Source organism: Hyperolius riggenbachi, chromosome 4 (genome assembly GCF_040937935.1).
Source record: "Hyperolius riggenbachi isolate aHypRig1 chromosome 4, aHypRig1.pri, whole genome shotgun sequence".
Taxonomy (NCBI): Eukaryota; Metazoa; Chordata; class Amphibia; order Anura; family Hyperoliidae; genus Hyperolius; species Hyperolius riggenbachi.
This window is the reverse complement of record NC_090649.1, coordinates 131,740,668-131,884,846: the sequence shown is the minus strand read 5'-3', so window position 1 is coordinate 131,884,846 and position 144,179 is coordinate 131,740,668. Positions and strand designations below refer to the sequence as shown.

General features: G+C 43.3%; 2 protein-coding genes across 2 annotated transcripts; one reads left to right on the top strand and one right to left on the bottom strand.

Moving 5' to 3' along the window:
* Positions 1–11,246: 11,246 nt before the first annotated feature.
* LOC137504710 (probable G-protein coupled receptor 148) lies at positions 11,247–12,149 on the top strand. Its single transcript, XM_068233296.1, has one exon. It carries the CDS (start codon positions 11,247–11,249, stop codon positions 12,147–12,149), a length of 903 nt encoding a protein of 300 aa, XP_068089397.1.
* A 39,442-nt stretch (positions 12,150–51,591) lies between these two features.
* On the bottom strand, positions 51,592–129,481 carry KLHL6 (kelch like family member 6). The gene is made up of 7 exons (XM_068280707.1): positions 129,138–129,481; positions 114,463–114,628; positions 99,932–100,381; positions 85,795–86,032; positions 74,383–74,585; positions 56,721–56,934; positions 51,592–54,285 (listed from the first exon to the last, which is right to left on the bottom strand). Exons 1-7 carry the CDS (start codon positions 129,395–129,397, stop codon positions 53,984–53,986), a joined length of 1,833 nt encoding a protein of 610 aa, XP_068136808.1. The 5' UTR covers positions 129,398–129,481; the 3' UTR covers positions 51,592–53,983.
* Positions 129,482–144,179: the final 14,698 nt, after the last annotated feature.

Here is a 144,179-nt window from a genome sequence, read left to right as displayed (position 1 = left end):
GTGGGATGCATGAAGACATACATAGTGCACTGCAGACATACACATGAATAAATAATACATGCATACAGTTGTCAGCAATGACAAGGAACAGAATGCAAAGGACTGAGTCCGTGAAGCTGCAACAGATATCTCCTGATGATCGCAGCCAAGAGCAGGATGGAGAAATTAAGAAGAGATATGATCATTGACAGAAATGTACTATTATTTTATTCTTAGTAGAATTCATGTATTCTTTGATAAGGCCAGCTAATACTGCTGAGTGCTAAGGAAGATTTTATGGCTGCGGGTGGAGAGGTACAAAGGACGTCCAGACTAACTAAATTCAAGAGTATTAGTAAATGGGTGTCAGGACATAAACATGCAGATTGGTTGTCTCTTGCTTCAGACACAGACACAGCTGTATTACACTTCCTCTCCACACTGTGAATTATTCAAAATGTGCATAATTCGATGATGAAAACACAAGTGTGATGAAAGGGCTCTGAGAAGATTGGACAGCTTTACACACTTTATTAGCAAACAGAAAATGCTATTTATAATTGATGTGTTCTTTACAGAAATAGCTGTACTGAAAACAACACTGTATTTGCACATAAAGTCTAAGTCAGGGCAGTTTTTAAACTAAATTGGTGTAAAAATTGTGCCCCCAGTATAGGTATCCAGGTATAGGTGCCCCTAGTATATGTAGCCAGGTGTAGCTGCCGCCAGTATAGGTAGCCAGGTATAGGTGCTCCCAGTATAGGTAACCAGGTGTAAGTGCCCCCAGTATAGTTAGCCGGGTGTAGATGTGCCCAGGATAGGTAGCCTGGGATAAGTTCCCCCAGTATAAGAAGCCTGGTATAGGTGCCCCCAGTATATGTAGCCTGGTATAGATGCCCCCAGCATAGGTAGCCAGGTATAAGTGCCATCAGTATAGGTAGTCAGGTATACTGTAGGTGCCCCAAGTATAGGTAGCCAGGTGTAGGATATGACGTCACCCTTTCATTCCTGCTCCATTTGCCGCAGTTCACCATTTAGCTTCAGACCCTGAGGGAATTCTGAAGACATAAAGCACTGCAGGCAAAGTAACCTTTTGGGTTGGTTGGTGAGTGCACACACAATACAGTGGACGTTCAGCAGATGATATAATAACCTAGGCTGACCAGGCGTCCTCTTTTGTCCGGACAGGTCCACTTTTTCAGATCTGTCCGGGCCGTCCTGCCGGGATTTTGAATTCTCCGGTGACAGAGCCGAACAGGAGCTGAACACCAGCGGCAGAAGAGCCGCTTGCAGAGAAAGAGAGCCGAACTGGAGTCAGAAGAGCCGCTTGCAGAGACAGAGAGCCGAACACGAGTCAGAAGAGCCGCTTGCAGAGACACTGTCTCTGCAAGCGGCTCTTCTAAATCATGTTCAGCTCCCCAAACGGCTCTTTGGCAATCAATCCCTGCTGCACTGCTCTGCTCCGCCCAGGGGTGGACTGGAGAATTCGCTGGCCCGGAGGAGGAGAAGGATGGAGGACAGAGGAGGTCGGGTCGGGGCCAGACACAGCCAGCCAGTGAGGAGATGCGGAGATAGCGTGGTGCACCTATCCTCATTTGAAATGGCAGAGACTCCCTGAAGAGTCCAGTCCTGCCTCGTGTCTGCAGCGTGCTCCTAGAGTGCCAAGTGTCCCCCTCAGCTCAGTCCCAGCATCCTGGCTCTTGAAGCTCCAATGGGACAGGGACACTGGCCGTGCAGACACCACAGACACTCTAATTGGTAAGCCGACACCTCTTCTCTCCATTTGTCTTCTGTGCATTGAACAGGCAAGCCCTGCTAGCACAGCCCACATCTGTCTCCTGTAACCCTTTCATTGCTGGTATTAGCTGAATGAATCAGCTTGTTGCAGCACTGGTACATTGCATTTTAAGGAAACATCAAGGCTTTTTATAAAAAACAAACAGATCTTATCTGGGGCTTCCTCCTGCCCCTTGCAGCCTATGTGTCCCTCTACTCCCAGACATTATTCTGGGGTCCCCTCCGTAGCATTTGGCGACCTGGTGTGGCCGGGAGCATTATGCACAGGCGGCATGGCTGTGTGCAGTTGCAGAACTGGCCAACCTCACCAGGTCCCCGGCTGCTATGGAGGGGACCCCAGGATAACTCCTGGGAGCAGGGCTGAGGTGAGGGACACATAGGCTGCCAAGAGCAGGAAGAAACCCCAGATAAGATCTGTCACGCTGGTGCTGTGTGGCCTGTGGGAGCAATTCTCATTGCATTAGTGGGGAAATCTGCTGCCAATCTTATAGCATTTGTGGGGAAATCTGCTGCCAATCTTATTGCATTTGTGGGGAAATTTGCTGCCAATCTTATTGCATTTGTGGGGAAATCTGCTGCCAATCTTATTGCATTTGTAGGGAAATCTGCTGCCAATCTTATAGCATTTGTGGGGAAATCTGCTGCCAATCTTATAGCATTTGTGGGGAAATCTGCTGCCAATCTTATAGCATTTGTGGGGAAATCTGCTGCCAATCTTATAGCATTTGTGGGGAAATCTGCTGCCAATCTTATTGAATTTGTGGGGAAATCTGTTGCCAATCTTATTGCATTTGTGGGGAAATCTGTTGCCAATCTCATTGCATTTGTAGAGAAATATGCTGCCAATCGGATTCCATTTGTGGGGAAATCTGTTGCCAATCTCATTGCATTTTGTGGGGAAATCTTCTGCGAATCTGATTGCATTTTGTGGTCGGTCGGCCCTCCACCATGTGGTCTGGAAAAAAAACTGCCCTCCATGCCCGCGAAGTTGGACAGCAAACTGCTAAGGTCTTGTATATTTGGCCCCACCCATGACCACGCCCACATGCTGTTGTGATCGTCCTCTTTTTTGGAAATCAAAATATGGTCACCCTATAATAACCAACATGTTATGCTCTGTCACAATGTGCTGAAACCGTGGATACCAATCATGCCGGTATACCAGATTCCCTCTCTAGGAGACTCATATTCAGGCTGTGGACCAGCTAGAAGAATCATTAACCTCTTCAAAGGTGTATCCACCTTGGTATATTATTCACTTTGAACGGCGACCGGCTGCAGACATACTGCTCCAAAATATCCCTAAGATTATGTCACAATGTGGAATTATATATCTATATCAGAGTTCAATCAGAGGACAATATAGCTCTGTATTCCCGTGGACATAGCATGGCGAATGTCTCTTTGACAGCCATTGGTCTATGACCAGGATCTGATTTTCTGAGGAGCACACCGGGGAGAACACAAAGCATTTGGGAGGACAACGGCCATAGGTTTCCATCGTGTTTGTCAAGGGGCATCGAGGTGGCTTCACAAGGCCAATTCCCAAAAGTTTTCCTGCTGAAATCGATCGGGAATCAGCCTGCAATGTGTGGACAGCCAACAGATTTCTCTCTGATCAGATTTGATTAGAGAGAGATCTGTCTCTTGGTCCAATCTGCCTATCATTGCTAGATGTATGGGCACTTTAAGTTGTTTTATTGTAGGGGCTGGAGACCAGGAGCAGATGGCAACAGATTGGAGGCTCATGTCCCAGGTGCCAGGCACTAGCAATGACCCAATAATTACACCAGAAACCTAAACATATAACAAAATGGGTGATAGGTTCAAGTTTCACATGAAGACTAGTTTATGGCTGTGAAGAAACGCGGCTGTTTCCGCGGCTGGCATAGTGGAACGCGGAGAAACCGCCGCGTCTGACGTGGCGGTTTGCGCGCACAGGCCTGCTACTGACGGTCTGACCAGGCGCGGGGAGGCCACCGCATGGGCAGATAGCGGTGCGTCTCACCCCGCGTGCAGGTCGGCAGAGACATTGCAAAGCGTGACTGGTGTGGCTGGGACTGATAGTCCACACAGGTTCAGAATGACGCGCGCGCGCGCTGAGAGGCAGGGTTTATATGACAGCCAGAAGAAGGTCAGCTAACCAAGCTGGTCAGCTGACATCTCCACCACTTTTCATTGGTCCAGCACTTAGGGTGGCGCTGGAGAGCGCTATAGTATATATACTGGGTGCTGGTCATTCTCTGGTTGTCTGTCGTTGCGATCACTACGTGGTAGCACTCAGGCCTTGTCTGTTTCTGTGTTCTAGCATAGTTTCCAAAGGTGTTGACATCAAGGAGCTCACACCTTAGCATTAGGAATATTGAATTGTATTATTTGTTATGACCTTCTGCCTGCCTGACTATTCCTCTGAACTCTGATCCTGTACCTTGCTATTTCTGATATCCTGTTGCCAATCTCTGCTCGTTCCTGGACTCTGTACCTGCCTCCTGATTCTTTACCTCGTTACTCTGATTCTCCGTTGCCTGACCCTGCCTGTTATTGGATTCCGTATCTGCCTTCTGATTCTGTACTTTATCTGTCTGTGTGTTGAAGACCTGGCTTGACCGACCTCGAGAACTAGCCTTACTGATAGAGGCAGTTCCCAGATCTGTTAGTGACACCCACTCATTGGTGTCACTCACGCTCTGTCCTTCCCACATTCTGCTTAGCTCCTCCCCCGGGAGAGTCTAGGCTTACGGAAGGAGCATACTTCTGTGCAGTATTCCTTACTGCCTCTGTACCTACTCCTTAGGTACAGTCTACTGTGTTACTGTTACACCCAATCACTCACTTGTTACCTCAGGTGACCAGAGGTTAGTAGATATATCTGATTATCGGTGATACTGCAGATCATCAATAATCGGGTATATTCTGCATTCTCGGTGATACTGCAGATCACCGGTAATCAGACCCTCTCTGTGTTACACCGATCGTTACAATGGCATATTCATCATTATTAGCTTACAGAGAAATTTTAACCCAGGATTAAACTTCATCCCAAGCAATCAGTAGCTGATACCCCCTTTCCCACAAGAAATCGTTACCTTTTCTGGATCATCGGGGAGGTCTGTATGGCTGATATTGGGGTGAAACCCCTCCCACAGTGTGATGTCATCATGACCATGGTTCGGACAGTTTGCTGTCTGTGAACCTCGTTGCATTGTGGGAAATAACAACTTTTTCCAACTGCCAAGGAACCAATCTCCCTCTGCATAGAACTCTCAGTAAACGGACATTCCATATGGATCACCTGGCAGGACAAAATATGTTGCCTCCTGTGGTAAATTTCAGAATGTGAATCAGGGAAAGGAAAGATTTTACAATGGGAAAGCACTGACTGAATTGTTTTTACTTGAATATGGTAAAAAAATAAGCAATTTTATTAATTACGTTATTTTCACTACGGTTCCTTTTAAAGGGAACCTGAGACGTGAAGCGTCTCAGGTTCCATACTTACCTGGGGCCTCCTTAGGCTCCCTTGAGGCTGCTCGTCCCTCACCAGCTCCCTGGGTGGCTCTTGTCCCCAGCAATTCAGCCCGGAAGCCTGGCCAAGTTGCACTTCATCATGCATGTGCGGCTTGGCTGCACGCGCTCCCCCGTCGCACCCCTGCAGCTGGGAGCGGTCAAGTCCAACTACTGGAGAGCGTTCACGGAGCCACGTATGTGCAATGAAATGCGACTCAGCTAAGCTTTTGGGACAAATTGTGGGGTGACAGGAGCCACCCGGTGAGACGGTGAAAACGAAGCGGCCTTAAGGGTGCTTAAAGAAATCCCAGGTAAGTATGGAACCTGAGATGCTTCAAATGTTAGGTACACTTTCAATTAATCTAATTATACGCTAAATGTTTCTAAAAAACAATAGCTTTTGTAAAATAAAAAATGACAATACCTGTTGTACTAATACATAGCTCTTTATTTCCTTCTCAGCAACTGCCTGCTCATCCACTGCTTACACCAACCAACACCAGCTTTATTTTGGTGAAACGCAAGACCCAGTGGCCCATAGGCAATACATTTTTTCACCTAAGTTAGATCTTAGGAGATCATTTTCATCTTCTTTTTAAACTAAATTTTCAGCATTTTAAAATTGGAAAAAGAACCAAAAAGTTGGTAAAAAAAATACTATCAAATTTATTTTGAGTATTTTCTTGCTTGCTGGTGGCTTAAAAGTCATTTTATGACAAGCTGTGTAAATATCACTTAGGAGAAAACTCAGGAGAAAAAGTAAATTGCCCAGTGGCCCATATGCAATTCATGTTTTCTCTTGAGTTTTCTCCTAGTAGATACTTCATCTTCTCTTTAGAATAACTTCTCAGTAATTTGCAATTGAAAAAGTACCACCAAGTAGGTGGAAATGTACTAACAAAACTATTTTAAGCATTTTCTTGCTTGCTGGTGATTTATTGACAAGTTTGAAAATATCACTTAGGAGAAAACGCAGGAGAAAAAGTTAATTGCATATGAGTGTTTGTCAATAAAATGACTTTATTAAAAAAAAACGCTTACAAACAAGAAAATACCCAGAATAGTTTTGATAGTATTTTTTCACCTACTTTTTAGTTCTTTTTTATTCGCAAAGTGCTGAAAAGTTATTTTAAACAGAAGATGAGAAATTATCTCCTAGGAGAAAACTGAGGAGAAAAAGTTATTTGCTTATAGGCCAGCCAGTCTAGTAAAGGTTGTACTGTAATAGAGATAACATTAAATACAATTCATATTTATTTACTAAACTGAGATGCAATATTCAAACCTAAAGGCAAGCTGGAGATTTCTCACTTTATGTAGTAAGTTATCTCTTCATATAGGCTACATTGGCCTCAATTCACTAACCTTAAAGAGAAACTCCAACCTAGAATTGAACTTTATCCCAATCAGTAGCTGATACCCCCTTTTACATGAAAAATATAATGCTTTTCACAAACAGACCATCAGGGGGCGCTGTATGACTGATTTTGTGCTGAAACTCCTCCCACAAGAAGCTCTGAGTACCGCGGTACTCTGGGCAAACTGCCACAATGTAACAAGGTTCACAGACAGGAATTAGCTGTTTACAGCTGTCTCTAACAGCCAAAACAGCTAGGAGCAGCTACATAACCTGCCCACAGTAAACATTTCACCATATAATAAATGTCAGAATGTAAATTAGGGAGAGGAAAGATTTTACAATGAGCAAACACTGACTAAATCATTTATACATAATTATGGTAAAAAATGAAGCACTTTTTTACTACATTATTTTCACTGGAGTTAACTCCTGTCTTTAATAACTCTTCTGAGCTGTTTTACAGTTATCACCATGGTGATAAAATTGTGATAACTGTAAAACCGCTCAGAAGAGTTATTAAAGACAGGAGTTAAGGTTAGTGAATTGAGGCCATTGTTTTGTGACACTGTAGTTACAAGATTATAAGTGTATTACAGTGCATTACAACTGACCCCAGCTAGGGGAGGTCAATGAGATGCAAATAATTCTTACTTGATGCAGGATTATGCAAACTCAACATGCAAATTTATGTAGCTTAAAAACCTTTGAGTTTGACCAATCCAGTTGCACCTCAGCAGGATTTGATTTGTTCATGTTTAAGCCACATGAATTTTCAAACAGGATTTGCATAAACCTGCATCAACTCGGAACTATGTGCATCTCATTGGCCATACCCAACCCCAACATACAACACGATAGATAACTTTCTGCTCAGTTTTGGACAGGTAGGACAGTTGGACAGTTTCCACTGAGCCTGAAGGGAAAACAAGGGGAGACAAGGGAAGGGGTGTGAACATCAAAGTTTTGCTGGGGAGCCCACATGAAATGTAGTTACGCCGCTGCAGTGAAACGCTGCCTACCTCGTCAATGGCTTGTCATCCAGATTGCACTGTGGTGTGAATTTGGATGGCATATTGCAAATTTCTGCAGCATGCAGCCGAATCCCTATGGTCATGCATGGCATGGCTTAGTGATTCAGGCTGCGACTACCAATGGAATTAAGCCTTTATTAGCTTCTACGCCTGCTCTTCATTAGATGGTCATTCAAAATATGTAGACCTCTCTCTATAATTGCAGAATATTAGGAGAACATTCCCTGTGTTACACCTGACTGACACTCTGTTCGACCTTTTTCCCTGTGTACATTTAGCATTCCTGATTATATGGGGAGCGCAATTTAAATAAACAATGTGATGAGTCCATACGGAGCCTTATTTACAGCTTTACAGTATACTGTGTGAGGACCTCCTTCACAGCAACAGGTAGCTCTGATCACAGGAAGCAATATACTGTACACAGGAAGCAATATACTGTATACAGGAAGCAATATACTGTATACCATCTGCGGAGTCACTGAGGAGACAGCACAACTGCAACATGAAATCAGTTACTAATCAGTCAGTCAGTGTTGTGAACAAAAGAAAGTAAGTAGAAAATCAAACTTCTGAATATTTGTTATCTAATTCTGCACAAGACTGAAGAACCATGTGACAATAGTGAGTTGAAGAGACTTTCCTAAACCATGGTTAGACATGAGAAACTTCACAAATATACCGGTATGTGGGACTTGGCACACAAAACAGACAATTTGGGAGCATTGCATTGGCCGATCACTTAATTAGGAGCAATCCTAGACTACAATGTAAGTTTGCGTCTATGGCATGCTATGTGATTGAATTGGGCACCAGAGTCCAACTATCAGCGCAGCATGGGGCAGGGGTGCCAAGTCTTCCGCTAATCTTACTAATATTATACAGTAAATGCAAAAGTTTGGATGTTTGTTACTCAATCACACAACAATGGCTGAACAGATTTGAATGAAATTTGGCACACACATAGTACATTACATATGGAATAACATATAGGATACTTTTTATCCCCATAACAAAAAAGGGGGTGTAGATATATACAAATTTCACTGGGAAATGTAAAAAGCAGCCATTCTTACACTGTTAATGGTAGGGCTCTCAAACTTTGCACAGTTGGTCGTTGGGTGACTGGGATTAATATTCAGAAAAGTGGGTGGGCCTACAAAAGCCAATCAAAATTCACCTATTGATTTTCAAGGGGAATATTTAATTGCTGCCATTCTTGCTCTGTTAATGGCATAAGCCTCAAACCTGGTACAGTTGGTCATTGGGTGACTGGGGTTCAAATTCAGAAAAGGGGGTGGAGCCACAAACAGCCAATCAGATTTGTTTCATTTCATGGCAAAGTATTGATGCCGGAGACCGCAAAGTTCACAAACTAGGTCATTGAGTAATTGTGTGTTAAGGTTAGAAAATGTGGGTGCAGCCAACACCAGCCAAATACATATCCAGGCAATGCCGGGTCATCAGTGGACGGAGATAAATACAAATTTCACTGAGAAAATGTAAACTGCAGTCATTCTCACACTGGTAATGGCAGGGTTCTCAAACTTTGCACAGTTGGTCACTGGGTGTCTGGGATTAATATTCAGAAAAGTGGGTGGAGCCTATAAAAGCAAATTAAAATTCACCTATTGATTTTCAAGGGGAATATTTAATTGCTGCCATTCTTGCACTGCTAATGGCACAAGCCTCAAACCTGGTACAGTTGGTCATTGGGTGACTGGGGTTCAAATTCAGAAAAGGGGGTGAAGCCACAGCAAATGTTTCATTTCAATGCAAATTATTGATGCCAAAGACATCAAAGCTCACAAAGTAGGTCATTGAGTAATTGAGTAATTGTGTGCTAAGGTTAGAAAAAGTAGGCGGTGCCAACACCAGCCAAATACATACCTGGGCAACGACGGGCCATCAGTTAGTAAAAAATAAACATATCAGGCTACGATCACAGTGGGACATTATGTAGCGACGTTAGCGAGGCATTGCAATGTGGAACAATGTAGTGCAGTGATAAGTCTATGCAGCGTTCACAGTGTGACGCTAGTGTTGTGGTGTAACATTTTGCTTTATGATAACACACTGCTGCAGCGAGTTACTGCTAAATGCACACATTAACAGGTGCAGGGAAGCATGCTTTCCATTGTCTACATGCTTCACTGTACCCCACTGTGTGCGACGTAACGCGGCCGTAATGTGTGGTACGACTTTTTTGTTTTGTTGCATTGTGTTCCATTTAAAACAGTAACACAACCCAACGTCCCACTGTGACCTAGCCTCAAAGTTTCCACTCATGCAGATTCACACAGATACTAGATAGACAGAGAGAGAGACAGAGAGATGCAGGCATGTTTGTAGTGGATAAGAGAGATGGAGACACAGGTTCATATAGACAGAGAGTGAAAGAGTGATAGCAAAGAGAGACAGAATGTAAGTTTTACCTCATTTGCTATTTGTTTAAATATGATATAAACTTGTCCTCTTGGCAGTGTTGATCAATTAATTCTTAAACTCCAGTCCTCGAGGGCCATATCCATGCCGGTGTTTAGGATGAACTGAGAAATAGAGAAATGTTTTCCACTTGATGAACCACACCTTTCCTGGCTCAATGAATTTAAGCTGTGCCAAAAATGTGTGAGGACCTCGGCCTTCGAGGACTGGAGTTCGACATCCCTGCAATGGATCGAGTCACTCAAATAATAATATCTCTCATGTAAGCTGAAGTTATATTCCAGCACTTTCAGGTTGCACTTTGCACAGTTTATATGGCCGCAGACTGCACACCGCACTGCTGAGTTGATGAACAGAGCTGTCGCTGTGTATTTCCTCTTTTGAACAATAAAAGTTCTCCACAGGACCTGTCCTGCAGTGATTACATAGAGAGGTATCCCTTAGAAGCTGAAACAATACACCAAGAAATATTCCATTTTCTGGAAAACGAAGTCACCTGTTGTTGATCATTGTGGCTTATCAGCATGTTTATGGAAGAACCTAGACACATCATCATCATCACCATTATCACTGCTCCTTCTATAGGGTTTTCCCTTATCTCCATGGACATGATGATAATATTATGATGATGACAGCTGCAGAAGATCAATGGAGAGTTCACGACCAGGAACAGCGCAAAACTTCCAATATAGACAAGCTTATGACAGCTCATACACATCTATTTCTGTATATACTTGCTAATGTGTTTGGTCAAGCAGACATCCCATCTGTTTTACCGTAGGGCAGAATGGAGCAGACTGTCATCTGAAACCACACAGAACACAAGAGAGAACACTGTTGTGATCTTTTTAGCTTCAAGGAATGTAATAAAACCATTCCACATGGTTGGTGAAATGAATTTATGGCTGGTAACCTGGATTTTTGGACATGAGCTTTACTCAAATGAGATATAAAACTATTCACCTCTGAAAGACATTTGGGTCATCATAAGTGACATGAACAATTCAGATTGTGCCATTTCGCTGATGTCACAAAGAGAGGTCGACAATTTCTCTGGTGTCTTACCTAATCAACCCCATCACTTGAATCCTGATTGGATATTACTACCTTATCACCAAGAATTACGGATGTTCCTGTTCCCCACTATAGTGTGTTTTCTTGCTGCCATTTCGGTGACACCGCCAATATTGTTCTCCATCTTCTCCAACTTCAGCATGCGTCAGGAAACCCGCTTTCTGCTCCTAGGAAATGCTCTGATTTTTGATCTGATCTATCTATCTCTGTACGCAGCAGTCAGTATTTGCAACACGACAGACATTCACATCCCCAGATGTCTTTGTGCCCTGCTCCTCTTCTCCCTGGCGGCAGCCTACAGCGGAGGAGTCTTCACGGCAGCTGGAATGGTGGTGGACACCTATCTGGCCATTTTGTGGCCTCTGCACTATATGATCCTCTTGCCTCCATCGAGAACAAAGAAGCTAATTGCCTTGCTTTGGTTATCTTCGAGCTTACTTTCAGGACTTTTATTCATAGTCTTGACCTTCACCCAGAAGCCAGTTCCATGCCAACCTGAAATATGCTCCCTGCCAATCATACTTGTGATGACTTTACATGGGGGTTCAGCCATTCGACTCTTTCACATTCTTTTCATAGTTGGATTTATTGTGTGTTTTTCTCTGATCTTATTCTGCTACATATTCCTTTGCTATAAAACAAGGGAAGGCGGCTTATGGAAAGGAGTTTCCTCTAGGGCCAGTGTCACGTTCTTGATGCATCATATCATACTAGGGTTCTACTTTTGTCCACTCCTGCTTCTCTTAGCTCAGTCCTTCTTATATATTAACAATGTTATAGATCGAAAGACAGGACTGTTGATTAGCTTAACTATTTGCAATGTTCTAATAGTGTTGCCAAAGGGCATCTCACCTTATCTCTATGGGTTCAGGTACAGAGAAATATGTAAATCCCTACGGCTATTCTGCAAGTTCAAGTGTCACAAAATTGTGGTACCAGCTAATGGGCTGACTTAGGTAGAGTAAGTGCCTTTGGTCATTGGGGTTAGTATATGCTGCTGGGGTGAATCGCTCACTGTTTTTATTTCTTGGACACTGCAGTAGGTACATCTCCCCCCAGTTGTTCTTGGCTATACTTCATTAAAGTGGACCTGAACTCTTGCACAGGACAGAAGGAAAATATAGAGAAATGCACCCTGTATGTATTTAGAGAGTTTAGTACATTTAATTCCCCCTCATCTGTGGCTAATCACCACTGTAATTTGATCTATTCAGCTGTGTCAGATTAGGAATCTCAGCTGCCATGGCAGAGCTGCTAATTTGCAAACACAGGATGTTACCACTATGGGCTTGATTCACGAAGGGGCGCTAACACTTAGAGCCGCTTTGTGAATCAAGCCCATAGTGTTAACATAGTTAAAAGCCTCTTAGTGCCCCATAAGTAGCTCTGCGCGCACTAGCGGCCGCGCAGAGCTACACGCCCAGTCCCGCTCAGTGCGTGCGCATCCCGGGTAATGGTGCCCGGTGCTACGTTATCGTCGCACCCGCTGCCCCTTACACGTCGCACCTGGTGCACCAAAAACAGCGCCTCGGGTGCCCGTTAAGCAGCGCTTTGATGCGCCGTTTCTGGGGCACCCGATGCACTGTTTTCAGCGTACCAGGTGCAACGTTTAAGGAGCAGTGGGTGCGACGATAACGTTGCACCACGCACTATTACCCACGCTGCGCGCTGCGTGCGCACTGAGCGAGACTGTCAGTGATGTGTGGGCGCAAACTACTTTGTGCCGTGGTAATAGGGCTCACTAACTGGCTTACCGCCGGTTAGTGAATCAAGCCCCATGTCTGCTTCCATGAAAGCAGGAAGTAGACACGTTGTAGATTTATTGTGGGATTTGCATCAGCTGCAACAAAGAAATGTTTTCCTTTAAAGGTTATTATGCTGTTGTGTATCTTTTACAGCAGAGAGGAAGTCCTGAGCTCAGGTCCGCTTTAAGGTCTCACTCAACCTTCTGCATTCTCTATACAGTACTATAATATGACTATAAGTCTCACTTGCAACAACCACAGAAGGTGAGTAGGTATGGAAGCCCAGATTTCTTGTCATAGAGGATGATTCACCTCAGTTTTGGTGGAATGGCCATTAAGATCTTCACAACTAGTAAACCTCAAGAAAACCAAGTTTCTTCTCTATTGAAATTGAGGTAAACTTGTACTAAAATGTGAATCTTCCTAGTCATACTATCTGGGGTTGTAACACTTCTGGTAGGTGTAATATGTACACACGGCAGTTATACTTTGTAAATATATAATACATTATTTATAATCATGAGGTGATTGAAAGTCTAATTAAATGAACTGCAACATCTTTGTAAGAGTTGTTATTTTTATATTTAGCAAAAAATAATCCACATAATAACCTGGTTGGTTGGACGTTCCTGAAAGCAAACAAGTTACCGGTATATGAATTCAAAAATATCTAACCACCTTTCTAAGCAGGTGAAATTAGGATGGTAACTCGAATGTTGATAATAGTAAATATAAAATTTGCCATAGAAGCCTAGATAATAATAAAACGTTGAACCCCAAGTACATAAATGCATCCTGGAGAAAATATAAATCACGTCATTTATTTAAATGCTTTTATTAAAAAAAATGTTGGTATTTGCCACACTAAAAATAAAAGTATTTTCCAAAAAATACGCTTCCATTTTAAACTATGTAATTTTCTTAGCCAACATAGTATATGCCATACCTTAATTTAATTTTAGCTGTGTCTGATTGTATTTTTCATCATCCTAACTTTTGCCTTAATCTCTTATCTATCCCTAGAGCTGTCCCTCCCCAGTCAACTATGCTTTACCACCCTTAAAGAGGAACTCCAGCCTAAACAAACATACTGTCATTAAGTTACATTAGTTATGTTAATTAAACTAGATAGGTAATATAATCTCTTACCCACACTGATTTAAAAGAACAGGCAAATGTTTGATTTCATGATGGCAGCCATCTTTTTGGTTGAAAGGAGGTGACAGGGAGCATGAGACACAATTCCAACTGTCCTGTGTCCTGAGCACCTCTCCCAGTTGCTAGGCAACGTGAATAACAACATAGGAAATCCCATCATGCTCTGCACAGCATCAGGGAAAAAAAGCCAGTGCTTTTTTTCTTTGATGGGTGGAGCTTAGATAAAAATGCAGCTAAAAATGATGCTTTGGTAAGAAAAACAAAGTTTTGATGCTGTGAAACTGTTAAAGAAACACCAAGCCTTTTCAGTTCTGCTGAGTAGATTTTTAGTCCGCAGGTTCACTTTAACCTATCTAATATTAATGATGCTGAAACCCTAGCTAATGCTGACTTTTCACCTAAGCACCATCCTAATTTTGATCCTAACACTAAACTATTTTCCAAACCATTAGTAAAAATAACTTTGATCAGTAGTTCTATTCAACTTTAAAGAACTATCACAAGAAATTGTAAAAGTTAAAATACATGTGTATGTATACATTTGTGCCAGAGTAAAATGCACCATAAATTAATTTTTCCTATGCTGCTGTCACTTACAGATCTGCCAGGGTTCAGAGTAGTCTATTCCCTCATGGCTTTATTTCTTTTCAATAGCACTAACTAACTGACTGACAGCTGCTGCTCAGTCCAACTGCGCAAAAAGTGTGCAAATTAGTAGATAGGTCAGCCAGCATCTTGCATACAACCTTTCCAGGGAGAGCTTTTGTAAAGAATAAACAGAATACAGAGAATCCCCCTCAAGTAGATGGATTAATCCAAACCCTTTCAGATCTGTCGATTTTTACTATTTACTGAAAGTGACAGGAATGTAGAAAAAAGTAATCATAGCGCATTTTACTGTGGGAGAAGTGTACATCTTATAAGTATGTGTATTTATCATCCTAGTGATCCACTCCTTTAACTAAAACCTCTGCCATTACCCTATAATGACCCTGCAGTTTGGATCATACTGCAACAGACCAGTCAGAGCAGGATCGTCTTGAAGATATCCATCTTGTATGGACATGCAGTGTCGCTGTGTGGTTCACTGTAGGATTCAAAGCCACTGCACCTGGGTTTGTGCCATTCATCAGATAAATGGAAATCCACCTGCAGTCCAAAACGCTGGAAACCAAATGGATACCAATTTGATTGATGTGAGCTGGACAACAGAAATTGTCAGCTTTGTCTCAACCACTTTGTCCACCTCCTGATCCATCAAAAATGCAGGTCAGAAGATCTAGTCTAAACTTCTACCACTAATGAAATCCGTAGGCAAGCCACCTGATCCTTACATCAACTCAAACCTATCACTAATTCTCTCCTTTCTCTAACATTACAAACTCCTTCCAACTTCCCAAACTAGTGATAATTACTGGGATGGGGAGCCCAAGGGCTTGCAGGTGTGCAAAAATTACTGTTTCTAATTGTCATTAATAATAAGGAAGCCTCCATGTGAGTTTCTGCCATGTACCTTATTTTTCAGAATATAAGATGCACTTTTTCTTCCCCAAAACTGGGGGTAAAATGTGGGTGCTTCTTATATTCTGTAGATATGGTAAAATGTGATGCAGAGTGCGCAGGGAACCACTGCATCCTGCTGCTGCGCTCCTCTCCCCCTCGTTCTGGTCCTGATGATGCAGACGCGCTCCTCTTCTCCTCCTGCAGTGGGCGATATCCCAGTACACTGCAGCTGCCTACAGCTCCGGGTCCTCCATACTTCCTGTAGCCGTACCTTTTCATTAGTGGTTGTTACTGCAACCTCAGTGGTGCAAGCATGTCCACAGTAACAACCAGTAATGAGGAAATATGGAGGCCATATGGATCGAAGGATCGGGAGCTGTATAGCAGTGGGCAGTTGCAGTGTACCAGGATGCTGTAGATGGAGAAGAGGTGCATGTCTGCATCAACAGCACCAGAGCAGGTGGCGGGGGGAGGGGGGAGCAGCATGGCGGCAGGTTCAGGTTAAGGCTGAACTTTTTGTGTAGTGTAGTGTTATTGCAGTATAGTGGTTGTGTAGTGCAGTGCTGTGTAGCTTAACTGGTGGGGTAGCAGGGGTTAGTATAGTGTAGGGTAGTTTGTGCACCTAGTGGGCAGCAGGGGTTAGTGTAGAATAGTGTAACTGGTGGGTGCAACAGGGGTTAGTGTAGTGTAGCTGGGCAGTGTGGCTTAGATGGATTTTTTCCCCTGATTTTTACCCTCTAAACATAGGTGTGTATTATGGTCCAGAGCGTCTTATAGTTCAAAAAATACGGTACATCAATTGCAATGCAAGTCCTGCTTCCAGAATGCTAGAGCAAGCACACATTTTGCCAAATGTAGAACTAATCCTGTTTATTAATGACAATTAGAGACAGGAATTTTTGCAGGCCTGTTGGGGGAAACCCAGAGCTTTTGTCCTTGTGTTTTCATCCAGTATATTGTCTCAGTTGGGTGAAGCTCCAATGCTTAGGGCTCTTTCACACTTGCGGCGATTTTGTGCGTTAACACAAACGGCTAACGTTTGCGTTAACCAAGGTACAATAAAAGTCCATAGACTTTCATTTTACCTTTCACACCTGATGCTGCGTTTCGATGCGTTGCGGTTCCGACGCACCCGGGCGCAGTTTTTTGTCCAACGCACCCGCGAGCCGGCGTTTTCCGTCGGGTTTATTCACCAGCTACTGCCACTGATTGCGTCGCACCGCAGATACCCGACGACACGCCGCAGGCAGACAACGCGTGCAGGAGAACGACTCCTGCACATGTTGTCTGATGTGAAAGAGCCCTTAGCAAGCTCATGAGCGTGCATGAAATAGAGACACTATGAAAAAAGGACGCACGATACAGCTGAATTCTTTATTTTACAATATTAAATATAAAAATATTGGTTTACAAATACATTTTGTTTAAAATTATCACTTTGTTTAAGATTCATTTTTAACGATTGTTATTATTCCAGAGAAACATAGTTTATGTTTAATCGTGTTTCCATCCCACATTTAGCAGAAACTATCAATAACATGTTAACTTAAAAATACATGTAAAGTATAAGTTAAAGCGGACCCAAACCAAACATTTTTTTCATTAAAAATATTTAGTTGCACCACTCTGACACATACAAAGATAAATAAACACTCCTCCAAGCCTATGATCATTTCAGTGCATGCTTTTCACCCTTCTCTTTTCATTACTAGGATTATACTGTGAGCCATTAGCAATTCCTCCATTGCCAGACACCATCTACTCCACCAGTTTGAGGGATTCTGTCCCGGCAATATGAAAGGAAGGGGAGAGGTTCCTCCAATAAATGTAAAATATTTTATATTTGTCATCATGCAGCTGAAACCAGGCTGCTATTTATTATTATAATTTAGAAAATAGATTTTATTTCTGAATTGGTCCACTTCTCTTATGTGCCCGATTTTCCTGCTTCCAGCATATATGGCATCAGTTACAGCTTATATCTAAAGCACCTGGGAGAACACAAGGATCCCGTTTGAGAGCATATCGCTCCTAGAAAACAAAATGTATATGCTGGATTTACTGTAGTTTGTAGTTCAGGTTAGTTCATTATATATTATTCTATAGTGCTTCTATTAGACACACTGAGACATTGTTTCTGCTGATCATTGGATTACAGCAGGTGGTTGCTTTTGGAAAATAGTGTAGGAGTATAAGCGTTTAGTAGATAGATGATAATCCAAAGTACCGATTCTAATTAAAGTCTATTAATAATGACTGCATCCTCAAATTATTTTCTTGTAGGGGCAAGGATCAAGGGTGAGAGCAGGGAACAAAAGGCGGGAGTATTACCTGATCATCGACTGCATCCCTTTGCATTACTCCAAGAAGTACTAACCTATATACTGGTTCAAGGAGAATGATATCTGATAGATATACTATAGTTTCATGGTAGATCAGATAAACAATACCTACGTATATGGCCACCTGTAGTTATAAATAAATCACTTTGTTAGTAGGAACAGGGCTGGATTTACAATAAGGCACTGTAGGCACATGCCTACAGGCACCTGATGTTGGAAAGGTGTCTCACTCCCCTACCCGAGCACCTCCCTTGTTCCGTATGCAGAGTCCTGATGAGAGTGTAAATGAGAGGTTACTTGCCTTGCTCTCACCATTCCACTGACATGATCTCCCTTCAGTCAGGGGCTCCTCTAGCTTAACCATTTAAGCCTTCTGGACGTAGAAGCTACATCCAGAAGGCCATGGGCGCTCCCGCAGCCGATCGTGCGCGTGCACGCGCGCTCCCAGCTGCGGATCGTTAGCCCAGGAATCAATTAATCGGGATATGGTGCCCGATGATTGATGATTCTTCTCCCGGTAGAAAAAGCGACTGCTTCTCTCGGAAGCCTCACTTTTTTCTGCCTCTTATGTCCCCCTACGTCCATCTAAGCGTACATGTTACGCTTAGAGTGACGTCATGTAAACAAACTCAAGGTTGCCATCTTGTGGCCAAAAAGTAAAACTACATCTACATGTAAAAAAAATTAAAAATAATCACATATTTTCATAAAAAAAATACTATTTACACCCCACCCTCCCAAAAATACCCAAATAAAATGTGTAGTAAAAAAAAACTAAAAAAAAATTACAATAAAAAAAAAACACGTAAATATTTACCTAAGTGTCTATACTTTTTAAATATCAATGTAAAGATGAAATATTTCTATTCTTTTTTTAATTGTAAGCTTGTAAATAGATGGATGCAAAACGGAAAAAAAGCACTTTTATTTCCAAATAAAATATTGTCGCCATACATTGTGATAGGGACATAATTTAAACAGTGTAATACTCGGGACTATTAGGCAAATACAATAAATGGGTTTTAATTATGAAGGCATGTATTATTTTAAAAGTATAATGGCCGAAAACTGAGAAATAATGATTTTTTTTCCATTTTTTTCTTATTCTTCCTGTTAAAATGCATTTATAGTAAAGTGGCTCTTAGCAAAATGTACCACCCAAAGAAAGCCTAATTGGTGGCGGAAAAAAACAAGATATAGATCAGTTAATTGTGATAAGTAGTGATAAAGTTATAGTCTAATGAATGTGAGGTGATAATTGCTCAGATGCATAAAGTGAAAACGACTGAAGGCTGAAGTGGTTAATACTGATGTTTGTCTAGCTCCCTAATACTTGGGGGCACCTCTAGCTACTTAATATTGAGGCAAATCTGGCTACCCAATACTAAGAGGCACCTGTAGCTACCTATGACAGGCAACAAAAGTAAGGGAGAAGAGACAGCTGGGACAGCCAGCACACTTGCGGTGCAGTTTGGTGGGGGTTTGCAGGTTCATGGAGGGCAAAGTCTAAGGTGCCAGGACATCTGTGCCTACGGGCTCCTGGGAGGTAAATCTGGGCCTGAGTATAAATCAAGAAACGAAGAAGCATTATGAAGGAGGATTACGGCTTGGAAAACCAAACTAATATTCCCTCCTGATTGATGAACAACCTTATCAGAATAACGAGACTGTCTGCTAATCAGAAGTTTATTCTTTGGAAGACCATCTGATGATCGATCCTGATGGGAAATCTCGATTGGTCCTGCAGATGCTAATGACTGATCAATCATTACAGGGTCTCATGGGAGTTGTGTGGAACAAAAGATCTGTTGGTTACACTTTTGTACGCCTATGTACATGTATTTTGTTATTTACAAGTGATCGATCGATCACTCACAATGATCGGTTGTCCATGGATCTGTCTATCTGTACAAAACATTTGGAGAAAAATCCTTTATTTTACTGCCTAAAATATTTCTGCTTACCTTCTCTATAATACAAGCTGCAGTTGCTTGTTTCTATATATAAGAGAATATAAGATCCAGACATTACTAGAGATCCAGGTGATCACCAGTTCTAACTGCCTAGGAAGGAAAGAGGACAAACGCTGTCCGCTAAATGGTCCAGAACAGCAAACATCCTACACAGCAGTAGTTACTGCTTAATATAAACTAGCATATTTGAATTAATTGGGCTACAGCACAAGTCAAGGTAAACCTCTGTGTTGTACAAGGTAAATTTAAGAAAGCATTAATGGCTGTTTCACACCAGCAGCGACCCTGCTGCGATTCTGCGTCGATTGTGCTGTGCTTCCAATTCATAAAGCGCTTCATGCAGCATTTTCAGGAGCCATAGGGCTTGATTCACTAAGACAAATAGCATGTGTGCTGAAACCGATTGGAATCCATTGTGCGGTCCGGCCACTAGGGGGCGTGTGACAGCCGTCACTTGTGAAAAGTCGGGGGGCTGCTGTCCACATGCTGGATTCACAGCAGAGGTGACCATTATCAGCTGCCTTGGCCTAGTTTCATCTAGCATGTGTATGGAGCTTAAACTGCACAAAGTTAATTGGCTCTAATTAATTTTCAGTGTGAGTAAAGCTAGGTACACACGTTCAATTACGGTGGCCCACAGGGGTTGGGACTCGATCTCTCGGGTAACAGTTCAGGGCCTAATGCTGTACATATGAGGCTAATGATGCATTCTGCTGTGGAGATGGAGTAGGGATGACGTGTGGCGCACAATGGAGTGACACAGAGCAAAAGGTGTAAGGAGGGAGAACACAGTCTGGTTCTAAGAAGGATTGGGGTTGAACATACATGTTTATCTCAGTGTTACATGTCACGTCAGGTACCCTTTAAAGATAATGGGAAGCTTTAAAAAAAATGAACTAGATACTTACCTAAAGAGAGGGAAGGCTCCGGGTCTTATAGAGCCTACCTGCTCTTCTCCCAGTCCCCTCCGTTAAGTGCTGGCTCCCCCGATTGATTCCTCCTTCGGGCTTCGGAAGACTTCAAGAGCCTGAGTCCTCTCGAAGACATACTGTGTATGTGCAGTATAGAGCTACCCATTATGAGGAGCACTGAGGCTCCCAAAGACTTCTGAAGCCTCCTTTGGCGGCAGAGGAGCAGTATTTGATCAATTGTTCAGATACTGCTACAGGGGTAGCTAGCGCTGGAAAGCAGGGAGTCGAGGACCAAGAAAAGAGCGGGAAGGCTCTATAGGATCCAGAGCCTTCCCTCTCCTTAGGCAAGTATCTTGTTCACTTTTTTTTACTGGTTCCCATTCACTTAAAATAAACTCAATAAATTTTATTTCTTAAAAGAAACAAACAAGTCTGCAGGATGGTTGGAGTATATTTTATTGCACTATGTAAATTAAAATACATTATAGAGACTAATAAAACTGTCATTGTGATGTGAGTGACTGCACTTTATCTACATGCCTCCATGCCAATGAAACTCACTCTGTTACGGGAAAACCATTGTTTTAGCGTTTCTGAGATCTCGCGATAACGGAGTCCATACAACAGAGGCGATAACGCCCGCGGCATCATCATCATTACGCCGTTGTTACTGGCAGACATCCATAATCTGATATCTATTCCAATGATGCTATTCTTAAATAACATGACTTCAGCATCCAAAATTAAAGCAGGGACAATGTACAAACACAGTAATATGGAATGCGTAAGAAGGGTCATTCGAGCTCTGGAGAATCGGCTGACCCAGATTCCTGATTGGCGTGTCATTGTGTATAACTTTACGTAGAAATATGTGATCATCACAGAACAAAGCAGCAAGAAGAATATGGAGAAGGAACAAACCACTGTGACTAAATAACTGTGTTCTTGGTTTGGCCCATAATAAAACATGAGGCAGAAATCTTGGTTTTCTCGAGGATCTACATAAAATGATTCAGAGAGTAAAAAAAAGCAAAGAGAAAAAATAGCTGAAGAAATCCAGATGCCTAATAATATTTTTCTGATGCGCCTAGCAGACAGGAGAGTGTAGTAACGAAGAGGGAAACAGACCGCAATGTACGTGTCGATCACCATGACGGTAAATGTCAGAACACAGCTTGAGTAGGCCGCAAACGTGAAGACAATTAGGATGAAGCACACAAATCTGGGACTGTACCAATGGATGGCATTATAGGTAGAAATGAGGGTGTTAAACAGAAGAAAGATGAGGTCTGAGATCATCACATTGGCCAGAAGAATGTACCTTGTCTCCTTCCGTAGTTTCTCCTTTAAAAGTATCGTAAACAGGATCAAGGGGTTGACTAGTATAGTAACAACACTGCAAATGACTGTAGGAATTAAGAACATCCGCATGAGCAGGACAGAGGTGGAAAGGCATTCTGAATCAGTTGAGTTGTTGATGACAGTTCCATTGAGTGTTGTGTGTGACGATGGGTTGTTAGAATAGGAAGAGCAGTTCAGATAATGTACAAGCATCATTATCTCATCCTCAGTAAAAAGGATTAAGTATGCGTGGCATCCTCATAGAATGTCTGTCCCAGGAAACGGCTGTGCATTATATCTGTGAAATAAAATATATACAGGTAAGTAGAAAACTGCCCAAAATTTATAAAATATACACTATATATATCAGTGATATTTCAAAGACACAGGCAATGAGATGATACCAGAATGATTAGCCTTTCATAAGCCATTTCTAGTCTTTAGTAGGTGAGTGACACAAAACATTGTTATGAGGACAATAATACTAAAATAAGGTACATAAAGTACTAATCTTACTAAAATTGTCTGATGTCCCTTTCCGTTTTCTTGTCCAGCAAGTGCAAACTTCCTTGTCAGACAAAGGAAATAGAAGCCAAAATAGTTTTATCTGGCTGAAAAAAACCTTGCTGATATAGTTTTAGTGCAGGAAAGTTCAATGGGTCATTACTTCTGTCTGTTTTGCAGTTCAACAGATTTTACATCAAATTGTAATGGGTGTTGTTTAGAATTCAATCTAAAAATAAAACTCTTAAACGGAAAATAAAAGCATGATCATCAGCTATATGTTACTAATATTTAGTTTACCATTAATATAACACACTAGGCCTAAGGCCCATTTAAAAACGTGCGCTAGGCTGTGGCTGCGACCCTCCCGCACTGCACTCTCTCCCTCTTTAATTAGGCGTGCGCACTTCCCGTGAGCCCTGCACGCGCGGACGTTACGCGAGCACGCGTCTGCATGCACACCCCACATGCGCACCCTTCCACGTGCATGCCACGCGCACAGGCCCGCCCCCCTTTTGCACCCGTCCTCCTCTGCCACGTGTCATTCCCCACAGCTCTCGGCAGTGTCACTGTGTCCCTGCATACACGCAGACCTGAAAAAGCACTGACACAGGGACATGGGACGCAGAGACACTTGCCTACTATTGGGTAGGATACAATGAATTATGACTTTATTATCAGTTTATTATTTGTTTATTTTCACTTCAGGTTTGCTTTAAGTTTTAGATAGTGTAATAAAGTTTCTAAACTAAATATATCTGTATATAGGAAAAAAATCTTTGAGGATTTTTAGGGGACTACAAGGGTACTTAAAAAGACGTTTATCACCTACATTAATAAAACATGTTTAAATAAAAAATACTGTCAATGGACTACTGTAGACAACATACCAAAATTAATGGATACAGACTCCATAAACAACCCTTTTTCCAATCATTTGATATAGATCATTACATTGCACACACCTTAGGGCAGGGGGATCAAACTCTATATCAGTGGAAAATCAACGTAGTCTATGGGCATCTTAAGTCACAGGCCAAATTGTTAATTAAGAAGCAAAGGGCATTTGACTGCCAGGAAGAACAGAAGAATTAACATACAGTGGGATGCGAAAGTTTGGGCAACCTTGTTAATCATCATGATTTTCCTGTAAAAATCGTTGGTTGTTACGATAAAAAATGTCAGTTAAATATATCATATAGGAGACACACACAGTGATATTTGAGAAGTGAAATAAAGTTTATTGGATTTACAGAAAGTGTGCAATAATTGTTTAATTAAAACTAGGAAGTTAAGGCTCGAAGTGGCAGAACAAGAAAAATCTCTTATATACAGAGGCGACGAATGGTGAGAACAGTCAGAGTCAACCGACAGACCAGCACCAAAGACCTACAACATCACCTTGCATCAGATGCAGTCACTGCGCATTGTTCAACCATTCGGCACACGTTACACAAGGAGATGCTGTATGCGAGAGTGATGCAGAGGAAGCCTTTTCTCTGCCCACAGCACAAACAGAGCCGTTTGAGGTATGCTAAAGCACATTTGGACAAGCCAACTTCATTTTGAAATAAGGTGCTGTGGACTGATGCAACTAAAATTGAGTTATTTGGGCATAACAAGGGGTGTTATGGATGGAGGAGAAAGAAAACAGCATTCCAAGAAAAACACCTGCTACCTTCAGTAAAATATGGTGGTGGTTCCATCATGCTATGGGGCAGGGACTGAGAATCTTGTCAAACTTGAAGGGCTCATGGATTCCACTCAGTATCAGCAGATTCTGGAGACCAATGTCCAGAAATTAGTGACAGAGCTGAAGCTGCGCCGGGGCTGGATCTTTCAACAAGACAACGACCCTAAACACTGCTCAAAATCCACTAAGGCATTCATGCAGAGGAACAAGTACAAATTTCTGGAATTGCCATCTTAGTCCCCAGACCTGAATATAGTTGAAAATCTGTGGTATGAGTTTATTGTAGAGAGCTATCCATGCTCGGAAGCCATCAAACCTGAATGAACCAGAGATGTTTTGCAAAGAGTAATGGTCCAAATACCTTTAACCAGAATCCAGACTCTCATCGGAACCTACAGGAAGCGTTTAGAGCAGGCATGGGCAAACTTGGCCCTCCAGCTGTTAAGGAACTACAAGTCCCACAATGCATTTCAGGAGTCTGACAGCCACAGTCATGACTCATAAAGGCAAATGCATTGTGGGACTTGTAGTTCCGTAACAGCTGGAGGGCCGAGTTTGCCCATGCCTGGTTTAGAGGCTGTAATTTCTGCAAAAGGAGACTCTACTAAATATTGATTTCATTTATTTTTTGTGATGCCCAAATTTATGCACCCTCCTAATTTTGTTTAAACAATTATTGTACGCTTTCTGTAAATCCAATAAACTTCATTTCGCTTCTCAAATATCACTGTGTGTGTCTCCTATATGATATATTTAACTGACATTTATTATTGTAACAACCAACGATTTATACGGAAAATCATGACGATTAACAAGGTTGACCAAACTTTGGCATCCCACTGTACTTCTATTCTAAATTACTTTTCACTGGCAAACCTAAGTCAGAAAGGCCTCCCCAGACTGCCATACTTCCAGACTAATTATCTGGTCATGACAAGATATTAAAATGCTTAGAGATATTGCACCAGAATGTCTGCTCCTCACATTCTATGAGCTAAAACAAAATGATATTCTGACAAACCCCATGTTCTTCCCTTTTCTCCAACTTCAGCACCCTATACAGACACAATTTGGACAGGACCGCTTGACTTTAGAATCAGATCCGTTGGAAGCTATTCTGTTGATTGCAGAATTAGAGAAACCCTTATCCTCTACTTAAAGAGAAACTCCAACCTAGAATTGAACTTTATCCCAATCAGTAGCGGATACCCCCTTTTACATGAGAAATATAATGATTTTCACAAACAGACCATCAGGGGGCGCTGTATGACTGATTTTGTGCTGAAACCCCTCCCACAAGATGCTCTGAGTACCGCGGTACTCTGGGCAAACTGCCACAATGTAACAATGTTCACAGACAGGAAATAGCTGCTTACTGCTGTTTCTAACAGCCAAAACAGCTAGGAGCAGCTACATAACCTGCCCACAGTAAAAATGTCACCATGTAATAAATGTCAGAATGTAAATCGGGGAGAGTAAAGATTTTACAATGTGCAAACACTGACTAAATCATTTATACATAATTATTGTAAAAATGAAGCACTTTTTTTTACTACATTATTTTCACTGGAGTTCCTCTTTAAGCAGAGCTGCTGTCCCACTTTGGGAATAATACAACAAAAAATAAGGATTGGAGCTAGAAAGGGGTTATAGATGCTGAAGAATGGGATGATGTACTGGGGAATGGAGCTGTGTTCCTGATAACAGCAAGAGATAGGCTGATCCAACTGAAATTCCTCCACAGGATATGCTTTACATGCCATCGACTCCATAGGATGAATAATGCACTATCTGACTTATACACCAGATGTGGGTCAGAAGTGGGCACATACCTGCATGTGCTTTGGACATGTTCGGCCCTGGCGGGCTATTGGCCATGTGGAGGACATGATCACTCAGCAGCTGCTTCATCCTTTGGCCTTGAACCTAAATTAGTACTGCTAGGTCTTTTTGGAGAAGAGACCTTTAACCATTTCAGCCCGCGGGTATTTTTTACCTTATGGACGCGACAAGAGGAATTTTCCCATTTCAGCACTCCTTCCTTCCATTCCCCAATAACTTTATCACTACTTATCACAAGGAAATGATCTATACCTTGTCTTTTCCGCCATCAATTAGGCTTTCTCTGGGTGTTACATTATGCTACAAATTATTATATTCTAAATGCATTTTAACTGGAATAATTAAGAAAAAAATCATTATTTCTCAGTTTTCGGCCATTATAGTTTTAAAATACCACATGCTACCGTAATTAAAATCCACACATTTTATTTGCCCATTTGTCCCAGATATTGCAATGTTAAAATTATATCCCTAGTATAATGTATGGTGACAATATTTTATTTGGAAATAAAGGTACATTTTTTCAGTTTTACATCCATTGTTAATTTTTGGTGCATAAATTTATAATTATATGCTCTCTTGACATAAATATTTTTTTTTCTTTTTTATTTCTTAAAGTCATTAGATTGGCCTCAATTCACTAAGATCTTGCTGGAGATAATAAGGCAAGAGAAAACTTACCACCACACGTTGATGGTATGTTCAGTGTTAATTCACTAAAGAAGCTTTCCTTATTAAGGTGTAGAGAAAAGTTTTCACAGTGAGAGTTATCTTATCACTTCTGTCCTTAAATCCAAATGATGGTCATTTTATGTACTTTCCATTGCTGAATAGTTGCACCACCAACTGTCACCTTCTAACAAAGCTTCTTGCTAATGGTCTTGAAGCCCATTCTAGCATTGTGCAGGTCTACAATCTTGTCCTGTATGTCCTTCAATAGCTCTTTTTTCTTGCCTGTGGTGGTGGAGAGGTTGTAATGGAAGGAACAGATTCTGTGGACAGGTGCATTTCATGCAGATAATGAGCTGTGATCAAGTGTAATTGTCAGCTCGAGCTGTAATGATGTATTTGATTATGAAATATGGTGAATGCCTCACCAAGATTATCTGTAATTTATTGACTGTAATCTGTGTGCCACGTGGGCACTTAAAGGGGACCTGAACTCATGCAAGGGGACACAAGGAAAACAGATTAATCCACCCTGTTAGTGTTTAGAATGAAGAGCCTGTCTAATTCCCCCTCAGCTACAAGTAATCGCAATTGTAATTTGAGCTCTCAGCCGTGCTAGCACATCAATCTCAGTAGCCTCAGCAGCCTCAGCTAATTTGTAAACACAGGATGTTAAACCTTTGTCTGCTTTCATGAAAGCAGGAAGTAGACACACTGCAGATTTATTGCAGGAGTTAGGTGGGCTGTAACAAAGAAATATGTTTTCTTTGATGTTGCTTAACTTTTAGAGAGGAGGTTCTGAGTTCAGCTCTGTAAAAACCAAAACAAAATGGAACAGAAAGGAAAAGTTGCACCGCACGTTGTATGTGTGTTGCGTTACGTACAGTCACATACAGTGAAGCATACTGTCATACACCCCAGCAGAGGATGCACTGTGAAGGCTGCACAGGTTTTACATTGCAGTGCCATGTTACAATGTGCCCGTTATGTCTCACCACAATGCCCCTCTGTGAACAGGCCATAGGGAATACAAAGGTAGCAACCTAACACTGTATTAGCTCTTTATTGGTTCTGGTAATGACCATGTCCATCTGTACCTTGAATGGTGTCAATAAGTAAAGTACTGTTCTCTCCTCCCCCCCCTCCCCACACATACATGTATGTCTCTGCAATGGTTCTTGGCAAGTTTCACATCAAGGCACCACCTATTACGCCATTCACATTGCATACTATTTATGCTATATGCTTCAACGCGTGGATGCCGTGCGGCGCTGCTTTCCCATTGCATTGAGTTCCTGCTGTTACAGGGAACATAACACAACACCAACTGTGAACCTAGCTTAAAGTGGATCCAAATTAAAAATACAAGATTTCAGAAATAAAATCTATTTTCGAAATTATAATAATAAATAGCAGCCTTTTTTCAGCTGCATGATGACAAATATAAAATATTTTACATTTATTGGAGGAACCCCTCCCTTCCTTTCAAATTGCCGGGATTTTTCCGGCAAACTGGTGGAGTAGATGGTGTCCGGCAATGGAGGAATTGCTAATGGCTGCAACCTGTATAACCCTAGTTATGAAAAGAGAAGGGTGAAAAGTATGCACTGAAATGCTCATAGGCTTGAAGGAGTGTTTATTTATCTTTGTATGTGTCAGAGTGGTGCAACTAAATATTTTGAATTAAAAACATTTTTGGTTTGGGTCCGCTTTAAGAAAAGGTTCACTCCAGCTATTAATGCACGAGTAGGAGATGGAACATGAAAATGTAAAGGTTCACACTCTATGTACTACAGTAATATGAGCAAAGTCCCTCTAAATCAGATCCGTGGGATCCATTGCAGTTAGCAGACCGCACTTGTGTACAGTCCGCAATAATCCTGGACAGGCATTTTCCATATAGCCTATGGTTGTAATGCATCTGCCCCGGGCTCCAGTATGACCAAAGCGGACCATCGGAGCAAACGCTACACTGTCCGCTCCCGCTGTCCGCATGTGATCCGGCTACAGATGGGAACCGAGCCTAAAGCTGCAAATAGGAAAAGGTCTGAGTGAGAATATATATACAGTGCTGCTCATAATCATTTATACCCCTGGCAAATTTTGACTTAAAGTTACTTTTATTATTCAACCAGCAAGTAATTTTTGACGGGAATAGACATAGGTGTCTCCCAAAGGATAATAAGATGATGTACAAGAGGCATTATTGTGAAAAAAAAAACATTTCTCAGCTTTTATTTACATTTGAGCAAAAAGTGTCCAGTCCAAAATTATTCATTCCCTTCACAAACTGTCACAGTCTGTGGGAAAATCCAAAGTTCTATACCGTTCCAAATAGTCCAAGCTGTTCTAAAGCATCCTAATTACCCTGATTATTTGGGGACAGTTGTTTTTATCAACTCAACAGGTATAAAACAGCAGCTCTCTGCAGTTGGTTTGTGGACAGTCATGGCTAAGACAAATTAGCTTAGTGAGGACCTGCGGCTGCGCATTGTGGCTGCTCACAAGTCAGGAAAGGGCCACAAGGCCATTTCTAAGTGTTTTCAAGCTCCAGTGTCTACAGTGTAAAGTATTATTTAAAAATACAAGATGTTCCACACTGTGGAAAATCTCAGAGGATGTGGTCGGAAGCCAAAAGTGACACCTGTGCTGGCCAGGAGAATAGTGAGAGAGAGGTGAAAAGAATCCAAGGATCACCACCAAGCAGATTCTGGTGAATCTGGGCTCTGCTGGTGGCAATGTCTCAAGGCACACAATCCAACAGACACTGTAGACTGCTGGGTTCCATGGATGCAGACCAAGGAGGGTGCCACTTTTCCAGATAAGGTGCACACAAGCTCGCTTGGCCTTTGCAAATGCTCATCTGGACAAAGAAGAAGACTTCTTCTGTGTTATGTTATGATCAGATGAAACAATAATTGAACTGGTTGGTCACAATGATGTTTCCCTTCATTTGCCGTTAAAAAGGAGAAGCCTTCAACCCAAAGAACACCATCCCCACTGTCAAACATAGTGGTGAGATCCTAATGCTTTGGGGGTGTTTTTCAGCTAATGGACCAGGAAACCTAATCACAATAAACAGCACCATGAAAAAAAGCAATGCATGAGGATTCTCAACGAGAAGGCAGAGAAACTTGGCCTTGGGCACCAGTGGACATTTCGGCATGACAATGACCCAAAACACTGCAAAAGTGATGAAGAAATGATTAGCAGACAACAACATTAATGTTTTGGAGTGGCCTAGACAGAGTCCTGACTTGAATCCAATTGAGAATCTTTGGAGAGAGCTAAAGATCAGGGTGATGGCAAGAAAACCATCCAACCTGAAATTTTTGGAGCTCATTGCTAAAGATGAATGAGCAAAAATACCTGTGGAGACATGCAAAAAGCTGGTCTGCAATTATAGGAAGGGTTTGATTGCTGTAATAGCCAATAAAGGCTATTCTATTGATTATTGAGAAGGGTATGAATAATTTTGGACTAGACACTTTTTGCTCAAATGTAAATAAAAGCTGATAAACGTTTTTTTCCACAATAATGACTCGTCTTATTATCTTTTGGGAGACACTAATGTCATTTCCCGACAAAAAATCACTTGCTGGTTGAATAAAAGTAACATTAAGTCAAAAATTGCCAGGGGTATGAATAATTATGGCCAGCACTGTATATACAGTATATATATATATATATATATATATATATATATATATATATATATATATATATTCATATATTCATATATATATATATATATATATATATATATATATATATATATATATATATATATATATATATATATGATTATGTGCAATTTTTACAGCTAGTCCTATATATATTGTCCGTAGTTTTGTTAGGTTGGTAAAAAAAAGCCCACGGGAATGTTTCTATGACATCAAGTCCAAAGACCATCTCTGCTTGTTCAAGTAGACCAAAAGAGTGGATTAACTTTAAGCTCTGATAAGATAAATGGAGGCTGGAGGCAGCATTAGTGACTACCAATGAAACATTAACTCCTATTGACACAAGCTGCCAATAAAAAGTGATTCCATACTGTTTATCTGAGTTTCCTGGACTTTCCTCCCTGACAGAGCATGATTTTTTTTTAAACTAAAGATATGTCTCCAAAAAGTACAAAATTACCTCAAGAATCCCTAACAGAAGGGTCCCATTTTGGTTTCTGAAGTACAACCTCACATAGCTATTCAGTTACGTCATAAATACTTTCATACCTGTGATGCAAAACACACAATGCAAAGACTTACCTCAGCGTTATAGTGTGAAATCCATATAGTTTAAAATGCTGAAAACATGAAGCTTTTCTGGAGTCCTTTAATGCTCTTATTCTTCTGTGGAGCGCTGGTCTCATCTGGAAAACTCTATGGGAAATCGGTTTCCACAGCCTTTCAATATGTAATGAATTGGTTATCTGCAGATAACATGTTGTTGACTCATTTAGCTGACTAATATATTGCTGAGATCCACGCAGCACTGCGGAGACATTGTCCCTGGTTACTTGCTGTTCATTAGTCTGGCACTGAGCTAGTGGTCCGCATGCACAGATGCACAGCTGAACACTGTGGACGGGAATAAGAAAATCTGATTTGGCATATTGTTGTATAAAATTAGACAGGATGCATGCACCAAGTGGACACATGTAAATATATGTTTTTATGTCAAACTTTTTATTATGTATTTATATCAAGAGTCAAATATAAAAAAAAAAACACACACAACAATGATGTATGTGTTATATAGAAATGATACTTGTTAATTTGACAGTGTTACTTGAAATTAAATACCTAAGGATCCATTCACACCAAGTTCGCTACTTCGCAACAGACAACATCATCACATTGCAAAGTGATGCAATGATATTCCTATCAGGCCTTCACATTGAGTGTGGTGCGGTGGGTTCCAATGCAGTAATGTACAACATGCAGTGCGTTACCCGGGCAATGCGTGCATTTACAGTGAGAGTGAAGCATACTTTCATAGCACTGTATGTCTCACAGTGTGCGACCTATCAGCCACGTTGCATTGCAATACATGGTTGGCTCTAGCGTGTGGCGAAGTCAAATAAATGTCCTGCCCCCTGAATCAGGCAGAGCGGCAGGGAGGGGCGGCCAGGGACAGCAGAACAGTGGACAGGGGACGTGCCCACCTTCCTCGCGCCAGTTCATCCCCGCAGCCTGCAGCTCACCGCTCCAGCCTGCAGCTCACCGCTCCAGCCTGCATAGTCTTCCGGCAGGAAGAGCAGGGCTACGGGAAGATGGCGCCTGAAGCCCTGTTCTGGAGACTATTTGTGTCTCCAGTACAGGGCATCAGGCGCCATCTTCCTGTAGCCCTGCTCTCTGCCTGTCAGCGCGGCACTTTTGCAGGCTGGCTGCGCAATACAGATCGTCGGGGGAAGCTGCGCCCAAAGGAGCTGAGTGTTCTGCAGGTGATTACATACTTTTTTTTACAGGTGGTCATAAGTTTGTGGTGAAACGCTAGCCACATTACGATTATTTTATGGTGAAATGTGTTGGCCACATTACAATTATTTTATGGTGAATCATTGCTGCATCACGATTATTTTATGGTGAAAAATTGCCGCATTACGATTATTTTATGGTGAAGCATTGCTTGCATTTCATGTGTTAGAGGTAATGGTTCTTGCATTTCATGTGTCAGAAGTTATGTGTTAGAGGTAATGGTTCCTGCATTTCATGTGTTGGAAGTAATGGGTCTTGCATTGCTGCCTCACTGTTACGCGTTACTTCGCTCGCCTCACTACTATCACCGAAAAAAAATGTGCTCGAACATGATGCCCCCTTCACATTTCTGACTGCCCCCTCATATGTGCCTTTCTAGAACCGGCCCTGCTGCAATATGATACAGTCTCAGTGTGAAAAGGCCCTAAATGTGTGACATGAGAATTAAGGTGGCCATACATCAGGTGACTTGGTGGCCGACCAACCATCTGATTTGATTATTATAATCGGATCAGATAAAAATCGGTGCTGCCAAGAGCATGCCTGATCGACGATGTGACCAATTTCAGACAGAAAGTGGTTGCATGTATTGATCTGACCTACTGCAAGATGTAGGGCCAACATGCTCAATCAGGTGCGCTGTGGTAATGTCGCACATATGCGCCCTTGTTACGCTGGCAACCATGTGGGGTGCATGTATGTGGATGGAGGGCGGAGCACAGAGCCAGCGGCAGACACTGACAGCTAAAGTATACTGCACGTGGCACAGGGGGCACATTTTACTTTGGGGGGGGGGGCTGTGAGGCGGCGGATGCGCGTCACAGAGGCAATTCCCAAGAGATTTCATGCTGAGATCGATTAGGAATCTTCCTCCATTGTATGGGCAGTTAATAGATCTCTCTCCATTCAGATTCCATCAGAGAGAGACCTGTCTCTTGGTCAGCACATGTATTATTCTGTTTAAAGGACAACTGAAATGAGAAATATATGGAGGCTGCCATATTTATTTCCTTTTATACAATACCAGTTGCCTGGCAGTCCTGCTGGTCTATATGCAGTAGTGTCTAAATAATGTCAGAAACAAGCATGAAGCTAAACTTTCAGATCTGACAATAATGTCAGAAACATCTGATCTGCTGCATGCTTGTTCAGGGGCTATGGCTAAAAGTATTAGGCAGAGGATTGGCAGGATAGTCAGGCAACTGGTATTGTTTAACAGGAAATAAATATGGCAGCATACATATCTCTCTCACTTCAGTTGCCTTTTAATCCAGAGTGTCACTTAAAGGACACCCGAGGTAAAAATAAACACATTAAATAAACAATTGTATCTATCCTCCTTCTCCTAAAAATGACTTTTTAAGATATTCCACAGTTTTATTTTATAATTAAATCTACTTTAAGGCTGCTTACACACTAAGACGTTACAGGTGCATGTTAGTGCAGCCTGTAACGCTCCCCAACGCACAGCAATGTAACACAAGTGGGCTGTTCACACAGCCCACGTTGCGTTACATGTAACGCTGCACGTTCTTAAGAAAGTGCAGCATGCTACGGCGTTAGAGCGGTTAAGCCGCGTTAGACTGTTTGCACATGCTCAGTCATGTTGGGGAGGAGCGGAGAGCGGCCAGGCACATGGCTAATTAATATTCACTGCACGTTGTGACGTGCAGTGTTTACTTCCAGGAGCGGCCGCTCTGTGCGGTGATTGGCCGGCGGGACCGCATGCGCACAAGAGTACGCATCACGGATCACGGACGCCTGAGTGAGCTCACTCTGACGTCCACAACGAAGAGCACCAGGCGTCGCGTTAGGTGCACGTTATGCGACCTTAACGTGGCACCTAACGCAACGTCTTAGTGTGCAAGTAGCCTTAGTGTTTACTGTTTTATTGTTATATTATTTGCTCAATGACACATTCATTGAAGTGTGCAAGGGCTACAATCTCTGAACTATTGACCTTTTTATCTCTTTCTTGCTCTCAGAAGCCATTTTCTGCTAGGAAAGTGTTTTATAGTTCTTATCAATGAGGGTCACACTGTGGTCTGACTCATTTTTTTTATTTTGCTTGGACCTTCCCTTTAAGGGCCCATTCACACTTGCAAAACACAAAACGCTGGCGCTTTTGCTAGCGTTTTGCTCAGGCGATTTTTGGCGATTAATGCAAAAAAAAAATCACCATTCACACTTGGCAATTTTTTCACGATCGCGTTTAGTGCTTCTATAGCACTAAACGCGAACGCCGGGAAATCGTCTGAAAATGCCGGCGATTAACGCAAATCGCCCAAGTGAGAATGGGCCGATAGGGTATTATTGCACTAGCGCTTTAAAAAGCGCTAGCGCTTGAGCGTTTTGACGAAATCGCTGGCAAAACGCTCAAGTGAGAATGGGGCCTAACTCTAAAAGTAATTTTAATGTCTGTATTAATAATACATTTTATAAATGATCATTTAGCTTTAGTTAATAATTGTTTTAATTAGTAAATGATATGTAATTATTAGAAAACAATTTCATTTAATTTTGTTAAAAAAAAGTTATCTACTGTACAGTGGGTTGCAAAAGTATTCGGCCCCCTTGAAGTTTTCCACATTTTGTCCTATTACTGCCACAAACATGAATCAATTATATTGGAATTCCACGTGAAAGACCGATACAAAGTGGTGTACACGTGAGAAGTGGAACAAAAATCATACATGATTCCAAATATTTTTTTTACAAATAAATAACTGCAAAGTGGTGTGTGCATAATTATTCGGCCCCCTTTAGTATGAGTGCAGTCAGTTGCCTATAAACATTGCCTGATGAGTGCTAATGACTAAATAGAGTGCACCTGTGTGTAATCTAATGTCAGTACAAATACAGCTGCTCTGTGAGGGCCTCAGAGGTTGTCTAAGAGAATATTGGGAGCAACAACACCGTGAAGTCCAAAGAGCACACAAGACAGGTCCAAGACAGGTCAGGGATCAAGTTATTGAGAAATTTAAAGCAGTCTTAGGCTACAAAAAGATTTCCAAAGCCTTGAACATTCCACTGAGCACTGTTCAAGCGATCATTCAGAAATGGAAGGAGTATGGCACAACTGTAAACCTACCAAGACAAGGCCATCCACCTAAACTTGCAGGCCGAACAAGGAGAGCGCTGATCAGAAATGCAGTCAAGAGGCCCATGGTGACTCTGCACAAGCTGCAGAGATCTCCAGCTCAGGTGAAAGACTCTGTCAATAGGACAAAAATTAGTCATGCACTGTACAAAGTTGGCCTTTATGGAAGAGCGGCAAGAAGAAAGGAATTGTTAACAGAAAGCATAAGAAGTCCCGTTTGCAGTTTGCCACAAGCCATGTGGGGGACACAGCAACCACGTGGAAGAAGGTGCTCTGATCAGATGAGACCAAAATGGAACTTTTTGGCCAAAATGCAAAACGCTATGTGTGGCAGAAAACTAACACTGCACATTACTCTGAACCCACCATCCCCACTGTCAAATATGGTGGTGACAGCATCATGCTCTGGGGGTGCTTCTCTTCAGCAGGGACAGGGAAGCTGGTCAGCGTTGATGGGAAAATGGATGGAGCCAAACACAGGGCAAACTTGGAAGAAAACCTCTTGGAGACTGCAAAAGGCTTGAGACTGGGGCGGAGGTTCACCTTCCAGCAGGACAATGACCCTAAACATAAAGCCAGGGCAACAATGGAATGGTTTAAAACAAAACATATCTATGTGTTAGAATGGCCCAGTCAAAGTCCAGATCTAAATCCAATCAAGAATCTGTGGCAAGATCTGAAAACTGCTGTTCACAAACGCTGTCCATCTAATCTGACTGAGCTGGAGCTGTTTTGCAAAGAAGAATGGGCAAGGATTTCAGTCTATAGATGTGCAAAGCTGGTAGAGACATACCCTAAAAGACTGGCAGCTGTAATTGCAGCAAAAGGTGGTTCTACAAAGTATTGACTCAGGGGGCCGAATAATTACGCACACCCCACATTGCAGTTATTTATTTGTAAAAAAATGTTTGGAATGATGTATGATTTTCGAACCACTTCTCACATGTACACCACTTTGTATTGGTCTTTCACGCGGAATTCCAATAAATTTGATGCATGTTTGTGGCAGTAATGTGACAAAATGTAGAAAACTTCAAGGGGGCCGAATACTTTTGCAACCCACTGTATATATATAATTTACCTAAGGATTCTTCCACCCCTTGAAGCCTCACAGGTTTCTAGTTGTCCTCCTGTTGTACTCTGTTGATCAGCTAAGCCCCTCCGAAAATTTGCTGACTCACAAGTAAAGGACTACTGCACATGCGCAAGCGCTCTGCGCATCCACAGAACCCTCTCGGCCACAGGTGCACAAGCAAGGAGGTGTGCAGCCCGGTTTGCGCATGTGCAGTAGCCCGTGATGGGCCATCTTTCAGAGGGTCACAACTAAACAACGGAACGGCCAAGGACCTATTAAGTTTCGGGGGCTGGAGGAAGCCCCAAGTAAGTAAAATAGAATTTGTTCCCCTCATGACAGGTTTACTTCAAGGCCCCATTTACACATCCATGCAGTTTTACCCCCATTTATCTCAATGCAGAGCACTGACAGCCCATGTTTATCAATAAGCACATTCAGATCTAACAACATGCTGTTTTTCCAGGTCTTTGTATCTAATTTATTTCATGCAACCATTGAAGAGAGCAATATCGCAAATAAAAATAAGTAGTATCAAAAATTGAAGTAAATTTGCCTTATGGTGCACATACACAGTACAATAAAAACATTCAATTCTCCCGTTTATTCAACTAAAAACCATTGAATCGAATAAAAGTTTAAAAGAATCTTTCTTTCTTTTTTCGATCAAGAAAAAAGAATCGATTATCCCGTTTTTCAATAAAAATCCGATCGGACATGTTGGAAAAATCTTTATATTCGATCTAACGGAATAATCAAACAAAATTATCTAATCGAAAAAAGAAGAAAAAATTGTACCGTGTATGGACACCATTAGCAATAGTATGCAGGGTAGTACTGTTGCTAGGAGACACCAAACTTGTTGCTGGAGTGATTAACCTCCCTGGCGGTAAGCCCGAGCTGAGCTCGGGCTATGCCGCGCAGGGGGAGATCTCAGCCCCTGGTGGGGCGATTTTCATTTTGTAAATTGCTGTGCGCGCAGCCAGCACTTTGCTAGCCGCGCGCACAGCTTGATCGCCGCCGCTCTGCGGCGATCGGCCGCACGCAGCGGCTGAAGAGGCCCCCCCCCCCCCGCCAGAGCCCTGCGCTGCCCGGATCAATGAGTTCCGGGCAGCGCTATGGGCTGGATCGTGTGTCCCTGACGTCAGGACGTCGGCTGACGTCCATGACGTCATCCCGATCGTCGCCATGGCGACAGGAGAAGCCAAACAGGGGAACGCGTTATATACGCGTTCCCCTGTTTGCTATAGATGCCGGCGACGATCGGACTAGAGGGCCACATGCGCCCTCTAGTGGTGTTTCATGTAGCTACCACTCTGGTAGCTTTACATGAAACATTAAAAAAAAAATAAAAAAAAATTGGAATTCTGCAATTTTTGCAGAAAAAATTAACCGCCAAGGAGGTTAAATACACAAGGATTCATTTATTACTCATAACACCTGGACTAATCCTTTGACTGGCAGCAGTAATGTTAGGATCACACTTAACAGAGATGCTAGCATTGCAGAAAACGCAGCGTTTTTGGCTGCAATGGTAGTCAATGGGCATATGCGTTTTGCATGCGTTTTCAAACATACTTTTGCATACTTTTCAAAAACGCATCAAAAACCGCACATAATGAAAGTCAGTGGTAACGCAATGTAATGCGTTTTATATGCGTTTTTCATGCGTTACTCTTCCTATTATTTACGCTTCCTGTTGTCTTCGTAGTTATTTGCATAAAACGCAATAGAAAAACGCATACAAAATGCATTTGCGGGGGGAAAAAACACGCACAAAAAAACGCACTAAAAACGCACACAAAAACAAAAATGCACATGACAGAAAATGCGACCTTTCACGCACAGCCATGTGTGCACCCAGCCTGAGACTCCTGGTATAGAAAGAGGCACACCTGCTGGCAACAACTTGCAAGTGTTGAGCCTCTCCCTTATATACCAGCTGTCTAGGGTCTATAGTAGGAGTGGTGTAACTGTGTAGAAGATTGGCATCAGCACTAGAAATGGCCCGAACGGTTCGACCGCAAACTTATTTGCGCAAACTTCAGTGGTGTGCGTTCACGAACGAACGCGAGCTTTATGGTGGTTTGACCCGCCTCCTATACTAAATCATTAGCGTCAACTTTGACCCTATACATCACAGTCAGCAGGCACAGGGTAGTCAATCAGGCTACACTCCCTCCTGGAGCCCCCCCCCCCCCTCCCCCCTATAAATAGCAGGCAGCATCACCCATTTCACTCACTCGTGTGGCTGCAGTAATTAGAGAAGGGAGAGGTGCTGCAGAGACATTAGGAAAAGCTTAGTTAGGCTTGTTAGGTTGCTCTTTCTTGCTGATCCTTATTGCTAAAAAGCACTCCTCATCCTAAACAGCTCTTTTGAGAGCTAATGTTGTTCTTGTGATCTATTCTTTTGTGTGTGTGTGTCCCATAGACAATTGTGTTGCATATACAGCCCTGTCAGTCAGGCTTAGCTGCTGGACCTTGGCCCCTTGGTAATTCCTACTGTTTCCTACTGTGCCACTGCCAAGCCCAGCACATTCAGTGACTACCTGTGTGTGTGACAGGCAGCTGCACATTTGTAATACCCATCACTGCATATACCTACCTACCTAGCAGCGGGCGTTATAATAATTTTTCTGGTGTGTGTACATGCCTGCCTAATTTTTCTGGCTGCACTGCAGCTGCAACAACAAAACAAAAGGCATGTACATGTGTCAATTCCCTTTTGTGATTGTTACTTTGCCGCGGTGAAGGGGCTTGTGTATCACAATGAAGCAATGACCGGCAGCTATATCAGTGTCACCCAAGATAATAAGGTCGTTGTTTCATTGTGGACAGACCAAATTCAATCAGCTGGACAGTCACTGTTGTTCTGTCATTGAGCTACCTCAGCCCGGTGACCATATGGGCTTGAAAACCGCCATGGCCTGCACGCTGGCCATGGTGCGCACCAGTCCAGCACGGCCGTCACTACACAAACAGCTGTTTGTGGTGCGTTACACAGTGAGTTTGGTGTGTCAGTGTGAAGCAATACACTAATTACACTACCTGATTGATGTATACACATGCGAGATGTTTTAAAGCACTTTAAGCCTCCAATTTAGCATTGCAATGTGATTTCTGCCCTTAAAACGCTGCTGTGCGTCAAATCCAGATTTTTCCCCGGGACTTTTGGCGTCTTACCTGACTCATCCATGCAAAAACTCAGATGTTAGACTCCTTGAAACATCTTTTCCATCACTTTTCTGGGCAGAATTTTCAAAGTTCGCATCCCCTTTGAAGTCTATTGCGGTTTGCGAAAGTAAGCGCCAACCGAACTTTTGCGGAAGTTCGCGTTTGAGGTTCGCGAACCAAAAATCGGAGGTTCGAGCCATTTCTAATCAGCACCAACTCTATTGTAAGGGGATTGAGGAGGAAGATAACAGGTGGAGAATTGCTTACAATATGAGACTGCAGCTCACCAGAAGCACGGAGAACTTGTTGTGTTTTATGTGTACATACAAACAAAGTCATCAAGCTAAAATACCATTTGCCATTAGTTCTTGAAGTATATAAGGTGGAACTGAAAGTACTGAGTTTTTCTCAACTAAAGTGTAATCTTCCTTTATATGTTCCTAAAAGCAGACATAAAGGAGTGCTTGAATTCAGCTCCAGACACAAGCCTTCTCCTTGGTGTTCGGGGGAGGACAGTTTTGGTCCCTTTAACATTCTCCTAGCCTGGTTGCCTTGGAATTATCTGTTGTTGTTTTTTACTGTTTGCTCTGCATCATAATGTAAACAGACATCTCATAAAGTAGAATGACTAATAATCGTGGAGAATCCTTTGTTTACATCCTATATGTCAGTAGGTCTACAGTGGTGGCACAGTGCATCATGCTACATAGCAGCAATGTAACAATTTAAGTGAAAATTTGGATTCTTTATAAGTGGACTACATGTTATTTTCTGTGGAGTGATATTATGTACAGTGAAGTATCTGGAGCAGTGGAGCCCCTATGTTGGGGGCACATACCCTAGATGATAGATATTGTGCTCAGGGAGAACTGGGACCATTGGGCTTGGGGTGCAAACATCACCAAGTGGCCCTTGGAAGAGGGTGATGGGTAAGGGGGAGTGCCAAAAAAATGGGTGGTGCTCTAAGGGTCAAATAAAGCATGCCAAAGTTCCTGTGCCCCAGCTTTTCAAAGCGCTTCAATGTGTATCCTGCTGTCCAGCATCCTGTGTTTGGACTACCCCCAAAATATGTTACAGCTTTCTAGTTTAGAATACACAAAAATATCCCTGTATGGGACTAAAAATTAACCTTTAATTAATTTACCATTAAAAACGATTGGAAGCTACAATAAGGTAAAAAGATGATGTCTGATTTAAGAAAAAGAAAAAAAAAGAAAGAAAAAAAAAAAAGAGGCATTCCAAAAGGTCAGTTCTTAAGAGCAAGAAGAAATTGCTCTAACTCCATGGAATTTGAAAAGGAATGCCGTACACTGGAAAAAAAAGGTTCAAAAGAAGAGTTTACCCTCAAAAAATCATTGATCAGGCTAAATATAAGGCCGAACTAACTCAAAGAATGGATCTCCTTAAACCCAAAATCAGGGAAAGAAATGTAAATATGGCTAAGTCCAGAGTGATAAACACCTTTTCCAACCAATCGAGTAGAATAAGACAGATTCTGGAACGACACTGGGGGATTTTACAGCTTGATTCGCAGTTAAGAGAATACCTCCCCACGAAACCAGGAATCACCTATCGTAGAGGAAAAAATTTGGGGGATACATTGACACACTCTTATCTCCCGGTTAAAAGGGATGGATCAGGAGGCTTTAAGAAAACTTGGCTAGATTCTAACCTTAAAGGTATGCACAGATGTGCTAGATGCAGGGCCTGTGCACATGTTGAAAAATGTAAAAACTTTGTATCACCAAAAAATGGGAGAATTTATGACCTGTATGATTTCTTTAACTGTGAAACTGAGGGGGTGATTTATGCTATTAAATGCTCCTGCCCACTGTTATACATTGGGGAGACCACATGTGCTGTTAAAACACGAATTATGGAACATCTAGGTGATATAAAGCACAAAAGAAACACGTCTAGGGCTAGGCATTTTGTAGACAAACATGATGGGGATCCCTCCACTTTGAGATTTTGGGTTGTCCAACAGTGGGTGATGGGCCCACGAGGAGGAAACCTTGATCTCAAATTACGACAACTGGAGGCGCAATGGATCTATAGGCTGGGTACGCTGAACCCAGATGGCCTAAATGAGGGGTTCACCTATGCCCCTTGTTTGATTGGTACTAACCCACTCCCTTCGAGCGCATATACCCTCCCAATACCCCTCATATATATATATATATACCTTTGGATCTGTCAAGGTATCCTTGCTCCTGGATATAAATTCCAATTAGTTCTGGAATTATAGTCCGCAGTGTGTAACACGCTATGTAAAAATGAATCTGTTCCATGTTGTTTAATAATATGGATCTCCGTTGTGGAGATTCCTTAAGGCATTTGCCCTTTAGATAATTACCTATTGGAATCTTGGGGGATGACTATGGATCATATCCTGTAGGGGTTTCCAGCCTGTTTACTATGCCCACCTTCCATTCTTATGTTTATATGAATGTAAAGCATATCAGGGTTGCCTAGCAACATGTATACAAATATGTGTGTCGGGTATACCGTGGCGGGGACTTCCGTACACCCAGTGTCAGCTGACGTGTGTTGGACGCTTGGTGTACGCCCCCTCTATCTGGCCGGACGAATGGGGACGCGGCTATGTATTGTAGCGCGCCCCTAGCCGTGTTACTAATGCCGGCCTTTCAAATGACGTCACCATACTCGCTTCCTATAGGCTACGAATAGAAGCCAGCCCACGTGACCTTTACAGGACCAATCGGATACGCCAAAATACGATCTCCTATGCAAGTGTGTCTTATGATGGGGTGTTGCTGGCGCAGATAGGACGGGTAAATAGGATATATTACGCGCATTCTAAGAGGCTTTTTGTGGAGCGGAAAAAGATTTTTTTATGGCTGGAAAACTGTTACATTGCAGGTATAGCACTTACCCCTTATTGGTGGATAATGTGATTAATGGTCACCTGGACCAATAGGTATATTCAAACAAGGTGGGCATGCATGTCAGGTGACATAACTCCTCCCCTAGGTCCTAGTGATGATGGTATAAAAGGATTAGTTTGAGGAGTGTTGCGTTTGGCTGCTATCATATAGCCATTATGCTATCTTGATGTACTGAAATGATATGATTGTATATATTTGCACCTTAGCACGTTTTGCACTCAGCACTTACAATAATACAATACAATAACATTTCTATAGCGCTTTTCTCCCATAGGACTCAAAGCGCTTAGGCTCTCTCAGATTCAGTAATTAGTAGGATGAAGTAGTCACACAACAAAAGTTATATTTCTGCAAATGCCAAACTGAACAGGTGGGTTTTCAGTCTGGATTTAAAGAGAACCTGTACTGAGTAAAATTATTTAAATTAAACACATGAGGTAACTTCAAATGAACATTACATAGTTACCCTGCCATCAGTTCCTCTCAGAAGCTCACCATTTTCTTCTTACAGTGATCACTTCCAGGTCTGACAACATTTTGTCAGAACTGAAATATATCAGTTGCTGTCAGTTATATATCAGTTGCTGTCAGTTACAGCTGAGAGGAGAACTGATGTGTCCATGTTTCCCTATGGCTCAAGTGGGCGATGTTACAGTTTAACAGTTTGCTGACCAGAAAGCTGTTATGGGGTAATAGCCATTTTCAAAATGGAGGACGGAGAATTCAATTGATCACAGTGGAAAAACAGGACACAGGAGAGGAAAAATAGATTGAGGAGTAGACTACACAGGAGGTAAGTATGACTTGTGTATGTTTATTTTGACTTTTAATGTTCAGTTCAGGTTTTCTTTAAACACGTCCAGGGATGGAGCTGTCCTGATCTGTTGAGGTAAGGAGTTCCAAAACGTAGGGGCAGCATGACAGAAGGCTCTGGGACCAAACGTTTCCAAGTGGACTCTGGGTATGACTAGATTATTAGAACCTGTTGATCTGAGAATGTGGGGATTGCTACGTAGCTGCAACATATCTTTCATGTATCCAGGGCCTAGATTATTCAGGGATTTAAATGTCAGTAGGCCGATCTTGAATAGGACCCTCCATTCTATAGGTAGCCAGTGAAGGGAGTGCAGGACTGGCGTTATGTGGCAGTGACGGGGTTGGTTGGTTAGCAGTCTGGCAGCAGTATTCTGTATCAGCTGTAGACGGTACAAGGCCTTTTTTGGAAGGCCAGTGTAGAGAGCATTGCAGTAGTCCAGTCGGGATGTGATGAAGGCGTGGACTAAGGTTGGCAGATCTTCTGGGGGGATGAGGTGCTTGATTTTTGCAATGTTCTTCAGGTGAAAATAGGATGATTTCACCACAGCAGAGATTTGAGTTCTGAAGTTTAAATCCCAATCAATTAGAACTCCCAGGCTACGCACATGATCAGAGCTGCGTAGATCCGTGCCTCCTATTCCCAGTGGTGAAGACTGCAAGTTAAGTTGTTTTGTTATCATGCTCTGCCCTCCGATCAGAAGGACTTCAGTTTTGTCTGCATTTAGTTTCAGCCAGTTGTCATTCATCCATTTCTGTATATCTCCCTTGAAAAAGCTTCCCTCAGGAAGTGAAACATGTCGGGTTATTGGTGGGGGTAGTGTTTTTTATGTACTCTTTTGATTTGCTAGGAGAATACTGAGGGTCTTCTCAGTTACTTTCACTTATTATAGTTTTCTCCAGCATCTCTTAAAGAGACTCCGTAACAAAAATTGCATCCTGTTTTTTATCATCCTACAAGTTCCAAAAGCTATTCTAATGTGTTCTGGCTTACTGCAGCACTTTCTACTATCACAGTCTCTGTAATAAATTAATGTATTTTTCCCCTGTCAGACTTGTCGGCCTGTGTCGGAAGGCTGCCAAGTTCTTCAGTGTTGTGGTTCTGCTATGAACTCCCCCTTCCAGGCCCCTCTATGCACACTGCCTGTGTATTTTTTAGATTAGGGCAGCTTCTCTCTTACAAGCTGGATAAATCGTCCTCTGAGCTGGCTGGGCTTTCACATACTGAGGAATTACAGACAAAGGCAAAGCTGTTTGTAGGAAGAAAGGAGCAGCCTGAAACTTCATGTGCATGAGAGTTGAAGGGGGAAAGAAACACACAAATGATCTCTTGAGATTCAAAAGGAAGGGTGTATACAGCCTGCTTGTGTATGGATGTATTTTCTATGTGTGGACATACTGTACATCAACCTACTTCCTGTTTTGGTGGCCATTTTGTTTGTTTATAAACAAACTTTTTAAAACAGTTTTTAACCACTTTTAATGGGGCGAGGAGCGGCGAAATTGTGACAGAGGGTAATAGGAGATGTCCCCTAACGCACTGGTATGTTTACTTTTGTGCGATTTTAACAATACAGATTCTCTTTAAATCAGACATCATCTTTTTACCTTATTGTAGCTTCCAATCGTTTTTGATGGTAAATTAATTAAAGGTTAATTTTTAGTCCCATACAGGGATATTTTTGTGTATTCTTACCCATTCAGGTTCTGTGTTTGTAAAGCTTTCTAGTTTACCCTACAGCATGTCCTCAGCTTTGTAGTACTTGCTAACTGCTGGCAGAGACACAGGTCACCTCACCTCTGATAGATATTGAGATTGGGATTCATCCAAGACTGCTGGCAGATCGGGAACCACTAACGGATCTAGGGTACCACCTATGACTGTTGGCTGATTTAGGAAGCCACCTATTATTGTTGGCTAATATAGAAAGCCACTGATGACTGCTGGCTGATATAGGAAGCCACCTATGACTGCTGGCTGATATAGGAAGCCACCTATGACTGCTGGCTAATATTGGGAGTCACCTAGGACTGCTGGCTGATATTGGGAGCCACCTATGACTTCTGGCTGATATTGGGAGCCACCTATGACTGTTGGCTGATATAGAAAGCCGCTGATGACTGCTGGCTGATATAGGAAGCCACCTGTGACTGCTGGCTGATATTGGGGGCCACCTATTACTGCTGGCTGATATAGAAAGCCACTGAAGACTGCTGACTGATATAGGAAGCCACCTATGACTGCTGGCTGATATTGGGGGCCACCTATTACTGCTGGTGCTGGCCAATATTAGGGTGCACCTATGACTGCTGGCTGATATAAGAGGCCACCTATGACTGCTGGCGGATATAAGAGGCCATGTATGACTGCTGGCTGATTTTGGGGGCCACCTATGATGCTGGCTAATATTAGGGGCCTCCTATGATGCTGGCTGATAAAGGGAGTTGCCTTATGTTTCCCTTTAAAACTATGCTAATTGCCTGGCTGTCCTGCTGATCCTGTGGGTCTAATACTTTCAGCCACTACCACAGCTAAAAGAATAAGCAGGACTGCTGGGCAATTATCATTGTTAAAAAGGAAATCAACATGGCAGCCTCAATACTCCTCTAATTACAGCATTTCTTATATTCACAGCAGCTGAGTATAGTTTGAGAATGGTGGGACACACAGTGTAAGACAACCTCACAAAGAAATATGCTGTTGCTCAATAACCAAACAATTCAACGTAGGAGTGAAGGAAGATGAGTTAATCATCTGCAGTGACAAAGCAATAGGGGTTGCAGAGGTTGCAACTGCATCAGGGCCCCTGGGTCAGAGGGGCCCCGAGGGACCCTCCCTCAAACATAGTATTATCTCTTTTATTGGTCCTGTGCTGGTAATAATCACTTCTATAGATGCATTGAATAATAGGGATCATTAACTGTTTCCCATCCCCTTCTGACACTGTGGTTGTCCAACTTGTCCTTGGCAGGTTTTGGTGCATCGTATGAATTGTTATGTAAAGAGTGCTTCGGGGGGGCCCAATGTAAAACTCGCACTGGGGCCCATAACTCCTTAGCTACACCACTGATCATCTGGGTTAACAAACCAGGGCTTGCATGTCACTTCCTCAGCCTATCACTGCAGTCTGCTCATATTTGAAGTCTCCCTGTCAATTAATGTGCCTGTCACTAGAATCTGCCTGTTGCTAGATTCTACCTGTCACTGGAATATGTGTGTTTCTTCAGTGCACCTATCCTTTGCATCTGTCTGTCACTAGAATATTGCTGCCATTTAATCTACTTATTGTTAAAGAGGAGCTGTCAGCCATACTAACTCAGAAAAAAACACACATATATAAGTAGATAAATACTTGCTCTACTTACATAATAGATCTATTGCACTGACTACATTTTGATTTTAGTGATTTTTCTTCAGTAAAAAAAGAAAATTCTTCTTAGCATTTCCCATTTTAACTGTGGCTATTTTGAAGCCAAACCTGATGTCATCTCCTCTGCCTGATTTGCCCGCCCTTCACTATAGAAAGTGCATTGTCTCAGCATGAGAAATATTGGCCAATCAGAGAGGAACAGAGGTGTGGGAGGGGAAAACAGGAGGAAAAGAGGCTTCAGCCAATCAGGCTGCATTAGTTAAGTCTGAGGGGAAGTAGAGAAGCAAATAGGACAACCCAGCATGCCCTGCAACTTCCTTTTTGTGTACCAAATTTTGTGCGTACCAAATAAGAGTCAGGTAAACTGGGGAATCATAATTTATCAACAAGAAAAGTAATAGTGATTTTAACGTTTGGATTTCCTGGTTAGCATCCTTATTACTTGTTTACCAGATAAAAATAAAGAATTGATTTTTTATTTTATGTCTGACAATAACCAACAGTTTACCACTACATATTCAAGTGAATAGGGGTCCTGATGGCAAAATTAGGAGATATATAGTATGTGGGACTGAAGTTCTCCTCCATTGTTAAAGCCAATATTTCCAAGGAACAAGACCTGCCCCCAAAAAAATGAATGTGGCAATATAAAATTGGAGATCTGAATTTCAAAAATAGAGAAGACATGAGTGGAGATCTTCCTTAAGCCTTTTCTTCATATACGTGCCCCTGTTTTTTCTGTGAGAGTGTCACCCTGCTGCCCCTTGCCCAGAAAAGGATTAAGATGAGATGGGGCCCAAGGCAAGACAGCAGCTCACTTGTTTTTTTCAGTAAGATTTGATGGGGGCTGACATCCACCGGGGGCCCTAGACTCTCTCCAAGCCCTAGGGAACTGCCTAGGTTTGCCTTGTGGATGATCTGGCCCTTTGCCTTGCCCAATGGGGATGATCAATGAGAAGTTAATTTTTCCAACTTGATAGCAAATAAGCCCAGCAACAGCATTTGTTTTAAGCTTGCATACAATTTGCAGACAAGTCAGAATATGTAACATCTCATTGATCATCTCTGTTGTTACTGATACTGACAGTGGGAGTACCAAGAAAAGCCTCTATTTCTATCTTATGTTTCCTTCTTCTCAGTTATATTGGTGCATTTCCTAGAAAGTCACAGTTTGGGACTAGCCTAATTCCTAGAATGTGGCCTTAGGGTCAGAGCTTAGAAACCTTTACTTCCAAAACCTTCTAATGGCACTTAGTTAAATGTGCTCAGCAGATAATCATAAGCATGTGTTTATGACACACGTATTTTGGTTGTGCTAGGCTAAGCATATTCAGTTTAGTAAACCCAAAGGAGTGTGTACTTGCAGAGGGACCAATTATTATTCACTTAGCTGACATCTATGTAACAGCAGAAATACAGCAACTATAAGCTCTGTGCGCTGGAGATGTTCCTGGAAAGCAGCTGTGGACAGGGTCACTGCTATGATTTTTGGCAGATATGTCCTGTGATGTTCCCAGGCCAACACACTACCCACTCTTGCTCTACCACCATATAGGATATAGCTAATGCGGGAGCAGCCAACAATGCATTCAGCCTCCGGGTTTTTGTTTTTTTTAGCAGACAAAGCCAGAATATTTTCCACTAAACTGCAATGCTCAAATTCAGCCCAAATGTTTCTTCGTATAATAGAATAGGGAAGGGCTGGAATCTCTGGCTGTTGCTGCTGCCTGTGTTCCTGTTTTTCTCATTTGCTGTCATGATACACTTCCTGGCATAGAGCTTCACCCGTACGATGGGCACGTCATGAGGAAAATTCTTCAAAGTAGGGACTTGTGCCTAAAAGAGGTTCAGACCCCTTTCTCCTCCTGACTCACAACTAAAATAAAAGCTATGCCAGGCAGTCACAAAGCTAAACCAAAATAGAATAATAATAATAATAATAATAATAAAAACAGCATGGATAGTTAGTTGCAGGGCAGTGCTAAAGTAGTCAATGCCACCCCTGCTGTTTGGGATCTCTCCTGCAAGTTTAGTAGGGCTTTGCCAATTAAAAGATAATCCCATTTTTTACTTACTTCCTTTCAGTTCTCTTTTGCCCCCTCCCCCCCCCCCCCCCCCAATTCTACTGCTGCTGCCAGTCCCGCAATCTCTATACTAGGGGAACCTGTGCCTGCAGACTTCTTCTAAAGATCCTTTCAACTTCAGCTAAGCTCCTCCTTCACTGCTTTCATAATTGCACTGCCGTATTCTCTCTCTTTTTCTCTCTCAGCTCTCACATTCTGGAAATTGTCTGCTTCTGTGGAGGGTCCAAATTTTCCCTGTTCATGTTTTCAAAAGAAAAGTAAAAGGTTGATAAAACAACATACAAGTGAGCCATACAAGTGAGCTGCCTCGTAAAGTCATGCTCACCACTGTTCGTACACTTAAAAGGATGCCAGAGCTGAAACTGTAAACTGTTTAATCACCTGGGGCTTCTTCCAGCCCCCTAGGCTTGTATATCCCTTGCTGTCCTCCTGGTCCTCCTCCTTGTTAAGCTGTTCGGCCCGCTACAACAGCCAAGTTGCAGCTGCAGAGGACTCAGCTGCCAAGGTATACATTGGTACAAATGACAAAGTTAGTGGAAGTTGGAAGGTCCTAAAGTCTGGTCTGGACCTAAATGGGAAAGGTTCAGCTGTGCTGGGACAGAAGATGGTTAGAAGGTTGAAGGAGATTTTAAACTAGGATCTCAGTGGGTTTACAAACTATGTGGGAACTAGCCAGAGTAGATAGATAATGGAAACCTAGGATTATAGAAGGAGCTGATGTCAAGCTCCTACACTGCCACCATTGAGTCTATCCTGTGCTCCTCCATCATCATCTGGTATGCGCCACCACAAGCGACAAGTACAGACTACAGAGAGTAATCAATGCCGCAGAAAGAATTATCGGTACACCAATGCCACCACTGGACCTCTTCCATGCTTCCAGGCTGAGAACAAGGGCAAATAAGATCACACAAGACCCCCTCCACCCCAGCGGTCGCTTCTTCAACCGCATGCGCTCAGACCACCGCTACGGAGCTATTTCCACCAAAACTTCCAGACACAGGAACTCCTTTTCCCCCCAAGCAGTGCGCTTTCTGAACTCGAGCCATGCACACAGCAAAGCTGAATAGCAGGGCTGTCACCCAGACCTAAATAGCCTGTATGTACTTAACCTGGGGCGATTCTTCATTTCATGTGTATTTTCACCTAGTACTAATTAACTAAATAGCAGGACTAGCTGCTAAGTACCTGTTTTGTAGACAAAGATTTGTAACCAATGGCTGAGCAGATGCAGTCATTAGAAAAATTGTGCAGAGAGCAGAAAGATGTTTTCTCTCCATGCCTTTAGTTGTCAGTCTCTCAAGAGAGGGATAAGAAACCTCTCCCCCCATGGGGCCCACTGCGGCTTCTGGGCCCCCCTGCGGCTGCATCGCTTGCAGGTTCTTTTCTTATGCCCCTGATATACAGTCATGTCCCCTAGTCCTTTGCACAAGCCTAGGGGCAAAAAGCTCATCTGCCAAGATTTTATATTGCCCTCCAATGTAGTTATACATGTTAATTAGATCTCCTCTAAGGTGTCTTTTCTCCAGTCTAAATAAGCTCAGTTTATCTATTGTTTAAAAGGTAATAAATATGGTATAGCCTCCACATCCCTCTTGGTTCAGTTGTGCTGTAACTCCCATTCCAGGCTGGCAGACAAAAGCAAAGAATTGTCATATAAAGATATACCTCGGCAACAGCAAATTTTCTAGTTTGTTATCATTGGAAAACAAACAAGATTCTATGTTAAATAAATGTCTAGGTCTACATTTAACACAATACTGATGACCCCACATATTCTTGCAAAGCTTAGTAGATGCCCCCATCTGCTGTGAGCAGACTTTCTATATGCATGAGTGGGATAATTGTTTAAACATAGCTGCCAAGCAACATGGAATATCAGGAAGATAGGAACTATAGGCTGTAGGAAATAAGGCATGACGTTTAGATAACATGGCAACTCATTAAAGTGTTTGTTTACTAAGTAGATATACTGTGTGATACACAGACAGGTAAATGAACGCTCAAACCTCTGTATTGTGCAGTCTTTATGGATTTGCTGCAGTTTAATAAAACAATATCACTGTTGTGGTATAAGGCCAAGGCATATATATTATTAAAATAAACCCTGACGCTAATGATAGCAACACTAATAAATATTGTACTGATAAATTACTTAATTTAAGCACAGCTGCCACAATAGTTACACAGCAGCTGTCACCTTCATATATACAGTACACAGGGCCTCCTGCATGGAAAATGGATAAAGGCAGTACCACAGTTTGTAGGTTATCTTTTGTCAAGAGTAATACCTGTCTGGTGGAAGCAGCAATCATCTGATCTTGAAAAGATGCTTTGCTGCCCTGGAGCATGCAGCTTGTAATCTTGACAATGGCAAACAGGAATGACAACAGACTGTGCAAGAGAAACTTGCTAGCTGCTGGAGGTCTGAGGAGAGCCACATGATCACCACAGCAGTCCATGGAAACACTGAGGGTGAAGGGGCAGGACATTTACCCCACCAAGTACAAGCTGATTGGTTAGTCATGTACAAAAGTGGCATCCCAATATTTATGGACCGGACGGTATATAGTTAGCAATTTTCTGTTTATGTTAAAACAAGAAGCATGTCTATAGTAAAGTAAAGTAGAAGAAACGATGAGGAGGCACATGGCATAAGAAATGTAGGGTTATTTTTTATAATTATAAATTTATTTATATAACATAAACATCTTCCATAGCACTGTACATGGTAGAAGAACATAAAATAATGGGGAGCATAGATACACGAGCATTTCAACACACTGTACAATCAGGACATCAAGTGACACAAGTACAGATAAATACAATTGATGTGTAGAATTAAAACATCATTAATACTGGTACATGTTAATTTGATAAAATGCACTTTAAAACCCAGACTTCATTATTAGTCCACTCTAAATGTGTATGATTTCCCCAGTCTTTACCTCTCTCAGGGCACTAACAGGACAGCAAGGCCATTTACCCCTAGCTTATGTACCGCTTGCTTATAACTTGTTGCTTGCATTGTATTTACTATTTAGTATCCACAGAAATCTCTTTGCCTGTAGTGGTAGGTTTGGTTTCAGGATACTATTTAGTATCCCTAAGTAATAGTTACAGTTGTGCTCATAAATTTACATAGCCTGACAGAATTTCTAATTTCTTAACCATTTTTCATAGAAAAGGCTTTGTAAAAAGGCTTTGAGTTCGCTAAGAAGGATTGTTTAAAGGGACTCCGAGCAGTGCAGTAACTATGGAAAGATGCATACCATTTTGAAGCTCTCTTTCTCCTCTTCCCAGTGATATATAAACCGCCACCCTACGTCTTTTAGTTCTTGCTATTTTCGCAATCGAAATCGTGGCCGCCATCTTGGATTCCTTATTCAGCATTGTAATTTGCAGGACGTCACTTTCCCCAGCTCCATTCAGTGCAATGCAATGAAATACAAGGAACCCAGGGGGATATCCCAGGGGGATATAATTACAAACATCATGCCGGTAGGTGTGAGGATATAATTAATTAGTTGTGGGTATGCTTAAAGGCATATCCACAGGCACTGCTCGGAGTCCCTTTAAGCCTAATAAATATTGGAAAACCACTGGAGATAAGCTGAAAATTAACCTTTGTTTTCATCCATTTATCCACTGAAACACAGTGTGCCATGCATCGTATATTTTGACCGCTGGTATAAGACAAGACAAAATAACAAAGCACTTGAGCTGCAACCACTAGGGCACGTTCAGTAGGCCATAGCAGTGTTAGGGAGTCTAGCCCAAGGAATCCTTAATTAATAGGTACAGGCTTACTGAACAGGAAGACCCAAGATTCAAACCCAGGTCACCTGTGTCAGAGGCCTAGCCCTTATACTATCCAGCCACCATGGCATACATTGTGTGTACAATCTAACCAAGGAGTTCTTATTGTTGCAGACATTTTGCATCTTCAGACAGGAAGAGCCAAGTCTGGTTGAAATGTTCCCTTCTGTCATCCTTTATTCCCTCCTCTTTCCCACCCCATTCACTCCCCTTAAGAGGAGGGAATAGGAGAGTTGGTAATATGCCTTGTATGTGTGTACAAGGCCTTAGGGCTCGTACATGTCGCCTCACTGCTCCTGGCCACTGTCCCCCTACTGTACATGTACCCCCTCAGTGCCCCTGTATTAATACTTTACTTGTCACGCCGCCCGCCTATGTGTCCGGACTGCTCTTCTGAGTTTGCCCTCCTTGTGGTTGCCTGCTCCCCACAGAATACAAAAAAGGACACAGCACTCAGTAGGCTGTGACAGCAACAAGCTGTATTGAAGCTCAATGAATACACAACATGTTTCGGGCGGAGCCCTTCCTCAGGCGGTTGCCTGCGCCCCATGTGGTTCTGGCAATCATGTGGGATGTGAACACAGAAGAGGTGTCCAGACACAGTGGCAGGGGGCGTAACAGGTAAAGTGTCAATGCAGGGGTCCTGGGGGGCTACATATACACCAGGGGGATAGCAGCAGGGGTGTTCATTGCATTCATCGTTCGATTATCACCCGCTGTTACCGCCGCGCACCCAATCGAGCATGTTGGCCCAACATCTTGTAGTATGTCCGATCAATACATACAACTGAACTGTCTATCGGGCATACTATTGGCAGCACCAATTTTCATTCAATTCGATAATAGTTATCAAATCGGATGGTCGATCAGCCACCGAATCTATAGAGCCATCTTTAGTTCATTTGAATACAGCTATGGTGAACTAAACATCTTCATCTGTTAGAATACTTACAGTATCAGGTAGTTTTTGTATTTAGCCATTGGCTGACCTTTTTTTTTACATGAGACTTGCAGCTCTGCATATAAAGAACCAATTTACTCTATGTGGAGAAGTGGAAGTCTCAATTCAAACACTGGAATAGGAAGCTTCTGTTCCTCAAACAGACAATAACACAGCCACAAAACACACAATAACACAGCCTCATATAACAAGTGTATTAAATAGAACAACATATGTTAAAAAAGTATTTTTAAAAATCAGTTTACTCCCGTATAGATAATTTTCTGTTGAGTGCAATAAATTACATAAGATCTAAATATTAGATAATTATGAGGACACGCCCATGTTAGCTAGACAGAGACAGCTCCCGCCACAATCCTGCGGATGTGAGTGTAGGACTTCCTTATTGTGACACTGCTGTGATGTGATACGCCTCGAGGGAGGACACACTCTTCAGTCAGTTTCCCTGTCTCAGTGTCCCAGCAGAGAACCGTGGCGATCACATCATTCCGCTCATCTCTGCCACCCGTGATGAAGATTTTATTACAGCATGCCGCTATTCCACAGCTGGCTCTTTCATGGGCAAACTTTGTCACCAGACACCAAGTGTCCAGCAGAGGGCTGTACGAATAAAGAGCTTTCATTGCTCCACCTGCAGAGGAACAAAAGTGTGCTTATTACTATTAATTCATGTGGATGGACTCAAGCAGGTATACACCAACACTTTTACTATATTACTTGTTAGATCCAGGCCAGTTTCATACATGGCCAGAGCGTTGTAGTGCGCTGCCCCCTTGCATTGCACCAATAACGAGATTTATATGACCCTGGGGCAGAGTGCGCCAACAGGGTCATATGCATAGCACCACCTCCCCACCTCCCACACGCCCTTCACCACCTCTTGCCCAGTGACATACTCCCCGCTGGACAGGAAGTACGTCGCTCGAATTACCGAGTTCCCAGTCGTATTTGCATTGTTTTGCACATGCGCGCTGCACCGCCAACAAATGTAAAATGTTAGTGTCGCGCATTGACTTCCATGCATTCCACTGCATCGATGTGGAAGTTGCATGGTAACGCGCTATTGACTTTTGTGGAGGGTTGGCAGTGAGTCGGATGCTTTTGGTGCAACTTGACAAGGTTAGTCTACTAGTCCCCATGCCTTTTCTTCGCTGTTGTGTTGCCCTGCGTGCAGAAAGGTTAACGCAATGCAAAAAAGTGCCCTGGTGTAAAAGGGGCTTCATTCCTATAAAATAAAACTCCTGTGTCCCTGCGTCCTCTCATGTCCCTGTGTCCGTGCATTTGTGCCAGTGCGCATGTGCGGACTTGGGACAGCAGGAGAACGAGTGCAAGTAGGCCGACGTGTGTGCACGGGAGTGCGGCCGTGTGTGCACGCGTTGGGGAGCGTGGCCATGCACACGCGTGTTGGGGAGCACGGTTGTGTGGGAGTGCAGCCATTGTGAGGAGAAGGGGGTCGGGGCAGAGCCCAAGCGCCCGTTTTTAAACTGGTGGGCTTATTACTAGTAAAAACATAAAAACATTGAGGCTAGGTTCACAGCGGGACAATGCGGAGCTACATTATATCATTTTATAATGCAGCTTACCGCGCTGCAATAAAGAGTCTATGCAACGCTCACACTGCAACGTTAGCATCGCATTGTAACATGTAGTGTTATGGAAATGCTCTGCTGCAGAGCATTACCTCTTAATGCACACGTAACCAGGTACAGGAAAGCATACTTTTCACTGACTATGCTTTACTGTACCTACTGTATGCACCGGTAACGCATAGTTAATCTGCATTAACACTTTTTTATTGCGTTGTAACTTTACAATGCAACGTCCCACTGTGAACCTAGTCTGAACCAGAGCAAAACCAGAGCACTTTCTACAATTTTTGATACTGTAGATGCAGTATATGGATCAAATACTGAGTGTGAATGTCCCATTCTTTTTCCCATTCTTTTAGGTTGTGGTGGGAGCACATGGTTTGCAGGTTTTCCAGAACAGTACATCCTGCCGGCGCTCTTTACTATGTGGCACACTGAACGGCCACTCAGTTCAAAGGCCGTCCCTGATAGGAGGCAATTTATGGTGTTGGCTTTTAAATACAGGCCAAGTTTTTATCGTTTTTGTTTAACTGATTTAGCAAATGAAAGAAACATTTTAAAGAAAATCTGTAATGAAAAATCTCCCCTGGGGGTACTCACCTCTGGTGGGGGAAGCCTCCGGATCCTATTGAGGCTTCCCCCGTCCTCCTCGGTCCCGCGGCGTCGGTGAAAATCCTCCCGGAGCGGCGGCGATGTAAATATTTACCTCTTGGCTCCAGCGCAGACGCAATATCACACGGAGATAGGCGAAAATAGCTGATTTCCATCGGGCCGCTCTACTGCGCAGGCGCAAGTCTCCTGCGCCTTTCGCAGTAGAACGGACCCGACGGAGATCAGCTATTTCCGTCTATCTCCATCAGAAGAGCCAGAAAAGGTAAATGTTGCACAGCGCGACAAATTGTCGCCTGTGCGTTCCGGGGGCGGCAACGAGACCACCGTGGGACACAGGAGGACGGGGGAAGCCTCGATAGGGTCCAGAGGCTTCCCCTACTGAGGTGAGTACCCCCCGGGGAACTTTTTTTCAGTACAGGTTTTCTTTAAAATGACAAGATGTCTATTTCTGTACATGATAAGATTACTGGGAGAAGTTTAAAGCAATTTTCCTTAATTCGATGGATTGTCTAGTGTGATTTCTTTGCCTTCACTTTCCTTCCTGTATTTGAATATACTGGGCCATATGCAATTCACTTTTTCTCCTGAGTTTTCTCCTAGGAGATAATTTTTTTATCTCCAATTTACATAAATTTTTAGCACTTTGCAATGGAAAAAAATATTACAAAGTAGGTGAAAAAGTACTGACAAAATTATTTTGAGCCTTTGTTTGTTTACTGGTGGATTAAAAGGCATTTTATTAACAAGTTATGAAAATATCACTTAGCAGAAAACTAAGTGAATTGTATATGGCCCACTGTGCTCAATAACTTGAACGTATATATCATTATTAACAGGGGTGATATATATATGTATAAATACTCACCAACCACATAGATGTGATCATGGAAGCTCACAGCATTGATACATTTGGCTTCAACTGGCATGGCTGACTTTAAAGTCCACTTGTTGGTCGCTGGGTCATAGCACTGAGTTTTATCTGTTGCCAGCTTTCCATTGGGTCCACCTCCAATAACATAAAACTTGCTCTGGTGGCTGGCTGCAGCAAATGAGCTCACACTGACTACTAAAGGAGCAACCTGTACAAATATAATAAAACACATATCCCATCACATACAGAAGTGAAGCAAAATAGCAGTAATAATCAGCCTGTTGGTGTCATTGTCATATTATCCACAATTTACTGTATATCAGAAGATTTGCATGAAGTACGTTGTGTTTGTAATTGCATCATGAGTCTCCCACAACTGAAAACATATCGGCAAGGAAGCTGCCTCGACTCCACACCAGCCCTAAACTGTGGCAGGGGCATTAGATTGTGAGGCCCTATAAAGGTCCATGAGGGATGTCGTTGGCTGAATGATCATCTAGGTCAGTGATAGGCAAACTTGGCTCTCCAGCTGTTAAGGAACTACAAGTCCCACAATGCATTTCAGAATTCTGACAGCCACGGCCATGATTTATGAAGGCCAATGCATTGTGGGACTTGTAGATCCTTAACAGCTGGAGAGCCAAGTTTGCCTATCACTGATCTAGGTTGCTGTGAACGTCAGTGTAATTTCTGCTTCAATTTTTACAAAGTAATGCATACAGAGATTTTTAGTAGGGATGGTCGAAAATTTCCCGAATACTGATTTTGCAGCGGAAATACCGCAACGTGGAGATTTTTGCCAAATTACAGAGCTTGAAAGCATTGGACCAATAATGGGCTGCAGAATTTATCTGTGGAAATCGGAATACTGCGGACATTTTAGACCAATCAGAAGCCCCGGTAAAACTCAGTGATGTCCGAGTCTCGTGATTGGTCTAAAGTTTAGTGGTATTCCGCGGTAAACCTCTGCATTCTTTGATTGGTCCAATACTACCAATGATTTCAGAATTTCAAATGTTGTGATTGACCTGAAATCAGAAATTTTAGCTTAATCACTTCAGCCTTCAGTCGTTTTTCACCTTTTCAATTTTCACCTCCAATTCATTCGCCAATAACTTTATCACTACTTATCACAATAAATTGAACTCATCGGAGCACAAGCTTCCAACCCCCGGCGTCTTTTTGCCACTTTCAACTCCCTGCTTAACCCCCCCCCCCCCCACCCTCCATTTCCTCCCTCTCTGCCACAGATTTAGCCACCCACTTCACCAACAAAATTGTCTCCATCCGCCAGGAAATATCCGATCTCAAAACTTCACCTCCCACCCCCTCCCAACCAGCTCCTCCTCCACCCTATCCTCCCCTCACATTCTTCACTCCTACTACCACCGAGGAAGTCATCAACCTACTGCAGACTTCCCATACCACTACTTCCCCCCCTTGACCCCATCCCTTCTGATTTACTCCACCCTCACTTCACGGAATTGGCCCCAGTCCTCACTACCCTGTTCAACCTCTCCCTATCCACAGGCATCTTCCCCTCAGACTTCAAGCAGGCCACTGTACTACCCCTGCTTAAGAAACCCTCCCTCGACCCCTCGCTACCCTCCAACTACCGTCCTATCTCCCTCCTCCCCTTCGCCTCAAAACTTCTTGAGCGTCTGGTTCACAAACGCCTGACCCAGTTCCTCAATGCCAACTCACTGCTAGACCCACTGCAATCTGAATTTAGGCCTGCCCACTCAACCGAAACTGCTCTCACCAAAGTGGTCAATGACCTTGCCTTAGCTAAAGCTGAAGGCAAATACTCCATTCTCCTCCTCCTTGACCTTTCAGCAGCATTTGACACAGTAGATCATCCCCTACTCCTCCAGTCCCTCCAGTCCATGGGCATTCACGATCTCGCCCTGTCCTGGCTTTCATCCTACCTCTCCAACCGTTCCTTCACGACCGCCTTCAATGAGTCCTCGTCCACCCCCAACCACCTCTCGGTGGGAGTCCCCCAAGGTTCAGTCCTTGACCCCTTACTGTTCACCCTATACACATCCTCCATTGGCAAGGTTATCTCCTCCATGGGTTTTAATTATCATCTGTATGCAGATGACACCTAGATCTACCTCCACACCCCTGACATATCCACCACTACCATGGACAAGGTCTCCTGTCTATCAGCCATTTCCTCCTGGATGTTCGCTAGGTTCCTGAAACTAAACCTAGACAAAACGGAATTTATGATCTTCCCACCCCGGACATCCATAAACCTCCCAGATGTGCATGTCACTGTTAACCACACTACCATTCGCCCTACCTCTCAAGCCCGCTGTCTGGGTGTCACCTTGGACTCCACACTCTCCTTCACTCCCCACATCCAAAACCTCACAAAGTCCTGCAACTTCCACCTTCGTAACATCTGTAAGATTCGCCCTTTCCTGACCTCTGCCACCACCAAACTCCTCATCCATGCCCTCATAATTTCCCGCCTTGACTACTGCAATGCCCTGCTGTCTGGTCTCCCTATGACCTGAACAGCCCCACTGCAGTCCATCATGAATGCGCCAGCCAGAATTATCCACTGCTCCCATCGCTCCACCACGGCGGATCCCCTCCTTGAATCCCTCCACTGGCTTCCTAGCCAGTCCAGAATCAGATTCAAGATACTGTGTCTGACCTACAAATCTGTCCACAAAACCTGTCCAACCTACATTTCCGATCTTACTCAGAGGTACACACCTAGCCGCTCACTCCGCTCTTCCAATGAACTTCGCCTAACCGCCCCCCACATCACCCAGTCCCATGCACGCCTCCATCTGAGGGAACCTAACTTGCCTAATCTCCATGCTCCCCTCCAGTGACTAACCATTACATTGTACTCATACTGTGCTGCGTGATCTGGTCTTTCTTGTATTCAGGTATTGTCATTTTGCTGTATGTCACCCCTAAATATTGTATGTATCCCTATTTATTGTCCAGCGCTGCGTAATATGTTGGCGCTTTATAAATATAATAAATAATAATAATAATATCTTGTTTTTTCCGCCACTAATTAGGCTTTCTTTGGGTGGTACAGTTTGCTAAGAATATTTTTTTTCTAGATGCAATTTAACGGCAATATTAAGAAAACAAATGGACAAAAATCATTATTTCTCAGTTTTCGGCCATTACACCTTTAAAATAATACATGCTACCATAATTAAAACCCACATATTTTGTTTGCCCATTTGTCCCGGTTATTACACCATTTAACCACTTAAGGACCAGCCTATTTTGCGCTGATCCGTGCAGTTTGGGCTCTGCAGCCCACAGCACAGATCAGCAGACAGCCAGGGCGAGGATCGCCGATCTGCTTTACGGTGCTGCTGCGCAGCAGCGCCGTATGATGTAAACAGCGGGGATTTCTTCCCCGCGTGTTTACATTTCGCCTGCGAGCCACGATCGGAGGCTCGCAGGAAGTTCAAGGAGACACCCTCCGTGAACTGACATGGAAAGGCCGTTTCCATGCAAAACCACTAACGACCTGCCGTCGCCCATCAGCGTTAGGCGGTCGTTAAGTGGTTAAATTATGTCCCTATCACAATGAATGGCGCCAATATTTTATTTGGAATTAAAGGTGCATTTTTACAGTTTTGCATCCATCACTATTTACAAGCTTATAATTTAAAAAATAGTAACATTCTCTCTTCACATGCATATTTAAAAAGTTCAGACCCTTAGGTAACGATTTATGTTTTGTTTTTTTGTTTTTTATTGTAATTTTTTTTTTAATCAAAACATTTATTTGGGTATTTTTTGGAGTGTGGGGGGTAAACAGTTAATTCTAAATGTAATACATTTTATTTTAAAAACAAAAAGTGTGTAGATGTAGTTTTTCTATTTGGCCACAGTCAAAAAAATTTTTTTTAGTCCTGTAAGTGAGTTTCCTGTCCTCCCTTCACTTCTTGTGAACGAGAGACGCTTACAGGAAGTGAAGGGAGGACAGGAAACTTTTTTTTTCTTTAGAAAGATCAGGGCTTCTGAAAGAAGCCCATCAGTCTTTCTAACAGGGACTTCAATCAATGAATGGTACCTGTGTTCCCATTTATTGATCACCGGGCTAACGAGCGGCAGCACGGGAGCGCGCAGCAATGCAGAAGCAGCCTTTTGGACGTAATAGCAACATCCAAAAGGCGAAAGTAGTTAATCACAGGACTCAGAAATACTCAGTAGTATTGGACCAATCAGACAATGTGGAGGTTTACTTCAAAATCTGGAAAAATTCTGCAGCCTGTAATTGGTCTAATGCTTTCGACTCGGGAGTATTTGGCCAATCAGAGAATTCGGTAGTTGTATCAAGGATGTCCGCATAGTAGCGGACATCCGCAAATAAAAGATTTCTCAAAACAACTTTTTTTTTTTAACCAGTTCACCCCCAAGGGTCTTTACTCTAACGGACCAGAGCAATTTTCACTTGCCAGTGCTCCTCCCTTTTATTCCCTAATAACTTTATTACTACTTCTCACAAGAAAATTATCTCCTCGTTTATACCTCGGTTTTTTTCGCCACCAATTAGGCTTTCTGTGGGTAGTACATTTTGCTAAGAATTTTTTTTTAAAAACCAAAAAAATGAAAAAAATTATTTCTCCGTTTTCAGCCATTATAGTTTTAAAATTAAACATTCTCCTGTGGATAAAACAAACAAATTGTATTTGCCCAGTTGTCCCGATTATTAAACCGTTTAAATTATGTCCCTATCACAATGTATGGCGGCAATATATTATTTTGAAATATAGGTGTTATTTTTCTGTTTTGTTTTTTTTTTTGTTCTGGCCATAATTACAAGCCCCTATATAATAAATTAAAATGAATTTTCCCCCATAAAATATAGATTAAAAAAATCTGAGACCCTAAGGCAACTATTGTTTTATTTATTTTAAGCTGATTTTTTTTTGGGGGGGGGGGAGTGGAGGGAGGGTTGGAAGTGTAATTTTACTAATTTTATTAATAGTGTGTATGAACTTGTATATGTATGTGCTTTGTATGTGTAATATACTTTTTGGCCACAAGATGGCGCTAGTGAACACTCTCCCGTATAGGAAGTGATCACTTTTTTTTTTTACACTTTATTAAACTGTGACAGCTTCCTGTTTTTATGAATGGACACGGCCGCTATTTGCAGTTGCGTCCATTCACTCCAGGCAGTGCAATTGGGTAGAGGTTGTGTATGAACTTGTATATGTATGTGCTTTGTATGTGTAATATACTTTTTGGCCACAAGATGGCGCTAGTGAACACTCTCCCGTATAGGAAGTGATCACTTTTTTTTTTTACACTTTATTAAACTGTGACAGCTTCCTGTTTTTATGAATGGACACGGCCGCTATTTGCAGTTGCGTCCATTCACTCCAGGCAGTGCAATTGGGTAGAGGACCGCTCGGTCCTCTTCCCCAATCACTCAGCACGGGATCCCGATGGAAACGGCGGCGGTAGCGGCGCGCACACGTGCGGAGCGGCGGCGGGAACGCGCAACGTATTAAAACGTCATTTTGCCATTAACAGGCAAAAAAAAGACGTTTTAACACAATAGATTGCCGTTAAATGGTTAAAGTGCATAACCGTATTAACAAAAATGACAGAGAAGTGAGAACTTAATAAATGCCAGAGACAGTTATTCAAATACGGAATAAACGAATCTCTTTGTCTAACAAGTTACAGCAGGATTATTATTACGGCCAAGTGTCAGATTGCTTCCAGTGCTTCTAACATAGTATGATACAAGGTAAACAACAAATTCACCATTCTGAGTCTTCTGTTCTTAAAGCCAATGGGAACAGCTACATAAAAAAAGAAACCAGATACTTACCTAAGGAGAGGGAAGGCTCTAGGTCCTAATGAGCCTTCCCTCTCCTCTCCTGGTGCCCGCGGTGCTGCGCTGTCCCCGGGAGCATGACTAAATTGGTCAAATACTGCTCCTCCCGCCAGCGAAGGTGACTTCGAAAACTCTTCGGGAGCCCGAGTACTCGCGAAGACAGACCCCTCCATTCTGCGCACGTGCAAGTGCCCTCTATAGCGCAATCGTGCATGCGCAGTATGGAGGACTTCGGGAGGACTCAACGCAGTTGGCTGATGGTGTAATGGTTAAGGGCTCTGTCTCTGACACAGGAGACCAGGGTTCGAATCTCGGCTCTGCCTGTTCAGTAAGCCAGCACTAATTCAGTAGGAGACCCTTACACTGCTACTGCCAATAGAGCGCACCCTAGTGGCTGCTGCTCTGCTCTGGCGCTTTGAGTCCGCAAGGAGAAAAGCGCAATATAAATGTTATTTGTCTTGTCTTGTCTACCGAAGAGTTTCGAAGTCCCCCGCAGTGGGGGATTTGAATGGGAGAGCCAGAGCTGCACCGAGGGCACCAGCAGAAGGGAGGAAATGCTCATTAGGAGCCAGAGCCTTACCTCTCCTTAGGTAAGTATCTGGTTTATTTTTTTATGTAGCAGTTCCCTCCACTCCCACCCGTTGTCCCGGGGTCCTCTGCGTTGCACCTGGTGAGGTCGGCATCTTCTACACTTGCGTGAGCACGTGGCCGTACTGCTTGCGGTCATGCTCTCGCAGGTGCAGTACTTCTGTGCCTGCACAGAATGCTCCAGGCTATGTGAGCACTGTCATGAGCGGTGTGCTCACGCAGGTGCACAAGATGCCGGTCGGCATCTGTAAAGGAGGGGACCCAGGGACACCGGCTGGGAGCAGAGCTGCGGGGAGGGCTGCCAGGGGCTGGAGGAAGCACCCGGTAAGTAGATCTTATTTTTTTTTATAGCTTGGATGTTGACTTTAAATCCTGCAATAAACCTGCAGTATGTCTACTTTCTGCTTTCATTGAAGCAGACATAGGGTAACATCACGTGTTTACAAATTAGCTGCTCTGCTGAAGCAGCCAGCTGACACAACTGAGAGATCAAATTACAGCTGTGATTAGTCACAGATGAGGAGGAAAGAGCGGAAATAGACAGGCTAAACTCTCTAAATACATACAGTGTCCTGTGCAAAAGTTCAGGTCCACTTTAACAAAATAACAAGGAACTCTGCACCGCTTGAAGCCTTAAAGACTTTTATTGAGCAAAATAAATCCGTTTAGTATCGCTGCACGATTTAAATGCTAATTACTAAACAGCATCAGAGTGACATAGATGTTTCTTGCAGTTTGTTTGCTGTAACCCAGCAGCAATAGATAGGCAGAGGCCTTTGGATGAGTGAGATTTAGTCAGCCAGGCATGAATAGCAAACAGCATTGGTGATAGCCAACGGCCTTACAAAGCCAAATATATGTGCTGATATCATTACATAATTCGGTACAGGTTCTTCATGTTCATTCGGAACAATCTGCTCATATCTCCAGTACATGGAGGCTACAATTTGTACATCAAGTTTGTTTTCATTTCTGTGCTTTAGTTTTATTGGCAGTGTGGGAAATGTGCAGATACCATGAGAACATGGCAGCCAGTCATTTAAAGGAGAGATCAAGAAACTTATACTACCAATAGTATTACTTACCCGGGGCTTCCTCCAGCCCCTGGCAGCTACTATGTGCACCTGCGCAGTACTTTCCTGGAGCACATGGAAGTGATTGACAGCAGCGCTCGCACAGGCGCAGTAATACCTACTGACATTTAAATCCCTGAATAATCTAGGCCCTGGATACATGAAAGATATGTTGCAGCTATGTAGCAATCCCCGCATTCTCAGATCCACAGGTTTTAATAATCTAGCCATACCCAGAGTCCACTTGGAAACTTTTGGTCCCAGAGCCTTCTGTCATGCTGCCCCTACGTTTTGGAACTCCTTACCTCAACAGATCAGGACAGCTCCATCCCTGGACGTGTTTAAATCCAGACTGAAAACCCACCTGTTCAGTTTGGCATTTGCAGAAATATAACTTTTGTTGTGTGAATACTTCATCCTACTAATTACTGAAACTGAGAGAGCCTAAGCGTTTTGAGTCCTATGGGAGAAAAGTGCTATAGAAATGTTATTGTATTGTATTGTATTGTAATGCAAGACCTGGAGGTCGTCCTGTGCACCGCCGAGGAACGGGGACCAGCGGAGCTGCAGCGAGGGGCATAGCGGCTGCCAGGAGCTGGAGGAAGCCCCGAGTAAGTAGTGCTATGGGAAGTAGGAGTTGCTTGACAACGCCTTTAAGATAGAAAAGGGAATGTTCCTGCAACACTGCACAAACAACGGTGTTCTAGGAGGCCACCAAAATAGATAATGTTGCACAAGAAAGGATTATGGCCATATAATTGCACCACATGTTAAAGTGACTCCGAGCTCACCCAAAAAAAGAAAGTTGTACTCACCAGGGGCTTTCTCCAGCCCAGTGCTGGGCGGGAGGTCCCACGCCGGCGGCCTGGCTCCTCTCCTTCTCCCCGCTCCGGAATGGCTGACAGGCCGCAGCCCGGGCGACACTCGGCAGAGTGTCGGGCTGCTCCTTCCGCATATGACGCGGATTACGTCACACGTGACGTAATCCGCGTCATATGCGGAAGGAGCAGCCCGACACTCTGCCGAGTGTCGCCCGGGCTGCGGCCTGTCAGCCATTCCGGAGCGGGGAGAAGGAGAGGAGCCAGGCCGCCGGCGTGGGACCTCCCGACCAGCACTGGGCTGGAGAAAGCCCCTGGTGAGTACAACTTTCTTTTTTTGGGTGAGCTCGGAGTCACTTTAAGTATGCAAAAGTATAAACAATTTATTGTTACATCAAAACACAATATATAAGAATAAAAGAACTTAAAAACATGTCAGACACCTCAGCGTATCAATAAGCCAACACGCATATGGTATCAATAATACTGCATTGAAAAATTCTGCGCAAAGTATCATATTGAATAAACTATCACCTGAGGTGCTCAATATCAGAGCCTCCGCAGTGTTTGAATCAGTGTTTGACATATAGTATAGTCTCCTGTATTAGAGAAAGGGATGGTTAGTAGTTGGGTTTGCCCACAGATCTGCCCCCCCCCCCCACCCCCCGCGCTCGCAGGGACTTCTCCCCTCCAGTTACGCCCCTGACTAATACATAACTGTTTCACAAATTTCTGATTATTGAATTCAACACTACTTTTAGCCCCCTGGGTGGGATCATTAAAACTTAACTTTTAATTAGTTATTAAAATAAAGAAATTGTAATGCTTGGGGAGCATACTTTCTGAGTCAGCGTGTGTGCTTAAGACTATGTAGCTGGGTAATGGAAGAGGCTAAACAGGTGGCCACAGGAGTAATGAACAAGGGAACAAGATTGCCCAGAGCAAGTGCAGCTCTGGGCTTCCGATACCGCCTATCACGCTAGATGCTATGTGATACAATACACAACAGACATAGTCGGTAACAGGCTAAGGTCATACACGTTAGATCAGATGCCTGAAAGTACAAGGGCTGAAGCAGAAACGAGGTCAAGGAGAAGCAATAGGTCATACACAGTAATTCAAAAAACGAACAAACGGCTCAACTAACGGATAAATATATATTCGCAGAACTGCATATATTTATCAAGAAACTAGCTAAAGCACAAGTAATAGACAAACAACAGACAGACACATGGAAGGCTTTGCCAATCTAGTTGCTGCCCCAGCAACGGCAAACATCCACATTGATATAGACAAGACTAACAGGTAGGAGTGTAACTAATGGCAACCGCTGCTTTAGTTACATCCTCAGGAACAAGGCAAGAAGGAATAATACCAGTCACCAACGTGGTGATGGCAGAATCCAAACTATCAGGATCAGAAGGACTTCACTGTATCCCTGCGGATACAGCAAACGTCCAAGCAAGGAACAACGCTAAACAATGCAATATACAATTCAAATGAATGACCCAGTAACAACTGAGGGAGCTGTTCGCTATGTCGGGTGGAGTCTGACATGGGAGGCAGACTTTTACGCAGGGGCGTTCCTAGCGCTGTTCAATCGTGGCACGTGCCACGAACCTGGCGTAGGGTGCCCCTGATCTGCATTATGGGGTGCCCAACACAGGTGCCCCGAATGTATGGGCACCGCACAGCTGTCAGCCGCACAAGTGAGTCAACGCGGCCGCCGTTCGCTCCATACGGCGGCCGCTCACATTTCCGGCTCCTGCCCGACATCAAAGTGACAGGCAGCATACGCCGCCTGCCTTGATCCGCCCCCCTGCCGCCCTGTGCTCCAATCAGAAGCGGAGGAGCACCTGGCAGGCGGCTGGAGCCATGGAGTGTGACTAGCTCCGCCCCCTGCACGGACTCTGACCCAGGCAAGGCAGCACATGGAGGCGTCATAGTGGCGGCGCCGGTTTCCGCACCCGCCAAACGCATCCGCTCGCCGCCAGACTGCTCCACGTCTCGGCTCCACCACAGAGCAGCAGACCACGACCACCACGACACCACCATCTGGCCGCTGCCTCAGACTTCGCTGCCTCACCCGGCTGGTGCCCCCCACAGTGCCTCTCAACTTTGGACGGTGTGCTACTGCCTGCCAGAGCGACTGACCACTAACGCGCCTGGCACTCACTACCTAAACGGGGGTCCCTGCTGTCACTCACTCACTACCTAACTGGGGGTCCCTGCTGTCACTCACTACCTAACTGGGGGTCCCTGCTGTCACTCACTACCTAACTGGGGGTCCCTGCTGTCACTCACTACCTAACTGGGGGTCCCTGCTGTCACTCACTACCTAACTGGGGGTCCCTGCTGTCACTCACTACCTAACTGAGGGTCCCTGCTGTCACTCACTACCTAACTGGGGGTCCCTGCTGTCACTCACTACCTAACTGGGGGTCCCTGCTGTCACTCACTACCTAACTGGGGGTCCCTGCTGTCACTCACTACCTAACTGGGGGTCCCCTCTGTCACTCACTAACTGGGGGTCCCTGCTGTCACTCACTACCTAACTGGGGGTCCCTGCTGTCACTCACTACCTAACTGGGGGTCCCTGCTGTCACTCACTACCTAACGGGGTCCCTGCTGTCACTCACTAACTGGGGGTCCCTGCTGTCACTCACTACCTAATGGGGGGTCCCTGCTGTCACTCAGTAACTAACGGGGGTCCCTGCTGTCACTCGCTATCTAACTGGGGGGGGTGCCTGTCACTACATACACTGGGGGGCTCCTGTCACTACCTAAACTGGGGTACTCCTGGCGCTACCTTAACTAGGGGGCACCTGTCGCTACCTAAACTAGGGGGCACCTGTCGCTACCTAAACTATCCAGGCCAGCCAGCCCACCATCACCACCAGCCAACCAGCCCAGAATCACTGTCTGTCAAAAAGGCCACAGCATCATCACCAGTCAGGCCAGCATTTACTTCAACCAGCCAAGCACAGCCCAGCATCACTGCCAGCCAACCCAGCCACAACATCGGCCACAGCATCACCGCCAGCCAGGCCACAGCATCACTGCCAGGCCTTTCAGCTCACACATCATCCCCAATCCAGCCAAAAACAGTATTGCCAGGCACAGCAGCCAGTAGAGGAGAATTCAGAAGCCAGGTGAGGTGTCTACCATATTAAGGGGGCATTCTGCCTATTTATGTGAAATGCTGTCTATTTCTGTGCCTCATGACTGCTGAATTTGTCTTGTTGGGGGCCTCAAGATTGCTGAATTTGTCTTGTTGGGGGCCTCATGATTTGTTGGGGGCCTCATGATTGCTGAATTTGTCTTGTTGGGGGCCTCACGCTTGCTGACTTTTTCATGTTGGGGCCTCATGATTGCTGAATTTGTCTTGTTGGGGGCCTCATGATTTCTGAATTTGTCTTGATAGGGGCCTCATAATTGCTGAATTTGTCTTGTTGGGGGTCACATGATTGCTAACTGCGAGACTATGGGAAAAGCTGAATCGTCATCATATGAAACAATAGCATTAAACCTACTTTTTTTTTTTTTAGCTTTTTTAAACAGAAAATAAAACTGGGAGGTTCTAAAAAAATGAATATATTTTTTCAGCAGTAGGATGGATGAAATTGTTTATCTTCACAGTTTTTCAACTTGGATTTTCCATAATGTTCATGTATGTATTAAAACGTTTGTATAGTATTTAGTTTAAATTGCTGTTGCCACTTAGCGATAGATAAGTGACTTGTGGGTTGCAGTTTGGGGCTCCAAAAAGTTCGCCACCGCTGTCCTAATCTAATATATGATTGGCCACACCCATGGCCACGCCCACTCACTGCGTGACCACGCCCATTTTTCCGCGGTGCGTGTATATACACCCCCCCCCCACACACCTAGTGCCCCCAGGTGCCACCGATCTCCAAGGACCCTAGGAACGCCCCTGCTTTTACGTCAACATCAGCCAATGGATGCAGTCATGTAAATTCCCACGCAGCTGAATGGTAATTACTCAATCCTGAGCCAGCTTGATTACACGCTGCTGGCTGAAGGACTCTCATAACAAATACATGCAATATTATGCAACAACATGCATGTAGGATATCCAGGGCTATCTGGCTGCAGTTGAACTGCAGCAAGCAATAGGAGGAGTCATGACAGCATCCTGAGCTCCTCTGAACTTCAGAGTGATTGCAAATCACATAGACTAATTGCGAATGCGCAATCGGATGCAAGCAGTATCTTTCGGATTATAAGACACTCCGGACCATAGGACGCACTGATGTTTAGAGAACAAAAGCCAGGAAAAAAAATCCTAAACCTGTGTGCATCCATGGTGCAGTGGCATCTGTCCCCACCAGCTACAATAACTAAGCTTCAGTGCCCAGCTACACTAACCCCTGCTGCCCCCACCAGTAGACTAAGTGCCCTACACTAAAGCCTGATGCACCACCAGTAACCTTATACTTCACTACACTACATTACATTACACTAGTCCTCTATTCCCCCACCAGTTACTACACCTACATTACACTAAACCACCCCTGCTGCCCCACCAGTAACAGTACATTACATTAAACTAATCCCTGCCTCCCCACCAGCTACAATAACTAAACACTTGTGATCTCACTTATACAGCTGTCCATCCACGCACTCCTGTCCTTTGATGTCAGCTGTGACTCGGCGGGGGAGCAGTTGCACAATCTCAGCATGCCTTTATGAGGGGCGGTCTCAGCAGGGGCTGTAGCGGCTGTCCTCCATGTATTGCGGCGGGGGGGGGGGGGGGGGCAGAACAAAAAACCCAGGGCTAATTTCAGCGACTCATCTATTTGTAAATGAAGCCGCCTCTGGCCAGCTCTCTGTGACGCCTCCATGCCCGTTCTCCGTGCTGCCGAAATAATCTGTCTCTGGACAGCTCTCCAATGTGCTTTCATGCCCATTGTCCAAGTTCTTGCACGGCGGCGGCAGTGTGGCATTACACGGGAGAGGGTAGCGGTAGTTATGACTTCCGATGCCTCAGTACTTCCTTATTTACTAGCGCCCCCTTGTGACGTGTGACGCTCGTACGTGGGAAGGAAGTACAACGAAGTTATGAGGCATCGGTAGTCATAACTACCGCTACGATCTCCCGTGTAATGCTACGCTGCTGCCGCCATGCAGGAACTTGGACAGCGGGCATGGTAGCACATTGGAGAGCTGGCTAGAGGCGGATTATTTTGGCGGCACGGAGAGCAGGCATGGAGGCGTCACAGAGAGCTGGCCAGAGGCGGATTATTGCAGTGACACATAGAGCGGGCATGGAGGCGGATAATTGGTAGCATGGAACCGGACTGAGTGGCCGCGGAATTTAAATGACTACAGTGGGGGCACCTAATGAGGCTGGCGGAAGAGCGAGAAGGAAAGGTGATTGACGTGCAGCAAACCGCATGCACAGAGGCAAATAGTAAGAAACGGTTTTGTGTTTTTTTTTTCAATTTGAGTACTACTTTTTTGCTGCCTTTGGACCATAAGACAGTCTGGGGAAGAAAAAGTGCATCTTATGGTCTGAAAAATACGGTAAGTGAGAATTGCCCGGTTGCAATTCCACTGCAACCAACAGAACATGCTACAGGGGAGATCCTGACAGAAATGTATACAATTCAAGGTAGGATATATTTGTCAGTAATAGCCACTAAAGCAGACCTTTTGGACCCCAAATCCTATATCCTCGACTAACAACGCTTTTACAAATTATACTTTCAAAAATTGGATTGGTGGGTTGTTTTTGACTGTATAATTTGTAAAAGCGTTGTTAGTCGAGGATATAGGATTTGGGGTCCAAAAGGTCTGCTTTAGTGGCAGATATATATGACCCACTGCTAACAAATATATCCTACCTCGAACTGTATACATTTCTTTATTTTAATGACTAATTAAAAGTTACGTTTTAATGATCCCACCTAGGGAGCTAATACATAACTGGCCTATTAAATCTACACATAAAGAGTCCTTACATAACAGGTCACAGACGTAACCAAGAATTATTAGTCATCATAGCAAGATTTTATTCAGGCCCCTCCTCCCCCAAGGTTCACTTGAGCAATATTATGCTCTCTAGTGGACATGAGTGGATGCAGCAATGTACTGTACACTCACATAAAACACTGTGTGGGGGAAACAGACAGCTGCTATCCACAGATGCAGAACTTTCTGGAATCCTGTGTGGACAGCATGTTTCCTGGGCATTCCATTAGAAATACTAATTCAGGCAGTCCCCACCTAACAAACATGTTCCATTACAGAATATTGTTTGTAAGTTGAATTGGTTTGTAAGTTGACACCTGTGTTAAACATGGTGATAAGTGGATAATTCATACCCCCCAACTTTTTGAGATGAGAAAAAGGGACACTTAAGCCACGCCCCCGCCACACCCTCACCATGCCTCTAGTCACGCATACCATAAAGATTTCATAAGAAAAATATGTTGTTTTATAATTCAAACCACACTGGTCCTTTCTATCCTGGCTCATTTTCCTTCATATTAACATTTTAAAATTAGTATTCTATCAATTTAAAGGAAAAAAAAAGGGACAGTTGGGAGCTATGGTATATGTAGTCAGGTGTATATGTCCCCAGTATATGTAGCCTGAAGTGTATGTCCCAGTATCTGTAGCCAGAGGCATTTGTCCCCAGTATATGTAGCCAGGTGTATATGTCCCCAGTATATATAGCCAGGTGTATATGTCCCCAGTATATGTAGGCAGGGGTATATGTCCCCAGTATATGTAGCCAGAGGTATATGTCCCCAGTATATGTAGCCAGGGGGTATATGTCCCCAGTATATGTAGTTAGGGGTATATGTCCCAGTATATGTAGCCAGGGGTATACATGCCCAGTATATGTAGCCAGGGGGTATATGTCCCCAGTATATGTAGCCAGGGGTATACATGCCCAGTATATGTAGCCAGGGGTATATGTCCCCAGTATATGTAGCCAGAGGTATATGTCCCCAGTATATGTAGCCAGGGGGTATATGTCCCCAGTATATGTAGTTAGGGGTATATGTCCCAGTATATGTAGCCAGGGGTATACATGCCCAGTATATGTAGCCAGGGGGTATATGTCCCCAGTATATGTAGCCAGGGGTATATGTCCCCAGTATATGTAGCCAGGGGGTATATGTCCCCAGTATATGTAGCCATGGGGTATATGTCCCCAGTATATGTAGCCAGGGGGTAGATGTCCCCAGTATATGTAGCCAGGGGGTATATGTCCCCAGTATATGTAGCCAAGGGTATATGTCCCCAGTATATGTAGCCAGGGGGTATATGTCCCCAGTATATGTAGCCAGGGGTATACATGCCCAGTATATGTAGCCAGGGGGTATATGTCCCCAGTATATGTAGCCAGGGGGTATATGTCCCCAGTATATGTAGCCAGGGGTATATGTCCCCAGTATATGTAGCCAGGGGGTATATGTCCCCAGTATATGTAGCCAGGGGTATACATGCCCAGTATATGTAGCCAGGGGTATATGTCCCCAGTATATATAGTCAGGGTAATATATGTGCCCAGTATATATAGCCAGGGGTATATGTCCCCAGTATATGTAGCCAGGGGGTATATGTCCCCAGTATATGTAGCCAGGGGGTATGTGTCCCCAGTATATGTAGCCAGGGGTATACATGCCCAGTATATGTAGCCAGGGTGTATATGTCCCCAGTATATGTAGCCAGGGGTATTGGGCAGAAGAGGAAAGAAAAGATCGAGGCACCAGCCGCAAAACAGTGTACTAATGCAGCGGTGAGCAGAGCGGACATCACCCGTTCCAGCGGCCGGCTTCCTACTTCCTGTTTCGCGGAAACAGGAATAGGAAGCCGGTCACCGAACAGCATGTAAACTAAACACCCGCTGGCCGCTGCGCAGGATCTCTGCATTTTATGATGGCCGGGGACTCACGAGGGGGGCATGATGGAGGGAGAGGGGGGAGGAAGGAAGGAGTGATGTCCGCTCTGCTCACCGCTGCATTAGTACACTGTTTTGCGGCTGGTGCCTCGATCTTTTCTTTCTCTCCTCACGCCTCACCTCTGCCTGCCGGGACACAAGGGGGGGTATCCCGGGACAGCGGGACCCCTCCCCCAACCCGTGACCGTCCCGATGAATCCGGGACGGTTGGGGACCCTGGGATAATTGATTTACTTTTGGACAACTCTGGACATTTACTTTTGGACAACTCTGGACATATAGCAATCACTGTTTTTGTGGTTGTTTTCAATGTGTTTTTAAAGAGAGTTTTAACTACTTATAACAGTTTATACAATACTGCAACATTTAACAACACAAATAGTTAAAATAAAATAGCATTATATAATTTGTACATAAGGACAACTTTGAAACATAACTTGAGTTGTTTGTAAGTAGAAGACTGTCTGTATCTCTCTTGTAGGTTCTTGGAAACAGTGATGTCACTTCCTGCAAGCATCGCACTGCCACAACACCTTCCTGCAGGCCCTGCATCTGAGATTGCTTCAATCCTCACATTAGGGCATATTACAAAATAACACTTAAGTTGCCATGTGCAGGCAGCATGCAGCTATGTTACCATCACTAACACCAGTTATGAAACACGAGTTGCCCAAATAGCACAACCTGCATTCGCTTGGCCATGTGAATGTTGCTAGTGTAATGCTCAGTATACTAGCAATGCGCGCAATTGAGAATCTGTGGAGGGAGCTAAAGATCAGGGTGATGGCAAGAAGACCCTCCAACCTGAAAGATTTGGAGCTCATTGCTAAAGATGAATGGGCAAAAATACCCATGGAGACATGCAAAAAGCTGGTCTGCAATTATAGGAAGTGTTTGTTTGCTGTAATAGCCAATAAAGGCTTTTCTATTGACTATTGAAAAGGGTATGAATAATTTTGGACTGGATACTTTTTGCTCAAATTTAAATAAAAACTGAGAAATGTTTTTTTCCACAATAATGTCTCTTGTACATCATCTTATTATCTTTTGGGAGACACCTATGTAATTTCCCATCAAAAAATTACTTGCTGGTTGAATAAAAATACCTTTAAGTATAATTATGGGCAGCACTGTAGGTAATGTGCATTGAGATATTTGGCAATGCGTGCTACAAAACAGGCATAAGTAACAATAAAATTGACGTGTGCTACCTCTGCACGGCAATTTTATCGTCTTTTGTGAATATGCCCCATTGCTCCCATCCTAGACAATTTCTCATTCTAAGTACATGTTGTGGGATAATGGGCTAATGAAAAAAAAGTTCTAGGCTCTGTAGCAACTGCTTAAAGCCATGGCTATTGCCATGCCCCTATAACAAACAACAGGCAAAGGTACATACCTCTGTCCAGCAGTTGTGAAAAGGATCATATGCTTCAACACTGTAAATTCTCTGGCTGCCATCAAAGCCCCCAATTGCATAGACTTTTCCGCACACTGCTGCCATCTTGTGCCGCCATCTGCCCACACTCAGGTATTCTATCTGTATCCACTTATTTATGGATGAGTTGTATTTCCACACTTCATGCTGTGTTTCTTTACCACCTAAAACAATGATATATTATTACATCTACAGCCTAGACAGGTAAACTTCAATAATTCTTCAGTTTACATTTTCATGAAAAAGGCAAAAAAATCCTGATTTGCTATCTTCAACTAGACAAACTATGAAGCAGAACACCACCCAGCTAATGTTTTTACTTCTCTCTGTTATGGCCATTAAGAGAGCTAGTGCTGCTGGCAGATTCTCTGCAAGAGAGGACTAGGACCATTTGGATTGGGGGCCAAAGGCAACCAAGAGGTCTTGGGAGGAGGGTGATGGGAAACAGGGGTGCTTAAAAAAGTGGGTAATGACACAAGTGTCAAATTAACATGATGATATTTCTCCAGTGCCCCAGCTTCTCAATGGGCATTAGTGTTTTTCCTGTCTTTCAGCACCCTGAGGTGTCTGAACGTTCACCAGAATGCGTTACAGTTTTCTAGATTATCCCACGATATGTCCTCATCTGTTTAGTACTTGCTTACCACTGACGGGGGCAGGGATCACCACTGTGGTCACCTATGACTTCTGACAGAGATTGGGAGCCATAAATCACTGCTACCTGATTTTGATGACTAACTTTGACTGATGACAGATATTAGGGGCCACCTATGGTTGCTGGTGGATATTGGAAGCCAGCTAGGACTGCTGACCGATATTGCAGGCTACTTACGACTGGTGGCTGATACTGTGGGCCACCTATGACTGCTGGCAGATATTGGGAGCCACCTATGACTGCTGGAAGATATCGGGGGCCCAACTATGACTGCTTGTAAATATAGGTGTAAAGGTTGCATACAAATCATGCATTGCACACCCAGCATGAGACACTTTATGAGCAATGCATGAATGATGCAACCAAATGAAAGTGTCACTGTTCAGGAAATGACTGAAATACTGAGACAAGGCGGAAATGAATAATGAGAGTTTATTAACCAAGAACAAAAGGAATGTGGCCAGCAATGTTAATGGCAACAATATGCAATGATAAATCTCATGCAGAGCAATGGTAATGTTATGCAATAATAATCTCGAGCATACACACAATCTACACACTCTACAGGCAATGTATTCAACTTGATATACACATGCCATCCGGAGTAAATACAAATAGATCACCTTGCATAAGGAGTAATGCAGATCAGGAAGCAGGAAATTTGCGCGCATGAGGCAGGTGGACAAAAAGGGCGCCGCCATTCACTCCTATAATAAATATCGTTTAACGGGCGCCCAACAGGAAAAAAGGGCGCCGGAGAAAAATAACGTTTTACAAGCGGCGCCCTGAGACTTTTAATGTTTTATAACTGCTTCTCACGAATACACATTATTTAATGATTTTTAATTTTTTAATTTATTTTATATTATTTTTAAACGAAAAACAGTACAGTATTTTTTTAAAACGTTATTAATGCTTATCACAGGGGGGTCTTAGGTTTAGGCACCACCAGGGGGGGTCTTAGGTTTAGGCACCACCAGGGTTGTCTTCGGTTTAGGCACCACAAGCAGGGGTCTTAGGTTTAGGCACCACCAGGGGGGGGGGGGTCTTCGGCTTAGGCACTACCAGGGGGGGTCTTAGGTTTAGGCACCACCAGGGGGGGTCTAGGGGTTAGGGGTCGGTACAGGGAGGCTTCTGTGTGAGAGTAGGGTTAGGTATAGTTTTAGTAACATTCTTATTAATCTTTTATAAAACGTTATTATACATTTTACTTTTTAAACAGGCAATATTAACATTTTTACAATTCCTGATTTCATACACATTATTTAATGATTTATAACTTTATAAAACATTATTTTTAAATGAAATATAGCACAATTTTTTTTTTACGTTATTCATGCTTATCGTTTAAAACCCTGCGCCCTTTTTTCCCAGCGCCCTTTTTTAACGTACGCTGCAGATCAACCCAGTGCATATATATATATATATATATATATATATATATATATATATATATATATATATATATATATATATATTATTGTGTGCACACAGACCCTGGAACCTGGTTATCTATACACAGTGGATATTTACAATATATACAAGAGATATTTCGCAGTACAGAAGGAGCAAGCTAATGGGCAGTCATACAGGCAAAACATTAACCAGGATATCAAACCAAACAGTGTAGTCGCTAGGCAAAGAATAGTCGAGAATAAAGCTAGAGGTCATACACCGGTAATCAAGAACAAAGGATAACAGGATACAAGGGCCAGAACTCAGGCTAGGAGGGCCAGGTCACAGCTATCATGAGCTAGCACTAGAGTAGTGCTCAGACTTGGCTTTTATCCCTGTGCAGAGACATCAGGTGATTATCCAAATCTCCTCCCAACAATAGTCTGTAGAGGAGAACAAGTTTTGGGAGAGTGAGCCCTCTGCTGGCAGGCAGGATAACAACATGCTTCTTAATTATTAATAGTGACATCTGCTGGTGAAGAGAGAAGTTCATGAAGCACATTCACAGAGATGTCACCAGCAGAGGCAGAGCCTGACAATAGGGAGTCACCTATGACTGCCGGCAGATGTGGGGAGTTGCCTAGGACTGCTGTCAGATATTGGGAGCCACATATGACTGCTGTCAGATATTGGAAGCCTCCTGTGACTGCTGGCTGATATTAGGGGCCACCTATGACTGCTGGCAGATATTAGGAGCCACCTATGACTGCTGGCTGATATTAGGGGCCACCTATTACTGCTGGCAGATATTAGGGGCCACCTATGACTGCTGGCTGATATTAGGGGCCACCGATGACTGCTGGCATATATTAGGAGCCATCTAATATAAACCTCAAAAAACCCTCCCTGGACCCAGATGCAATGACCAGCTACAGACCTGTCTCTAACCTTCCCTTTCTGGGCAAGCTAATTGAAAAAGCTGTTTACCTCCAGCTAGAAGCCAAAATCCTACAAAACAACAGTTATGACCCATTCCAGTCTGGCTTCAGGAAACACCACAGCACTGAAACGGCCCTCATCCAAATATGCAACCACCTGCTCATGGCAAGAGACAGAGGAGAGTGCTCCATCCTCATACTGCTAGACCTTTCTGCAGCCTTTGATACAGTTGACCATGACATCTTGATAAACAGGCTACAGGAATACTGCGGCATTGATGGCATAGTTCTTCAGTGGTTCCAATCCTTCTTGAGTGGCAGAACCCACAAAGTGTCTATGGGGCCCTTCCTGTCCACCCCTGTATCACTTAGGTATGGGGTGCCCCAGGGCTCAATCCTCTCTCCCCTGCTTTTCACGATTTACATGTTACCGCTGGGAAAACTAATCCAAAAACATGGCCTGACATACCACTGCTATGCAGACGACACTCAACTATATCTTTCCTTCAAGCCTGGTGTGACAGACCCAACTCTAACTATAAACGCCTGCTTACGTGAACTACAGCAATGGATGAATGACAACTGGCTGAAACTAAATGCAGACAAAACTGAAGTCATTCTGATAGGAGGGCAGAGCATGATAACAAAACAACTTAACTTGCAGTCTTCACCACTGGGAATAGGAGGCACGGATCTGCGCAGCTCTGATCATGTGCGTAGCCTGGGAGTTCTAATTGATTGGGATTTAAACTTCAGAACTCAAATCTCTGCTGTGGTGAAATCATCCTATTTTCACCTGAAGAACATTGCAAAAATCAAGCACCTCATACCCCCATAAGATCTGCTAACCTTAGTCCACACCTTCATCACATCTCGACTGGACTACTGCAATGCTCTCTACACTGGCCTTCCAAAAAAGGTCTTGTACCGACTACAGCTGATACAGAATACTGCTGCCAGACTGCTAACCAACCAACCCCGTCACTGCCACATAATGCCAGTTCTGCACTCCCTTCACTGGCTACCTATAGAATGGAGGGTCCTATTCAAGATCGGCCTACTGACATTTAAATCCCTGAATAATTTAGGCCCTGGATACATGAAAGATATGTTGCAGCTGCGTAGCAATCCCCGCATTCTCAGATCAACAGGTTCTAATAATCTAGTCATACCCAGAGTCCACTTGGAAACTTTTGGTCCCAGAGCCTTCTGTCATGCTGCCCCTACGTTTTGGAACTCCTTACCTCAACAGATCAGGACAGCTCCATCCCTGGACGTGTTTAAATCCAGACTGAAAACCCACCTGTTCAGTTTGGCATTTGCAGAAATATAACTTTTGTTGTGTGAATACTTCATCCTACTAATTACTGAATCTGAGAGAGCCTAAGCGCTTTGAGTCCTATGGGAGAAAAGCGCTATAGAAATGTTATTGTATTGTATTATTGTATTATCTATGACTGCTGGCTGATATTAGGAGCCACCTATGACTGCTGGCTGATATTAAGGGCCAGCTAAGACTGCTGGATGATATTAGGGGCCACCTATGACTGCTGGCAGATATTAGGGGCCACCTATGACTACTGGCTGATATTAGGGGCCACCTATGACTGCTGGCTGATATTAGGGGCCACCTATGACTACTGGCTGATATTAGGGGCCACCTATGACTACTGGCTGATATTAGGGGCCACCTATGACTGCTGGCAGATATTAGGGGCCACCTATGACTACTGGCTGATATTAGGGGCCACCTATGACTACTGGCTGATATTAGGGGCCACCTATGACTGCTGGCAGATATTAGGGGCCACCTATGACTACTGGCTGATATTAGGGGCCACCTATGACTGCTGGCTGATATTAGGGGCTGCCTATTACTGCTGGCTAATATTAGGAACCACCTATGAGCTATGCTGGCTGATATTGGGGGAGGTCACCTATGACTGCTGGCTGAGATTGGGAGCCACCCATGACTGCTGGCTGAGATTGGGAGCCAACTATGACTACTGGCTGATATTAGGGGCCACCTATGACTGCTGGCTGATGTTGGCAGCCATCTATGACTGCTAGCTGATATTAGGGGCCGCCTATTAATGCTGGCTATTAGGGGCCACCCATGACTGCAGGCTGATATTGTTAGACAAACAAAGATTGAGCAGACATATTACTGCAAAAAATATTTGCTAGTATAGACACAAGTGTGTTTTAGAGGGTAGGGGAGGGGCAAGGTCATCGACCTGGTATAAGGCTATGATGTGTATAAGAAAAAACACAGCAGCTTCGGCGGAACTAGTCGGACGGGCGCAGGAGCGCCCTTGCAGCCATCCCCAGACCCATCTATACTTTCTCATTTGGTAAGCCCTGCCGCATTCCTCCTACTCTTTGCCTCTCCTCGTATCCATCTCACCATTTTCACTTTTTCCTTCTGGTCATACTATAACACATTGTTAATATTGTCACTGTTTGTATCAAACGTTTTCATTATCCTCTATGAGGTCTTATTGTTTGTCACCTGCATGAATAGCAGTTTTATTGTTATGGATGCTTAGTTTAGGAGTTCTATACACTATTATCTGCACGTTTATTGTATTGTGATTATCTCTATGGAACTGTGACAGCACAGCACCAGTGCTTATTCAGTAAATACTAATTGGATGCTTAAATATTAATAGCCATCCACCAATAGACATTCACAATATTCTCTATATATGATATATTATTCTATTGTGCAGGTCTTATTACTACATTGGCGGGTTTATGGTAATTATTAGAATTCATTAGGGGCATTTGGGCTGGGGTATGGGATTGCCTTGTTTTTAATTGTCTTTATCTTTTTGGCATTGGCACAATAAAGTGAGTCTTTTTTGCATATACTTTTGGTCTCAGCACCAGTCATTTGTTTGTTGTATTGACCATCTTCATAATGCAGGCTGATATTGGGGACCACCTATGATGCTGGCTGATATTGGGGAAGGTTACCTATAACTACTGGCTGATATTAGGGGCCACCTATGACTGCTGGCTGATGTTGGGAGCCATCTATGACTGTTGGCTGATATTGGGAGCCACCTATGACTGCTAGCTGATATTAGGCGCCGCCTATTACTGCTGGCTATTAGGGGCCACCCATGACTGCTGGCTGATATTGGGGGCCACCTATGATGCTGGCTGATATTGGGGAAGGTCACCTATAACTGCTGGCTGATATTAGGGTCCACCTATGACTACTGGCTGATGTTGGGAGCCATCTATGACTGTTGTCTGATATTGGGAGCCACCTATGACTGCTGGCTGATATTGGGAGCCACTTATGACTGCTGGCTGAGATTGGGAGCCACTTATGACTGCTGGCTGAGATTGGGAGCCACCTATGACTGCTGGCTGATGTTGGGAGCCACCTATGACAGCAGGCTGATATTGGGAGCCACCTATGACTGCTGGCTGAGATTGGGAGCAGACATAATAAACCCCCTATAACAAATACTGAGAAGCCGCTTGTGTAAATGCTTTAAAGGACACATCCAAGGACATAAAAAAAAAAAAAAAGGATCTATTTACCCAGGGCTTCATTCAGCCCTTGGCAGCCGATATGTCCCATAGCTCCGGTGTCCTGGGATCCCCTTTGTTGGAGATGCCGACATCTTCTGCACCTGCGCAAGCGAGCGCTGTGCCGCTGGCACTCCAGGGGCTGGGAGCACCTGCACAGAACGCTCCATGTCACATGAGCACGATTGCGAGCGGTGTGGCAGGGGGATCATGCAGAAGATCTCGAACGGAGGGGATCCCGGGACATTGGAGCTGCGGCGAGGGACATATTGCATACCTGTCCTTTAAGATGGAGCATCTCTGATAGGGACTGCCAGGCTGCACTGTCACTCACCTGGTACTTGCTCCTGCATGACTCTACAATGGGGTTTCTTAGAACGCTATCTTCCCAGCTTCACCTCCTCAAAAGAGAGTGAGGCGGGGCTGGGGGAATTGTGTTCTTGAGAGTTGCTGCTTAGCAAAAAGAAAGCCACTTGGGTGTGGTGATTGGATATGTAACAGTATGGCCCTATTAGCACGTGCAGACGGCCCTAAAAAGCCCCTTTTAGGGAACAGAGTGGCCCAGGAGGGAAATGCCTCTCTAACCCCTGTGTTTAACTTTTAAGGAACAAGTGAAGTTAAACGCATATATTTCTATTGGATGGCCATTTCAATGACTTTCCATCTTTTAAATGAAGCTAGAATAGCAGCACTTGCCTCCTGGGAGACCACAGAACAATACTGGGCAGAATTCTGCTTGAATATAAATGCAAGACAATAGTGTAGCAGGCTGCCAGGACACAGGCTGCAGATAAGAGAACAAATATTCCACAAAAGAAGCCTGGCCAATGCTAGAAAGAAATTGTTACAACTTTTTACATGAGGTTATTGAAGGACAAAAGCAGGAGTCACGGGATTATATGTGACCGGCTAAATTTACACATACACTGAATTTTCACATTAAAGCGGATCCGAGATTAAAAACTAACTATAACAAGTAACTTGTCTATATATCTTATGTAAAGGTTAGATAGTTTACACAGCATATGTAGCTGCAAACAGCTTCAAAAGTGTATGATAATGATACAATGAGGGCAGCCATGTTCTGTTTGTCACATGCTGAGGGCTGGAGATGCTATTAGTTTACCTGTGTGTAAATTCAGTCCCCTCTCCTCCTCCCCCTCTGAAATCAATGGCTAGTAACCACCTCCTCCTCTTTCCCAGACTGAGCTCCCATAAGCCCTTGCTACAGTGCCAAGGCACAAAATGAGCTGTGGGCGAGGCATGTTTAGTTTATAGGGAATTCGAGTATTAAAACAAAACAAAAAAAGTATATGGCTTGAGGAATGCCCTCTAAACTATATGAAAGGAACACAATTATGCAATGAGTAAAAGTTTATCTCGGATCCACATTAAGCACTGGTTCAAACACACTTTTATATTCATTTAGTAAAATGCTGCATTATAAAAACAAACAGCAGATAACAGATCTCAGTGAGTGACCTATTTATTGAGGGTCCTCCACCCTACATACCCTATACTTCTGTATTAGAGGGGTTGGGCCAGAGCAGGATAATCCACCAGGCAACCTAGGCAGGTGTTTGGGGCCCTGTGGGCATCAAGGGATGTGCCTGTCACCTTCTTTGACCTCTCTCTATTTCAGCTTACCAGAAGGACCACGAGGGGGCCCAAAATCTACTAACTTGCCTAGGGGCCCCATTACATATTAATCCATCTCTGGGTTGGGCTAACATTTACATAATAAATATGGGGTGCAGGTGTGTCACCCACTACAAGGCTTATAGGAAAACATTATTGTTATGGTAAGAGCTCTGTTGACTGTTCCACTGAGGCGAGAGTAACCCTTAAAGTGCAGAAGCTAAGTGACTTTGCTGCCTATTGCGCACCAGGTTGTACTCCAGAGTGCAGCTGTATTTGTCTATTTGTCTGCAATTTATACATTTGCATGAAAAGCCATTTCCAAGAGCAAAAAATAAATACGGAAAAAAACAAACAAAAATGCTATCACAGTGAGATGCAAAAAAAATAAAGTAGCAGTGATTTTGCATGTTTAATTGTGCAACTAGTCTAACAATTGAAAAAAAATGGATGGCATGGGGCCCTCCCCCACACTTAACAATGCGCCCTGCCTAACAATTAAAAAAATGGTTTGGGTCCTCCCTTCCAATCAGGTTAGTTCACAGTGGTCCAGCCCATGTCCAGTCTCCATTGCAGTTTCCACTCATTATAACACGTGTTCTGCAATGGACCATACACTCATTAGATTAGCAGCAGATAGGTCATCAGATAGATCTCTGATCTATCTGATGTGTTTAGGAACATTTTTTACTAGGAACAGATTTCCAATAGATTTCAGTATGAAATCTATTGAAAATCGATGTGATGGCATTTGTTTGCCATCAGATTTCCATTAGGTCCAATGCAAAATGATAAGCCATATCAACAGATCCACCTAGATTTTCCATCATGTCAGATCGATTGAAATTGATAAAAATTGATCGAAATTGTCCACAAATCGATCGATTGGTTAATCGATTTGCGATTGATCAATTTTCAATCGATTGATCGGACGATAATCGGCTGAGTTTAGAGTAGACCAGAACTCTTGCATAGGACAGAATGAAAACATAGAGAAATGCACCTTGAATGAATTTAGAAAGCCTGTTTAATTCTGTGAGAAAACGCGGAAAAGCCGTCGCGTGCGCTCAGAGTAAGGCGGCTGTTTCCGCGTCCAACGTGGCGGTCTGCACGCGTGGGCCTACACCTGCTAGTATGGCCGAACGCAGAGAAACCGCCGCATGCCTTGATAGCGGTGCAGAGGATTCCGCGTCCAGCGCGGCGGGTGGTACGCAAGACATGTCTGGTGTGGCTGGGACTGATAGTCCACACAGGTTCAGAAGGACGCGCGCGCGCGCGCGTTGAGAGGCAGAACTTTTGTGACAGCCAGAGGGGATTTCAGCTGACCAGGCCGGTCAGCTGACGATTGTACCAGTTCCCATTGGTCCAGCACTTAGGGGAGGCGCTGGGGAGCGCTGGGCTATATATACTGGGTGCTGCTCATTCACTGGTTGTCTGCCGTTGCGATCACTACGTGGAAGCACTCAGACCTTATTGTCAGAATCTGTGTTATCATTCTGTTATACTTCAGACTAGTCCCAGGGTGTTGATGATCAAGGACCTCACACCCAAAGATTAGGAATCTGTGTTATCATTCTGTTATACCTCAGACTAATTCCAGGGTGTTGATGATCAAGGACCTCACACCCAAGATTAGGAATCTGTGTTATCATTTTGTTATACTTCAGACTAGTCCCACGGTGTTGATGATCAAGGACCTCACACCCAAGATTAGGAATCTGTGTTATCATTTTGTTATACTTCAGACTAGTCCCACGGTGTTGATGATCAAGGACCTCACACCCAAAGATTAGGAATCTGTGTTATCATTCTGTTATACCTCAGACTAATTCCAGGGTGTTGATGATCAAGGACCTCACACCCAAGATTAGGAATCTGTGTTATCATTTTGTTATACTTCAGACTAGTCCCAGGGTGTTGATGATCAAGGACCTCACACCCAAAGATTAGGAATCTGTGTTATCATTCTGTTATACCTCAGACTAATTCCAGGGTGTTGATGATCAAGGACCTCACACCCAAGATTAGGAATCTGTGTTATCATTTTGTTATACTTCAGACTAGTCCCAGGGTGTTGATGATCAAGGACCTCACACCCAAAGATTAGGAATCTGTGTTATCATTTTGTTATACTTCAGACTAGTCCCAGGGTGTTGATGATCAAGGACCTCACACCCAAAGATTAGGGACTTGTGTTACCATTCTGTTATACTTCAGACTAGTTCCAGGGTGTTGATGATCACGGAGCTCACACCCAAGACTAGGCATTGTGTATTATCTGTTATGACCTTCTGCTTTCCTGACCACTCTTCTGTTCACTGATTTGGTACTTCGCTATATCTGATACTCTGTTGCCAAACCCTGCTTGCCTTAGGATTACCAAATCAGCCTCCTGTCTTTGTACCTTGTATGTCAGTGTGTTGCCGACCTGGCTTGTCCGACCTTAAGAGCTATCTCCCCAGTTAAGAGATAGTTCACAGATCAGTCAGTGGCATCCTTCCATTGGTGTCACTCACGCTCTGGTCCTTCCCTCTCCCAGTCTGACTCCTCCCCACGGGAGAGTCTCAGGCTGTTGAAAGGTACTACTCCAGCAGTATTCCTTACTGCCTTGTACCTGTCCTCCTGGTATTGTTCTCAAAGTATTACTGTTGCACCAAACACTCATATCTCTCAGGTGTCCAGAGGTTAGTAATATATCTGATTATCGGTGATACTGCAGATCATCAATAATCGGGTATATGTCTGTATTCTTGGTGATACTGCAGTTCACCAATAATCAGCCCCTCTCTGTGTTACACCGATCGTTACAAATTCCCCCTCATTTGTGTCTAATCACAAGTTGTAATTTGATCCTCCCCTGTGTCACATGACTGCCATGACAGAGATGGCAGATAAGCCCATTTGAAAGTTAAGGCTGTAAACAATATGTCTGCTTCCATGAATTATGAAGTAGAAAGTGTCCACATTTATATTTGGAATTGTATCAACTGTAACAAATACATGTTTTTCGTTTAAAGGTTATTATGCTGATGTGTATCTTTTAGAGCAGAGAGGAGTTCTGAGTTCAGGTCCACATTGAAGAAAATATGTATTGCCACTTTAAATTTTAAAAGTTTTACTAACTGACTAAGGAAAAGAAAAACTGTCACACTAAGAACAATATAATTGCATCGCATGTGATTTAGTTGTCATCATACATGCCTGAAATGTAGACCTCGTTTCTAAAGGTGATGCATGCAAACTCCACCCATTTTTTATGTTCACTTTCACTGTCTTGGTCACATGCTGGTAACTTTGCTACCTCCAGACGGCTTCTCCTCAAGGGGTCCAGGCAAGTCACTTCAGTCACAAACTTCTCATCTTTGGTGCATCCCCCGATTATCATGAAAACCTCAGACTGAAATTCATGGATTCGAGGCTTTGTTCTCTCAGAGATGATCTACAACAAGAAGCACAAGCAACAGTCATTCACAGGGGCTTACATTGTAATTCCGGTTTTTATCATTATTGATTCATAAAGTGGCAACAAATTCTGTGGCGCTGTACAAAGTAAGAAACAAACACGGAGTACAAAACAATACAGACAGTGGTGTACACCAATACACCTTTACAGTGACAAAAATAACATGATTAATAAAATTGATGACAAATTCCAAGACACAAAAGGGTGAGAGAGCCCTGCCTTTGCGAGCTTACAATCTAAAGGATGGGGGGGGCAACAAAAGGAGGAATTATTCTAGGTTATCTACTAAGGAGTGCCATTTGGCCAGAGGTCAAAGGAGGAATGGCCTAAGTTAGAGCGTATGCTTGTCCGAAAAAGTGTGTTTTGAGGGAGCATTTAAAGATTTCAAAGGTTGGAGATTGGCAGATGTGTTGTGAAGTGGCATTCCAGAGGAGGGGTGAAACACGTGAGAAATCTTTCATCAAAAGATTGCAAAAGGTCTGTTGTTCTTATACAGTATATTTGTCTTTCAAAACAAAAATAAAGAATCTTTAAAAAAAGATTGCAAAAGGCATGCAACACCTATGTCCACGTGCAATCCAGTACATCTGAATGAAATGAAAAGTGACCAATAGTGAAAGAAATATGGAGGCTGCCAACTTGAAACCTACTTACTGTTTGCCTGGTATTAACTCTTCATGAATACTTGACTTAGAAGAAGTATGCACATCAGGTGTTCTGGTTAAAGTCTGACTCCCCTAACTGAACACTTGTTTCAGGTGTGGGACTCAATCTGCTGAAGTTAAAATATCAGCATGAAAGCCACACACCAGGATTTTTTAAACAAATAAAAATGATAATTTCTATATCACTCTCACTATAAGGTAAGTTTAAAACGTTAATAGAATAGAAAGTAACTTTAAGAAGCAATGTAACAACATACAGTAGAATCTAATACAGTATTCAGGATACCTCATTTTATGTTCATCATCCTGGTTTCAGCATCAGAAAAACTTCCTATTTGTATATATCGCAGTACATTGGTATGTAACTCTGCCGTCCCAATGATGTTTAGCCTAGGCTATGATGTCACAGCATCCTGCCCCAGAGGACTCTGGGAGACCAGATTTTATTTATGCTTACCTTAATTTAAGCACACCTTAACTGAGAGAGATATGGAGGCTGCCATATTTATTTCCTTTTAAACAATGCTAATTTTCTGACTGTCCTGCTGATCCTCTGCCTCTAATACTTTTAGCCATAGACAGTGAACAAACATGCAGATCAGGGGTTTCTGACTGAAGTCTGACTAGGTTAGCCAATTGCTTATTTTAGGTGTGTGATTCAGACACTTCTGCTGCCAGGTAGATTGGTAGGGCTTCCAGGCAACTGATATTGTTTAAGAGGAAATAAACATGTCAGCCTCCATATACCTCTCACTTCCTGTTTCCTTTAACCGTTAGGATGCCAGGGCTGGGTTGTCTTTTTGCCACACTGCTCATCATCAACACAGTTGACAGCCACCATGTTTATCAGAAAGGGCCAACCAAATGCTTCAGAGACTTCCTACAAAAGCAGGATGCTGACATCATCCAAGATGGCAAGATAATGGTCAGAGATTACCTCTGTGGAATGTTCTCCTTTAACATATTTTCATTGCTGCATTTTCTATGACACGAGAGAACAAAAATCAAGGAGAAAGTCAGTATTACAGCCAAATTACTACTAAAAAAATGTGCCTGATCTGCTTTAACCATCATTGATATTGGTCAACAAATGTCTAAGAAAAAGTGTTAAGTATTACTAAATTAATCCTTTCCATTGCTGAAAATAATAGTATTAAGTAAGGAGGTATATGGGTAAAAGATTTAAGCCAGGGTGCACCAAAAGTACAGTGGTGTGCCCACATCTGACCATGATTTCATCTTGTATGGCTGCATCTGGTGTTGGGAGAGTTAGCAATGACATAATAATGAATGAACTTTATTGGTGTCCCAAATGATACAATACTAAGGTCCTTTTTCCACGGCCACCTGAACTATGTGCTTGCCGGGCAGTTTGAGCCTCATGTGCGCTTTCCATACACCCGAATGGCAGCATTTTCAACACCCCTTGCGTTATTGTTTGACTCACTGTGGTGTTGCATTAGAGCATGGTCACACGTAGATGCGACGCTACTGGGGGGGGGGAGGTCACCTTTGCAATGCCTGTGCCCAGTGCTAGCAACAAGCACCTGAGCCGGTGCACGGAAGCTGCTGACAGGCGGTGAAATCACTGCTCTTAGACTCCCCACAAGGGGCCTTACTTGTGCAATTTTACTTCTCAATCGCAGCTCCATGTACCAGAATGACAGTGCACCTTACCACTGAGCAAAATGTGAGCAGGGCTGGTATAGAGCAAGACGCATTGGTTGTCTAAATGACAATCGCTTGATTAAATACAATTGAGAATTTGTGTTGCAAACTCTGTTCGGTTAAAGTGGACCTGAACTCAGAATGTCCTCTCTGCTCTAAAAGATACACAACAACATAATAACCTTTAAACAAAAAACATTTCTTTGTTACAGCTGATACAAATCCTGCAATAAATCTGCACTGTTTCTACTTCCTGATTCATGGAAGCAGACATATTGTTAACCTCCTGTGTTTCAAATGGCCGTAACTGCCATAGGCAGTCATGTGACAGCGGGGATATCAGATTACAATTTCTCTATGTTTTCCTTCTGTCTGTGCAAGAGTTCAGGTCTACTTTAACTTTTCTCCTGAGTAGATGTTTTCACACCTGATTAATTAGATACATTTTAGGCACCCAGTAAGCAAGGAAATATCCAAATTAAGTTTGTTGTTACTTTTTATCTACTTTTTAGTGCTTTTTCAGTTGTTAGGTGCTGAAAAGTTATTTTGTAGAAAAATATCTCTAGGGAGAATACTCAGGAGAAAGGTTAATTAAATAAGAGCCTAAAGGCTCATACACACCTCCAACTTAATGCACAACCAACCACACAACATGACCAACCACACAACAAGTTGTGTACCTGACAAGTATGTACACAGTCGCCAACCAACTAAACAACCAACTCCCTTAAAGTGAACCAGAGACTAAGCACCCTTATGTATTTTACAATATATATCAGTGGGGACATTAGAGAAAACACCTACCCTGCTGTCTGTTTCATTTTTAACTGATCAGCTCGCTTCTAATCAGCCCTGATAAAATCCCTGACTGAGCATTCAGTCTGGCTTTGCTATAATGACTCAGCTATAATGATTCCTGAGCAGAGCCACAAGGGGGCAGGCTTGGGCTTGAAAAGACACCAGAGAACACAGACTCAGCTATAATAATTCCTGAGCAAAGCCAGACTGAATGCTCAGTCTGGGATTTTATCATGGCTGCTAAGAAGCAAGCTGAACAGTTAAAAATGAAAGAGCAGGGTAGGTGTTTTCTCTAATGTCCAATTTAAATGGAAAAGGTTTGCACACCTGGTTCACACATATATAGCAAGTACTTAGTCGGGTGCTCAGTCTGTAAACCGGGCTGCAAAAACAGTCCTACAAATACCATAAAAAGAATATTGACTCGCACACCAGCATGAGTTCTTTGCATAAAGAAGTGTACTGAAAATATGTACAGCATCCCAGCCGGGCAAAATAGCATATACAGTTGTGTAGGCAGTTCACAATGGAATACAGCAAGATGGGGTTTAAATCAACACAAGACCCCTAGGGACAGATAGCCTCTGAGTACAACATACAACAATGACATGCCATCAAATAGTCAGCAATGCATGATCACAGAAACACAAGCAATAGATGCATAGAGCGCACATGACATGTAGCAAAAAAATAAGTGTCCCATAGGGGTTTAGTACTACCCTGACAGCGCCGTTTCAGGGGGGGGGGGGGAGGGTCCCTTCATCAGAGGGTATTGATAAGAGGCTCCTTCAAGGCTGTGGTTTTCTCTAATGTCCCCACTGATATATATGGTAAAATACATGAGGGTGCTTCGTCTCTGGTTCACTTTAAATATTATGCATGCAAGCTAAATGCAAGCACAACATGTCCCCATTCAAAAACAACAATATCCCCATTCAAAGGACTTGTACACATACAACCTGCATGAAAGTTGGTCAGATTGATCCACTGGTTGGATCTGGCAAACAACCTGTTATCAGTTAGTCACCTGGTTGTTTGCCAGCCGTACACACACCCAACTTATCTGACAACAGACAAGTTTGGAAGATAGTTGGACAGATTGTTGACAAGTGTGTATGAGTCTTGTACACAGATGCTGCATGAAATGCAGCCGATTATGACTGTCTCTGACCAGAACCTAGCATGTATACAGCAGCCTCTGATGCTCCCGACCAGCAATCAGCCTGGCAGATCAATTTGGCCGAGCACCGGTCTGGCCGCACTTTGTTGATTTATGTTGACTTAGTGAAAAAAAATGAGTCCATACAATACAGAAGTTATGAGCTAATGATAAACAATAACTATCCAAACAAATAAAGTCATATGCTTCAGTAACTATATGTAAGACCATGTTATCCCTTCTCTGATTCTTGTTATTGGAATTTTAAACACACTCATAAAAAATACTGATATATTAGAAATGTTTTATAACAAACTCTAAATTCATCTTTGAAACATGTAGTTCATATTTTTGTCTATTTTTTTAAACTTGTAAGATTATTAATATTCAGAATAAATTTGAACTCCACTTAAAATGTTATTTTTTTTCAAAAAGAATATTTATCGAGATTTAAAAGCATGCAAATTATACAACCAAAGTTCACAGGAACAACACACATCCAACCAGCATCTGATCACTTGGTATTTGATGTATTTTCTATCCATATTTACTTTTATTTTTTATTTAAGTATTTATATAGCGCTGACATCTTCCGCAGCGCTGTACAGAGTATATATTGTCTTGTCACTAACTGTCCCTCAGAGGGGCTCACAATCTAATCTCTACCATAGTCATGTCTATATCGTGTAGTGTATGTATCATAGTCTAGGGCCAATTTAGGGGGAAACCAATTTACTTATCTGTATGTTTTTGGGATGTGGGAGGAAACCAAAGTGCCCAGAGGAAACCCACGCAGACACAGGGAGAACATGCAAACTCTTTGCATATGTTGACCTGGATGGGATTCGAACTGGGGACCCAGTGCTGCAAGGCGAGAGCGCTAACCAATACGCCCCCATCTTTACTTGTACAAATATTTTTGATTTCACGTAGGGATAGGTGTTGCATGAATTTTGTTCACGTCTGTATTTTTTAAACCTGTAATGTTACATACAGGACTCAAATATTGATACACTTTGACAGTCAGGCTTGTTTTCTCCCTTAGAAAAGAAACCATCAGCAGGTGGAGACAGAGGACAGTAAGAGTACCCAGCAGTGTCTCGTTCACTAAAGGCAATAGAGGGAAAACACAGGGGAAAAAACAGCTTTAAAAAATGAATTAACCTGAATATGTATTTAAAGGGAGCACATACAGGATTAGCAATTTCCTCATTACTGAACTGACCCCATAAAGTATTTTGTTAAGCATAACAGGACAGAACACAAAGGGGACAAGACCTTATGAACCAGAGTTCAGGGCTAAATCAGAACAATTCAGGTTGGTGCACATGCAGCAATTTGCTCTGATTTGTGGTGACTTTGCCACCTGTGTGACCATAAATAGCAGCATAGTAAACATCTGTGCTAAATTAATGCAAGCAAATCTAACAGGAAACAGCAGAGTAAAAATATGTGGTCGCTGGTACATCTTATTTCTGTGCAGTAAGCAGCAGGGCTGGATGATTAATAAACCACCCAGTCCAGACTTAGCAACTTTGAATCGTGTTGCTCCAACTTTGTAAAAATCTCAATAAATATCCCCAGACGTCAGTAATAGAGATGGGATGAATCCAACATTTCTTTGAACCCATATCCAAAAACTTTTTTGAATATCTCAAACTTTTCAAATATAACGGATCCTGTACATAAGAATTGTGTGATCCGTGTGAGAAACAGCAATCCAAACTCATGTCTTCCTGTGTCTCTTATGTGTCCTTCTGTGCCCCCATGTGTCCTTCTTGTGCCCCCAAGTTTCCTTCACTGTCCCCATGTGTCCTCCTCTGTTCCCTCCGTGTGAGAAACAGCAATTCAAACTCGTGTCTTCCTGTGTCCCCTGTGTCTCAATGTGTCCTTCTGTGCCTCCCATGTTTCCTCCATTGTCCCCCATGTGTCCTCCTGTGCCTCAATGTGTCCTTCTGTGCCCCCCATGTTTCCTCCATTGTCCCCATGTGTCCTCCTGTGCCCCCATGTGTCCTTCTGTGCCCCCCCGTGTTTCTTCCATTGTCCCATGTGTTCTCCTGTGTCCCGCTGTGCCCCCATGTGTCCTTCTGTGCCCCCTGTGTTTCCTCCACTGTCCCCCATGTGTTCTCCTCTGTTCCCCCCTTCCTTCTCCGCTTCGCCCCTCCCCACATAGATACAAGTAGCAGCAGCATGGCTCACCTAATCCATTGGAGCCCTAGGTGATCTGAGACCTCGTCTCTCCCTCACAGCTCCCTAGTGCCAGCTTCTGCTGATGACGTGATCAGCAGAGGCACTAGGGGAGCCATGAGGGAGAGAAGAGGCCTCTGATCACAGCTAGAGCCGCTGAATGAGGTGAGCCGTGCTGCTGCTACTTGTATCACTGTGGGGAGAGGGAGGGGGGGGGGGGTAGCTCAGAGGAGGACTGGAGGGGAAGCGGAAGCAACATCGCTTGAGATCCGTTGGATTCGAATCATGGAAAGGATGTTGGCATTAGAATCCCCAAATCTTGAATCTTTCTCAAGATTCAAGAGATTCGGTACACTAATACATCAACCAGCACCATTCCAAAAATCTAATGTTTGGGATGGTGCCAGCTCAGGAATAGGTAAAATGCCACCATTTATTTCAACAGAGCTCTTATAACTATGAAAAATGCAGCTTGTAAGAACATTTCCCAAGGCGTTGCACTGAAGTGCCAGAATAAGGGAAACAACTAAGAAATGTAAGGGTTTTTTTTCTTAATACAATTTACATTTTAAACGTATATAAGTCCAAACAAGTCCTAGACATCCTGCTAAATATTATTTCCAGCAAGTCGCATCAAGAAACAAGAAAACTTTATTTAAAATAAAAAAAATACATCTACCTAATTAGGGCCTGTACACACTGAAAAACGCAAGCAAAATCGCAAGCGCATGCGTTTTTAAAGTGCCTGTAGTTTTAAAAACGCATGCGCTTTTGCCTGCGTTTTTTGTGCGTTTGCGTTTTTCTTGTAATTGCTGATTGGCTAAAGAATCCTTTGTTTTTTTTCTAGTTTACATTTCAACAGGAATCAGGAGATTGCAGAGTCTTCTGGGATACTGACTTCTGAAAAACGCAAGCGCATGCGTTTTTAATGCGTTTTTCATGCGCTGCGCTTAAAAAAGCGCAGCAGGCACTGCGATTGCGTTTTTCTAAAAACGCATCGCACCAGTGTGTACAAGTCATCACGATTTTCATTCTTTTTCAAAAGACCTTGCGATTTTAAAAACGCACGTGTTTTTAAAAACGCAGCGCAAGCGCAGCAGTGTGTACAGGCCCTAAGGAATGAGATGAAAACATATGCAAAAACTAAAGGAGCTAGAGGCTGATATGATAGCATGTCCTTTTCATCAGTAGGTGCTGGATTGTCATTTGTCACTTTGTTTTCAAAGTTGAAACATACTTTAAAAGCCAAGTTAGATTGTATTTTGTAAAAAAAAATAAAAAATAAATAATAATAATAATAAAAGTTAGAAATATTTACAAAAACTTCCACAAACTCAGTATTACTGTAAAAATGAGTATTTCATAGTGTGGTGACCCTGCAAAAATAAATAAATAAATAAAGAAGTACAAGTAAAGAATGAAAACAAAAAAGCTGACATGTATTTCCAGCAGCGACTACATATAGAAGTCTAGAATGCATTTATAGGAGAGGCCTCTGATCACAGCTGGAGCCGCTGAATGAGGTGAGCCGTGCTTCTGCTACTTGTATCACTGTGTATCACAGAATTGGTCATGCAATGTATATTCATACAGGTGCATGGTTGGGACCTGGAGAATGAGTTTACTTATAGCCTGAGGTTTACTATATCAGAGTTCCTGCAGCCTCAATCAGGTTTACTTTAAAGCGGACCCAAACTAAACATTTTTTTAATTCAAAAATATTTAGTTGCACCACTCTGACACATACAAATATAAATAAACACTCATTCAAGCCTATGAGCATTTCAGTGCATGCTTTTCATCCTTCTCTTTTTATAACTAGGGTTATACAGGTGGCAGCCATTAGCAATTCCTTCTTTGCCGGACACCACCTACTCCACCAGTCTGCCGGATTTTGTCCCGGCAATATGAAAGGAAGGGAGGGGTTCCTCCAATAAATGTAAAATATCTTATATTTGTCATCATGCAGCTGAAAAAAGGCTGCTATTTATTATTCTAATTTAGAAAATAGATTTTACTTCCGAAATCTTGTATTTTTAATTTGGGTCCACTTTAAGTCTTTTAAGACTATAGTGCTTCCTCAGTGGAGAAACATATTAGTAAATACATACTGTATGCAGGACATACTAGTTATCACTTTGGCTTTCTGGTTCATGGTAAAGTACTAGGGCAGCAGAAATACATTAGGCTAGGGGTGTTTACTGAGGAAAAAAATGCAAATTTGTTCACACTTTGGGGGATATCTGACAGCCCCACATGAAACAATTCAAACCTGCATGAGGGGCAATTTTTTGTTTCAAACAATCACAAAAACATAAGAAGATTAATTTTCACAAAAATATGGAGAACATGAAAATTCACTATTTTCAGCAACACTGATTTATGAAAAAGGATGACTCATTCTTACTTCTCAGTCATTTTACAGTCCGTTACGGTATCTTTTGTCTGTACCATTACTATTTCGAGCGCAGCTTATGTATGCCAACATCAGCAGTGTGGGTCCAGATTTCAGTCACAAGTTAAGAAGGTGTTACTATTACAGAAACTGTCACCTCATTGTCTGTAAGTGAGTCTATGAGTATTCCTCAGTGGCCTCTGGTGCTTTCCCTTAGAAGCGTCAGGTATGCAGAATTTTTGAGGCGGGCATTTGGGTTGGAAACAAACGAATGAACAGATGCGGAAGACAGAAGTCAGCTGCATGAAAGAGGAAGAGCGGGGAGTCTAGACGTTTACTGATTGCACACATGCTTCTGGTGAGTCAAGAATAAGGAAGTGGCAAAGATTTATTTCTTGAGAAAACAACATGCAATTTGGTCTTGTAATAAAGGTGAAAGCATTGTGAGAAAAATTCTTCACACGGCAGAGACTCTACACGTTTTCTGTATAACAATCTCTTTTGACTGCATTTGCGTAGGATAATCTAGAATGCGCTTTGATGTGCTTCCTTTTCACTGAATAACTCTGTTAAACATAACATGTTGAACGCTATAAGTTAACCACATCTATAATGTTCTGTTCACACCTCCACTTTCATACATAGTGCCATCAATTCCCTGACACAAACTTCAAAAAATCAACCTAGGACCAGCTCATCTGCAGGCTTGCCCAAAGACTCTGAAGAGGAATGTCTACAGAACATTATCTTCTACTAGCCCTGTGAAAGCTAAGAAACTTTAAATGGAATCTGAAGTGAAAATAAACTTATGATATAATGAATTGATTGTGTAGTACAGCTAAGAAATAGAACATTAGTGTAATGAATAGTGGCGATTCCGCCGCGTGGGCAAGAGGCTGGGCGGCTATCTCCGCGTTCTAGCCGGCGGCTTCTGCCACGCAGCAACATGCTGCTGGTTCGCCTGGTCCTTCTAGTGCACACAGATTGAGAGCTACGCGCGCGCGCGCCAGGCGACAAGACCTTTATGCTAGCAGAAGGGGAGTCAGCTGATCAAGCAGATCAGCTGATCCCAGCTATGCTCCGGATTGGCTGAGTGACTGGGGCCGCGCTGTGGAGCGCTCTGGGTATATATAGGACTGGCCTGGCAGTTGCAAGTTGTCTGCTGTTGCGAATGCTTATGTGTGAGCGTTCAGACCCCAGTCAGATCTTACAGTGTGTTAGAACCAGCCGGAGCTGGGAATTCACACTTAGTCAGATTCCGTGGATAGCCTTTAAAGTATTATTGTATTGTGAGACTTGCTTACCATTCTATTAGACTAGTTCCCAGGTGTTGAGACCAAGGACCTCACACCTAAGACTAGGAGATTGCTACATTGCTACTGTTTATCTATTAGACTAGTTCCCAGGTGTTGAGACCAAGGACCTCACACCTAATGCTTCATACACACTTGAGATAAAAGTCTTTGGAAAATGAAAGATCACAGACCAATTTTACCCCATTCCATGTAGTATGAGAGCCATACTCTACACAGTCTATTCTATGGAGCTGAACTCCCCATCAGATAAAATCTTTGCAAGATGCTGCACACAAAGATGCCCGTACACACTCAAAAGATCATTATCTGCAAAATGTTGGCGCCCAGGATAGCGACACTCAGCATTAGGCACATCCATAGACCTGAGGAAGCGGCAGTAGCCGAGAAACGCGTTGTCATTTGTGCCTTAATAAAAGTTAAGAAGTATCGATTACTACCTTTGTGTGATTCTCACTGCTATAAGGTAGGAACAAGAGAACCCTTTCTATTATTACTTTATTATTACCATAATACCTACCACTAATATAAGTTTACGGGCGCCTCCTACTCTTCTTGAATTACCTGCAAAAGATCTGTTCCTGCAAAAAATCCATTCCTGCAAAATGCATTCATAGTCTATGAGATCTGCAGATCCTCATACACACTTGGTTTAACAGACAATCATCTGCAGATCATCTGCAGATCAGATCCACCAGGATGGATCTTCAGATCTGCAGATGATTGCCAGATATGCAGATGAAGTCTGTTAAACCAAGTGTGTGTGAAGATATGATTCTCATATTGTTTTCAGTACAGGGAGAGAGTTAAAAAAAAACTTCACTTGTTATCTATGCAAAAGAGCTTCTCTGAGCTCTCCGATTAATTTAGTCAGAGAGAAGTGCTATTTTCTGAAGCACTTATACATCTAAGAAGCAATGAAAAACAACTTCAGATAAGATTTTACAGAAGGGAAGTTCAAAGATTCATTAGCTCTGCTCTGTTTCATAGTTTAAAATGCAGAGTGTAGTTTGTAAACTGCAAATGTGACAGAATGATGCAATGTTATAAAAGAAAAATATATATAACTGAAAATAAAAATATGAGACTTTTTTCTTTGCTAATAATGTCCTATTAATTATCCGTACTACACGTACAATTCATTATATCATACGTTTTTTTCGCTTTAGTGTCACTGAATGTCACTGAACTAAATGTCCAATGATGCGTGATGTGATGAATGAATGTGAGTGAAATGAATGGAGTTTTTCCATGAGCTCTATTCAGCTGCTGACTTTGGGGAAAAGTCGTCCTGTGTAATACAAGCAACTATGGAAAGATGCATACTATTTTGAAGCTCTCTTTCTCCTCTTTAAAACGACACATAAACCGCCATCCTACTCCTTTTAGTTTTCGATATTTTCGCGATCGAAATCGTGGCGGACTCGATGATGCGCATTCATTTATTTAATTTCTGCAAAGTATTTTTAAAGGATTTTTTAGCAGAAATGAAATAAATGAATGCGCATCAATTTGCAAACAAGAGCAACACACAGCTACAGGGCTTGTGTGAGCTCTTTGATGCTGCCACCGCTAGCCTGCGCAGAGCAAAAAGCTGGTCAGGTTACCATGGAAACTGACAACAATAGGTGTCCGTTTCATTGCCTGTATAGGAAAAGGGGGTCCTTGACGGCCGGGCAGCGTTCACACACACAGCCACTCACAACAACATGGTACGCAGCACGAAGGAGGCTGCATCCATATATTTACGGCGGCTGCTGTAAGCTAAGTAACTGCTCGATAGAGCAGTTACAAGGTGGGCAAAAATAAATGAGATGGCCAGAGGGGTAGAAAATAACGGCCAATCACTACACAGGACAAGATGCCTCCCTATTTCAGAATTGTATAGGCTGCATTGGCGTCGGAAAGGTAAAACAACTGACGTCAATGCATGTCTCTAAATGTTTATTGACAGAAAAAAAAACATTTGCAAAAGAGTGCATAATGTGATAAAACAATCCTCCAACAACACATATGTATGCTAAAGGGTCTAAAAAATATAAATTTAGCAATAGTGCCCCTTTAAAGTGACACTGGAGCGGAAAAAAAAATTATGATATAATGAATTGTATGTATAGTACTTATAATTAATAGAACATTAGTAGAGTCTCTTATTTTTATTTTCCATTATTTAGCTTTTTATTTTTATAACATCGCATCATTCTCTCATATTTGCAATTACAAACTACACTCTGTATTTTAAACTATGAAACAGAGCAGAGCTAATTACTTTTTGAACACCCCTGCAGTAAAACCTTATCTAAATCTCTCTTTGACTGCTTCTTTGCTGTATAAGTGCTTCAGAAAATAAGACTTCTACTGACCCAAGTTGGGTTGGAGAGCTCAGAGAAGCTCTTTTGCATTGATAACTGAAGTTTCTTAAAGAGACTCTGTAACCAAATGTTCAGCCTTATTTCTTCTATCCTATAAGTTCCTATACCTGTTGTAATGTGGTCTGGATTACAGCATCCTTTTCTAGTTGCACTGTCTCTGTAATATATCTAATCTTCTTTTCTTTGTCAAGCTTTGTCGACCCAGGGAGGAATGGGCTGTCTCTGTTGTGATGAATACAAATTATGCACGCCCCCTGCAGGCTCTGTGTGCTTTGTTTACTCCTCACTCTCTGCTCTCAGTTTCAGCTTGTCTGTGTGATGCAGTTTGTGAGGCTGATGGGGGAAGGGAGCTGCCTGTCACATGCTGAGAAACTGTGAGAATCCCAGATAATTCACAATGTAATAAAAACTTGTAGTATACTGTAACATGATATATATATATATATATATATATATATATATATATATATATATATATATATATATATATATATATATATATATTCAGTATACAAATATATACACATATTAGTGCAAAACATCACTTCCTGGTTAGTGGCTATATTTTTTGCTTGTAAACACTGCCTAAAACTAGCGATTAAAAGCCAGGATCGTGGCGGGGAGCGGCGGAAACGGCAAAGAGAGATCCAGGAGATCACAGTGACTCGATTGGTATGTTTTTTACTGTACAAATCGGACAGTATAGATTCTCTTTAACTCTTCCTGTACTGGTAACAATATTAGACTCATATCTGAGCTACTTTGTAATACTAATGTCCTATTTCTTGCATTTATTTATTTAAAATGCATTATTTCATATGTTTATTTTCACTTCAGATTCCCTTTAATTAAGGATGTTCATTGATCTGGCACAAGGAAGGACTCCCTAAAGGTAACCTTTCAAGAAAGGGAAGTTAGTGTCAATAAAAAGAGTGTCACATATTCAAGCTTTCCTTTGATGTTAAAAATGCACACACTACAATCATGTAACTTACACACTTCTGGATAAAAATTCAAGTAATCTGATAGGCAGAAGTCCAAAGGAAGACCCTACCTACAGCTGTTGCCATCCCAAATAAGAGGTTTTTCCACTTGATTATTGAAAGTGAAAAACTCCTTTGAGATACTATTTTCGTACACTGGGTTTAATCGTTCTGGCAATTATGTCATATGAGTGTAGAGAAAAGGGAGGAGATTGTAACAAAGGATTTTGTCCTTCACACGCCTAGGGCAGAAGACACTACGTAATGAACAGTTCTGGTGTAAACACAGTCTTCAGTTCAAACATTTACAGATGAGTAGATAAATAACCACTCACCTCATTTCCAGTCAGATGGTACATGCGGGCTTCCTGCATCAAGGGGAACACATCATGGCATTGCCTAACCAGTTCATTGGCTTCTACTGTACCCACCAGGTACCAAGGGTCCAGTAATGGAAGGCGGACACACTCCAGAACCTTGGGGAGAAGTGAAGTCCTTTCGGATTCCTTGTAACGTACCCAGTTTATGGCGGTCTCAAACACATGGGACTCTTCTGCTACATGGAGCTCATCGCTCCTCAGCATCTGATAAAGAATATCAAATGGCAGTTCCAGGAATTCCTCATGGTTCACAACCTGGGAGAAGTTCTGGATAATGTAGTTCTGAACTTGTAACTTCAAGGATTCCAGGCAATGAGTATCTGCAAGTCTTAAAATCCCAACACAGTTCTCAGGATGGAGCGCTTCAGTGAGGAAGCTGGAGCAAGCATCGACCATTCGTAAAAACTGCAAGAAACAAGGCAAGTTGAGAGATCAAGCTGCTGGTATGTCTGAACTTCCACAAACATTTTAGCAGATAACCATACAAAGTGTCTTTAGACTTAGGGATGAAATATTTATACTTGTTGTTATTATTATTACTTAATTTAATGTGCAGCATTGTGGGGTAGAAAGATAATCATAGATGACCTGCCAGAGATGGATGCAGCATAGTGAGATAGATAGATAGATAGATAGATAGATAGATAGATAGATAGATAGATAGATAGATAACTGACAAGTCAGATATGGATGCAACAATTGTGGGACAGATTTGCAGCAATTGTGTGATAGATACATCTATCCCACAGTGCTGCATCCATCTCTGACATGTCATCCCTCTTGATCTCTAATCCACACTGCTGCCCATCTCTGACATATCAACCATGATTATCTATGCACATTCATCTCTGACATCATGTCACCAATCTCTGACATCATGCCATCAATCTATGATCCATTCCCTGGTAGCCATGATATATAATCAGAAGTAAAAAAAAAAAATACAGGTGAGGGTTTTACAGCTACAAAATATGCAGAAAGTAAATGTAGCTTTTCATTATAATTTAAGATCATCATTTAGACAAGATACACCATATAAACGTCCATTAAAATATAATTGCATTAGGGCCTGAGCCCACTGATGCACTTGTATCCACTTCTGTCCGCATTTCAGCATCTGTGAAAAGTGGACACAATGGCATCAGTGGGCTCAGGCCTTAGCAATGCAATTAATGTATATTGTCAGTTGCAATGCAATACCCCAATGTGAACATAGCCATAAACAGTTTGGGATTTTTCTATGTACCTGTAAAGCTATCTTCAGTATGCTGGCATTTTATAAATACAACTGAACTTGTGGTTTGTCCCTGAGGGGCGCCGCGAGGCATAAAGCGAACCAAGCGGTCGCTTGGGGCCTCACAATCTTAGGGGCCTCGGCGGCTCCGTGACGTCGGCGTGACGTCACTTTTTCCCCGCAGCCCCGCCGGGCTGGCACTGGCAGAGCAGAGCAGGGCTACAGGAAGATGGCCGCCGCCGAAGCCCTGCTCTGGAGACTATGTCTCCAGTACAGGGCTTCGGGTGGCCATCTTCCCGTAGCCCTGCATGAATCAGCGCGGGAGATTGGAGGAGGAAGCCAGGGAGGGAGCTCCGTGGGAACTGCGCGCCTGAGGAGCCAGCCGGGAGAGGAGACGGGGAGAGAAGACTTCTGCCAGTGCCAGCCTGCCAGGTGAGTAAATTATTTTCTTTTTGCAGCCGCAGCCCTAATTGCGATTGATTTCTGCTGAACTGTGCCCTAATTGCATTTGATATCTGCTGAAAATGTGGCCCTAATTGCGATTGATTTCTGCTGAACTGTGCCCTAATTGCGTTTGATATCTGCTGAAAATGTGGCCCTAATTGCGATTGATTTCTGCTGAACTGTGCCCTAATTGCATTTGATATCTGCTGAAAATGTGGCCCTAATTGCGATTGATTTCTGCTGAACTGTGCCCTAATTGCGTTTGATATCTGCTGAAAATGTGGCCCTAATTGCGATTGATTTCTGCTGAACTGTGCCCTAATTGCGTTTGATATCTGCTGAAAATGTGGCCCTAATTGCGATTGATTTCTGCTGAACTGTGCCCTAAATGCGTTTGATATCTGCTGAAAATGTGGCCCTAATTGCGATTGATTTCTGCTGAACTGTGCCCTAAATGCGTTTGATATCTGCTGAAAATGTGGCCCTAATTGCGATTGATTTCTGCTGAACTGTGCCCTAATTGCGTTTGATATCTGCTGAAAATGTGGCCCTAATTGCGATTGATTTCTGCTGAACTGTGCCCTAATTGCGTTTGATATCTGCTGAAAATGTGGCCCTAATTGCGATTGATTTCTGCTGAACTGTGCCCTAATTGCGTTTGATATCTGCTGAAAATGTGGCCCTAATTGCGATTGATTTCTGCTGAACTGTGCCCTAAATGCGTTTGATATCTGCTGAAAATGTGGCCCTAATTGCGATTGATTTCTGCTGAACTGTGCCCTAATTGCGTTTGATATCTGCTGAAAATGTGGCCCTAATTGCGATTGATTTCTGCTGAACTGTGCCCTAAATGCGTTTGATATCTGCTGAAAATGTGGCCCTAATTGCGATTGATTTCTGCTGAACTGTGCCCTAATTGCGTTTGATATCTGCTGAAAATGTGGCCCTAATTGCGTTTGATTTCTGCTGAACTCTGCCCTAATTGCGTTTGATTTCTGCTGAAAATGTGCCCTAATTGCGTTTGATTTCGGCTGAAAATGTGCCCTAATTGCGTTTGATTTCTGCTGAAAATGTGCCCTAATTGCGTTTGATTTCTGCTGAAATGTGGCCCAAATTGCGTTTTTATTTTCTGGTGTCTGGGGTAACTGTTGCTGCATTTATTATTTAATGGTCATAGTTGGCTATATTTGCTGTGCTACGGTTAAGCTTCGCCCATACAATGTCATGGCCGCGCCAATCTTTCGGCGCGCTACGCGCGCCTCAATCACCCCAACATCCATTTTTTCCCCGCAAACAGCCCCGCCCCAATCCGCCCTCCTGCTCCACCCACATGTCATGGCCACGCCCACTTATGCGGGATAGCCACACCCATTTTTCGCCGCGGCGCGCGAAGGATAGGGCCTCTTGCTACAGTCCGCTTGGGGCCACAAAAACCTTAGCTGCACCCCTGATGCCCTTTCACACTGCCCCAGTGTGGCATTCCTACCGCAGCCCACCGCTAGGGAATTGTTAGTCTATGGGGACTTTCATACGACGTGGTGCTGGCGCGATGCAACAGAAGTGTCGTTGTCGCCCCACCCTGGATGCGAGGGCAAACCCACGTTACAGTGCAACTCTGCGGTGATGTGTGGCGGACCAGAAGTCATGTAAGTCTATGGCAAAGCAAACTTTTTAAAAAAGTCTATAGCAAGCGTGTTTTTTGAAATGATTGCCACATAAAACTTGCATTGTGCATGCGCAGACGTGTATTTTAGCAATACGCTTCCACGCAAGTGATCGATTTGGCCGCAGGAAGTGAGCGTCACTTCCTGCTTGGCTGGCTGCCAGATAGGGATTACCGCATACTAACGAGGTAATCCCTGAAGGCCTGTTTTTAGCAGTTCGGTGCAGTCTCAGGGGGAGTTCTCACTATGTTCCATTTACCTTTTCTGCTACGTTTTTTCCTAAGTGAATTTTTCACACTTTATCAATAAAGCACCTTTTAAGCCACCAGCAAATAGGAAAATACTCAGAATAATATTGACAATACTTTTTCCCCTATTTTTAGTACTTTTTCAATTGCAGAATGCTGAAAAGTTATTTTAAATAGAAGATGAAAATGATCCCCTAATGATGGGCATACACGGTAAGTTTGTTCCTTATCAATCGAGCCGCTGATGGCTCGATTGATAATTTCCGACAGGTCCGATGACCCGCCGGATCGATACTGCGCTTGATCCCCGCGGGCGGACAATAGCGGGGAATCGAGCGGAAGATAAGGAGCGCCCGCGGGGACCAGCGGGGATCGATCCAGGCGCCAGTGGGGATGCGCCGGGATTGAGCCAGCGGCCCGATCTGGCGCATAAAACTTACCGTGTATGCCCAGCATTAGAGAAAACATTAATTAGATCAGGCCCTAAGAGTGTTGTGTTCCGCAATAATACCCTATGTGATCTCCCTACTCATACAATTACATGGGCCTGTTTACATCTCTGCATTATTACGCAGTGTTGGACAATAAATATATACAATGATACATGGATGACAGACATAACAAGGTTATACAACATTGAACAAAGTTATAAAAGGCAAACGGTACAAAATACATGATCATGAGATATGGGCTGGTTAAGTAGACCCAGTAATACAAGTACAGGCTGTCATAGGAAAGGAGCACACAATCCCATAGATCAGCTGTGCCCAACCTACGGCCCGTGCAACATTTGTGGCTCGCGAAGCCCACTTTTGTGGCCCGCGGAAGTGTCCTGAGGAGTCAGCATGGAGCAAAGTTTTTTACAGCTTGACTGGCTGGTAGGGTGTGATGTCACACTGCCCCTGAGATGAGGGGCCAGAGCAGGGGCAAAGTATCTGGGAGAGGAGAGCCGGAGCATGTGAGTAGAGGCGAAGCAAGAAGACGAGTTTTGTGGCCCGCGGAAGTGTCCTGAGGAGGAGGATTGGGGATTGCGTCATAGGTTTACACAGCGTACTGGCGTTCTCCGCAGTAGCGCTGTGATAGTTAAAGACCCTCGTCCATTGGTTGCTGCAGGAACCTCCCTCCAATAGGAATCAGCCTTATTCCTATTGGAGGGAGGTTCCTGCAGCAACCAATGGGAGAGAGTCTCTATCACAGCGCTACTGCCACAAAACTCGGCTTCTTGCTTCTGCTCTACTTACATGCTCCGGCTCTCCTCTCCCAGATACTTTGCCCCTGCTCTGGCCCCTCATCTCAGGGGCAGTGTGACATCACACCCTACCAGCCAGTCAAGCTGTAAAAAAACTTTGCTCCATGCTGACTTTCACCCGCGGCTAGGCCACGGCAACTAATTGAGACCCCGGCTTCTGCTGAATAGTAGGCTACAACTACCCGCAGCTCATACAGTACTTGTGCTGGGCGGGGGATCACCCAGAAAGCCTCTGCCCAGGTACCCCAGAAAATGGGCATCAAATGGTGAGTACAACAATTCTTGGTTTACCGTTTTCTTTTCTTTTCCAACACCATGTTAACTGTTGCTAGAAAAATGTTAAAGATTTATATTTAAATTTTGTAAGTATGTGTTCCGGCCCGCAAAATCCACAGAAAGGAGGAAGTTACAGTAATCAAGGTGGGAGATGATGCGAGCATAGATGAGCAGCTTGGTCGTGTCCGGGGTTAAGAAGGGGCGAATCTGCATGAAATCATCCCCTGAAAACAACTGTATGCAGAGTAGACTTCCAACTGAACTGATCACAGATGATAAGTTTTGGGTAATGAAAGTCTATCATGAGTTAGTAGCTTATCACTGCAAAATATATCAGCTGGTAATAAATCAGCTAAATACATTATCATGGGAAATAACGTGTAGATTAAAAGACATATTGCGCATTCAAATTATTGCAGTACACTGGTCCATTTGCCATCAGATCGACCAACAGATAGATCCCTCTCTGATCGAATCTGATCAGAGAGGGATCGTATGGCTGCCTTTACTGCAAACAGATTGTGAATCGATTTCAGCATGAAACCGATCACAATCTGTGGAGCTGCCGCCGCCCGGCCGCATACATTACCTGATCTGGCCGGCGCGAGTTCCCCGGTCTCCGCTGTCTTCTTCTCAGCGCTTGTCTCCAGCTTCACTGAACTTCCTGTCCGGGGAAGTTTAAACAGTAGAGGGCGCTGTACTGTTTAAACTTACTGCCGGGACAGGAAGAAGTGAAGCCTGCCGGACTCGGAGCCCAGCGGAGAAGGAGCAGCGGTGACACGGGCCGGCGGAACAGGTAATGTATTGCCGCTGTATTGCGTCGGTCGTCGGCCATTCGAACGCCGCTATCAACGCACTCCTGACCCGCCGGCAATCGACCGAAATCTTCCGCACGGACAGGAACGACAGGAATCGACGGAAACGATCTATTTCGGCCGGAAATCGATCATTCGGTCGACGTTTGCACAACTATTTCACAGCAGATTCGATCACAGTGATTGAATCTGCTGTATATCGGCGGGAAGATCGTTAGGTGTATGGGCCCCTTTACAGAGTTATCTGATACACCACTAGTAATGAAAATATATATGTGCAGCATAATATTTCCTCCACAGTCTATCCCACCCTGTCCTTATCACACAGCAGATAAGGAAGTGCTACAGGGACTACATTTGCAAACACTGGCTGAACACACACTGATAGCAAGCTGAGGGGATGTAATGTCTGATTGCGCTGCCTGTTGATTTGCGCTGCCCCGCATGCGCAGTAGGAGACTGTGCGGCCACATTTCCTATAGAACGATGCTGCTGGAGATAAAATACGAAATATCTCCGCTCCCACACCTCTTACACTCCCCACATTTTCAGGGTAGGGAGGGGACCCCCCCGAACGACCTCTATGCCAAATTGCAGCCCCTGAGACCCGCTGGTTCCCGAGATAGGTTACTGTAATCTCTCTCCTGAACCAGCAGGTCTCGGGGGCTGCAATTTGGCATAGAGGTCGTTCGGGGGGTCCCCTCCCTACCCTGAAAATTTGGGGAGTGTAAGAGGTGTGGGAGCGGAGATATTTCGTATTTTATCTCCAGCAGCGTCATTAACTTCACACTGAGCATGCGCGCTATTCAGTGTGGAAGGGAGTTTCCGGGTAGCGTAATCAGACATTACAGGGGCAGCTAAAGGAAGCCTAGCAGCTGTGAGGAGAAGCTACAGAGAGGGATTATATCACTTTAATGCAAATGTCCTACAAGTGTCTATGTTTACAACTGGTCTAGGGTTCATGTGCTTTGTCATGAAATGTAAAAGAAAGAACCGAGAGCCCAATATAGTGTAGTATGTTCAAGCAGTAAATATAATTAAATGAGTAGAGTAATACTCACAAACCCGGGTTACCTCCAGGCAACCACTGTAAATGCAGGTGAGGATATTGTCCTGTCCCCACTCAGGATTAAGAAGTCGCACTCTGTAGACTCGAGAAAATTTAAGGGGTATCCCCCTCCACCAAGGGTGGATGTTCAATGTGTAGTAAGAAGGACCAGAGGCGCCAAAAGGACAAAAACAATGATTAAAATGTTTAAAATAGCTTGGGAGGAAGTGGTGGGCTTACCTCCTATAAGCAGACACAACAAGCTGTGTATTCAAAATAAAGGGCATTTATTGGTACACTCCAGGGTTTAGTTGCAACGCGTTTCGCAGGTTCACACCCGCTTCATCAGGCAAAATGTGACAGGAGTACACAACAGCAGTCCGTCCAGAATACACCTGGCGCCTAGTTGACATTTGTCATGAAATGATCAGTCATGCTGAGCAAACAATTCTCATAACATAAAAATATTCAATGCAGGAATTAAAGGGACTCCGAGCAGTAAATAAAATGAAAATCTGAACTTACCTGGGGCTTTCTCCAGCCCACCGTAGGTCAGGAGGTCCCTCAACGTCCTTTTGGCTCTTCTCCCAGGCTCTGCTCAGAAATGGCTCCCGGCGACGCTGGGACCGAGTGTCGGGCTCCTTTTTCCGGAAAGATGACGTCAGTCGTCACCACGCCGGCCGCTTCGCGTCATCACGGCGGCCGGCGTGACAGTACTGCGCATGCACGGTTTAATCGCGCATGCGCCGTACTGTCACGCCAGCCGTTGTGATGACGCGAGGCGGTCGGTGTGGTGACGACTGACGTCATCTTTCCGGAAGAAGGAGCCCGACACTCGGTCCTAGTGTCGCCGGGAGCCGCCGGAGCCATTTATGAGCAGGGCCTGGAAAAAGGGCCAGGAGGACGCCGAGGGACCCCCCCGACCTACGGTAGGCTGGAGAAAGCCCAAGGTACAGTTGTGTTCAAAATTATTCTTATGCTGTACTCACATCATTATCAGTTTTATTCAACCCCCAAGTGGCATTCATTCTTAGTACTTAGTACAACATCCTTTTCCAGTTTTAACAGCTTTTAAACGTGAAGCATAGCTTGACACAAGTGTCTTGCAGCGATCTATGGGTATCTTAGCCCATTCTTCATGGGCAAAAGCCTCCAGTTCAGTCACATCCCTGCTTGCGCGCTGCAACTGCTTTCTTTAAGTCCCACCAGAGGTTCTCAATCGGATTTAAGTCTGGTGACTGCGATGGCCACTTCAAAATGTTCCAGCCTTTAATCTGCAACAATGCTCTAGTGGACTTGGAGGTATGCTTGGGATCATTGTCCTGTTGAAAGGTCCAACGTCTCCCAAGCCTCAGGTTTGTGATGGACTGCATCACATTTTCTTCCAATATCTTCTGGTACTGAAGAGAATTCATGGTACCTTGCACACGCTGAAGCTTCCCTGTACCTGCAGAAGCAAAACAGCCCCAAAGCATGATTGACCCCCCGCCATGCTTCACAGTAGGCAAGGTGTTCTTTGATTCATAGGCCTTGTTTTTCCTCCTCCAAACATAGCATTGATTCATGGGTCCAAACAGTTCTAATTTTGTTTCATCAGTCCACAGAACACTACCACAAAAGTTTTGGGATAATTGAATAAATTTGAACACAACTGTAAGTTCAGATTTTGATTTTATTTACTGCTCGGAGTCCCTTTAAATAACTCCAGAATGTACATTACTAATTGGATTTATATAGCGCCAACATATTATGCTTTAATGTACAATAAATAAGGTTATAGGCACAGACTATAAGCAATAAGGTACACAATGCCAGATTCTATACTGGAGTAATAGTATCAGTAATTCAGGTTCACGCTACTCTGTGAGCTGGATGCACAGATACACAAGGAGGGAGGGATATTACTGCCACAAACATGAATCAATTTTATTGGAATTCCATGTGAAAGACCAATACAAAGTGGTGTACACGTGAGAAGTGGAACGAAAATCATACATTATTCCAAACATTTTTTACAAATAAATACCTGCAAAGTGGGGTGTGCGTAATTATTCAGCCCCCTTTGGTCTGAGTGCAGTCAGTTGCCCATAGACATTGCCTGATGAGTGCTAATGACTAAATAAAGTGCACCTGTGTGTAATCTAATGTCAGTACAAATACAGCTGCTCTGTGACGGCCTCAGAGGTTGTCTAAGAGAATATTGGGAGCAACAACACCATGAAGTCCAAAGAACACACCAGACAGGTCAGGGATCAAGTTATTGAGAAATTTAAAGCAGGCTTTGTGACGAATATTACGGAAAGTCGTGCGCAAAATCGCCATCGACTTTCGCATGGTCGTGCACAGTTCCTGTCAGTCTTGGGTAAATGCACAATAGATGTCAATTTCCCTCTCTCTTACTGAGAGAGGGCAGCCCTCCCCCACATCCTGTTTAGATCAGGAAAGAATTCACAAGTGGCCAGACCACCTGGGGAGCAGCATTTGGTCACACAGCTCATGTTCCACCAAACCAGCTCCAACTGGTTGAACTTCAAATTTCCCTCCAAGCTTATAGCTTCACACAATGGGAACATTTACTTTATTAATAATTTAAGATGGGTTTGGCACAGAAAGACAACAAACACATTTCCTGATACCCAGAAATCAGTTCTATCACTCACATGATTTATAATTTTCTGGCTATCAGGAATCAACAGAGAATCCACTTTATCCGGCCTGCGTAGAGCGAATGCGACAGACTAGGCATGCACAGCCTCGTTTAATAGAGGGTCGCGAGCAGTTTACGAATATAGTCTCGGATTTGCGATACGCCACTCCTGGGCCGAGTCACACAAATTATTAATAAATGGGTACATTCCTTGCTCTGAGTCTGTGGGTGGCAACCTGCCTGCCAGGAGGTAACCCTGCCTCAAACACACCTACTTTCCAGGTAGTGACCGCCCCAAAACTCTGGTCAGTAAAAAGCGTTTGCAAGGAACTCCTCCCAGTTCTTCAATTTACATCGACTAGGGAAGTTCAGATATGTGCTCACGGAGAACCGGGTGCATGTTGTGTACAAAGGACTTTTAACCTGAATGCCTACTTTAAACTGGACTATTTTCTTCATTCTTCAAATGGACTGCTCAGCTAACGAAGTAAGAATTTTCTGATTTTATCCCTTTTTATTTTTAAGCTCTGTGTATATGTTAATTGGTGTATATAACTGTATGTAATGCATTTTTGTTATTAAACGTTTTAAAAATCGTTTAGCGGTTATGACCTGTTGCTGAACATACACAATCGTACCTATTCTCCTGAACTCGCTACCCTGTGTTTAATAGAAGTATACATTTATAACCCGTATGCGAGAACCCGGCCCAGACATAACGATCTGACCCAGATTCTTGCATACTGCTAAGGGTTAATATAGCGTTCTCGAAGTCCTAGTGAAATTACAGTAGCGGGCTGTGTAACTCGCTTGGTGGCAGATCTTTGAATTGTATGTGTGTGGAGTGATTCGGTTGGTATCAGAACGCCCCCTTCGCGAGTCAGTTCATCAAATTGCGAACGCGGGTTACCCTTCGTGATGAACAAATGACCGTGTAAGAGGATTTCTGACGCTGATCGACTGACCCACCCGCAGACCGGCCTAGCGGTCTGTGACAGGCTTAAGCTACAAAAAGATTTCCAAAGCCTTGAACATCCCTCGGAGCACTGTTCAAGTGATCATTCAGAAATGGAAGGAGTATGGCACAACTGTAAACCTACCAAGACAAGGCCGTCCACCTAAACTCACAGGCCGAACAAGGAGAGCGCTGATCAAAAATGCAGTCAAGAGGCCCATAGTGACTCTGGATGAGCTGCAGAGATCTACAGCTCAGGTGGGGGAATCGGTCCATAGGACAACTATTAGTCGTGCACTGCACAAAGTTGGACTTTATGGAAGAGTGGCGAGAAGAAAGCCATTGTTAACTGAAAAGCATAAGAAGTCCCATTTGCAGTTTGCCACAAGCCATGTGGGGGACACAGCAAACATGTGGAAGAAGGTGCTCTAATCAGATGAGACCAAAATGGAACTTTTTGGCCAAAATGCAAAATGCTATGTGTGGCGGAAAACTAACACTGCACATCACTCTGAACACACCATCCCCACTGGCAAATATGATGGTGGCAGCATCATGCTCGGGGGCTGCATCTCTTCAGCAGGGACAGGGAAGCTGGTCAGAGTTGATGGGAAGATGGATGGAGCAAAATACAGGGTAATCTTGGAAGAAAACCTCTTGGAGTCTGCAAAAGACTTGAGACTGGGGCGGAGGTTCACCTTCCAGCAGGACAACGACCCTAAACATAAATCCAGGGCAACAATGGAATGGTTTAAAACAAAACATATCCATGTGTTAGAATGGCCCAGTCAAAGTCCAGATCTAAATCTCATCGAGAATCTGTGGCAAGATCTGAAAACTGCTGTTCACAAACACTGCCCATCTAATCTGAAAGAGCTGGAGCTGTTTTGCAAAGAAGAATGGGCAAGGATTTCAGTCTCTAGATGTGCAAAGCTGGTAGAGACATACCCTAAAACACTGGCAGCTGTAATTGCTGCAAAAGGTGGTTCTACAAAGTATTGACTCAGGGGACTGAATACGCACACCCCATTTTGCATTTTTTTTTAAATGTTTGGAATCATGTATGATTTTCATTCCACTTCTCCTGTGTACACCACTTTGTATTGGTCTTTCACATGGAATTCCAATAAAATTGATTCATGTTTGTGGCAGTAATATAACAAAATGTGGAAAACTTCAAGGGGGCCAAATACTTTTGCAAACCACTGTAGCATTTTAGTAATAGGGCTTTTAGGACCATTGTAGCCCCTTACACACTCCAATGAGTTCTGGTTCACCATGAGCTTGCCGGTTAGTCTGTACCTCTGGGTGTTTCAAGCCCTACTCCATAGAGCCAATTGAATCCATGCCATGCACTGATGAGGATCAACCAATCTGAAACAGTCTGTATGCATGTTGGATTATTATGGCTCTGTACAAATTAATAAGCTGACACATCATTGCATTCCAGCGGATCTGGAGGTGTGTTTAGCTTCTAAGAGGGTACAATGGTTAATTTGCATATATCCAGCAGTGATGCACTGGGAGACATCTTGGAGCTCACTCCAACCTGAATTATCGCAAATTCTTTCTGTTTTGAGAAAGCAAACTTTTGTTTTCAATGGATATTCAGATTTTTTTTTTCTAAACCTCAGCTGTGTTAACAGTGAGAAACTTCTTCAGTAATTAAAGGGAACTTTGCACAACATTTTTTAAAACTTCATGCGCAGTAAGGGCAGGACTGGGAATGAACACAGGATGTTTGGTCAGAGAGCACGCGCACGCTGGGATGCTCACTGGGACGCGTGTGCGCTATCACAAGCACGCACAGGATAGTACTATATGCAGGGCGCTAGGACCTATGGAGGAGGGGAGACTCAGGAGCTTATTTGCTTCCGAGTCAGCCGTAGATCGAAATACCGGCTGGAAATGCGACTCACAGGAGAAGAATTGCAGAGAGCAGACACAGTGGTAGGTGACTCCTCTGCATTCTCTATATATGGCACTAATAAAAAGGTTTTTTTTTTATTTGACTTAAATAACCCTTTAAGGTATCAATACTTGTAGTGGACTGCAAAATCGGAAGATGCATGGCTACCTTTAGGCCTTGTTCACATTATAGGCGTTTTTGTTAAATTTTAAGCGCGGGCGATTTTCAAAATCATCCTGAAAGTGCTTGTGCAATGATTCTCTATGAGAGAGTTCATATCAGCGCGGTTCAATTGCGATCTGCTTTGAAAAGCGGTGCTTGGGCCATTTTTTAGGCGATTTGCCTTAATGGAAGGTATAGTAAAAACGCAAAACGCTCACAAAATGGCTTTGGTTTTTATTTTTTTCCGGATCAAAATACGGAAGCACTCTGCAAAAGCGCTTACAATAATGCCCACAAAATCGAGTGAACACGCAGAAAATCGCCGGAAAACGCTTTAAAGGAACTCCGAGCAGTGCAGAAACTATGGAAAGATGCATATCATTTTAAAGCTCTATTTCTCCTCTTTCCAATGATATATAAACCACCGCCCTACGCCTTTTAGTTTTCGCTATTTTAGCAATCGAAATTGAAGTGGCCGCGACTTCGATTGCGAAAATAGAGAAAACTTTTTCTCAAAGTCAGCAGCTCCATTCAGCAGGAAAAAAGTCGCCCTGTGTAATACAATATAACTATGGGAAGATGGATATAATTTTAAAGCTCTCTTTCTCCTCTTTATGACTAGAGTTGGGCGAACTGTTAGCGCAACTGCAGCCGAACTGTTCGGCTGCCCAACCTGTCATGTGGCTGTGGCTCTTACTACTTCCGGGTCGCAATGACCCGGAGTAGTACGTCTGCGCTGGCCCGGCGGAGCGTGTCCTAGATCGCGCTCCCGTTGCCGGGCACTCTCTGCGCATGTGTGTGACGTCATGAGTGACGTCACACACATGCGCAGAGAGTGCCCGGCAACGGGAGCGCGATCTAGGACGCGCTCCGCCGGGCCAGCGCAGACGTACTACTCCGGGTCATTGCGACCCGGAAGTAGTAAGAGCCACATGACAGGTTGGGCAGCCGAACAGTTCGGCTGCAGTTGCGCTAACAGTTCGCCCAACTCTATTTATGACGACCCCTAAATCGTCGCCCTAGGCCTTTTAGTTTTCTCTATTTTCGCGCTCGAAGTCACGGCTGCGGCAATTTCGATCGCGAAAATAGCGAAAACTAAAAGGCGTAGGGCAGTGGTTTATATATCATTGGAAAGAGGAGAAAGAGAGCTTTAAAATGATATGCATCTTCCCATAGTTTCTGCACTGCTCAGAGTCCCTTTAAAAAACGCGGGGAAAAAAGCCCACCACTGATGGACACACGAGCTGAACGCAATGTGAACTAGGCCTGCTCAGTATACTTTAAAGATACAGCTATTATCCTTGTAACTGTTATAAAAAATATATATTTTTCTCTGGTTCACTCTTTAAAAAAGAAATGCAATAAGTTGGTCAGCCAAATGCTCAGAGAGAGTGGTCTAGAACTTGTGCTACTGATAACATTTGAAAAACAGGTATGAATTACAGTTATTATTCCCATTGAATGCATGCATTCCCATGAGCCAACTGGGTACTCTGTAACACACACATTTCTGAATGAATTTGTTTATATTCTATATATGCATTGGCAGGTCCCAGCAATGCTGCATTTTGCTATACTTTGTGCTGGAGGAACTTGTGATTTTTCCATAGATTACATTATTTTTATGACAACAGCAAGTAGGATAACTGTATAGAAAATAAAAAGTCCAAAAATAAAAGTTTCTATTTTATTTTACGGCAGATTGCAATTCTGCTTTATGGTCACAGCAGAATTCACAAGCGCTTGCCATGAGGGTATAGGAAAGAATTTGAATTTAGAAATGTTTGTCCATCTGAATTGTGCTCATATCTTTGGAAGTGCATCAAATGGTTTACCTGAAAAAGACTGGCAGCCTCCAATATTTTCTGCACATTTTGCTTTGTGATCACTACTTTGCTTGTGTATGCATAATCCAAAAGTATCTGCATGGTTTCTGCATCCACTCCTTGGATTATAATCTTCTCCTCATACTTCTCTTTCAGATCATTGCAGAACATGGCTCTGTGGGAGAAGATAAATAAGTCAAGAGAGACACATGTTGTGTAATACAATGTCATTGAAAAGAGACAGAATTAACTTCCTCAAAGCAAATGGAGACCCAGAGCTGGTGTTACCATAGGGTGAAACTGAGCTTTCAGCTCATTAGTTGTCCGAAAATTAGGGAATATGTAGGTCACAACAGCATTTTGCAGGCATCACTGAGATTATAAATCTCCTTCATGTTTTTCCCTGCGCATTTTCAGATGCCACATGAGTTTGTACGCATTTTTCCATACACATTTTTGGTCTCCAATAATGCACTTTAATACAAAAATACGAATGGGTGTGCAAAAGTGAGTCAACAGTTCCAAGTTCCAAAACACCTTAGATTGTGAATGAGCCCATTGACTTGCATAGGCTGTCAGTTGATGTATTTCAGCACTACAGAAAAATATGAAAAAAAAATCTGCATAGTGTGAACAAGGCCACCGCATTATTTTCTTCTAGCCGCATTTTGCAGTCTGTTTGGGATCGGAATAACATAGCAAAATGCTGCTAGTACTTTTAAACTGATGGAAACCACGTTGGTGTAGTAGTTCAAGACTGAGAGTAATTTTAAAGCAGATCCGAGATAAAAAACTAACTATAACAAGTAACTTGTTTATATGTCTTATCTAAAGTTTAGTTTACACAGCAAATCTAGATGCAAACAGCTTCAACAGTTTATGATTATTTTTTCCTGTGACACAATGAGAGCGGCCATGTTCTGTTTGTCACATTGCATAGAAGCAAGCTGATCTGTATCTCCAGCCCTCAGCCTGTGAAAACTTCACTCCCCTCTCCTCCTCCCCTCTGCCTCTGAAATCTCTGGCTAGTAACCTCCTCCTGCCCAGACTGAGCTCCCATAAGCCCTTGCTACTAAGGCTCAGAGTGCAAAGGCACAATGGAGAAGCTGTGGGCGAGGTTTGTTTAGTTTATAGGGAATTAGAGTATTAAAACAAAACAAAAACCGTGTTTGGCTTAAGGAATGCCCTATAAACTATATGAAAGGAACACAAATATGCAATGAGTAAAAGTTTATCTTGGATCCACTTTAAAGAATGTGTATAGAGATAAACTCACAAGTGTGGATTAAGTGTGGTTAAGATGTCACTCTATGGAGTAGAAAAAAATGGAGGTAGACCCCTCCACCAGCGGTGGACTCAATACAATCTATACAGATGAAACAGAGGAGCCAATAAGATTAATAATCTGAAACAAAAAGCTTAATCAATAATACCAATACCTGGCTTGCATTATGGATCAGAGCAACATAGTTATGTGTAAGTACACTGACACTTAACACACAAAAATGGTGGTATACCGTACACAGTGCTTCCATGGCTGAAGGAGTGAGAGGCCATAAACTGAGTCAAAAATAGATATTTCAATTTAGATGACTCATTTATATAAAGCTGACACTTTTCTGCAGTGATGTTACAGAGAACACTAAACTATTTAAATCAGTTTCTGTCTCCAAAGGCGCCCACAATCTCGCCTCCCAGCCACAATCATGCACACAAGCACGGCACGAACAACAACTTGGGTGACAGCCAGTTACCATATTAGTATGTTACTGAGTCAGTGGAAGGAAAGTCATGCAAATGCAGGGCTAATTTGCAAGCTTCAATATAAATAGGAGCTCTAGGGGGATTTGTGCACTTGTTTCTGTTAAGCAAGAGTGCAAATCACCATGCACTGTTTACTGTTTACTTAACCGCAACAATGATGATAATTTTCCTGTTTCAACATCTGTAGATTTTCCACTTGATTTTGATAGGCTTTTCAGAGAAATCTTACCAACAATCGATCAGAACGCCACTGCCCGTACCTTTGTGCTGCTCAATGCAATCCAGAGTTATGCAAGTGTGGCTCGCCAACTATTACCCCAGTACTCTTGCTCAAAAATCGATCAAGTGCTGTATAGTTTTCAATAGATTTGGCTAGATTCCAGTGGAGGATACAGCAAACCATGGGCCCCGGTGCAGAGAGAACAAAGTGGGCTCCATGAGGTGCCCTGCGATACAATGGGATTGGTTACAACAAAATGTGGGCAGGGCAAATAATGACCATAATATAACATGTGAACCGAGGTTATATACTGTAGGCACTAATGTGGCACATTTGCTTTACCTGAACAGTATGCCTCACACATGACTGGGTCACAGGCAAGCCTCCCTGCTCCTCATGGGGGCAAAAAAAAACAATGTTACTAAGCAGGTAGATATTACTAATAACAGACAGACAGGAATGACAGATATTGCAAAGAACAGGCAGATCTCAATAATATCAGGCATTACTAAACACAATGAGGACTAGCGGGCTCCAGCCACGTCAGTATCAACTACGCCTTTGACACACCATCAGTCATGCGCTGCCTACAGGTCCACGGATGATGTCTGAACTGTCATTTTACTGCAACTTCATGTCAATTAATTTCAGCTGCAGTTACCACCACTATCTGATATAACTATCATATCAATATCTGGATGACTAGAGGATAAGTAGGTTTGGAGCCTATTTCAGACGTTGTTGTACACTAAACCCCATATCGGATGTTTTTCACTATCCTTTGTCATGAATCTATGGACTTCTAAAATTGTGCCTCTGAAGAAGCGACCATGTATAGGGCTGCGAAACAAGCGCTAGATTATTGTATAAACTAAACATATCTAAAAGACTTTTATTATGCCATGCTGTGTCTGACCAGTACTGGGTATTGTAATTAAAAGGTAAGTTTTATATTTGATTGTCATTACTGGGCCAGTAAACCATCACTCGGTTTTTCATTCTCTATGGTGCGTGATTTGATTAGAGGGGTGGCTAATTTTTGAGACTATTGCTTGTTTGAAACAAAAATTGCTTGTTTGAAACAAAAATATTATACAAAGAGTAATTATTCTTACTATAGCATATTTATATGGCAATGACATTGTTTGCAACACAAAGAGTACATAGTCAAATCACTGACTGTCCTCACCATCTAATCCCGACCATAGTCACAGTCTGCAGTCCCTATCATATCCTGAAGCCAAAATGGGAAGGGGGGGCGGGGACGGGCAAATTAACTTATCTGTATGCTTTTGAGAAGTGGGAAGAAACTGGAGTTGTGACGCTGGCCTTGCGACACCTGCCATTATTTTTTACATTTATCTTTGAATTCAGCTATAGCTGCTAAAGCACCATGCACACATTAGTTTTGATGCTCCTCTGGAACTTCTTCCCACCACACATTTGCCATTCTGCAACACACAAACACAGTCTGAAAACTCCCCTTTTCAGGCAAGCATATAAGTTACGAGGTATACCCAATATCTACCTCCTGCAGAATGTGGACCTCATCTACAATTCATATATGGCTTGCTTACTATACAACCTCCTCGCCATCTCCTCACATTTTTGTAATCTCTCTCAATGGCAGAGCTCCCGCACCTATTTTTTCTTAAAACCGCAGTTTTTGTATTGTAGAACATTCTGGATTGTCATATTTATGTTCTATTTCCCTTGTCTTATGCTCCCTGTCTTGCAATCTTATTGTCCAGCGCTACAGAAGAAGACAGCGCTATATAAACATATAATAATAAAAATAGCAGACTAATGACTAGTGCTTGCAATGCTTACATACATACAGTGGAATGCCAAAGTTTTGGCAACCTTGTTAATTGTCATGATTTTCCTGTATAATTCGTTGGTTGCTACGATAAAAAATGTCAGTTAAATATATCATATAGGAGACGCACACAGTGATATTTTAGAAGTGAAATGAGTTTATTGGATTTGCAGACAGTGTTCAATAATTGTTTAAACAAAATTAGGCAGGTGCATAAATTTGGGCACCACAAAAAAAAGAAATGAAATCAATATTTAGTAGATCCTCCTTTTGCAGAAACTACCGCTTCTAAACACTTCCTGTAGGTTCCAATGAGAGTCTAGATTCTGCTTGAAGGTATTTTGGACCATTTCTCTTTACAAAACATCTCTAGTTCATTCAGGTTTGATGGCTCCCGAGTATGAACAGCTCTCTTTAACTTACACCACAGATTTTAAATTATATTCAGGTCTGGGACTGAGATAGCCATTCCAGAACATTGTACTTGTTCCTCTGCATTAATGCCTTGGTGGATTTTGAGCAGTGTTTAGGATCGTTGTCTTGTTGAAAGCTCGAGCCCCGGCGCCGCTTAGCTTTGTCACTGATTCCTGGACATTGGTCTCCAGAATCTGCTGATACTCAGTGGAATCCATGTGTCCTTCAACTTTGACAATCGCAGTCCCTGCACTGGCCACACAGCCCCACAGCATGATGGAACCACCACCATATTTTACTGTAGGTAGTAGGTGTTTTTCTTGTAATGCTGTATTGTTTTTCCTCCATGCATAAAGCCCCTTGTTATGCCCAAATATCTCAATTTTAGTTTCATCAGTCCACAGCATCTTATTCCAAAATGAAGCTGGCTGGTCCAAATGGGCTTTAGCATACCTTAAGCGGCTCGTCTGTGCCGCATGAGGTATACCAATTAACAAGGTCATAACGATTAACAAGTTTGCCCAAACTTTCGCATCCCACTGTATTTGACAATGGTCAATGCCACAAACCAATGTCCTCTCTGTTCTCCAATCAGTCATGTTTTCCCATGATGATTATGCACCAGGGCTGTTCTGAGCCAGACACTAGCCTTGGTTTCTGCCTTTGTTATAGTACTGGCAACAAAAGTCTTATACTTCAAGTCAAAATGTTTAGTAGCGTTTTCACTCTGAACAGAAGAAGAAGATCTTTTCACAACACTAATTAGCTGGAATTATTTTGTGCCACTTTATAAAAACAGTTGGCTCTAATATATAACAAAAACTGTAATTTTTTTCTAAAACAAGATGAATTAATAGTATTGTTGCTTGTTGGTTGTAGATGTAAGGCCAGACACCCACTAGGATCGATTTGCTAAGTGATTTGCAATTTGAAAAGCTCTTACTAATATAATGCCATGGGTGTGATCCCACTTGAGCAATGTGATTTTATAAAAATTCCCCCTAGCATTGCATTAGCAAGAGCTTTTTCAAATCACTAGCAATTAGAAATCGCTCCTAGTGGGTTTCTGGCCTAACTTGATGCCATTTGTAAGAACCAGGGACAAATACTTAGACCCTCCCTTACAGCTGGCAAGAGGGATGTTGACATAAAAATAATAAAGTTAAAGTGGAAAAACAGGACTTCTCACTTTACCACTCTATTGACAAAGGCCCTAGGTAAACTAATCATGTTTGATAGGTCTGTTGTGCAAGGTGTCCACCCCCAACAGGTTTGGGAGCATATGCTAAAATGCTATCATACCATAATAGGGTTCATTTTTTGAGAGTAGATGATAACTGCTGTTACTAAAGCCCATGACCCAGAGATGAAACCAAAGAAGGGGGAGGTAGTTATCATTTAGGGCTATCTATGTTTAGTTGCCCAAAAAGTATTAGGAGATGGTACACACAGGTAATAGGGCACATACACTTTATTGTAGGAAGGGTACACATAGGGAATTAGGGGAAGAGCGCATACAGACTTTACTGTAGGTCCACTACCCTTGGCAAACTACTCTAAATTCTCTAACAACATTTATAACATTAATAACTGTAGGGTCAGACACAGTAATGCTGTGCCATGGGTAAATAACTCCCATTAAACCAGTGCATGAATTATCAGTATTAACAATATGCAGGCGATGGGTTCCACCCCTAGCAGACCTGACACTCTAAGCCATGGCCTAGGTTAGCAATATGGAAATCTGATCTTGCATACCAGACATGTTATCCCATACAACAAAATTGTATACAGTAGATACCAGGCAAGGTGGGTGCTCATCTCTTGAGATTAGTATGAGACCACAAACTTCATGTACTAGAACTTCTTCTTATTTATTTCCAGTGTTTATAGTTATGCTAACCAATCTGCTTTCTCTGGAATTCATTCCTCTTACTTGATATACACAGAACATTTTTATCTATTTTAGGGATTAACATCTTTTCCATTGACCAAATAAAACTATGTGGATGTAACCTGAACGTTTAATAGCATATTTTTGTTTAAAACATAAACGAAGCACAGTCATACCGAAATCATTAACTCACGGTGGCTTTTATCAGCAAAAGAGACAAAGAAGTAACAATTTTTTATTAAAATCTGGCCTGTCTATTCCAGGTAAGAGTAAAATGGAGGATGGATGATTAAAAAAACAAGAAAAAAGAGATACTAAAAGATCAGGTGGCAGCGGGGCTATGATAAAATGTTACCCTAGGGTTGTATTTTATTAGGTGTGACTGATTATAAAAATACACTTAATGTGTTTGCCAAAAAAAGATACTATTACAGGGATGAGATGACAGATGTCCAAGGGGCATGTAGGGAGAAGACAGAGAGTAGAAAAACATAACCAGGATTTTAGGAATAATATGTCTGTCGATCAGGGGTGTAACAATAGCTCCTGCTATCACCGCCATCACAGGGGCTGCGGGGTCTAAGCAGTCCTATGTTGGGAGATGCAGAGTGTGGCAGTGGAAGCGTCATACATTACCTGTTTTCAGTGGAGCTACACGTCCTCCTCACTTCTCTCATCAGCCACGCCATACAGCCAGAGGCATATCTAGAGGGGTGCTCCGGTGCTGCGCCACTATGCCTGCTCCTGTGCTGTGCCTCCCCTCAAATCAGATTAATTCTGTTATCTGGGGCTACTTAATTTTATGTAGGGTGCATTTGTCTTAGTGTTAGGAAAGTGGACGGAGAGGAAATAGAAGGACATATTTCCAAAAAAGTAACTTCAGCAATATCCCGAGCCTTAAAAACACAGGCAACCATAATAACACATGACCATGAGAGAGGAGAGTATGCTGTTTTTAGAGCGTAAGGGGGATCTGACAGGGAGGGGGGGGGGGCACAATTTCATTGTTTGCCATAGGCTCTATATTACCCAGGTAAGCCCCTGCATACAGCATAACTCCTTGTAGCTCTCATCCCTGCATGTTATGTGACATGCATCAGGGTGCAAGGAGTTTGACTGTATGGCACAGCTGAAGAAAAAGTGAGGAGGGCAAGTAGCACCACTAAAAGCAGATAATGTATGATGCTTCAGCTGCCACACTCGTGTGTGTGTGTGTGTGTGTGTGTGTGTGTGTGTGTGTGTGTGTGTGTGTGTGTGTGTGTGTGTGTGTGTGTGTGTGTGTGTGTGTGTGTGTGTGTGTGTGTGTGTGTGTGTGTGTGTCTCCATATCCCTCTCACTACAGTTGTCCTTTAACTAAAATAATGCATGTGTGGCAACTTTCAGAGTTTTGGTGACCGATTACACAACACACTTCCCAATAGTTACACAAAACACTTAAAAATTACACAGTAGCCAGAGAGTAAGTAAACAACATGCTGGATCTGGGCACATCTACTGACTCAATTGTGTGTTGTGTAGAACTGGGTACACATTGTGATTAAAACAGGGTATTTTGTAATTACATTTTCAAAAAGACTTGCCATGCGGAAATTATAAACCTGAAGTCTGACTCTGCAATACAAGGATAATAGAATGAACATCTACAAAAAAGAGTTAGAAGTAAAAGGTTTTGATACTAGATCGTATAATTTTCTCTATGATCTTAAAGAGGAACTCCAGTGAAAATAATGTAATAAAAAAGTGCTTCATTTTTACAATAATTATGTATAAATGATTTAGTCTGTGTTTGCCCATTGTAAAATCTTTTAAATTCCTGATTTACATTCTGACATTTATTACATGGTGACATTTTTACTGTGGGCAGGTGATGTAGCTGCTGCATGCTTTTTTGGCAGTTAGAAACAGCTGTAAACAGCTATTTCCCACAATGCAGCAAGGTTCACAGAAAGGAAACTGCCAAGAGTAAATACTTTCTTTGTGGGAGGGGTTTCACCACAATATCAGCCATACATCGCCCCCTGATGGTCTGTTTGTGAAAAGGAATAGATTTCTCATGTAAAAGGGGGTATCAGCTACTGATTGGGATAAAGTTCAATTCTTGGTCGGAGTTTCTCTTCAAGCCTCATCTACACGGTACAACTTTCCATCAGATAGACAAATCTATTAGATAGATCTAATAAGAAATTTCATTGTGTGTAAACGCCTAAATAGTTTCAGATCAATTTTGCAATAGATTTTGCTTTGATAAGTACCCAAAATCTATTGCAAAATCTAAAGCCCCATCTACACGATACGTTTCTTTGTGCGATTCGATTACTATTCTATTTACGATACGATTAAATCCAACATGTCCGATCGGGATTCGATTTGATTCAATTCGATTTGTCATTGTTTTGCAATGGCACATCGAATTGAATCGAATCCTGATTGGACATGTTGGATTTAATCGGAAACTAAATAGAATCGTAATCGAATCGCACAAAGAATTGTATTGTGTAGATTGGGCTTAACACAATCTGATTGGACCGGTTGGAAATTATCTAACAGATCCGTCTTATAGATCTGATGTGATGGAAAATTGTACCATGTAGATGAGGCTTTAACACCAGTCTATAAGATTGCATGCAATACAGTATATTCACAGTACTAATGTTATTATCTCCAACATCAAAAGCTGTAATCATTCTGCTACAACCACATGATTGTCCGACCTTTTTACTCAGGGGGTCACTTTGTTGGGCAACAAGAGCCCATATGGGGCACTTCTTCAAAACAATAGACATGCAGAATTAGTATCCCCAACTAACCTCCCTCATTCTCCCTCCCCAAAAGAAAAAATCATTACCACTGCCATGGTGGGATAAATCATGGGAAACAAGGGGCTTGATTCACAAAGCGGTGCTAACTGTTAGCACGCCTGTGAAAACCCCCTTAGCACGTCTAAACGAGCTTTTCGCGCGCAAAACATTACACGCACAAAACTTTATGCGCGTAAAACTTTACGCGCGCACTGCACAGAGCGCAGGGCGCTCCGCGAGAAGGGTCCATTAAAGCCCATGGGACTTAGCGCGCGTAAAACTTTGCGCACGTAAAACTTTGCGCGCAATACTTAGCGCACGATCTGATTCAGAAATCCGGTGCTAACCTACTTAGCACCCTGGTTAGCATGTCTAAAGACTTTAGATGTGCTAAGTAGGTTAGCACCGCTTTGTGAATCAAGCCCAACAAGAGACAAATCCGGAGTAAAGGCAGATAACTAGACACAATTCATAAGAAAACAGATAAAGTGGTCGATTCATTAAGCTGCGCTGCTATAGCACTGCGAGTTAGATTGAACAGCACGAGTTAAGAAATCAGCATAAGTATGTTACGTGGGGTAGTGCTGAGTAATGTGCGCTCCTATGTTATCCGCACTGCTTTCAAGTATTGGGCGCTTCTTCAATCGGCTGCGAAGTGTGAAGGATCGTGACCGCGATAATTCACTAGCCGCTCATGAAGTATCACAGTTGTGATTGTTCAGATCTGGCGGCAGATTAAAGGAGAACCCAGTACTTGAAAGCAGCGTGCATAACATAGGAGTGCACACTACGCAGCACTACGCACTGCTGATTTCTTAAAGGGGAACTACTACAGCGAAAAATTTTAAAATTTAAAATATGTGCAAACATATACAAATAAGTACACTTTTCCAGAGTAAAATGAGCCATAAATTACTTTTCTCCTATGTTGCTGTCACTTACAGTAGGTTACAGAAATCTGACAGAAGTGACAGGTTTTGGACTAGTCCATCTCTTTATAGGGGATTCTCAGGGATATATTTATTTTCAAAAGCACTTAGTGAATGGCAGTTGCTCTGTCCAACTGGCAAAAAAACAGTGTAGGGAGCAGGGAAGCTGGCCAACATCATTGTTTAAATCCTTTTTAGGGAATATCTTTATAAAGAATAAAAGCCTTGTTGAGAATCCCCTATGAAGAGATGGACTAGTCCAAAACCTGTCACTTCTGTCAGATTTCTACAACCTACTGTAAGTGACAGCAACATAGGAGAAAAGTAATTTATGGCTCATTGGCTCTGGAAAATATGTACTTCTTATTTGTATATGTTTGCACATATTTTAAATTTTATAATTTTGAATGCATCAACCACAAAGAAAGATAATTCATGATCTAAACCAGATAAGAGGAGATAAATCCTGAGTGGCCACTGATAAGCAGAGATCATTTATGAGATACATTTTGCAAAACAGGCCTCAAAACCTCATATTAGGCTAGAAACCCACTAGGAGCGATTTCTAAGCGCTAGTGATTTGAAAAAGCTCTTGCTAATGCAATGCTAGGCAGGATTTTTATAAAATCACATCGCTCAAGTGGGATCACACCCATAGCATTACATTAGCAAGAGCTTTCAAATCGCAAAGCGCTCAGAAACTCGCTTCTAGTGGGTTTCTGGCCTAACGTTAGGTACGTAGGCAAACATTCCTATTAACTAGATGACCCTATTCCACCAAAAGATCCTTTGTGTAAACAACAGTCCCTTTGCAAAAATGGCACCATGCTTACACCCTGTATGAAAGGTTTGAGTAAATTTACACTTAATGGGTTAAGAGCTTAAAGAGAACCAGAGACGAAGCACCCTCATGTATTTTACCATATATATCAATGGGAACAGCACATTAAAAACCTACCCTGCTCTCTGTTTCATTCTTCTCTGCTAAATCTGCCTATTATCAGCCCTGATAAGAATCCCTGACTGAGCATTCAGTCTAGCTTTTCCCAGAATGATTATAGCTGAGTCAGACTTCTGTGATGTCTTTTCAAGCACAAGTCTGCCCCTTGTGGCTCTGCTTTCCTGGTACGAGGATGCATAGACGGAAATCTGAGCCAGGAGGGGGCAGACTTGGGCTTGAAAAGACATCACAGAAGACTGACTCAGCTATAACATTCCCGGGCAAAGCCAGACTGAATGCTCAGTCGGGGATTCTTATCAGGGCTGATAACAGGCAGATTTAGCACAGAAGAATGAAACAGAGAGCAGGGTAGATGTTTACTGTCATGTTCCTATTGATATATATGGTAAAATACATGAGGGTGCTTCGTCTCTGGTTCTCTTTACGTGCTGGGATGGTGAGGGACGGCCCCACAAACAGGTGGTGACCACTAGGCCATATTATTGACAATAAAGCTTTAGAAGCAGCCAAGGTGATACTGATTACCTTTATATTATATGGAACTGCAACAAGGACCAATACTTCTGGCATGAACATCTATGCAAAAGGAAAGAAAGCCACTAAGGCCCAGCAAATCAAGGCTTTATGGATGCAACTCCTCAAAACAGATGGCAATTGGCTTGAGTGATCATGGCAAATATTGCAGCTAGATATGATTATATGAGCGTTGGGAAGAATGGGTTACAAGACAGGACTGGAAGAACATTAGCCGTCCTTATTGTGATACTGAAGCCCCACCTGCTTTTTGTTTTTACTTGTTTAGGTAATGTGTACTTTTAGGTTTCGTGTTAATGTGTTTAGGTAAGGTATTATTGTGTGTAATATTCTTATTTTTTGCTTTGTAAATATCAATAAATTTTAACCCAAAAAAAAAGGTAAGTTTACCTAAAACTTATCATTTACATTTCAGTGAACTGTTATAATCATCATCTTGAGGACTTCAATGTCCCCATCCCTAAAATGTAAAAGACTCCTGATAGAATTAAAAGCAATAGGATACTAATGGTGAATAGCAATGAAGTAGGTGATGTTCTAGCGATGTATACAGGCAGCCCCTCTATATCTGTGGCCTCCTCTTCAACTACCAACCAATTTTAAAATCCTTAGTTGACTAGTATTGTAATTCTCACTAAGATACACCTGCTCATCTTCTCTTTACATGCATATGGCTGGATAGTGTACTGGTTAAGGGCTTTTCCTCTGACACATACACCAGGGTACGAATCTCTGGTATTGTAACTCTTCCTGTTTAGTAAGCCAGCATCTAATCAGTGAGGAGACCTTGGGCAAAACTCCCTAAAACTTCTACTGGCCTATAGAGTGCGTTCTAGTGGCTACAGCTGGCGCTTTGAGTCCGCTAAGAGAAAAAGCGCAATATAGATGTTCTGTTTCTTGTCTTGTCTCATCCTCCCCTAGTCCCTCTCCATGGCATTAAACATAGGACCTTTGGCAGTGTAATTGTATACTGATCATGAGTAAACCGTCACCTAAAGTTATCACAAAATATAATTTCGGAGAACATTTGTGTTTAGTACTGCTTGTCCCTGCACAATATTTCCCAGTTATAGCCAAGCATTAAACTACAGCGAAAAACTCTAAAATTTTAAATATGTGCAAACATGGACAAATAAGAAGTACATTTTTTTCCAGAGTAAAATGAGCCATAAATTACTTTTCTCCTATGTTGCTGTCACACACAGTAAGTAGTAGAAATCTGACAGAAGTGACAGGTTTTGGACTAGTCCATCTCTTTATAGGGGATTCTCAGGGATATATATATTTTTAAAAGCACTTATAGCGGTTGCTCTGTCCAACGGCCAAAAAACTGTGTAGCGAGCAGGGAGGCTGGCCAGCATCATTGTTTAAATCCTTTTTTGTGAATATCTCCCTGAGAATAAAAGCCTTGCTGAGAATCACCTATGAAGAGATGGACTAGTCCAAAACCTGTCACTTCTGTCAGATTTCTACTACCTACTGTAAGTGACAGCAACATAGAAGAGAAGTAATTTATGGCACATTTTACTCTGGAAAATATGTACTTCTTATTTGTATGTTTGCACATATTTTAAATTGTACAGTTTTTCGCTGTAGTGCCCTTTTAAAGTTTAAGTAACAGAACGTTATAAACTTTATTTTGTCTAGGTTAATTAGGCAAATAATTAGTTCTGTAAAATGAATGATTGATTTTGTACCCTGCTGCTGGCATGCAGTCTTCAGGCTTATTATTATTACTATTTAATTTATACAGGGCTGTGAAGTTGGTACACAAATCATCAGTCTCCGGGTACCCAAAATTGCTGTGACTCCTTAGTCTAATTCTTACCAGGGCTGTGGAGTTGGTACAAAAATCATCCAACTGACTCCTCAGTTTATTGAAGCCACAGACTCCCAAAAATCAGTACCCAAAATTGCACTGATTCCCGACTCCACAGCCCTGTATAGCATCAACATATTATGCAGCTTCCATTGGGCTAATTGAAATGTTTACATTTTGCTTGATGCCACTTGAAAACCACTTGAAATGTTTCATGCTGGGTCCATGTGAATATTTATTACTTGACTGTACATAGTCCAAGCTCCCCTCAATGGTACAATGTAAAATACAAACCTTTCCAGTATGGCACAAGGCACACATCCGAAGCTTGCACAGATGTAACACAATAGTGCAGGTAATGATGAACACTGATCAACAAAGTTGAAATTAGACTTAGGGCTCTTTTACACTACATGAAATTCTAATTTTGATGCAATTTTACATGCGGTTCCGATTTTTTGATACAATTAGAATGTTGGATTTTAGATACAATTAGAAAAAGTCCTGCATGCTGCGTTTTCTTCTTGTGTTGCTAGCATCCAGTGAAAATCCCAAATCAGAATTACAATTTGCAGTGTAAAAGAAGCCTTAAAGGGTGCTCATTATGCAAGATTGTCAATTAATGGATATTGAGGGCCCGATGCACAAATTGCCGCACTGCTATTGCAGCCTGATGAAAGCCTATTGGGAAGTTCATACTACCCACATTGCGGAACGCTGCACCGGAAGTGCCCAATGTAACGCTAGTTACCTATGTTACCACGCGGCTCCTGTGGCGATCTGCGTGAGCCCGGATGTCATGTTATTCTATGGAGACACAGGGTTTTTTAAAACGTTGGTGGTGCAAACATCCCGCAGAAGCGTATTTTTTCAAATACGCTTCCATGCCTTTCCGCATACCCAAAGCAGAAAGTGACCGCAAGCGCACGTCCCTTCCTGCTTGGCCGAATGCCAGACAGGGAACAACGTGTACTAACGAGGTGTTCCCTGAAGGCCCGTTTTTGGCGGTGCGATGCGGCGAGCACAACGTACCGCATCGCTAATGCCAATTTTCATTGTGAAACCAGCCTAAAGGTCTGTACACAGCTCAACAAAAGTCGCAGAATTCAGGCGACCAAGGTTGCAGAAACGGCTTTACAAATATGAAAAACGTATTGTTTCCACACACCGACTCCCCAAACGACCAGCTCATTTAAACACTGTGCGCGCAAGCGTAAATGACATTATGCATGACATGCACCCATTCAGTAGAACAATGTCACTCAAACTACAATGTACACACATGAACGCACAATGTACACACGTGCTCACTGCACCATAATTGCCCAATAGTCACCTAAGTTGACCTGCCAGATGGATTGGTCAAACTACCAGATATCAGTCGCTCATCATTGTTCGGGTACATTTTTGCATGATTGCATGCATCGGAATCTGTTGTTTTTTGGATGCTTCAAATGACTTTAGCTTAGGGTGAGTATGAGGATTAAAGAACAAGGTAATGCAGCGATGTTGTGGCGAATGCGGTCCCTTACCTGAAGTAATTACTGGCTGCAGCCAATACAACACGATGACATGAGAACACGCTAGTGCCAACGCACAGGACTACATCAGTGAGGGATTTCTCCAGCCTGAGGTTCTGCAGTCCATTCTGAAGAGCCAGTGTAAATCCAGAGTCGTCAAACTTTCGGACATCTCCGCTGGACTTTTCAATGAGCTCCCCCAGTTCCTTGGGGCATTCGCTGTTGAGCGAAATGATAAAGTTACCTGTAATGTTTTCTACAGAGTCTCCCATAGCTGTGACCCTGTGTGTGGTGTGTCTGGCTCTTTTCTCTAGATGCAGTTAGGTCACACTTAGCAAGTGAAGCGGATTTCCTGCCTATGGCTCTGAAGTTATCTACAACTGTCACACGCAAAACAGGAAACCTTCAACTTGCTAAGCTGACAACCAAAATGCATCACCCTTATTGGGTAACCATTGTCCTGGGTATTACAATATACACTATGAATACAAAGGACACACTCTTTTTTTTCTCTTTACTTATACATGGAATGTAAGAAAATAATACATCTGTATGTGTAACAATTCTGTCTTAGTATTATTTTTATTATTGTCTGTCTGAAAAGAAATATATTTCTGTAAAGATTCACATTTATTAATGGACCACTATTGTGAACATTTGTAAAATGTAAAATACATAAGTTTCAGAAGTACATGATTCCAAAAGTAAAATGCACTATAAATTACTTCCCCCCTATGCTGCTGTCACTTACAGTAGGTAGTAAACATCTGACAGGTTTTGGACTAGTCCGTCTCCTCTTGGGGAGTCTCATTATTTCCTTTTTGCTTTACAAAGGTACTCCATGGAAAGGATCTATTCAAACATGTGGGCCAACCTCCCTACTCACTTGCACACTATTTTGTCAGTTGGGCTGATCAACTGCCATTCAGTTACTGCTTTTAAAAATAAAGAAAACCCTAAAATTCCCCCATAGGAGACGGACTAGTCTAAAACCTATCAGATTTGTATTAGCTACTGTAAGTAATTTTATACATATGTATGTCCATTCATTTTGGATTATACCATTTTTTGCGATTGCTGTCCTTTGACAGGACAGAAGTAAAGGCTAATAATGCTAATTCCTTGCACTCATTGTGATGTGTGATCTTTCAGGTAGACTATACACACCAAGACATCTTATTGAAATTGTACCATTAAAGGGACTCCGAGCAGTGCAGAAACTATGGAAAGATGCATATCATTTTAAAGCTCTCTCTTTCCTCTTTCCAACGACACATAAACCGCCACCCTACGCCTTTTAGTTTTCGTTATTTTAGCGATTGAAATTGCCACGGCCGCGATTTCAATCGCGAAAATAGAGAAAACTAAAAGGCGTAGGGTGACGATTTAGGTGTCGCCAGAAAGAGGAGAAAGAGAGCTTTAAAATGATATCCATCTTTCCATAGTTACTTGTATTACACAGGGCGACACTTTCCCCAGTGTCAGCAGCTCCATTCAGCAGACTTTAGGAAAAAGTCGCCCTGTGTAATACAATGTAACTATGGAAAGATGGATATAATTTGAAAGCTCTCTTTCTCCTCTTTCTGGCGAAACCTAAATCGTCGCCCTACGCCTTTTAGTTTTCTCTATTTTCGCGATTGAAATCGCGGCCACTGCAAATTCAATCGCGAAAATAGCAAAAACTAAAAAGCGTAGGGTGGCGGTTTATATCTCATTGGAAAGAGGAGAAAGAGAGCTTTAAAATGATATGCATCTTTCTATAGTTTCTGCACTGCTCGGAGTACCTTTAAGCTGCCAAAACCCATCACCATGTTCTCCCGAGATATGATCAAACATGCCACACACTGCCTATAGAGAGGGTAAAGGTCTCCCCTCACCTCTGTGCTGCATCTATAATTTGTGTAGCTCTCCATTGTCCATGTTTACCAGAATAGATAGTCATTAAGATGTCAAGAATTTTGAGTTGATGCAAATATTATGCTGATTATCTCTACATGTATGCAGCTTGGAAATGGACCAAACAAAATCACGATCTGCATTAGACTAGTCCATTTTCAAGTTGCATACATTCACATAAAATAACACACCAAATTGCACCAACTTTAAATGATTAGCACCTTGCTGACAATGTTTATTTAGATGAGAAACAGAGTAACTTAACCGGCCACCTTCATTTAACTTTAGGTTCCTTTTAAGGTAGTGTTATTTAGCACTCTAACCGATCCACCTTTCTCTAGTAACACTGTTTAATATTAAACAAAGTAGATTTTATGATTAAAGGACAGATGCAAGGTGCATTAAAAACAAAAACCTACTTACCCGGGGATTCCTCCAGCCCCTGTCCCTCGCAGCAGCTCCGCTTCCATCCACTGGCCCGAGGTCCCCACCGGTGTAGATGCCGATGCGGATATACTGCGCCAAAGCCTTTCTAGGCCCCGCTGACGTCATCTGGAGTGTCCTGTGCAGGCGCAAAACTACTGCGCCTGCGCAGTACACTACAGATGACGTCAACGTGATAGACAGCGGCGTTCGAACCGGCGCTGTAGAGGACGACCTGGCGAGGTTAGCCCCTACACCAGAGGGGCTCCCGGCTGGGAACGGAACTGTGGCGAGGGTACGGTACTGCTGCCAGAGGCTGGAGGAAGCACCAGGTAAGTAGAATTTTATTTTTTAATTACCTCGGACCACTCCTTTAAGGTGCCCCATAGGCCTGAAACATGTTAGATTTCTATGGTATATAAAGAATATGGATCATACAGAGGATTTTATACAAATCGTGCTGCAATTTCCTGATATGTCAGCACACATTTCTTAATTAGTAAGAGTTGTGATGAGCAAAAAAATTATCCTAATATGCGAATTTTTATTGAAAAAAAAAATGAGCATATCAACGCCAGTAAGGGTCAATCAAATATTTGGCAGCTGGTTCATCAATCACCAGCTAGGCTGTAATGGCCTAAATGTAATTTCCACCCTTGGTCAGTAGAGAACATTACTCACCAGTTCAGAAGAGTAGGACTTTTTGGTTTTCATTGAGGGATGTGGTTGTGTAAACCTACTCTTACACAATTCTCTGCATTGTAGACCTGACTGCACACACTACACCACAGTCAGAGGTTAGGAAACAGTTTACTTGCAGAAGTGCACATTTTTATGCTAGAAAAGGCTTGTAGAAACCTAGCTAATCTTTGAGATTACTCTCTAAAGTAAAGTTAAATGGACCCTGAGCAGAGGAATGAAATCGAAATCTGAACTTACCTGGGGCTTCCTCCAGCCCTCCTGTAGCCCTCAAGGTCCCTTGGCATCCTCTGAGTCCCCTCCATGGCCCCACTGGCAGCTCCATTAGGTGCACGCCTTTGGCCAAAGTCATGCACAACTGCACATACGTGACCAGTACGTGTGCCTAGCTTGATCACGTGCCCGTCGCCATAATTGTCCTCCACGGTTCAGTCTTTCAAGAACCAGGTGGAACGCTAACGTCGACGGCCGTGTAATCGAGCCGAGTGCATGGATGGGTCACGCATGCGCAGTTGTGCACGACTGTGGCCAAAGTCACACACCTAACGGAGCCACCAGCAGAACCACAGAGGGGATCGAGAGGTCGCCAAGGGACCTAACAGGTTACGGGGGCTGGCAGGTAAGTTCAGATTTCGATATCATTCCTCTGCTCAGGGTCACTTTAACATTGGTAAGGCCATGTCTCCCCCCAGTTGTTTCATGTCATTGCCGTACCCCTTTCACATAACCTGATGGTCGTCTTTTACTTCTAGATGCACTTTGTCTACATGCTATGTATCCTCGCTTCTCTCTCAGCTCTTATATACAAGGAGCACTTGTTTATTCTCTTTTATTGTACTGTATATGGAAGTAATAATACTATTAGAAAACGACATACTCGTGTGGGCATCTAAGGTCTACGCTACTGCTTCAGTGTCAGAGGATTGACAGAATTCTTGGCTCAGTTTTAAGTCCCACCCAGGAGCGTAACTACATCTGATGGGACCCTGCTGCTAAGCTTTTAGGGAAGCCCCCTTCCTTACCCATGTCCAATGGGGAGGAGGGGTCCAGACTTCTTACTTTTTTCCTCTCCTCCAATGTTCCCCTGGCTCTGACTCCCAGACCTACAGATTAGCGTGGTGGCAGTGACGAGGCTTACCTCTTCTCCTGTTGGGTCTGTCTAACACTCCAGCTGCAGCCACTAGGTGTCACTTTCCTCTCTGTCTGAATTTATCTGCATGTGGTGGTAAGACCATAGCACAGGGACCAGAGAGGACAATGAGACCTTGTGACTGCTGTGGGAGTGCAGAGAGACCTGACAGGGGAAGAGGTAAGCCCTGCCACTGCTGCCATGCTGCTCTGTAGGTCTGGATGAAAGTACACCGCCAGGGGAGCACAGGATGGAGCCTGGAGAAGGAGGAAGAAGAAAGAAGTCCTGGACTCTTCTCCCCACCGGGTCCCACCATGAATTCAGGGTCTGGTACCCCATAGTTACTCCAGTGGTCCCACCCATAGCTATTTTTTCCACTTGGGATTTTCCACATAGAAATGTTGGGATGTAAAATACCAGGAAAACGTACCAACTTTTTTTCCTCTGAGCACAGAGCTGACCATGTCCACAGCGAGGAGCAGAAGAAGAAGGAGCTTGTGATCAGGTGATGGCTCTCCAGTCTGTCGGTAGCTTTTTACTTTGTACACAGATCTCTGGGTAACATGACTGACTGTTCCAAAGGGATCTTCCCGGGTACATCTGCATCATATCTGAAAATTGGAGAGAAACACCTTCACCAACGATTCACCTTTACCAACGTACCAGTACACCATTAGATATTTTGGCAGATAGATGGTTCGATAGTTAATTTCTGACATGTACGATCTTATTTTCGATCGTTTTTCTGATCGATTTCTCATGGAAGTGAATGGACATTGATAAGAAAAGATAAGAAAATCGATCGGACATTAAATCGGCTAAAAAATCTCATCGCGTATTCCCAGCATAAGGCTTGATTTCCATCTCTCCAAGTTTTTGTTCTTTACTACTTCCCTGACCTTCTTATCTACTTTTTATTATTTCATGTTGTACTACCATTATCGTGATACCAGATCAAGAATCGGAAACCAGCAGCTAGTTTATTGTTGAGTGACTTTAGTATTTTTGAAAAGGGGGCCAAGAAGTTTATGTAGTATGGCAACCAAGAAAATGTCTAATTGGTGGCCCTGAGTGGCCCAACACCAGATTTAAGGTGCCACCACCAGCAATACCTGCCTTTCAAATAACATCACAAATGGAAAGTATTTGCAATAATTTAGCTTTTAGTAAACATCTGTGGTTACTCACAATATACAAATGATCTCTTTTTGCCCCTAAAGCCAGGCTTACATCCAGAACCGCTGGTGTATAGCAAGCCATAGCTTTACATTTTACACAGTTACATCAACCCCACATGCAGACAGTCTGTTTTGCTTTTTAGAAGGAGGGCTTTTTGGTCTCTTTTAGGCTTTGTTCACATCTAAAATAGAAATCGTTGATGCCAGCGGTTTTCGATTTTTGTCTTTAGCGCAATTTTTTTTTTAGCGCCTCCCGTGCTTACCTGCACGCTGCAGTATTTTTATATAGTGCTTTTCTAAGCACTTTTGCAGAGTAATTCTGTATTTTCACTTCCTGACGTCAGTGAACTCGTTCACCCGGAAATGAATCAATACAATGGGCTGGATTCACTAAGGCAAATAGCATGCCTTATCAAAGTTAACACGTCTTATCAAAGTTAACATGCCTTATTAGAGTAGCATAGTGAGAGCTACAAACCAGCAGGGGCTCAGGGCAGGACGAGTGGAGCTCTCGTCACTGCCAATTAGCAGGCATAAGTTTGCTATGCTACTCTGAAAAGGCGTGTTAACTTTGATAAGGCGTGTTATCTCTGATTAGGCATGCTATTTGTCTTAGTGAATCAAGCCCAATGTATTTATTAATGAAAACGCTGGGGAAATTGCTATACAAAGCATTTTTGCAAGCGCTTTGCGACTTCCCTTTACCTTCCATTGAGGCAAATCGCCCCAAAAATAGTACAGGCAGCGCTTTGGTGAGTGGATCGGAATCAAACCGCTCAGATGTGAACACTCTCATAAAGAATCATTGCACAAGCTCTTTTAGGGCGATTTTGCAAATTGCCGGCGCTTAAATAAAAGGCGAAAACGCCCTAGGTGTGAACAAGCCCTAAGTCTCCTATACTTTCCTAGTTGTTTTGGTCACCCTGAGCTGCTTGGTCACTCTTTCACATATGGACTGATGGAGAAATAATTATAATCAGAAATATGAGTTAATTCTCTGTACTGATTGTCTGTGAAGCAGGCCGTGTCAGATAAACTTGAGGTTAGGTTTTGGATACACTCCTCTAGACTATAACAGCTCAGATTACTGAAGTATAAATAAACTTAAACAGTTCACATGGTGTACTCTCTTAAGCTGAACTGAATTTAAAATACTATTAATATGACTTCAAACAACACCACTAAAAGCCTAATCTGCTGAAATCCCGGTGAGGTTGCCAAGTGTGCATACATTTACTACGGACCCCTCTCTACAGGCTGTGTAGCAAAAAGAATTGTGAACCCCAGAGAAAACTTCCATTAACTGAATGAAACTAAATAATCTATACTTGTTCTGATTCAGAAAGGCTGTGCAACCACCACCTGTCAGCTGCTTCCATAGATCTGCAGTGGGGCTTTCAGGCTGCCTGTCCACTGCATACACATCTGAGCAGGAGCCGAACTAGTAAAATGAAACACTAGCTAATGCGTGCACAACTGAGATTTCACGTATGTGTTACGACGCATGGCATGCATTGGGGGAGGGGGGCATTGCATTTTATCCTGAATCTGCGGCACTAGCATTATCTACCCTGTTGGAAAATCTCTTGTGTTGTGCGATAAAGTGTTCCAGGGTGCGTTACATCGCAACGTGCAGGTAAGCTTTATCTACAGTGAACGGAAACATGAAAGTCCACTGACTTTCATGTTATCTTTCATGTTGCACACAAGGGGCTTGATTCACTAAACCGCGATAACTCAAATATCACACCTCATCAAAGATATCACACCTTATCAAAGTTCACACGCCTTATTAGAGTAGCATAGCATAGCATAGCGAGTGCTACGAACTTGCTAATTGGCAATGGCACTCGTCCTGCCCTGAGCCCCTTCGTAGCACTCGCTATGCTACTCTGATAAGGCGTGTTACCTTTGATAAGATGTGATATCTTTGATAAGGTGTGATAATTGAATTATCACAGTTTAGTGAATCAAGCCCTAAGTGTGGTTCGTCATAACAGACAGAACTGCACATAGGCATAAAAGGCTTCTCAAACACACACACACACACATGCATAGATATATAAACACACACATTATTATTATTATTATTGATTTATAAAGCACCAACATATTCCGTGGCGCTGTACAAAGTAAGAAACGAACATGGGGTACATAATAATACAGACGATGGTGTACACCAATATACAAGATACATAATTAGTGACACATACATACCTTCTCCAGTGCAGTCACTCTCTTTATGGCTCCTTACTTCCTCTTATTTATTTATTTATTTGTTGTATTTATAAAGCGCCAACATATTACGCAGCGCTGGACATTAATTTAGGTTACAGACAATATTTAGGGGTGACAAACAGCAATATGACAATACAGGAATACAAGAAAACCAGATCACACAGCACAGTATGAGTACAAGGTAATGCTTAGTCAGTCACTGGATGAGAGCATGGAGTTAGGCAAGTTAGGTTCACTCAAATGCATAGCATGGGTGCACAGTAATAGAGGTGCATGATCAGGTAGGACACAAAAGGAGTGAGGACCCTGCCCAAAGGCTTACAATCTAGAGGGAGAGGTAGGGACACGAGAGGTAGGGGACCAGAGTTCGGCTGTGGGTTTAGAGCAATTGTGAGGGGTGGTAGGCAAGAGTGAAAAGGTGAGTTTTGAGGGCCTTCTTGAAGGTGTTGAAGGAGGGGGCTGCCCTAATGGGTGGAGGTAGGGAGTTCCATAGTGTCGGAGCGGCTCTTGAGAAGTCTTGGAGGCGTGCATGGGACTGGGTGATGCGGGGGACGGTCAGGCGAAGTTCATTGGAGGAGCGGAGTGAGCGGCTTGGTGTGTATCTCTGAGTAAGATCAGAAATGTAGGTTGGACAGGTTTTGTGGATGGATTTGTAGGTCAGACACAATATCTTGAATCTGATTCTGGACTGGATAGGAAGCCAGTGGAGGGATTCACGGAGGGGAGCCGCCCTGGTGGAGCGATGGGAGGAGTGGATAATTCTGGCAGCCGCATTCATGATGGACTGCAGTGGGGCTATTCGGGTCTTAGGGAGTCCAGACAGAAGGGCATTGCAGTAGTCGAGGCGGGAAATTATGAGGGAATGGATGAGGAGTTTGGTGGTGGCAGGGGTCAGGAAAGGGCGAATCTTACAGATGTTACGAAGGTGGAAGTTGCAGGACTTTGTGAGGTTTTGGATGTGGGGAGTGAAGGAGAGTGCGGAGTCCAGGGTGACACCCAGACAGCGGGCTTGAGAGGTAGGGTGAATAGTAGTGTGGTTAACAGTGACCTGCACATCTGGGAGGTCCAGGGATGACCGGGGTGGGAAGATCATAAATTCCGTTTTGTCTAGATTTAGTTTTAGGAACCTAGCGGACATCCAGGAGGAGATGGCAGATAGGCAGGAGGAGACCTTGTCCATGGTAGTGGTGGATATGTCAGGGGTGTGGAGATAGATTTGGGTGTCATCTGCATACAGATGATAGTTAAAACCCATGGAGGAGATAACCTTGCCAATGGAGGATGTGTATAGGGAGAACAGTAGGGGGCCAAGGACCGAGCCTTGGGGGACTCCCACTGAGAGGTGGTTGGGGGTGGACGAGGACTCATTGAAGGAGGTCGTGAAGGAGCGGTTGGAGAGGCAGGATGAAAGCCAGGTCAGGGCGAGATCGTGAATGCCCATGGATTGGAGGGACTGGAGGAGTAGGGGATGATCTACTGTATCAAAAGCTGCTGAAAGGTCAAGGAGGAGGAGAATGGTGTATTTACCTTCAGCTTTAGCTAAGGCAAGGTCATTGACCACTTTGGTGAGAGCCGTTTCGGTTGAGTGGGCAGGCCGAAATCCAGATTGCAGTGGGTCTAGTAGTGAGTTGGCATTGAGGTACTGGGTCAGGCGTTTGTGAACCAGACGCTCAAGGAGTTTTGAGGCAAAGGGGAGGAGGGAGATCGGGCGGTAGTTGGAGGGTAGCGAGGGGTCGAGGGAGGGTTTCTTGAGCAGAGGCAGTACAGTGGCCTGCTTGAAGTCTGAGGGGAAGGTGCCTGTGGATAGGGAGAGGTTAAACATGGTAGTGAGGACTGGGGCCAGATCCGTGAAGTGAGGCTGAAGTAGATCAGAAGGGATAGGGTCAAGGGGGGAGGTAGTGGTATGGGAAGTCTGCAGTAGGTGGTTGACCTCCTCAGTGGTAGTAGGAGTGAAGGAGGTGAGGGGAGGATAGGGTGGAGAAGGAGTAGGTTGTGAGCAGGTGGGAGGTGAAGATTGAAGATTGGATATTTCCTGACGGATGGAGACTATTTTGTTGGTGAAGTGGGTGGCTAAATCTGTGGCAGAGAGGGAGGAAACAGAAGGTGGGGGGGGGTGGGTTTAAGCAGGGAGTTGAAGGTGCTAAAAAGACGCCGGGGATTGGAAGCTTGTGCTCCGATGAGCTTGGTAAAGTATTCCTGCTTCGCAAGAGCAAGGGCAGTGTGGAACTGCTGCAGGTTAGTCTTGTACTGTAGGAAATCCTGGTTTAGTCGAGTTTTCCGCCATTTTCGTTCAGTGGCGCGTGTTTCCCTCTGGAGGTTGCGAGTATGGGTAGTGCGCCAGGGCTGGGGGTTAGGGGGTCGGTTGCGGCGGAATATTGGTGGAGCAGCTTTCTCTAGGGCTGATGAGAGAATTTGGTGATACTGAGCTGCAGCAAGATTAGGACAGGTTAGGGTGGGGAGAGTGGAGGATAGGCCATGGAGGGAGTTAGCAAGGACGCCAGGGTTGAGCTTGCGTAGGTCTCGCTGCCATCGACCAGGTGGGTGGGCGGGTAGTTTGGAGGTGCCTTCCGTGAGGAGGTTGAAGGCGAGAAGGTAATGGTCTGAGGGTGGAAATGGTGCGATGTCGAGGTCTGCAATGGTGGTGGATTTAGTGAATATAAGGTCGAGAGTGTGACGTGCAGTGTGAGTGGGGGCGTTGGTGTGTTGTACTAGGCAATGTGAGTTGGCTATGGTGAGTAGCCGGGTCGCAACAGAGTTCTTGGGTTCATTGATGGGTATATTGAAATCCCCGAGGATGATGGTGGGGAGGTCAGAGGAGAGGATTTCTCCTTTTTTTGGAGACCCAGCAGGTCTAGGGGAGCAGTTGTTGTCTCTTCCGTGCTGGGTCTCTTCTGACCTGGGCTGTCTCTCGGCTGCCCCTTCATGCTGCAGCATGCCCAAAGTTCCAGAAGAAGAAGAGAATCCGAGCACCAGTCAAGTGAAGATTGCGTTTCACGAGCCTTGCTTGCTTCCTCAGAGACCAAGTGACACTGACAATAATGACAGTTTATACATATAGGGCTTGATTCACAAAGCGGTGCTAACTGTTAGCACGCCTGTGAAAACCCACTTAGCACGTATAAACGAGCTTTTCGCGCGCAAAACTTTATGCGCATAAAACTTTACGCGCGCACTGCACAGAGCGCAGGGCGCTCCGTGCGAAGTGCCCATTAAATCCTATGGGACTTAGTGCACGCATAGGAGTTTGCGCATGCAAAACTTTGCGCGCGGTACTTAGCGAGCGATCTGATTGAGAAAACTGGTGCTAACATACTTAGCACCCTGGTTAGCGCGCCTAAAGACTTTAGACGTGCTAAGTAGGTTAGCACCGCATAGTGAATCAAGCCCATAGTATGTAAAGAGAGGAGGGACTTACCATACAAGAGAACTGCCCCATTACCGAGCGCGTATCGTACAAAAATAGGCCCGAGCCGCCTGACAAAAGCGGCGGGTGAGCACCGCTGTAACCCCCAAAAGAAGGGTGCAAAATATAATTGCAGATTTGTCTTCTGCAAAATGGCCACAAGATGGCAGCACTGAGTATCTAGGCCTATGGAACCAAATAGGCGGATGGGAGGGAGAGTAAGCATCAGACAGGTCGCATAGACTGTTGCTAAGTGATCCAATATGCATATTAGGGAAATTTGCTGGAACTTTCCAGAAAGTCCGAGAGCTACTGCGCAGGCTCAAGGGGCAGAGAGACCAGGATGTAACCGGAAAGAACAGGCTGAGACGAGAGAGAGCGCGCGAGAGAGGTGAGAGAAGGACTTACGCCAGGAGCTGGTGGAGCGGAGCGGGCAGGTGGTGACACAGAGAGGCCGTAGCAGTAGGAGGGGACCCGACGGCCATACAGAGACCAGCACATACCAGTAAGGACAGCAGCAGCAGGTTGGACAGACCGAAGGCCGGAGGAGGAAGACCTCGCCCATACTTGAGCCATACTAGAGGTCACAGACAGATGAGTACAGGCCTGCGGGCCAACCCTAAGCCACCTAGTGTGTTTCAAAGTCCTGTTACTAGAGACTGTTAGTGTGAGAAAGCTTTCCACACACAGCTACATTGAACTTGGAGAATATACAGTTGATGATAAGAAGTACATTGCATGTTCAGGCCTAGCTGCTGCTGATAGACTGTCATAAGCCTCCCTAAAGTACCCGCATAGCTGATGCAGCCCCCGCCAGCATTAAGGTCTGGTTGATAAAGAGACATTGTCCCTGTCAAGTCCGTTTCGAGTCAGGAGTTGAGTTACAAGTTGAAAGTTCTTCAATTGATGTGTTCTGCAGAGTTAACAGGAATGGGATATTTAAAGTGAACCCGGCAGCATTACAGTGGAAGAGTGGAGGAGGAGTCACATTGCACCTTATGATATTAAAGTGTGCTGCAGGAGCAACCAGGTGATACCTGAGCAAGATACAGAGTAACAGATTTGGATAACAAGATTTGCATTTACTCTATTATTCAGAGTTAAAGGGATACTGTAGGGGGGTCGGGGGAAAAACAAACCACTGTGCCTGCGTTGCCGTCTCCTCGTTCCCGCTGATGTCACCAGGAGCATACTGCACAGGCCCAGTATGGTCTGTGCCTGAGCCGTGCGCTCCTGGTGACATCAGCGGGAACGAGAACACGGCAACGCAGGCGCAGTGGTTTTGTGACTTTAAAGTCAGAAATTCCAGAAGTGAACCAGAGGCGGGGCCAGAGCATCGGTGAGTGGCTGTGCGGGCACAGGATGTCTGCAAGGGACCATTAGAAGCCCCGGGTAAGTTCAACTCTTTTTCCCCCGACCCCCCCTACAGTATTCCTTTAATTCAGCTTTAACAACAAAGTGCACTAACAGAGTCCTATTATAGTGGAAAGGTGTTGATTGTATAAAGGGGTACATCGGTCACTTTATATACCTTTATTTTACTTTAACCCTTTTGTATTTGCTTTATCTTTCATTTTGTTTGTTGTTTTGGGGAGCCCAGTCTAGAGGGGAGGTATTCTGAGGAGAGTGTATTGAGTGCTACAAATACAACCTAAAGAGTATATAGGATCTTGGAGCAGGGTGAATGTCCTGATTGGACCAACCAATGAACTGTGAACTACTCAGTACCTGTAATGATCCGCTCAGCTGGCTGCACAGGCAGACAGCTGTTTGACCATTCCTCAAGTCTGTGGGCTGCAGGTCTCTGTCTTCACTTTGCAAGTTTCAGACCTGCTCTGCTGCTGAGGAATTTGCATACATTTGTCATGCAAATTATCTAGCCGCCTCCTTTGAAGGCTTGCAGCATAAATACCATGTGATATCACAATCCTTTGCTGGTCATGATGGTTTGTTAATACACTCCTGGAGTGTCAGCCTTGCTATTGTTTGCTAAAGATTATCTTAGAGTAATTCCTGGGGACTGCACTAGGCAATCCTTCTAGTGCAGTCAGGTTGTATTATCTGTATTGCCTGTCTTGTCTTGTCCTTGCGATTGCACTCGCTCTGGCGGAAAGAGCAGTGGATCCTGCTAGGCCTATTCCTATATTTGGATCACACTTGCTCTGGTGGAAAAGAGCAGTGGATCCTTCTAGCTCTGTTTCTGTACTTGGATCACACTTGCTCTGGTGGAAAAGAGCAGTGGATCCTGCTAGCTCTGTTTCTGTACTTGGTTCACACTTGTTCTGGTGGAAAAGAGCAGTGGATCCTGCTAGCTTTGTTTCTCTACTTGGTTCACACTCGCTCTGGCGCAAAGAGCAGTGGATCCTTACTGTCCTATCCCTGAACCCGGATCGCACTCGCTCTGGAGGAAGAGCGGTGGATCTTATCTGACCTATTCCTGTTTTCCGTTCCTCTGTCTGTCTGGAGCAAACGCTTGCAGTTGTCTGCGGTGAGGCAGCCGTTTAGCAAGCGTTCCTGTTATTTGTCCATTTGTGTTCATTCGTTGGTCAGGGTGGCGTGCTTGTCTCTGTTGCGCTTAACGAGCGGAGACCGCGCCGTAAACGCGCTTGTCGCTGTTGCGCCTAATGCGCGGTGACCGCGTTTAGGTATTGCGTTTGTTGTTTTCATTGGCATTCTCATTGTATGTTATGCTGTGCCTTTCTCTCTGCTCCTGTGTTTAACCTTTGCTCTGTCTTGTGTCGCTGTTAGCAATCGCCACTCTTGTGATTGCGTTTCTAATTTGTTTCTGCTGTTGTGTGTTCACCGTCGCTGGTTGGCGACTAGATTGGTGCACACACATACATTCTGTCCCTGTGCTCATCCTCATTGGCAATCGCATCTCTTGCGATTGCGATCTCACGTAGTTTCCACTGTTGTGTGTTCGCCGTCGCTGGTTGGCGACTAGATTGGTGGACATACATACATCCCTTTTCTGTGCTTATTCGGTCTTGTGTCGCTGTTAGCAATTACCATCTCATGCGATTGCTTTCCCACCTGATCTTCACGGTTGTGTGTTCATCGTCGCTCTGGCGACTAGATTGGTGGACACACATACACCCTGTCGCTGTGCTCTCTCTCTTTAGGGGCTATCTTGCCCTGCATTGCTTCCCCTCGTACAATTCCTATCTGGCATCTGTGGCTGTGCAGAGGATCTGTACCTCTGCACTCCACAGCTCCATCCGCCGGCGAGAATTCCCCTCTACAGGTGCATAGCACCATTGCTGGGCTCTCTCAGATTATACGCTTGTGGAGGATTTCCGCAGTGTCGGCGCGCATCCTGTGCGCTGACCACGGGAATAATTCCACAATCGTTACAGTACCCTATTGCGAACTGCCACGAGTTTCCCCCAAGGTTTTGCTGAGCAATAGAACTTTAACTTGGATGCGAGAGACTGAGAACTGATCCAATACTGGACTGAATTGCCCAGTAGACCAATCCTATCCCCAGCCCACGCCCAACATCGGTACGGTGAATTGTATATGCTGTAAAGTGGTTGATTGTTGTACGAGAAGACCTTTTGTAGCTCACTATAATTTCTGTGTAACTAACCGTTTCCTTCCGCAGCTTTTACTGGTGCACCGGCAGTGAAGACCAGAAGATTGTGTTATTTGACCTTTGATATGCAAGGGAAGTGTATTTTGATAATTGATCGATTCCTTTCTACAGTGACCACTGTTAGGTCACAAATAAATCTTTGATCATTTCATCTGAGTCAGTGTCTGGTGGATTCCACTTAGCCGAGTGCCTGGTGCTAGCAGATAAAGCGGGTTACACCGCCCCTTCCGGGGTGCGTCATTCAGGAGTTTCCCCCAATCACCATCGAGGCCAAACCTGCCATCAATTCACATCCGTTTCTGTGCATGAGTCAATAGGCGGTTTCAACAGGACGGATCCTGAAATCTTTCACATAGTTGTCTGGTTGTCTTACCGAAGTAGTAACAACTACATCAGTAGACAACTGTGTAAACAACAAATTTAGATCTACAATGCAAGCGCACGTCACTTCCTGCTTGGCTGCTGGCCAGAGAGGGAATACCGCGGTGTTCCC

Excerpts from the sequence above, each read along its gene's own strand:
- KLHL6 (XM_068280707.1), bottom strand. The coding sequence starts at position 129,397 with ATGGGAGACTCTGTAGAAAACATTACAGGTAACTTTATCATTTCGCTC. Across the intron at positions 114,629-129,137 it reads GCAGCCAGTAATTACTTCAG|AGCCATGTTCTGCAATGATC; the intron begins GTAAGGGACCGC and ends CTTCTCCCACAG. Across the intron at positions 54,286-56,720 it reads TGATCACATCTATGTGGTTG|GTGGAGCAATGAAAGCTCTT; the intron begins GTGAGTATTTAT and ends GTTCCTCTGCAG.
- LOC137504710 (XM_068233296.1), top strand. The coding sequence starts at position 11,247 with ATGTTCCTGTTCCCCACTATAGTGTGTTTTCTTGCTGCCATTTCGGTG.